The sequence below is a fragment of the Lampetra fluviatilis genome, chromosome 5, assembly GCF_964198595.1.
Source record: "Lampetra fluviatilis chromosome 5, kcLamFluv1.1, whole genome shotgun sequence".
Lineage (NCBI taxonomy): Eukaryota > Metazoa > Chordata > Hyperoartia > Petromyzontiformes > Petromyzontidae > Lampetra > Lampetra fluviatilis.
Window position 1 is genome coordinate 846,431 of NC_136279.1, and position 112,508 is coordinate 958,938.

The 112,508-nt window shown below is 46.3% G+C and overlaps 4 protein-coding genes across 11 annotated transcripts in view; all 4 read right to left on the minus strand.

The window, feature by feature from the left end:
* Positions 1 to 10,107: 10,107 nt before the first annotated feature.
* On the minus strand, positions 10,108 to 48,320 carry LOC144932363 (adenylyl cyclase-associated protein 1-like). 3 transcript variants are annotated; one of them, XM_078856331.1, is made up of 13 exons: positions 48,244 to 48,320; positions 44,761 to 44,879; positions 44,078 to 44,178; positions 33,236 to 33,313; positions 25,925 to 26,068; positions 25,444 to 25,529; positions 23,802 to 23,907; positions 21,227 to 21,407; positions 18,278 to 18,444; positions 17,691 to 17,814; positions 17,197 to 17,279; positions 16,304 to 16,444; positions 10,108 to 14,391 (listed from the first exon to the last, which is right to left on the minus strand). In XM_078856331.1, the coding sequence occupies exons 2-13, from the start codon at positions 44,876 to 44,878 to the stop codon at positions 14,308 to 14,310; spliced, it is 1,413 nt and encodes a 470-aa protein (XP_078712457.1). In that variant the 5' UTR covers position 44,879; positions 48,244 to 48,320; the 3' UTR covers positions 10,108 to 14,307. The 3 variants fall into 3 exon arrangements, with proteins under 3 accessions (XP_078712457.1, XP_078712455.1, XP_078712456.1); XM_078856329.1 differs by having other exon boundaries at positions 23,802 to 23,910; XM_078856330.1 differs by having other exon boundaries at positions 23,802 to 23,910; positions 48,259 to 48,305.
* A 3,594-nt stretch (positions 48,321 to 51,914) lies between these two features.
* LOC144932365 (RNA-binding protein 24-like) lies at positions 51,915 to 77,653 on the minus strand. Its single transcript, XM_078856332.1, has 4 exons — positions 77,380 to 77,653; positions 72,967 to 73,090; positions 66,607 to 66,661; positions 51,915 to 54,498 (listed from the first exon to the last, which is right to left on the minus strand). The coding sequence occupies exons 1-4, from the start codon at positions 77,545 to 77,547 to the stop codon at positions 54,126 to 54,128; spliced, it is 720 nt and encodes a 239-aa protein (XP_078712458.1). The 5' UTR covers positions 77,548 to 77,653; the 3' UTR covers positions 51,915 to 54,125.
* A 10,624-nt stretch (positions 77,654 to 88,277) lies between these two features.
* On the minus strand, positions 88,278 to 94,141 carry PXMP4 (peroxisomal membrane protein 4). Its single transcript, XM_078856340.1, has 4 exons — positions 93,947 to 94,141; positions 92,539 to 92,601; positions 91,558 to 91,759; positions 88,278 to 91,155 (listed from the first exon to the last, which is right to left on the minus strand). The coding sequence occupies exons 1-4, from the start codon at positions 94,057 to 94,059 to the stop codon at positions 90,901 to 90,903; spliced, it is 633 nt and encodes a 210-aa protein (XP_078712466.1). The 5' UTR covers positions 94,060 to 94,141; the 3' UTR covers positions 88,278 to 90,900.
* A 3,119-nt stretch (positions 94,142 to 97,260) lies between these two features.
* The window catches only part of CGGBP1 (CGG triplet repeat binding protein 1), a 19,103-nt gene continuing 3,855 nt past the window's right edge, over positions 97,261 to 112,508 (minus strand). For 3 of the 6 annotated variants that reach the window (XM_078856337.1, XM_078856333.1, XM_078856336.1), the window contains one exon: positions 97,262 to 101,770. In XM_078856337.1, coding sequence (XP_078712463.1) covers positions 100,038 to 101,744 — 1,707 coding nt within the window. In that variant the 5' untranslated portion in view covers positions 101,745 to 101,770 and the 3' untranslated portion in view covers positions 97,262 to 100,037. Of the gene's footprint in view, positions 101,771 to 112,508 lie in introns of all 6 variants that reach the window. The other 3 variants (XM_078856338.1, XM_078856339.1, XM_078856335.1) reach the window with 2 other exon arrangements.

Sequence of the window (112,508 nt, forward strand, 5' to 3'; positions counted from 1 at the left end):
GTCTCTACCCAGGTCTCTACCCAGGTCTCAACCCAGATCTAAACCCAGGTCTCAACTCAGGTCTCAACCCAGGGTCTCACTGGTGCAGCGCTGCGCAGACTGCAGATGCAGCAGAGGCATTGACGATCGTTTGTGGCTCATGAATTCTAAACATAAGCCACTCGATTCGTTAGAAGCAGAGCCTCTTCTCCTAGGCCAAGCCCCGCAGAATATTTATGACACTTCAAGGTCCATTAAACACCAACCCAGTCGTCAATAACCCTTGCCTTAAAAGGGGGAAACATTTTATAAGAGGCAAGGTCCATTAGATCAATTATGGAGGCTGACTTACTGCAGAACCGATCGTTCGAGCTGGTTACGGAAGACGCTCTGCTCTCAAATGACAAGTTGCAAGGTAGCGGATAAGTGCTCTGCGTCAATTTCTAGCGTTATTATTTACACCGACAATGAACCCTGAATGTTTACATCCAGCCTAACGATGGTAATGGGCTGGAGGGGGGAAGTGTCGATGACTCGGGTTGCGTGACCATACTTCACCACGCTGGTGAAGTGTGTTTGGGGATCGGGACCGATCGGTTTAGATATTGCGCGCCGCTGATGCGTGTCGTGGGCGGGCATCAGGTGCCGGTCTTTGGGTTCACAGCGCTCAGCAACTCTTCGCGTCGCTCCAGCCAGATTGTGTCTTTTTCTTTTTAAAGAGCCTCGTTTTTAAATGTTGTGGCCTGAGAGCGCAGCGCGTTCTTGGGTGGAGATGCCTCGAGACGCCCTCTGGTTAGAATGGCTCCGCTGTACACCGCAAACGTTGATTCTACGTGCGGCGAGGCCAGGGACAGCAACATCTAATCCAGAGAGCCGCAGCGCGGAGGGAGAAGGAGGGCAAGAAAGTTGATGAGGATCTATGGGCGAGTGTCAGGCAATATTGAGCTATATCGAATCTGCTAAGGGCTAAAATGAGTCTGGCGATGATTTCACTCGGGGAAACGGAACTGAGCAAAGAATAAGGTCGCCTTGAGAGACGCCGTTACTTTGAGATCCAGCGCCAGCCTTCAGACGACACAAATAATCGCACGGAACGATGTTACCCAGTTGGAACATTGTGATGCAGTATTCCGAAAACGTCACGTCGATTTTCAAGACGTTCGTACGGAAAGATATACGCGATAGAGGCGAGGAGCTTCGAAGAGACAACGAAAGAAAATTAAAGAGCAAGGGGAAGTGAGACTGAATATTGGTGACTTGGCAATCACATTAATTTAGATGTCTATGAAATTATTACAATGCAGAGTAGACTCATGTGTTTTTGTACCGATTCCTACTTGCATACTTGCCCTATTTAATTGTGTTTGTTTTGCTTGTGTCAAATTGGTGAGCCATTCCACTCTTGCAAATGAAAAAGATCGGGACCGATTGGTCACCTAAGTTCGCATGTGGTTCAACCACACACACACATTCACCAAAACTTGGACTCACTCATCCACCCCACCACCACTCGTCACTGTCATTCACAGCGCTCCTCCCATGCAGTGCATCTCCGGGTGCCAGAGCAAAAGAATAATTGCTCAGTAAGAAAACGACTGCGGAACAAAGGGCGATGTTCAGAAAACAATGCAGAAAAGAAACGCCATGGAGAAGCTTTAAATGTGCTGGAGCCGTCTCTTGTTTGGCCTTCCCAGTTGAGTTATTCGTCTTGCCAAACTAAAAATGACGTCATGTTCAAATTTACCGTGGGCACACACAATAGGTACACACAATAGGTACACACAATAGGTACACACAGTAGGTACACACAATAGGTACACACAGTAGGTACACACAACAGATAAACACAATAGGTACACACAGTAGGTACACACAGTAGGTACACACAATAGGTACACACAATAGGTACACACAATAGGTACACACAATAGGTACACACAGTAGGTACACACAATAGGTACACACAATAGGTACACACAACAGGTACACACAATAGGTACACACAGTAGGTACACACAACAGGTACACACAACAGGTACACACAATAGGTACACACAGTAGGTAAACACAACAGGTACACACAATATGTACACACAATAGGTACACACAATAGGTACACACAACAGGTACACACAACAGGTACACACAGTAGGCACACACAATATGTACACACAACAGGTACACACAATAGGTACACACAACAGGCACACACAATAGGTACACACAATAGGTACACACAATAGGTACACACAGTAGGTAAACACAACAGGTACACACAGTAGGTACACACAGTAGGTAAACACAACAGGTACACACAATATGTACACACAATAGGTACACACAACAGGTACACACAATAGGTACACACAACAGGTACACACAACAGGTACACACAGTAGGTACACACAACAGGTACACACAATAGGTACACACAACAGGTACACACAACAGGTACACACAGTAGGTACACACAACAGGTACACACAATAGGTACACACAGTAGGTACACACAACAGGTACACACAACAGGTACACACAACAGGTACACACAACAGGTACACACAGTAGGTACACACAACAGGTACACACAACAGGTACACACAACAGGTACACACAATAGGTACACACAGTAGGTACACACAACAGGTACACACAACAGGTACACACAACAGGTACACACAATAGGTACACACAGTAGGTACACACAACAGGCACACACAACAGGTACACACAGTAGGTACACACAACAGGTACACACAACAGGTACACACAATATGTACACACAATAGGTACACACAATAGGTACACACAATAGGTACACACAACAGGTACACACAACAGGTACACACAACAGGTACACACAGTAGGTACACACAGTAGGTACACACAGTAGGTACACACAACAGGTACACACAGTAGGTACACACAGTAGGTACACACAACAGGTACACACAGTAGGTACACACAGTAGGTACACACAGTAGGTACACACAACAGGTACACACAGTAGGTACACACAGTAGGTACACACAACAGGTACACACAATATGTACACACAATAGGTACACACAACAGGTACACACAACAGGTACACACAGTAGGTACACACAACAGGTACACACAATATGTACACACAGTAGGTACACACAACAGGTACACACAACAGGTACACACAGTAGGTACACACAACAGGTACACACAGTAGGTACACACAGTAGGTACACACAATATGTACACACAGTAGGTACACACAACAGGTACACACAATAGGTACACACAATAGGTACACACAATATGTACACACAGTAGGTACACACAACAGGTACACACAATAGGTACACACAATAGGTACACACAACAGGTACACACAATAGGTACACACAACAGGTACACACAACAGGTACACACAGTAGGTACACACAACAGGTACACACAATATGTACACACAATAGGTACACACAACAGGTACACACAACAGGTACACACAGTAGGTACACACAATATGTACACACAATAGGTACACACAATATGTACACACAATAGGTACACACAATAGGTACACGCGATAGGTACACACAACAGGTACACACAACAGGTACACACAATAGGTACACACAACAGGTACACACAATATGTACACACAGTAGGTACACACAACAGGTACACACAATATGTACACACAGTAGGTACACACAACAGGTACACACAATATGTACACGCGATAGGTACACACAACAGGTACACACAACAGGTACACACAATAGGTACACACAACAGGTACACACAATATGTACACACAGTAGGTACACACAACAGGTACACACAATATGTACACACAGTAGGTACACACAACAGGTACACACAGTAGGTACACACAATAGGTACACACAACAGGTACACACAATATGTACACACAGTAGGTACACACAACAGGTACACACAATATGTACACACAGTAGGTACACACAACAGGTACACACAATATGTACACACAGTAGGTACACACAACAGGTACACACAATATGTACACACAGTAGGTACACACAACAGGTACACACAGTAGGTACACACAATAGGTACACACAACAGGTACACACAATATGTACACACAGTAGGTACACACAACAGGTACACACAGTAGGTACACACAATAGGTACACACAGTAGGTACACACAATAGGTACACACAGTAGGTACACACAATAGGTACACACAACAGGTACACACAATAGGTACACACAGTAGGTACACACAACAGGTACACACAACAGGCACACACAATAGGTACACACAGTAGGTACACACAGTAGGTACACACAACAGGTACACACAACAGGTACACACAATAGGTACACACAGTAGGTACACACAGTAGGTACACACAATAGGTACACACAACAGGCACACACAATAGGTACACACAACAGGTACACACAATAGGTACACACAATAGGCACACACAACAGGCACACACAATAGGTACACACAACAGGTACACACAATAGGTACACACAGTAGGTACACACAATAGGTACACACAATAGGTACACACAACAGGCACACACAATAGGTACACACAGTAGGTACACACAATAGGTACACACAACAGGCACACACAATAGGTACACACAGTAGGTACACACAATAGGTACACACAGTAGGTACACACAACAGGCACACACAATAGGTACACACAATAGGTACACACAATAGGTACACACAATAGGTACACACAGTAGGTACACACAACAGGCACACACAACAGGTACACACAGTAGGTACACACAATAGGTACACACAACAGGCACACACAACAGGTACACACAGTAGGTACACACAATAGGTACACACAGTAGGTACACACAATAGGTACACACAATAGGTACACACAGTAGGTACACACAACAGATAAACACAACAGGCACACACAATAGGTACACACAGTAGGTACACACAACAGGCACACACAATAGGTACACACAATAGGTACACACAACAGGCACACACAATAGGTACACACAGTAGGTACACACAACAGGCACACACAATAGGTACACACAATAGGTACACACAACAGGCACACACAATAGGTACACACAATAGGTACACACAACAGGCACACACAATAGGTACACACAGTAGGTACACACAACAGGCACACACAATAGGTACACACAATAGGTACACACAATAGGTACACACAACAGGCACACACAATAGGTACACACAATAGGTACACACAATAGGTACACACAACAGGCACACACAATAGGTACACACAACAGGCACACACAATAGGTACACACAGTAGGTACACACAGTAGGTACACACAGTAGGTACACACAGTAGGTACACACAATAGGTACACACAACAGGTACACACAATAGGTACACACAATAGGCACACACAATATGTACACACAATAGGTACACACAACAGGTACACACAATATGTACACACAATAGGTAAACACAACAGGTACACACAGTAGGTACACACAGTAGGTACACACAACAGGTACACACAACAGGTACACACAACAGGTACACACAGTAGGTACACACAGTAGGTAAACACAACAGGTACACACAGTAGGTACACACAACAGGTACACACAGTAGGTACACACAACAGGTACACACAACAGGTACACACAATAGGTACACACAACAGGTACACACAGTAGGTACACACAACAGGTACACACAGTAGGTACACACAACAGGTACACACAACAGGTACACACAATAGGTACACACAACAGGTACACACAATAGGTACACACAATAGGTACACACAACAGGTACACACAACAGGTACACACAACAGGTACACACAATAGGTACACACAATAGGTACACACAACAGGTACACACAGTAGGTACACACAACAGGTACACACAACAGGTACACACAACAGGTACACACAACAGGTACACACAATAGGTACACACAACAGGTACACACAATAGGTACACACAACAGGTACACACAGTAGGTACACACAACAGGTACACACAACAGGTACACACAATAGGTACACACAACAGGTACACACAACAGGTACACACAGTAGGTACACACAATATGTACACACAATAGGTACACACAATAGGTACACACAGTAGGTAAACACAACAGGTACACACAGTAGGTACACACAGTAGGTACACACAACAGGTACACACAATAGGTACACACAACAGGTACACACAACAGGTACACACAATATGTACACACAATAGGTACACACAATAGGTACACACAATAGGTACACACAATATGTACACACAATAGGTACACACAATATGTACACACAATAGGTACACACAATAGGTACACACAATATGTACACACAATAGGTACACACAACAGGTACACACAATAGGTACACACAATAGGTACACACAATAGGTACACACAGTAGGTACACACAATAGGTACACACAACAGGTACACACAACAGGTACACACAACAGGTACACACAGTAGGTACACACAACAGGTACACACAGTAGGTACACACAACAGGTACACACAGTAGGTACACACAATAGGTACACACAACAGGTACACACAGTAGGTACACACAGTAGGTACACACAACAGGTACACACAGTAGGTACACACAACAGGTACACACAACAGGTACACACAACAGGTACACACAACAGGTACACACAGTAGGTACACACAACAGGTACACACAACAGGTACACACAACAGGTACACACAACAGGTACACACAGTAGGTACACACAACAGGTACACACAACAGGTACACACAATATGTACACACAATATGTACACACAATAGGTAAACACAACAGGTACACACAACAGGTACACACAATAGGTACACACAACAGGTACACACAGTAGGTACACACAACAGGTACACACAGTAGGTACACACAATAGGTACACACAACAGGTATACACAACAGGTACACACAGTAGGTACACACAGCAGGTACACACAGTAGGTACACGCGATAGGCAGCGCTTCATGTCGTGGTCAAAATCCCACGAGACGGGAACGAGTTCCCCCACAGCCCTCCCCACCCCCCGCCAGGTGCCGACCGACTTGCTCTGTGGGCTGTGGTCGCCCCGAATGAGATGAACTCGGAGGGCGATTGTCTCCCGCTCGGGAGACGGAGACGAATCGAGCGGCCAAGCTGCCTCCCTTGGGTTGCCTCGTGGCGACTGTCAGCAGCAACGTTCGCAGCGATAGCCATTGCCGCTTTTTTTTTTAAGCCGTAAGATTTGCAAAACTAGAAGAAAACCTATTCGCTTTATCTTAATTACGAGGATAATTGTATTGATTGAATTTCTAATGGGCCACGTGCTGCCTAAATAATCCCATCGGTTAACTACAAGGTAGATGCTGTTGTTGGTTTTAAATTGGAAGAATTTCAATATTGTGGAGAATTAAGGAACGCATGCAATGACAAAACATTCTAGAAATGTCGCTGATTTTGAATGTCACGATGTTGATGTAGTAACTCTGCGGTTCACAGCTGAAGCTGACGTGGCACCACAGATCAACATCGTGCGTGTTGCCCGCGGTGGGGTGAGCTTGCGAACAGCATCGGCCGTCTTCCCCCTCTTCCTGGCTCTCTATAATTGTATTTGACATCGTATGAACGTACACGGTGTTGGTGGGAGATTAAATACTAAAATGTGGCGTGCGCCTGTCTGCACGCGTTTGCGTGACACCCTGTGCACGCGTGCAAAGCAGATGTTTCAGCTCAAGAGATTTTCCAGGTGAAATGTACGAAGAAATTAAGTTAATATATATTTAAAAAAAAGAATCGTATATGCTGTTGTTGATGCTACACATACACACGTCAAATCCTTTTAAAATCACTTCAACAGAGAAATGCATGTTGGCATTGACGTTCCAACTGTAGCCTGCACACCTGCCAGGGCCTGTCACACACCATCACTTACGCATCATGTCCCTTCCTTCCACATGACGATGAGAATATTACATAAGCGGCCTCAAAACACAGAGCCATACGGCCAAACACAATGACGCCCTGCATGGCGGCCGGTCAATCCTTCTTGAAGATGCATTCCTTGGCAGCAACGCGTAGCTAATTCGATCGTGTCGAGTACAATGTAAGCATTTCACTCAGAAACCTGTTTATCAATATCGGTAGCATAGGAAAGTGCTCAGCAATAACATCAGCGATTCAACTGTCCTTCCAATGTTGCGATGAGAATGCTGCGTTAAAACTCAGATTCGTTGGAATGTTTCGTATATATATTTATTTTAAGATATATTTTCGAATAACTGTTCAACCAAATGGTGAGCATTTTGAGTTTCGGACATTGAGGTTTACAAATGTCGAGGTGGAGCACTGCAATTGCGTTCTCGCTTCACTGCTGGTAGAAGCGCCTCCACTCCAGATGCCTTCTGAGCGCCAATCTGGAGGGTGTTTGGCCTACTCTTCCACCTTGGCCAGACATCTTGAAAGAGGTGGGAACAAATCCACTTTACACCGCAAGCGACTTTCCGATCGGCCGTTATTAATATAATAAAACGTTAAAGTTGTGATCATAAAACAGCAGATACAAACATGACAAAGACTTTTGGCTTGCTTCATGCCGTCGTGTGGTGCTCTAAATGATGTTGTTAGCTCGTCACAAAAAAGGTAATTGGCATTGGCCAAACATCCCATTGCGGAATATTTACCCGCACATCACTCGATTGGGATAACGCAGCAGCAGGCGAACACATCTCTCTCTGCTGCCAAACCTTGGCACGACCCTTCTGAAAAGAGTAGAGACTCAGTGAGGATGTATTGGGTAAACAAGCGTGAGCTTAATCATAACAACAATGTTACAACCTGAAGCTCTGCTGCCCTCTCGCGGTAGGCTTGCGTATTTAGAATATATTTTGTAACCTCTCACAATTCGAGACTTCTTCCCCCAATCTATAAAATATGGCCATCACAAGATGCGCGAAAATATCTAAGCAAGGAATTAAATTAAATTGTGAGAAGTCATAGCTTTAGTTATCAAGTAGTGTCTTTTTTAATTCAGTCCTAAAGGAATGGTCTATCATTGACAATAGATGATAGATTACCAAACGCTCAGGGCTCTTCCTAGGAACCGTCAAGGACTGTAACCAGTGCAAACCTTCAGTTGGAACAGTCCGGGCCGATGTTTCTGGATTTATTTTGGCACCAGGTCGTCCCCGATATCCCGATTCATAACATTATGGGAACGTAGCGAACACATAATCTAGGATTGCTGTATTATAGATGGACATTCCTTGTGCAGTATTCTCGTGGTAGTGCCTTACGCCAACAATCCGTACTCCAAGCTAGCCTGGCAGCGTACGGAAAAATATTGAGCGATTCAAATTGGAGCAGTCCAACCGCACTTACTCATGCATGTATGTGTGTATGTTGAACGTCTTTCGCACTATACGTAGCCAACCGTGCTAATCGGAGGTGCGGGGGTAGGACAACAAACTAAACACAAAATGCAGTTTCTAAAGAAATGAAATTCAAATGTAACGCCAATCCACTGCGAGTGTGTCTAGTCTGATGCAAAACGGATGAACTGTTGTGCGTTATGCATCGTAACAGCCACATATGGTAGATAGGTGGAGGCGCAGCCCTGCAATATCTCGCTCACGCCACTGCTGCTGGAAGGGCCTCCAGTCGGGGCAGCTCCAGAGGGTTCCATCTCGAGACAATCTAAATCAGTAATGGTTGCTTAGTGGCGTGGTGTACAGCAGAGGGCAGTGTAACAAACGACACTGCTATAGAGTCATCGACTCACATCCTCCGTCTATGCTCCCTGCAAACCCGCACTGACCAGCGTGGTGAAGGATGATCAAACAACCCCCACACAAAACCGTTCATGGACATGCTTCGGAGGCATACAAATTAATAAACAAAGAACCGCAACACTTGTTCAATAACAATGTTTCAACATATTCTGTGGGTCGTTCGGTAAAGTCACGTAGACAGGTTCAAAGAAAAGAACAAAAAATCTACGTCATCCTGATGACGACCGCTTGTGTTGCGATCGAAACATGTCTTTCGTGACTTTAGCGAAAGACCCAAAGAATATGAATTCCTGCAGTCACGAAAGCTTTGAGTCAAGATTATTTCAACATGTTTTATTCTCAACTGCGTACGACACAGACGTCCGTTTACGGCTTCGTTCGTCAAGCTAGTAAGACCACAATCACATTACAGGTGCAGAAGCACATCCTCCTCTACAATCTAAAACAGTTGCAATGCATCTATCGCTACCACGCGCACGACAGAAGCACTATGCATGCTAAGTGCAGAACCGCATCTCTAACAGCTTGACATTTGTGCTCTTACGTGATTTCGTATACCACAAGGACATGTAATAATATACCTTATGAATACTTGAGGCGATGTGGCTCAGTGTGAATTACAGCAGTGGCACTGACATCGCTCCCATCATTATTGACCGAGAGAGGCATTGGCAAGGTGTGGCTGGGTCTAGTGCCACGGTGGCGTCTGATGCAACACCCGAATCCACCGCTAGAGGAGGCTAGGGCGTCGTTGTGTTGGTCACCGACTATTCACGCGTTTAAGGTCTTCTTAAGCATCTGTGCACAGGCATATACAGTTTTATTTGTGTGTTCTCGTGGGTGCCTGTTGCAAAATATATTTATTTGTAAACGTGCCTTTGAAAAATAAATGATATAACTCAACTGCATCCTACGCACACACGTGTAGGGAGTAAGTAAGGCGATCCACTTTGAACTTCTAATATCAAAACTGAGACCGCCGCATGAAATCAGCTCCACTATTGTACTGAGGTCACGACTGCCTTGCCGCAAATTTGGCTGACATTAAAATATAATTGCTTGTTACAACGAACATAAACGCACGTGTCTCGGTTGGCAGTGATGTACAGAAATCAGGAAAACAAACCCTTTCAAGCATCTTCATCAGCAGTGACTTTAAACAAACATGTAGTCGTGTATGGGTCATAACCTGTACTCACTTTCCCAAGGTAATCATCCTGGCAAATCTGTCATGTGTAAGTTTTCTGCGGGCATTAGACGTGCCGGTATGTGGTAGTTGGGTAGTAATACAGCAGTAATAGTAACACTGAATACCACTTAATACAATGCATGTCCAGGCAGCTCTCCCCTCGTTGGCTCCTTGATATTCCTTTCCCCATCATGTTCCAAGTTTTTATTGACGAGGCAACCCCATTTACAGGCATGCGAATATTTCACGTGCTCTGTAGAAGAGGCATTGCCGCGAAACAGCCGACCAATGTTCATGTTGTAAAGTGGTAAGATAAACAAAACATGTTCTTGCCTGCACGCTGCACTGGAACCCGGGAATCGAGGAGTCTACGTTACTTGATCTGCTCGATGCCACGTGGTGGTCATGCCGCTTGGCAGACGCGGTGGACAACACTCGACCGGGAAGATTGCCACCCTGTGGGTCCCTCTTCCCGGCGGAGCCGAGCGGCTTGCGAGCAGCGCGAGGAACAACGGCGACGTCAAGTTGCACTCTGGCTTTTGTCGGGTACAATTGGCTCCCGAATTGAAAGCTTTCAGGAGTTCCCACGTTTCGAAGCATGTAGTGTGGTGAGCTTTTTTTAAATAACCCAAATGCGTAAGCCCTCTATGGAAGCTTGAACACACTACCCAATCGCAACGCCAAAGTTAATACGAGTACTGTTATACTGTACTGGATGTGCAAAGCACTAATCGTTCCCTTTATAAGCCCATCATGTCTAGCATATTGCAAGTTTACTCAAGTGTATCCATGCTTAATAATGAGCTTTCAGTCTTCAGTGATCATGCTGAATTCTACAAATCCTTAATCGTCTGCAAGCGATATATGGACAGGCATAACTGCATCGAGCTAAATCCTCCAGAACACAGATCTCTCCTGTGCCAACCGCCCCGAACACCGCTCCCGAGGTCCTCCCATCCTCACCACCCCAGCAGAGTTGCCCCACTCATGCCAGCCGCAGCCAACACGCACACAATGGTGGAGGAATGTCCGCAGCCGGGCACAGAGTGGCAGGCGGATATCAAATTTCGGCCAACGCAGCCCGCTGACAATCACGGGGGTGACTCAGTATTCCTCCAGCATGTCAACTTCATCTCGCGAGGCCAATCGCAGGCCATCCATGGCAAAGCCGGGGATCGCACCGAGATCGTGAAGAGCTCAGTGCGACACCGCGACGCAGCCAGCAGGCGGCGCGGGCGAGTGCGCCACCACCAAAACACGAAATGATTGATGCTCGGTACAAAACTCTCAAAAGGATAACGCCGCAATGGTCGCACGTCTAAAATGTAGCAGAGCATGCTCTGCTATGCACACGGGACTAAACAAAGCCGACGACAACGCGTTAAAATCATCACAGTAGTTGTGCGTAAACAACGCAACAAGCAAATGGACAGCTGGCGTTTTTCCAAATCGCGCTTTGCATGATGCATGAATGTGCAAGGTTGTTTGTAGTTCGTCAAACAAAAAAACTCCACTTTGTTTCAACGTTTTGCCAAAACGACTCATCAGCTGTTCTGTAGAGTAAGAGCTGACTATTGTGTTTAACAGTACACAAAGGCAATGATTAGCATACCATTTTAAAGTGTAAAGCATGTATATGCTTCAGCTGACAAACCGCATGGCTGCTGGCACAAATTGCACGATGGCAGTGATGTCGATGGTGGCCTAGAAGGAAAAAAAACCGGACTGCCAGTTTAAGACTTTTGATTATTCTACCACGATGGTTACATATGTTATACGATTATAACTATTTTGATTGATACATTAATAGTGAATCTTGAACACACCATCTCGCCTTTGATATGCATGAACGAATTACATTACCATGACATAATAATTTCTCCATCATGTGCAGCAATTTGGTTTGTAAGCTTAAAATGGGTTTGACAGCACTCTCTCCCCACGACGTGTACATCATTTATGCCAGCTCGCTCACCAAGGAGCTGCTTGTAACTTCTTTCGCACTGTACGTAGCCAACCGTGCTTGGTGTAAAAGAACCACGTACCAGGGCTGCAATGAACACGAATGGCGACATCGTGACCGGCGACTTTCGCCAACTGTGGCCTACGGCGAGACATTACGGGGGAAGTGTCGCATTCAAAGGGGGCTGATTAAGATCAGCGCTACAGTCCGGGGGATCACTTTACGACCAAAATCAAATCCCTCCCATTCCCTTCCCGAGCTACTGATAGGGCATTGCCCAAATTCGCGAGCGCTCTCCGTGCGCATCCCAGCGGAAGCTGCACTCGCCAAACGCCTCCATCCGATAGCGCTGCCTCTGTGCTCGATGCAAACTGAGAACATCCAAAAAACCCACCCTCGTCTAAGCAATACGATTTTAAATCCTCCCGATTCCCATTCAGTATTCACAAAAATCTATCGGTGGAAAGGATGAGCAATGCACGTGTTTGTTTTTTCCCGAGTAAGGTTCAATTCCATTGAATTTTCACTTGCGCATCTGTGAATAAAAATATCAAACGTTTACATTCTTAAAAGCGAGCATTTATGATAAGAACCTTTCTGTGGCCTAACAATTTTAGTTGCTCGTTTTTTTTGCCAGCTGTCAGAAATTAAATAAAAGTGATTTCAGGCGGTGCTCATCTCTCGTCTACAGCCCTGACCCAGTTGTGAAAATTACACATTCCCATGGCAGGGGTGAGTCTCTGCACGGGACTTATGTTATCGACCCTGGTGGGATGATGGGCTGAGCCAATTCCAACTGTGAGCCGCTGGCTCCGACACTAAGCTGCCTGGCCAGCCTCTACTCGCTGTAGATGTATAGATATGTACACAACAATATCAACCATTACCATTGCAGATAATTTCCTTAAATAATTATGGCACTAAACACGTAGTCGTTAACGTAAAGTATGACCTCGCGACCATCTGTATGACACTGCAGGTGAGAGTTTTACACCGATGGATAATCGTACATTTCAGCTGCCTACTGACTTCTACAACAGCTGTGGAAAACCTCAAATTATATTCAATTACACCTGCTTACAAAGCAATGAAGGTTTAGCTTCGATGCAACTATTATAATATATGATATCATTACATAATTGAATCCTATTTGGCATCAGCCTGAGCGTTTTACTTCTTACTATATTTGCTTTACTTCGTTTAACCTGTTCAGAGTTTAAGTAATTCATGATGAATACGTTTGTGGTAGGAGCAATATTGAATGGCATGTGGTGAAAGAACATCAAATCTCCGCGACCGTGCACGCAGAGCCTGCAGAACTGTCAGCCAGGAGACGTTCCCTTGGCTGCTACAGACCCCCCCACGGCTATCCGGCAATCTCTGAGGCTTCGGTGACAAGCTTGTGACCGTTCCACACGGTCTTGAACTGCTCGGGCACTGGGAATTCTCGCTGTGGGGAAAGAGAAAATGCATTCGACAAGGTTACACTCAAAGAGGGAACTTGCGCTCCTATTCTAATAAACATTCAATGTCGTGAACGATATGGAGTGAAAACAAATTGGCTGGCTCGAGACTTGGGAATGTCAAAAAAAAAGCACATTTGTAATTTGAAATAATTCAAGTTCATGAATCGTTTGCCAAGATTAATCAACTGCTGGATGACGGCCTCCGCAAGCCTCCGACACCTCTCACAATCCTGGGATTTAGCACATCCAGCAGAGCACCAGCACGCAAACGTATTTCATCGCTCCATCTCATCAATATATTAAAAACCACGTCTAAAGATAAAATAAGAAATTAAATTAAATAATAGAATACGACGTTTCGATTGCAACACAAGCAATCATCATCAGGTATAATTAAATAGCGACATAAAATCTAACCAGAAAACTATAGACAGACATATTAGCAGACAGATATTACCAAGATACATAGCGAGAGCAACACAAGTAACAGAGAGGGGTGATCGTCTCTGTGTGGTGGCCTTAAATAGACAAAGGGGGGGCGGAGGCAGAGAGGGAGGGGGGTTAGAGAAAAAATTTGCATATCAATTGGTGCTGCAAGAACGATTACACGGCAAGCAAGCCTGAAAATCAGGAGAAAGACACACTAAAATTAAATAACCTAGTAAAATATCGAAATGTAATGTAATACAACACAGAGGGTCGGTCAACACACAATTAACGCATAGCCTGGTTGATTACGTATTTCAAAGATTGCTAAGTTAGAATTTGAGTGTGAACATTCTAAAGAGGACACAGGCAGAGAAAACAAGTCGCCAGAGAGAGAGAAAAAAAGATAAGCTTAAAACTTCCCCGTAGAAGTGGTTCAATCTTAATTTTAGAACTTTCGTGACTGCAGGAATTATTATTTGGTTCATTCGGTTAAGTCACGTCTAAAGATAAAATAATAAATTAAATTAAATAATAGAATACGACGTTTCGATTGCAACACAAGCAATCATCAGGTATAATGAAATAGCGACATAAAATCTAACCAGAAAACTATAGACAGACATATTAGCAGACAGATATTACCAAGATACATAGCGAGAGCAACACAAGTAACAGAGAGGGGTGATCGTCTCTGTGTGGTGGCCTTAAATAGACAGAGGGGGGGCGGAGGCAGAGAGGGAGGGGGGTTAGAGAAAAAAATAGCATATCAATTGGTGCTGCAAGAACGATTACACGGCAAGCAAGCCTGAAAATCAGGAGAAAGACACACTAAAATTAAATAACCTAGTAAAATATCGAAATGTAATGTAATACAACACAGAGGGTCGGTCAACACACAATTTTACTAGGTTATTTAATTTTTGTGTGTCTTTCTCCTGATTTTCAGGCTTGCTTGCCGTGTAATCGTTCTTGCAGCACCAATTGATATGCTAATTTTTTCTCTAACCCCCCTCCCTCTCTGCCTGCGCCCCCCCTCTGTCTATTTAAGGCCACCACACAGAGACGATCACCCCTCTCTGTTACTTGTGTTGCTCTCGCTATGTATCTTGGTAATATCTGTCTGCTAATATGTCTGTCTATAGTTTTCTGGTTAGATTTTATGTCGCTATTTCATTATACCTGATGATGATGATTGCTTGTGTTGCAATCGAAACGTCGTATTCTATTATTTAATTTAATTTATTATTTTATCTTTAGACGTGACTTAACCGAAAGAACCAAATAATAATTCCTGCAGTCACGAAAGTTCTAAAATTAAGATATTAAAAACCACACAACGGTTGGCTTTAGACTTGCTCATTGCAACAAAAACTAACGACACAGACTAACAATGTCTCCCCACCTCCTACGAACGCACCGAAGAGTACAGCGCGAGAGAAAGGAGCCGCTCATGACGGACAGACTCACGTAATCGTCGTGGTCAGGAACGAGGATGTTCATCTCGGAGGACTTGGCGCTCACGATCTCGCAATCCAGGGACTGGGGGCTCAAGAACACCTGGCAGCCGTCCGTCTTGTTGATGGAAATGGTCGGGACCTTCCCCTCCACCTGTCGTACGGCGCGGGGGGGGGAGGGTCATCGTTAAGGCTGAAGCGGAGCGCTCGCGAGGGTGACACGAGCGTGACACGCGACGCGCAGGGCGCTCGTGTTAACTTTTCGACTTTAAAAACAGAAACTGAAACATTGTGCATCACGTTCTCGCCACTAATACTTGTCAGTGGCAGATAGTGTGGAGGTCAATAGAAACTATTTGCAAAAAGACTTTGAAAAAGTCAACAAATTTCAGTTTAACGCTTGACAAAGAGATTTAGTATTTCATAGGCAAACACAGTGGAGGATGAATTCGTTGAAATAGTTTTCTTGGACTGCCAATACATACCTATTATTTTCCTTACACATGACTCTAGGGCAAATGTAATCTCAAGTTTGATAAGACTGCACATATTTTAAACAATAGAATATTTATCGCCCAGTAATTTCAACAGACTGCAACTCAAAAGAGTGACAATCACATAACCCTGTGTTTCCAATTCTTACCAAAAGAGATTTTCTGGCTTTCAATTTGAGTGATAACCTAACAGCACAAGCCAATAATACTTTATTGCTGCACCCAATATGATGAAAGCTCAATATATAACGTGTGTAAAACAGCAAAAAAGTGCTTCATGCATATTGCACATTGTTCTTGAAATGGTCTAAAGTGATTCATTTAGCTGGGAACAAACATTACATTTGAATTCAAGAAAGTGATTACAAATGTGTAGAAATCCACGTGTGATTCCCAGGAGACATGCGAGTACCTGCAGTTGCACACTCTTGCTGTTGATGACCTCTACGATGCCAACCACGTTCTCAAAGACCAACCCCAACCTCTTGCAGTTATCTGCAACAACGAAGCAATGGTAACAAATGACTTCACTGCATGACCAATGCACACCAAAACATGGTCTTCGATGACAAGAACGCAGTATCACGACGAAGCTATCGCTTGGGATAAAGGGAATGAAACAAAATCCATTGTTGTAGTGTACTTCTAAGCTCAACATCTACGCTCGCAACCTTCACCAACCCGTATTGACCAGCGCAGCGAAGTATGGTCAAAGAACCCCCATGACCCGCACGGTGTGGGGAGGCCCTCATCCAGCAGTGGAGTGAAAAAATGTCAATCAAAGTGCGTGTAAAAAGATATGACAATACCCCTAGAGTTTAATCAAGTGCACGTGCCAGCGTTGGTTAAGAGCGTTATCCCCCTAGTTCGTTTTCACGTGTTGCATTGGGCTGTTCAGGAGCTCACCGATGATGATGGAGTTGATTTTGCCTTTGATCTGCAGCATGCTGTTCACACACTGGAAGACGTACACCACCTGCTTGAGCTCCGTGTCCTCGATCAGGAGACCCTCGGCATTCTCCTGGTACTCCTGGCAAACCGCACCCGACGCTCTCGGTAAATCGCCGTTACATACGGGCACGTTAAAATGATAGATAGCTGATAGCAGCATATCAAGAGCTTGCGACATAACAAGTTAGAATCACCGCTGTGTTACATTGTGGCCGGATGCGGATACTGGCAGAGCGTTCGACTCGCAATCGGTCACGAGATTAGGAGTTCAAATCCCGGTCAGAGGTTAACTCAACCACTCGGCAAAACAAATCCACTTTCTGGGAGGTCAAGTGCGGAGGTGCGTGTCTGGTCCCTCCCACAGGAATGTGGAATTTCCACCACTGACTACTGCTGAGTATATCGACAGGCAGAGGGCAGTGCTAACCAATGCTCACCGGAGCCGAGGGGAGACGTTTCACATCGACTCCTCTCCGTTGTGCGGACAAACCGACGCTGTAGGAATCGAGTGGCACGGGGGTGCGGCGGTCGTGACGACTCACCACTCTCCACTTCTTGCCTTCTAACTCGAGCACGGGCTGCTGCTGTTTCCGAGCGGCGAGCGCCCTGTGGGGCGACGACTGTGGACTGTCCCCCCGGCTCACGCTGCCCTGCGCACGGAGGCCTGGGTTCTTGTGGGTCTTCACTTTGTCCGACACGTGCTTCAACGCTGAGAGACCGGCGAGAGTTTCAACCAAGTCAGGCTTCGTCGTCGTCGTTGTTATTATAATAACGATTGCTGTGATTATGGTTGTTAACACATTCTGTCCTCGTTCCACACTAGCTACAACTCGCAGCAACGTTTGAAAAGTCAAAATGGTCCAATATTTAAGTGATGAAAACTCAATTCATGCCTGTGTGCCAATAATCACAGGCAACAGGTAAATGTGAGCACAGTTATTAAACACGCGAGTTAACAAAACAGCAGCAGTGACACAATTGAGAAAATTGTATTGCATCCGTAGCTTAGTGCGGACAAAACATCATAGAACATTCATATTTAACGACCTGTGGTGTTTATTTAGAGATTCCTATCTGCCCAGGTGGCTGCAGAACCCCATTTGCTGTACTGCCATATCAAGGCCAGCTTGCAGGCCAGCAGCTTTGCGAGTTTTTCAAATGTACGTGATCCACACACCCTTGATTCCAAAGTGCTGGATTACCATGGCTTGCCACACGTGGGGTAGCGAGCCGTGGCTAAGACCGGCATCACACAATGATGTCCTTCTCACTGCAGACATGTGCAAAATGACACGTTGCTCCTATTAAGTCCTCGTACTTTCAATGCGGCGGTGTAGACCTTGTACAAATTATCAAAGCGAGAGGCGTTATTTTAAACATTTAAATAGTGACGCACAAAGTATTTTGTTACACGTGGCGAGTACTTTATCCCCTCCCTAGCAACGGTTTAAAGCCTCTATCAAGACGCGATCAAAACTACGGTTGACTTTTCAAACAAGTCATAAAGGGCGCGATGACGAACGGGGATGTGTCAAGTCTGACTGGGCTTAGTGGCAAGACCCACACACCCACACACATGCGCGAGTGTGTGCATTTTTTTTTACTAAGATGACTAAATATTTTAAAGACCCGCGCTCGCAGTCAACATTCCCGCCAGAAGTCAAAGAACGCGACTCCATTGTGCGTGGTGACACACGAGGGCAGCCCCGTTCACGCTGCGTGGCCACAAGCTCGCAAGGGGGCTTCAGCCACAGAGTCGTGTCATACTTTCATCAAACACAAGTCAAACATTACACAGAATAAAACAGTGATGCTTTAATTTTCATCGTAACTTTTTTTTAACTAGTTTTATGCATAAAAGAAAAACAGATTTTTTAAAAATAATCTTTAATTGACTGTCAAAAGGACACAAGACAAAAGTGATTTCCTAATTTAACACGTTGGTTCTCGTGACCAGGATTCGTAATTGTGTGTTTGGGTAAGATCACTTGAGTCTCACGCCAAATGGTGTCATATGCCCTCCACCACCCAACATGGTCAAACGTTGTCACGTGAACAGAACATTACGTCATTGGTCCCAGCCAAGCGTGTTAAAAGGAAGTGAATGTGAGTGTGATGATATTAAGTTGTCATTATCAATAGCCCTCATGATTAGTTCATATGTTAGCATGACAGAAATGTATAACTTATTGTTACATGACCCTTAACATGTGTAATTAGGTGTTTAAGCAGAATAGCATCATGATAAACAACTACAGGACCATGAAAATGTATTTTTAAGCACACACATTCTCCCTTATACACACCGCAGGTGCAATTATATAACAAACACGGACATTCAGAAATGACCTTACCTTGCCGTGCATTATGCCTGCACCTGTGTAGGCATTAACCCATTTCACAAACACAATAAACCCTAATTGCACAAGCATCGCATGCCTCCACTATCTCTGCTATCACTTCGGTACACAATCAACAAAGGTAATATTTTAATTTTAGTGTTCAGCAAATGTTCCGCGGTTGTGGCAAATTGACCTTGGAAAGTGATTGGTGTGTTGTAAGAGATGTCAGCCATCACCAGATTTCCCAAAGAACGATGTTTCGTTATATTGTTGACTTTGGTCTTTTAGGATTGACTCAATAATACTGTAAAATTAATACAAATTGATGATTTATCAATGCTTATGTGATATGCCTTGACTATGTGCGTTATACGAGTCTCAGAAACCTGCATGTACATGAATGTGAGGAAGAAACTGCATGGTAATATACCAATAAAACTCTCCAGACTGCACACGTTGTATCTGTACGCAAAAGGGAACGGATTATGTTGGAGACAAAGACAACTGCTCGCCACAATCATCGCTGCGAATACTACATTATCATATCGGTGTTCATGGGATAACAGCGGACGTTGACAAAAAAAAGAAGGAATGTCAGCGGTGAGCAATTTGACGGACACTTTTATCGTGTTTAAGTGTTTGTAAAGGGAGCAGCACTGGAGCAGGTGTTGGGCGAACTGCACTCTAAACCCAGCGACCTACGTTTGATTTCCAGTCACGGTTAACATCAGCAGTGAGCGGGCATCTCTACTAGTCCTTACCCCCTCTCCTTTACTGGCCAGCGTGGTGAAGTATGGCCAATCAACCCCCGTCACCGAAATGGCGTGGGGTGATCATCATCCAACAGTGGCTTGACAAAGAGCTACACACTATGTTTTATTTTAAGACCCTATTGAGACATCCCAGCATCGAGGCTCAGAGAGTCAGGCTGAACATCACTAACACACTTGGGATACCCTCCTGTCAAGAGACGAAACTCCCTCGAGAATTCTAAGGATTCAGCGGTAATTCTGCGGCTCAGAGTCAGACTGACGTGATGATGATAATGATGATGAACGTCCTCAGGGTTCCGTGTTAATGGCCGGGACCCACGGGTGACGCGTCGCCGGAGGCTGACGGGCGATCAGCTGTGCAAGGTGGAAGCGATACCTCTGGCAATCCCCTCGCCCTGGTTGATCTCGGCAAAGAGCGCCGAGCGGTCTCCCGTCGCGCTGTCCTGCCTCGCCAGGGACGGCAGCAGAGGGGGCGGGGGACCCGGGGGTGGAGGGGGAGGAGGGGGAGGAGGAGGCGTCGAGAGTGCACCTGAGGTTGCCTCTTCTGCTTTTGGGTTCTGCAAGAGAGAAGAGAGGAACATGCGGATTGCCTGCTGTGGGTTCACTACAGGCTACGTGGCCTACCAGGCCGCTGTAATGCATCACCGATATTACATTTCAGTGGACCGTCTGTATACAAAATGTGCAGCATTGTTGTTACTGCAGTACAAAACCATTTGTTAAGCATAATGCATATTTAATTGTTCTATACGGAGCCAAAAATACTCTATATTTTCTTTGTACAGCATACGGCACAGCTGATCCTGAATAGCAGCACTGTTATTGAAGACAATGCCTGCAGATTTGCATCGTATTAAACCAACATAAACTTACAAAGGACAACTCTCACATAATAAGCCCAGGAAATTATATATATATATAAAAAATTGGCTTTCATGAAAGCCAGGTTTTGTCAAATTACTTGCAATTTACACATGTGGCTAGGTTTTTCACAAATAATACAGGACTCCCTCAAGGGGAAGCCTAAATAAAGTAACAATATACCTTTAAAAACCCCAAGTCAAAATAGCAGTGACTCTACAGTCATTCACCGTCTATAATTCTACATTGTTCAAATAATGTTTCTTATACATGTTTGGGAGACACTACATAACTGCTAAAGTTGTATGAATACAAAGCTAACCTGTGGTAAGAAGACACTGCACTAAATGGAACTTATGAAGTTTCATAATGCGCACACGTGCAGAGTTTAGCCCTTTTAAAGCACTATAGAAGGCGTACACACACAAAAAACACACACACACTGGCAAACAGCTTAACGGCCAATTCTGGGTCAAAGAACTTCCAGTAGCTTCACGCACGGCCTTGGAAAAAACCACACGTCAGCAATCAATCACAGCGACAGAAAGAGTGGAAGGAATAATACACTAAATTGACGGCATGCCGCATCAGCGCTGTAAGGGGAGCAAATCTTTTAATGGGGAAAGGCTGTGACTGTCTGAAGTGAAAAGTATTTTTTTTTACTCATTTTGCGAAATGTCACAATTCATTATTTTCAGATAAATGCTTAACCCAAGGAGAAAAAAAAAATCTCACGATTATAAGAATACACCGATCACCGTACCTTCCGAGATCAGTTTTGACTAAAATATGTAACATCACGATTAGCAGCATGTACGTTATGTTGCCTTGACTTCCGTTTGTTACAACGCAAATATCGCAGACATGTTCTTGTTTCGCACTAAGTCTCTCTGCATTAAACTACACCTTGAATATGCGGTCACAATGATGGACATAACCTGCTCAGATAACAGCACGGAGGTACAGCGCAGAGGTTTAGTATTAAGTGCAAGCATCACATTTCAGCGATTTCAAAATTCCAGGTTGCCACCCTGCTATTCCAAGAGCTATTATTACCAATGCCCGCACGACATTACAAGCGATAGAAAAATGACAGACGTTCAGTATACCGCTATGAAAAGAACTCAAAATAATTTACGACAAATGCCAATGAAAAATAGTTTCGGCAAGCGAAGCTGCTGCTTTGTCACGCAAGCTATTTATATGAAAAGCCAAACCACCTTCGCGATGGTTTAATGACTGCGACGCTGGAGGCTGAAGTCGCTACTCAGCTGTTGCGCACGAGGGCCCCTAAGAGCAAGTGCTGAACAGCTGAGAGCCGAAAAAAAAATAATCCGCAACTGATCAACAGCTGTCCTGTCCAAACTGCCAGTTCATCCACAAAAGGGCTGAGCCCTTACACTGAATTCCTTGGTGGCCCTGTACAACGAGACCACAGTGGCAGGCCACCCGCCAGGCAGGTGGCCACTTCAGGGCCTCATGTTGGATGTCAGGGAAAAAAAACGACATTCACTCTAGTAGGATGAAAACAAAAAATGTGCTGAGAATTTTCGTCGTTTGTGTCTGTAAAAAAAGAACCTGATTTTATTTTCCTTTGATCTTTAAAACGATCTTTGCAACAGCCAAGCTGGCAGCTGTCTTTATTTTACGTTTAAAAGCAGAAAGCCTGAATAAACGCAGATATTTTATGTGGTGAATGTTCGGTCATTTTCCACGATGAGTTTTTACTTCTTCCAAATTCGAAACGGCAAGTCCGCTGCCTAAAGTGTTTTATGGTTTATTATTAATTCACCAAATTATTAAAAGCACAATTACTATTTCCCAATTTACACCTTGCCTGCCAAAAACAAATAGAAGTGTGTGTGGTGAATAATTTGACTATTAGAAAAAAACTGGGCATATTTGTAAATAAACTGACAAAATGACCATCAACCAAAAGCATCTCCATATCTTGCCAAATCCCACAAATTTTAATGAAGCTGTCCTTTTTACCAACATGACCCAGGTTGTCTGAAACTGTCCATGGCAGGCTATAGGGGGCATGCAAATACAATTAGGGGCTGGCACAAGATGAAGGATAAGAAAGGTACCGAATCTTTCCACTCGACGCCGGTAGTGTGGTACTCTCGTATGTAGGCCTGCAGCTCCTTCCAGATGCCCAGGAATGCTGTCACCCACTCCACGTGCCTCTTGTCACTACCACAAACAGCGCACACATAGCAAACTGGTGGCATCGATACAACAATATTTCACAGTAGGTTGCCAATACATTTACAAAGCATAAAGTGCACACGAATATGGCACTTACGTTTAGTAAAACAAATCTACATTATGTTATTGGCTATATTATCTTAAGAATACATACAAATTCGGTAAATTGCACACGATGTCTGGGTGTACAGTTGACATACCAATACCCGTAATTATATTTCCACTGAACTTTTACCACAAGGAATTAAAATGCTGTTGTTACTATGGATGAACTGAATATCATATTCCTTTTTAAATCAGCCTCGGGCTACTTCAATGGAGACCTGCACGAGTCCAGCTCGCCAAGACAACACGCTCTGCAACGCAGACACGAGGTGAGCCAGGGAGCGAGAGAGCAGTGGCAGAGTTTCTGCATGTGTTAACTTTGTACAGCGTGCTGTGTGTCGTGTTATTGTTAGGCTTTGAATATGAATTAATGGAAGTTTTTTTGTATCATTCTATCGTACATATAAATTCTTAAACGTGTAAACTGTAGCTTAATCAACATCTGGAAACATCAGTTTTCAAATGTTCTTTTTGTAGTCATCATGTGACAGGTATCAGTCTCAATCTATCAATCTAGATCTCAAATCTAGAATTAAGTCTCAATATATCAATCTCTCAGCGTGCAATGGCTGACAACGTTTCCCATTCAAAGGTAAGCAAGCTGAAGTGCAGGGTGCATATTGGCATCTCAGAACAATGTGTTTTAGGTGAAGCCATGAGGGGCTTGGGAGTGAAATTGGAGCAGACTGATTGCATTGATCGAGCAGCAGTTGTCCCACTGGAGGGCGCTCCAGACAAGAAGACAGCAGAGCTCAACTCCACGGTCCCAATTTGAAATAGAAGACCTACAAGCACTCTTTTGGAATCTACAGAACAATCATTGCCACCTCCTGAGAAAGAAATATGATAGGACCCTCCTGGAAGAAAGTCATGGGTAAATAAACGTACAAATAAGAATAACTTCAACGACTGAACTTTCAAATGAATTAACAAATGCCAATACCATGTTATGAAATGAAGTGCTCGTGAAGACAATATTCCAAATTATCATCCTTAGTGATTCTAACAGGAGATTATAAATTAGATATGCACATTTCTAAAATATATACAAATGTATTATTTTACTTTGCCAAACAGTAAATTTCTCATCTTGATGTTATGCTTGTATTGTCGATTTACTTCTGTGTCGATATTACAAACCACATTTGCATTCGTTTACATGGCAGGCCTGCCTTGCAAGACACTGTTGTCTCAATGAGTTCCCACCATCACCATCAACCGTGATTCATCTACTGTAGGATGTCGACTTCCACAAGGCCCTTCCCAGCTCTGAGCCCCACCATGAGGTCATATATAAAGTTGGTGCACGTACGCAGGCAACAGAAGATGCTCATGTGAGCTCTCAACCCTCATTTACAGTGACCGCAGCAGCTGTGCCGCCGTTCGAGGCGACGCGAGTGTGACGCCGCTACTCACGAGTCGCGATACTCCTTCAGGACGCGGTTTGTGTAAAACATCGCCGCATCATTCATCTCCTTTACGTAAGACGATGGCGTGGGGGCCTGCGGTCAGGACGTGGAGAAAAGTGGACAAAACAAAAGATAAATAACGCAGTCTGTGGTCGAAAGTGAACATAACGTAAACATGGTGTTGTCTAAGCTGCACCTATGAGGCACACGGTGTTTATGAAACGTAAGCAAGGAACTCGACCAAGCGCCCCATCTGCTGATGAAAGCGGACGTCAAACACGTGGGACGTTATTCGCAAGAGTTGAACGCTCGTATAGTAACTCAGCCCAAATATAACATTTAAAAATGACCCACAATAATAAAAAACTACAATTAAAATCCCATCCATTGTTATCCTATTTAATCCCAATGTGGCCTGTTGGAAGAAACGACACCGATTGTATAACAAACGACATTCATTTTAGGTGCTGCCAGGCCATCCCGCTCACCATGGTGACCCAGCCGAGTGCAGGAATGCTCTCGCTGACCGCCGACAGGTGGTTGAAGAGCACGCTGCCGCGGTTCCTCTCCCGCAGTCCCTGCACCTCCTGCACCTTCTCCGAGATGGGCTTCAAGAGCTGCATCAGGGCCATCTTGAGACAGCGAGGGTGACACAAATGTATTCGTTAATGACGGCGCAATCGCATGCAACGACGGTAATTCGTTGAGGAAAATAATGACGCCATCCCCCGAGTTGAATGCACATCACCTCTTCCCCCGCTCCCCAGTCGTGCGCGTGTCATATACACACAACATGACGTGTTCATTGCTTGCGGTGTCAGCGGCATGGCTCAGCTTCTGCAGTGGAAAAACAACCCGGCTGTGCGGTAGAAAAGGAGGGCTGTGTGTGTTTTTGAGCCGCATTGTGGCGCAGCTCTTGACGCAGAAAATGAATCCAACACGTTCACCATCCCACAGCCCGGGGAACCCCTCAGAGGCTTTGGCGCTGCAGGTTAAGAGGTGCTGATTAGTCTTTTTTATATGTAGGCAGAGAGTGCTCTTGCATTCTGCAGAAAAACGTTAACATAATAGTATATTCTTGAACAAAAATAGTCTTGAAAAAAATCTAACATCATAGATGTGAGTGCAGAAATTCGTTGTAATTACATTTTTTTATGGACATGCCTAGACTTGCCCAAGGAGGCCACGCATGGCCATGAAGGCAAACGCAAGAGGGACAGGTCACCACAATTAGCTTTCAGACTTGGGGAGGGCCTGGCAGACAAAGAGAGTTGATTCTCTGTACCACGGCTGGCTCAGGAAGGTTATAACAGCTGCCAATCCTGACATCTTGGATTTGAATATGGGTTCAGCCCCGTGTGATTAAACTAGGTTTTCGTTTCTAAGGTGTAGCAAGTTGACCGTCTCAGCTCGGCCATCAATGACTGCACAATGGTGGCTCAAGTTGGCAAACTCCAGCTCTGAGTGCACGTGGCAATCAGACATTGAAGTCTGATTGCCACGTGATGAACACTTTGCAGGGCGTGCATGGAAATGGGCACCATCTCGTGTGGATAAGAGGCTACAGAAAATCACTTTTAGTGGTTCTGAGGTCATCTTCCCGAGGCGGTTTCCTGATAGCAAGTGACGTTGCTTTGCTCACAGCGAGAGCTTGAAATGGGCAATTCTTTCTCTCTTGACACGACGCTGATAAGACAAAACGCTGTATCTTACAACAGTGCACATGCCCGTGTTTCAAGAGACGCACACACACACAGATCTTCGGGTGCATTTCATTTTGATATTTTCGTAACCTAAGCGTATTTAAAGATTGTCACGGACAACTGTTGGAAAGGTTTAAAGCACTCGGGGTTAATCTCCTGTATTTTTGTCACAGGTTGATAGAAAAGCAATGGAACGTGCCGTGCCGATATGAACGGCACTTCTGGCTGTTGCACTATCAGGAGAGATAACGGGATCACTTTGGTGCCATTAGTACTGTCACATCACACTCCCCAGAGGCAAACGGCTGATTATCTACATTTATATCCCCTTATAAGGCGAATCCTATCTCCCTTTTACGAATAAGGACACAACCCCGTATGATAAATGTCCACAAAAGGATGGCGGTTGCCAAAATATAAATAGAATCATCATATGCTCTATCTCGGAATGTTTAGGTATTACGCATTATATTTAAAGTTGTATGTATGCTGAACTTCTTTCACACCATACATTGCCATCCGTGCTTATTGGAGTCGTGAGATTGCATTCACACAAAAGCACTCGCATTGACCAATACACAGCCACCGTAGCGGTCATCGGCGGAGCTATCCGACCAGGCCACATTTGCACCCTCCTGGGGCAACTTTGTTGAGGGAGGTCATTTCTAGGGACATGTCTGCATCGACATTATAATCGTTGCCTTGACACAAAGGGTCACCTTTACACGCTCCCCGTCCACGGCAGTTGTCACGGAACACCTCCACACGCCCATGCCCTTTGTTTTAACACCGAATGCAAACGCGTGAATGTAAACCTGCTCTTTCGATTCAAAGCTCTAAGAGTATACAATACATACATAACAGGGGCCTTCAGACTGCCTGGAAGTCAAGAAAGCACCACCTGTCCCCGAGCAGTGCAGGCGAACGTCTATAGTCCAGCCCTGTGGAGGCAGCAGCAAGGGTTCGTGTATCACACAGTTGTTCTGACACTCCCTTCCCGTGGGCGTCGAGGTGCCATACTCTGACCTGCTATGCGAGAGTGGTCCAGCCAATGTGGACTCATCTCCATCTGTTTCCGTCTGTATGGGATAGAGTGTTGCCCCCTCGCACGCGTGGGTTTTATCCACGTGCTCCTGTGTCCTCCCACATGTATAGACACTCACGAATTGTCCGAAAACATCGTGATAAATAGAGGATCGTTAAGCTTGGGCAATTATTGGCATCGGCTCACCACCTCCTGGCTGCCTTACCGCTCTCTCTACAAGAGCGAGGAGCGATTATTATTATTGTAACAATGCACGGGTAATGAAAGTTTGTTTTGTTTGATTTTAAGCCAAGAAATGCTTTCAAGACTCAATGAGCTATATTTACAAGTGCTGGTGAATTAAAATAGAAACAATGACAACAGAAAGCATAAAACTCACATCACTAAATAGTTAACTGAACAAAACCAAACACATTACATTTCATCGTGCTTGGCACTCCAGGTGTCATTTTTAACTACAGCTATTATCCTTTAATTAAATCGAACAGGCATGTAGCTCACCCATGCACATCACAAGCCACCGTAGGTGGATATGCAGACAACACGCGTGAAACCAAGACCAAAACACACACAGCAGTGCTTAAAAAGCTTCTATTCACCTCAGCAGTCTTATCCTTTACAGCAACCCTCCCTTGCTTTTGAAGTTCTGAAATCTATCCCCAATGTTAAAATCACTTGAACTAAATACTTTGCCTCTGCAAAACCAGCTGAGCAAAAATAAACAACGGTGGCAAGGCCAGTCTCAAAGCAAAGAAAAGGGAGCCAAGTATTAAATCAGTCTATTTCCACCTATGCTTGAGCCCGAACTACATCATATATTGCACAGATAATGAGTCCCCGCAGCATAAGAGGTGGCACAGATATTTTTCAGGCTCCCACCACAGAGATAATGGAATCACTTCAGTGCCATTAGGACTGTCACATCACACTCCCCCAAGTAGGCAGCATGGAGAGGGGCAGGTTACACAGATGGGCACTGGAGTGCCACCAGCCACCGAGGGAAAGAGCCAAAGCCACACAGCGGGCTCCTCCAAGAGCAGACATTGAAAGATGGGTGCAGAATGAGTAACCACGACGTGACCTGGCAAAAGCATCAGGTGTGCGGGTGTCGATGGTGCCAACGATTGAACGCCGCCCATCAAGTCGCAATGTGAAGTGCACTGCGAGAGATAAAGTGCACTCATTGAGTTTACATTCATACACTGTGTGGGTCGTTTTCTGGACATATAACAATTCACCGTCCCCTCCCAACATGTGACAATTGAATGCTATAATTGATGTTTTTTAAATACATGTAATGTCTCATGTGTATTATGTGCTTTGTACATTCCATCATGCTGTCTCATTAATTCTATTTGGCCTCATGTAACATTTCCATGCAATGTGAACACACTGCACACGATAAATTCTTGCGTATACAATTCTGCCCAAGTATCATGACCATAAGAATCTATTTTCATCAATGACTTGTTACATGGATTGGTGCTGAGCATGGGAGAATAGGAGATGGGATGCATCCAACAATTGGCTTGGCTCTTGCTCAAAAGCTCTTACATCACAGGGGCTGCTGCATTTTAAACGAACATGTATTCAAAGCTATTCACATTTTTTGTAAATCTTATAATTTAGCACGGAGGTTATTCACGGCCTATCGTAATCCGAGTGTGGTGTACTGCGTTAGACTGCATGTTGAGCATTTATCCTCTCAAGCCTTTGCCACGCACTCCTGTGGGCATTTTCAGACACGTGGCCTGACCTGTGCATATCTGAAGATGTCCACAGACGTGGATGGCCAAAGCTTGAGAAAAGAAATTCTTAATACGTGGCCTAGCCCAACAGTGCACTCACTCATGGATCTCTAAACTTCACGTGGAATGTTGTATATTAATTATTTTATAACATTGATTAGTAATATATTTTATATATTTATTATTTTGGTATTTCCAATTTGAATCTACTGATTCGTCAGGATACGTCCTGTCGAGCATCTATGTGGAAGCTGGAAAAAGAGGCGAGAGTCCAGAGATAATTTAGAAAAAAAAATTTGGCCAAAAAAATCGAAAAGGCCTCTTGAGGTGAAAAACCAAAACCTTGCACTTCGTAACTGATGAAGTGTAAAAGCAAAAAGTGCAATCCATCATTTGAATTGACTTAAAGAAATACTTCATAAGCGTAAGAACATCATCCATTTGGAAAAATGGAGCGACTATTTTGAGAGCGCTACTGTCAATTGCCTAGAATAATATTGCCAGCTCGACTTTGACATGGCATCCTAACAATTCTGGCTTCTCTCCGGTCTAAGCTCCAGTAAAAACATCGTCGGCAGCTATTGGTGCTCACAAAGCGGTGCTAACTCTCACGCGGGCCACTGCCCCGCAGCCCGGGCCGTTCCACGACTCTCGTCCCAGAGAAACAGTTTTCTCTACGGGGCCAGCAATGATCTCAGCGTGTTGGCACAGCCCATTGTCTCCCTGTTACACTCGCCGGTTGGCATTTAAATATCCTCTGGCCCAACAAGCACTTTTTCTTGCAGAAAAAAAGATTAAACCTTTCCGGACTAAAAAAAGAAAGGGAGGGGGGGGGACGGTGGGGGGTATTGTGGTGCCAGAGGAGTTGGCGTTGGGTGCGCGAGACAAAGTCGTCGCCGCTCGCGGGCACGCCGAATTTCGCCTGCGTCCGAGCGTGCGGGCACGCGCAGGTGAACTCGTTTAGCCCCGCCGAGGAGTGTGCACAGGCGACGCAGGGCCCCGTTCTGCTTTTCAATACGCAACGAGAGAATACCTGACTGTTGCATATTGTTTTACTGCAGGCGAGCGATAGGTCTAAATTAATTAATGAAATCTTGTGGTACAATGAAGCGACCCGTGGCTTATTTGTGCAGGCCCGGATGGTTCGTCCAGCTGCGCTCAGCCGTGGCCTTTTCTCCTCTTGAGCAAACACGTCCTTCCTGCCGTTGCATCAACAGTTGACACAATAGACCGATGGGCTCAAGTGATTAAGAAAAAAAATGTTTAGAAAAGGTAACAACCCTCACGCTGGACTTTACCGTATTTCTATTTGGGGTATAGAGCTCGATAACCTATACATTGCTGCCATGCATCATCTCTTTATATGTATCGCTTTAGATGTATCGCTTTCAGGTTCAAGGCCATGGTGCATTGTACATGTGGCTAAAATCAGTGTAGTTTGATGAGGAAATTATACACAATCCGGTACCGATACTGACCTGAACAGTATTCTTAATGTTCACATACTGTGTGGTATATAGTACCCCTGTCAGCGCAGGGTCGTGACCAACATGAGTTCGTCGAAATGGCCTTGAGCAAACAACATCAGGCACACCCATTTTTTTGTTATGCACACGCGTTTGTAACTGTGCATTCAGTTCCATGGTGTGTAGGTGTGAATCCATCTTCAAGGGACCTTTCATCAATTAAACCTCCACAATCGTGTTGGTGAGAAGGGGACTACACATGTCCAAGACTTAACAGAAAATATATCTTTAAAAAATGATGGATGTGCTCAAAAAATGTGCCGTGTTTGCCAAGCTGTGGCATCCAAAGAGTATGGCAGCATTAATTACCTGCTCAATCCATCAGAAAGCAAGTTGGCCTTGACTCCAACAAAACACAAAGGGGAACGTTTTCTTGGTGGTTGCAAGGAGGTTCAATTGAAAGGGAAAGTGGGACACGGTGGATGGACAGGTAAACAACGCTCGGCTCAATTGCGTTTGTCGTTTGCTGGCATTGTGCAGGCCGGATTCAGCAGCGCCGCCGACATTGCGATGCATTCCGTGGCACAGTCATGGAAAGGTGGCGTGCTACAGAGGGACAGCTTGAAAAGACCAATTAACCCTTTGAAGGGCACAAGTGGCTTAATGCCAGAGTGGCTGTAATGGTAAGCTGACAAAGCAAATTTAAGACATTCCTTTCCCATGCTAAAGAAGAGTATCATTTAATCGAGTCCACTGTCATAAGCATCAGCTGCCCATTGGTTAAAAAGAATTATAGTACCTGTGAGCAAAGGGAATGTAACTTCTCATTTCTGAATTCATGCATTTAAAAAAAATATTAAATATATATAAATTGTACGGCCAGGTTGCAAACCATTTTCATACAAGAACCTCCTTCGAAAGCTTTTGTTGTATACATGGATCATTTTTAGACCGTATTTTGTAAAATTATACTTTCATAATAAATTAAATTCTGAAACTGGATAAGTATACTTTTTTCACAATGACCTGTTAATCTAAAAAACACCCACAAAAACACACTCCATCCCAAGTGACTCCCCCCTTCTTACACGGTGCATACACTTGTACAATACTCACCCAATGCAGTTAATAACCTCATTTTTTTTTAAATGTATAGATGTAAGCATTAATATAATACAACTCGTATATTTATTTCTAGAAATATAACATGAATCAGCCATTCTTATATTATGCATGCACTTGCACAATATTTACCCGTAGCAGTGAATCCTACCGAGCGGTATTAAATAACATGAGGCCATTCCATGTAGCAGGTGTGCAGGCTTCTTCACTTGTGCTCATCTTACCATGTAACATCACAAGTCATGTTTCAAAAGGATTCACTTACCTGTGCTAACAAAGGAGACTCAGTGCAGATCGTGTTCTTGGGAATTCGAATCTTTCCCAATCAGCTATATGCCCCTGCATCTGCAAGCTGTTTACAGCTTTGGGCTGTACAAGACAAACTGCACTTACGTTTCAGAAGCCTTGCTGACCAAGGTCTCGATAGTTCACTACAAGGCTAAGTATTTCGAGTAAAATAAGACAAAGACTTATAATTAACTGGACTTACATTGGCTTTACACACACGCAGATGACAAGCAAAGCTATCGATAAGGCTAACCGACATGCATTTGTGCTACATCATTCAGTGTTTTATGGAATCAACCAATATTAACATCTAAATAATTGTGCCCGGTAATTGCGGTAAAACATCAACACAGAGCACATGCGTAAAGCGTCGAATAACCTAGGGTAGAGGAAGAAGCAGCTGACTGCCTTCGGGAACGACTCTCACCTCGGAAGGCTGCTGTGACCTGGCAGCGGTCACCAAAAACGATCTTTGCGCATGAAGAGCTGTTTTTACCATCTCGGCCTGAAGACAAGAAACATGAAGAGAAACGAGATTATTTATATCTTACACTTCAAAAGTCAAGGATACGTGTCTACGTGCTGCAATGAGCATTGGAGAGCCTTAAGCCAGCAGTGGAAATACCACATTCCCATGACAGACCCAGTCAGTTCACAGGAAAACCAGTGCAGACTTCCCACGGCGATACTAATTTTATCAACCCGAAAGGGATGATGAGCTCAGGCAACCTTTGAACCGGCATTTGAACTTTCAACCTTCTCGTTTGTGTACAGAGGCAGTAAAGGTGATAGCGGACGGCCATGAGGAAGTGTTCGACACCGACCGACGCCGCACTGTGTAAGATTATCTGTGCGTGTACCACACGGAGCGGCTTCATCCGCGAGTGGCATTGAAGGCAAACATCGCATTCATTCATTTAAAAAAAAAAACTTCAACTTTGCTCTCGTGAGGACATTAAATGAACCAGGTACCACACAGTCATTTAACTTTCACACATTTGCAGTTTCACCCATTAAACACCACTCCAAACACTGCCGTCTGTGGGCACGGCTGTTTAAGTGCAATCAGGTGCATGAGCTTTGCACCAGGCACAGGTTTCTGTTGGTTTTTTCGTGTACAATAAGCCTGTTGCAGGCTATTGACTTGCAAAGCAAATAGCTATCAATGTCAAGAAAGTCTTTAGAATTCTACAATAGGTCAGAGGTCACTTTTAACCAAATGCCACCTCCTCCAAAAGTGAACTATGAACTATAAATAGGCTTGCCTAGGCTTGAGCGTTACAAAGTAACAACTCAACAACTGAACGCCAGTCACACATTTAGTGGGGGAAGCCGTGAAGGTAATCTCAGCCAATGGAAGGAGACACATTCAGGGTGTTTCTGAACTGGGTTACAGCGTGTTTCACTTTACACTGGAATAAACTTACAAACAATTTAACTGTGTGCTTTCATACAAAACAAACGCACCTGTATCGTTTTAAAAGCGATCCTTGGCATTGCTTAGGTCTCCCTGGTGATCACTTCGCTCAGCGACCCACTATGACTAACTTTAAGTTCACTACTATGAGTAATCTTAAGTCCGCAAGACTTGGGCTATTACGCCACATTTTGACATGAAATAAGTCCTTCTCATTCTTGTTCATGCGGTTAATTTCTCAACCTCACTGGAATATAATGTTTTGTTTTTGCCGAGTTCTGTGCGTTCTATTGTTTGTTTGGCACTTTCGTTATCGATCTTTCTCTTCAACACGCCTTTTTGTCGTGTCAAGTAACGTTTTCACCATTTGCTTTTTAATTCCATTACCACTTTAACTGCACTGTTCAGAATTTCTGCTTCGAATCAATCTAAATCTGCTAAACTCATGAAGTAGCCTTTCGATATTAACCGCCGTGTCGTCTCTAACTTACTTTGTTATCTCTTTGGCACTGCTGAAGCGTAACTTGCATCGCATCAGCCTGTGATCACTTCCTGCGTTGAAATTGCTGAGTACAGAGACATCTCTGACGACCCGGCATTTATCCGTGGGACTAAAGTCAATCTCGTGTATACTGTGCACTGTTCGTTTCCTTCTCATGTACGTCTTGTCAGTAACGTCTGTCATTTGTACCGTCTGCCTCATTTAGTCTTTCTCGTTTGTAGCATCCGTTTCTTATGTTTTGTCGATCCCATTTGCATTGTGTGTCTTGTCTGTACTGTCTAGCTCACATGTACTGCCCACCTTCTTTGTATCACCTATCTCATTCACTCCGCGAGCCTAAAGATCCACGACAAAAGAACATAACTCGTAAAGAGTCGAGGCGAACATGCAGCAATCGGTGTGTGTATCAAGAATGTCAACTGCTTAGGCTGGGGTCACGATTCAAAGTGAAAGTGTGGATGCTGAGCACTTCTCTGCTTGTGCTGTAGTTGCTTCATGGTTATTATTCTGCTCGTGAGAGGGGGACGGGGGGGGAGCAGCCTGTGTATGGATGAAGAAAACAATGCTCTTGCTGTCGTGACACATCAATCAGCATCGCAGGACGCGTCTGCATTAGCATCACTACTTGATCCACTTGTTTGTTGCATGAGAATGAAACTGCAGTCTGAATTCATGAGCTCTCGTTCCGTATATATGAAAAACTTATTTTGCACCGTACGTAGCCAACCGTGCTCATCGTCGATGCCACTGATCAGGTGGTCATGATTCATATTCTTTGGGTCTTTCGGTAAAGTCATGTAGATAGAATAAAACAATAAAAATGAAAATAAAGTGAATACAAATGTTTTTATTCTCTTTATTTTCATTTTTATTTTATTGTTCTATCTATGTGACTTTACCGAAAGACCCAAAGGATATGAATTCCTGCAGTCACGAAAGCTTTAAGTCAAGAGGTGGTCAAGAGTTTAATCCTGACCCTGACGCTTGCATATTTGCTGTTTGCACGCCTGTTTCCCCGTGGTCGCGTGGATTTGTCTCCGAGTCATCTGGTGTTTTCCCCTCCACATTTATAATCAACGTGCGCTTCGATTATTTGGCTGCTATAAATGTCCACATGATACGCCACTTCGTTGAGCTATTACTTGTAGCTCAGTGGGCCTCGTGTTAGGTTCATAGGGTCGGGCGAGCGTTGATTCAAGGCCCGGCCCTGACCCCGTGGCTCTGTGAATCTCAGCGGTGGCTGATCTTTTCTTTTCGCTGCTGCTGCTCCCGACAAGTGCGTCACGAGGCCAACTCCTCTCCATGCTGCGTGGGCGTCGCCTTACATAGCCATGCTCGGCGCACGCCATCCCTGGGCAAGATCAGCCGGTCCACCGACGTTTTCTCTTCACTCTCTCCCACGAGAGCAGCTACGACGAGGCGTTTTGTCTTCGTTTTCAATTAACAACGGTAATTACAGTGATGCTGCTAATAAGAGACGTTCCCTGTTACATCTAACAGAAATCTAAGCGCTCACGCTTAGCAGTGACGAGGCTGCAGTGAGGGCTCGTGGCTGCATAGTTGCCTGAGAGGCGTTATTGCACCAACACTCCACATCTCTCACCGATCTTGTTTTTACTCCTAATGAGCTGAACGCGAATGTTCTATGTAAAGCAATTCTCACATGGGTCACATTAACCAACTCATTCACCATACCTACAGCTAAACTCTCCATTTTTAATTAAGGCAATCAAGGTACTGTGACTACCTTGTAATGCATCCTACCTTGATCAGATTATGTTTATTGTCACTATGCAGAGAACCAACTGGGAATATTTATGTCTTTGTGATAATGTAACAGGCAAAATAGTGATCACATTTCAGAATCCAGTTTGATTGTTCTGCTAGTTTAAGGCATTTGATCACTCGCAAATATATAAAAACAACAACTTTATTCAGTGTCTCCATCTTTCAGTGATCCTGCAATCAATCTATGGGCATCCTCCAGGAATGTCCCTCCAAGTCATGTGGATAGAATTAAGCAACCCGCCAAAAAGCATAATTAGCAGAGATGTCACGATTCCTTACCCCACCACCGCCACTTGATGAATAGTCAGGATTCAGGGTAATTTACAATTGATGCATCGATTATTTTGTCTCGTTCACTTCATTCAGCCATTAAAAGTGCCAGTTCCATTTAATGTACCTATAACTTACATGAATTGGAAATAAATCAATTCATAGACACACATTTGATGCATGTATCGCGATTGAAAAAATATGCATTTTTTTAAATCGAGGAATCAATGTAACGTTACATAGTTATTACCCAAAAAAAACTGATAAAGTAAATTGGTAAAGTGGAAAAATTATGTTTATATGATGTAATGTTTGGCACCACCGCATCAGTGGAACCCATGCCCAACCGCTGCTACACGTTCAGTGAGTTACCGTGGAGGATCAGCTGATTGTATCCAGGTATCAGAACACACATTTTCCATGCATATGATCGCGCACAAAACACTTGCTGACCCAGCAGTGCGCGGATTAATTTACAAAGCAAGTTGTTAGTCAGCAGCAGGGATACATCGCGGGAGGGGGTCGAGTCACAACGATGATTCAATGGGGCATAAACAATAGATGTAACTTTTGTTATTCAAGCAGTAATCTTGTAATGACCTAAATAAACCTCAAAATAAATCAAACAAATGCACATGAACGATTTGCACTGACCTCACTGGTAACTATGGATGTGTGGACTAGTTACATGGGAAATGGAAAGTTTTCGCATGAACATTAACCATCAATATCGCACTGCATTTTTTACAATTGCATTACAATCGTGAATATTGCATCAAATTTAACTTTCAACGTGCCGTAGGAGGCTCGTCTAAAATTCCCCAAAAAAACACAATTGTGTCCTCCAAACATAAATACTTTACTGTGACCAAATAATAGATGCGGTTGTGGAAAGTCAATGAAACGTCCGCTGGTTGGCTGTGTGTGGGTTTTAATGTCCTTAAGCACTTCGCAAGTTTTTTCCCAAAATGCTTGTACATTTACGATAATGAAAAACATGACAAAAACACAACATCGAGATAAGGTACCCCGTGTCCCCTTGGCAACTGCTCACGTCACGGCTAAATATGGCTTTGGAGCAGCACTCGGGAGGAGCACCCATACATGGCTAAGGCAGTCACCACCACTGACGGGTGGCAATATCTCTCTCTCTGATCGGGGCCCGAATACTTTACAGGCGCCAAGGAAAGAGGAGGGGTGCACTGCACTAAGGAGGAATGGGTTTAAGGAAAGAGGGAGACTGGAGGCAACGTGTTGGAATACTCCAGGAATATTTACCGAAAGCCCTTCCAGACACCAGCTGTTCACAAAGTAACCGCTGTTGGCCTTGTGACAAATCCAGTGGAACATTCGTGCCGAGGGTCTCCACCAGTATTATGTCTCATTATTAATTAAAATGCAACAGCTTGATTTGGAGCTTGGGACATTTTAACCAAGTAACTTTAAATATCCCTGCAGTGTCACAAAAATATATATAATCAACGTACCCATGATATAAGGAACGTTTAAATATACCAAACTATTTTCTTACGAAAAATTGTGCCAAGGTCTACCAAGGCTCTTAAAACTTGCATGCATAACGGCTTGGGTTCTACTAAAATCAACGTAATTTCCTGCTCAAACAAGCATCGAGGCATTGGTGCTCATCTCCGTATAGCCGGGAGCCAGGTGGAAAAATTCCACATTCCTATGGCAGGGGCGAGAAGAAAAAGGACAACCACAGTTGACTTCCCCAGAAAGTTGTACCTGTATATTGACCCCAAAGGGATGATGGGATGAGTCAACTCCCAACCAGGATTTGAACTCATGAACCTTCTGATTGCGAGCCGCTCGCTCTCCCACTGAGCCACCTGGGCCAAAAAGATGGACCCAATTTCAAAGCAGTATATTTCACGACGGCAACATGTTACAATTACACAAAAAGTTACAAACGGTTTAATGAGTTATCAAATTTTATTAACCATTTTAAAAATGCTATATGTGCCCTCCACCTGCTGTACGGACAACATCGAGACAATAGTTGAATTCGTCCTAAACGCCTCTCTTCTCACGTTTTCCTCTGAGGTGCGTGGTCGCCCCGTGCTCTTCCCCTTACATCAACAGCCCGTTTCCTCAATTTATCGGTACCAACGACGAATGCTCTTTGACATTGGCAGATCAATGCCAAAACGCCGTTAAAACGCACGCTGCACCGTAATTACTAATTCATTCTTGCTGAACTGCAGAACGCAAAACGCCCCTTGTGTTGTGGGGTCACACGTCTTGCGAATGACTGAGGCTAGGGGCTGTTTGTGCGCCGGGAGAGGCATCGAGCGGTAATCATTTGAAACTCTATGCCCCGCCCCCTCTCTATGCCCCGCCCTCTCTATGCCACGCCCTCTCTATGCCCCGCCCTCTCTATGCCCCGCCTTTTCAAGTGGTAAAAGTTTCATTCATGGGCGGTTCGTGGTTGCAGAGATATAGCGATTTCAAATTGGGCCCATCTTTTTGAAACACCCTGTATATCTAATATTGTGATTTCTATATATATCTGTAAATATATGTCTGTAATTCACGAACCTGGGATGCAGGGTTGGTGGATCAAAGATGGAGCTTCAGTGCATGCGAGACTGCTAAATCGAGTGCTAATGATGTGCATGTACAAGCCAGTACAAGTAGGTTTCTGATCTAACTACACAGTTCAGGTGTTAATCCCACACATGTGGGCTTTCTTTGGAGACTTCAAAATCCATTCAATGCAAAATTACACAAATAAAATAAAATTGCCAAACATCAAAAAGCTTTGACACTTTCCACTTTGTGGTGTAAACAATAAAAATGGATCAAAATGTTTTCTTCACACATATGTGGCTTCCCATGAGTACAATGTGTAGCACCTGTGATCACACACTCGGTACACATACGTACTAAGCTGAAGCTTCGACGACTGCAGTATGTGTAGATCTCACACGTGTCAGCACTATACATTTCGGGCATCCAATTTCAGAAATGCACAATGAACATCATCTCTCCTCCATGATCCAAACAGCTTAACCCTCTAAACAAACACCTGGATAATAGATGAATAAAAACTGTTGCCATCTACTAAAGAGCCGTCTTTCATTAAAAACCAAAAGTTTAACCGTAACACGTTCATTACAATTGATAATTGCCACATTGTCTTAGCTAAAACAACATACAAACACCATTTAGAGCATGACACGATTGCTGTATTCCACGCATTAATATCTACGAAAGCTTCAATTAAACACACAGAATCACAACAATACACATCGTGAACATCGTTCTCTCACAATGACACATCAAACGTGCGAAAGAAAAACATGAGCTGCCTTTGAAAAGTGCCGTTTTAAACACTCGGGCATTCACGGGGCACCTGCTGAAGCTTAAGCCTCTCTTGCCAGGGCTGCATTTCACTTTTAACCAATCTCTTGCCATATAAACTTTCACCAACCCTCAAGCTTTCCAATAACCTCAAGAAAGGAGTCATTTGTACATTTAAAGCACTGCTGTTGAAGTAGTTGTGAACAGGTGCAGACGGCGCTATACACCACATTCTTTTTCTCCCTCTAGATGTTATTTTGGCCATGCCCGTGCCACACGCGCATTTTTTGCTAAATCCTGGACAGTCAGACAACCAGTGAGAACTCCTGGCAGCAGTTATAAATGTAGCATTTTGTAACCAATTCCATCACTGTGCATTGTGCATTTGTGCGCGTGTGTGCAAGCGAATGAATGCTCGCTTCTATGCCTATTTTACAGTTTGGTAAATGTGTTTGTGACATGCGGCGCATTGTTTGTGGCATACGGAATATTGGAGTGGAATGTACTCTTCACGCTAAATGTTGCAAAACAATAGTGGGTTCCAGGGTGTTCCTCATATAGTTCCATAAAACCAAGCATTTATGTTTCTTATTCTTGGTCCTTTCGGTAAATTCACATAGAAAGGAAATAGTAAAGTAATAATAAAGTAATAAAAAAAAATTATGTTTTATTTTGACTTTTATTATTTCCCATCTGAAAGAACCAAGAATATGAATCCCTGCAGTCACGAAAGCTTTAAATCGGAAAAATTATGTTTCTCATTATTTATACAACACCGATTATTATAGAAAAAGATTACAATTTCTAAACTGATATAATAACTTTGAGTGCTTATTTGCCTCCCATATTTACACGTTGGTTGATTGGCGCACTGTTGAGTTGTGGGCAATGCAGACCGAATCAACGAGCCAGGGTCCCCCATCCCGCCGGGACACACGCGGCGCCTGAGCTGAGACAGAGTTCTGTCGATCTCACATCGGCCTCATCATCCACCTTTGGACCCACAGACAGGACATTGACCAGAGACAAACATCTTCGACCGCAACAGATTGCAGGAATTTGACAATGAGCCCATCAAAAATGCTGTTATCTTTACACAGTGAGAGGTCGCTCATTCTCCTCTGCTGCCCCCAATGACCTGAATTCCTATCCCCCTGCTGTCCACGCTGCTCACTCCCTGCCCCCGTTCAAGTCCAGGCTTAATGACTTCCTTTTTTCCTCTGCCTATGATTGACCGCCGCTCTCTGTGAAAATGTATGTCCACTGTTTCTGTGTAACATCTTGAGATATGATTTAATATAGACACTTATATAAAGCCAACATGTTTTCCAAAATGAGTGCACATGTAGTATTATACGCAGTTCTACATGCACCATGGTTATAAATAAGTTAAAGCAACAATCCTTGGAGTTTGAACCAGCCCTGCCTCTTCTGAGCCCAACATACCACTTGCATACATGTTTGTTCACAGAGTTGAGTATGAGAATTAAAACTGCTACAAGTGCCCTACACAGTGCCCTACACAGTATATAGCTAGGATGAACACGGACTGCAGTGTGACCTTGACACAAAATGCTCTATGGACGAGATGAATCTGACTCTACTTATTAATTTTTATAGTACAAATCTACCCTCCTTTAATCACAAAATTATATTGCTTGACTAAACACTGGTCATGCCCAATTCAAGTTTACTTTTCACATATTTAACACGTAGGCTTTCGCGACCAATATTATTCATAATATAAGTTTTTGGGCCAGATCGCGTTATTCATAAATGTGTCGTAACTCTCCACCACCCGACACGGCCAAACAGTAAAAAATGTGTCACTTTTTTATATTATCCTTGTATGTGAAAACACGTGAATTGGTGTGTTTTAAACTTAATTGTTGTGACTTACAACACAAATTATTATTCGACTATTGTGAGTTCAACAAAAATGTTCTTGGGTACTAACTCGAACACATGGTGCTTGTTCTAATACGGGGGAGGAGGAAAGTAAAAAAACACACCACAAGTAACACTAGCCAATTTGCACACACGGAAAAGCAGTCATTGTAGACACGTCTTAACAACTGTGCAATGATAAACTCCTTTATGCAGGCGGTCAGTCTGTCAGCGGACACCAGCTGACAGGGCCCAGGTTTTAATCTCAAGCGCCGAAACTGGTGGCGAGGTGCAGCTGTCACGCGGCACTCACCCCAGCCGGCCTGCCGCTCCAGGGATTACGGCGCTCGCCATCATAAAGGGTGCCATTATACGGCAAAACCCCAGAACATCTCTGGACATTAAAAGCGTTCTCTCTGATGTCCAAAATGTCGGTATCGTCGTTACAACCGCGAGGTACACTTTTCAGTTCTTGTTTTGATCTTCGTTGAGACTCTTGACTACAGCTGCAAAAGCTGACAATTAAGTTAAAGATTTAACTATGTCTCTGCAATGAAGAGGGATAAGCCACTACTTATTTTCAAAGAAACCAATAAGTGGAGATGATCAGAGAGTACTTAGCATATTTGCCTATCAGACTTTGCTAAAGCTACTGAATATCTGAACATGGATGTAATGATGACTATCAGGGAAATTCTGATTTACCTTAGATTTTCCTTTAAAATGTCAAGTGTTGTTTGTTCGAAACGCACCGTGGCAGGGTACTCGAGTGATCACCGAGGCGTGGTTTAAGTGGAAAGTTGAGTTTGACCCACAATGTGCATGTTAATCACGCACACACGGTCTTGGTAATGTTCAAAATTAAACAACAGGAAGGGTTTCTCACAATCATTCACTAGGCATCAATCCTCGAATAAACATCGTAATATCTTACACTTGAATTAAAAAAAATATATATTTAGGTGAAGCATTTGACTCTGTAGTTACAGAAAGGACATATGTAGCTTCAAGATCCAGCCCAGAAAAACGATGTTGTAATGTTTTTCCATTTTCCCCTGGCCTTCACAAGACACATTACTTCAGTGTGATCGAACCTGGGCAATGGATATACTTACGTTCCACTTTCCAATAAGAGTACAACATTCAGTACAAGCTGCACTTGGGGAAAGTTATATGTATAGTGCTAATGTAGGTATTGTTATAAGCTGCTGTGGGACGATACTGTCCAGAGGGATTGCAGCAAAAATTGTCGTTTTGTAGTATGCTCATATGCCTATGTTCCACCCCTTCACCAACCTACAGTAGTCAGCATGCTGCATGGTGAAGGGAAGCCTCCATCCAGCAGTGGAATGACAAAGAGGCTCTACGTGTACATTCATTCTTACTGAAACAGAACTTTAAATATGCACATGGCATTGTCCAATACGACCTTGAAACATCGGCCCACAAATAAAATAAGAATGTATCACGAACGTCACTTAGGAAAGGGCCTCCACACCATTCATGCCCAATGCCAGCAGTGCCCGAGAGCCCCAGCGTAAGACCGACATGGGCTATGGAATGTGTAACAATGCTCAAATGCAACTGCTGCGTTTTACAGTTGGAGTGGAGGCACGCGATGTCGAGTTGGACGGTGTGCTTCAAATAAACACACACACAACCTCCCAACGGTCAATCATGAACAATGTATACTACACCCGCAGGGCTCTGCTTGTATTTAACGAGTCAGAACATCTTGTGAAGAAAGGCTTTAAAAGAAGGGAAAATAACTGAGGAAAACCATATAAAACTGGCCATACTGCAGAGAGTTCTTGAAGGAACCGGGGTAATGTGGAGGCAGGCAAAATAACCAGAAAGAGTTGAAAGATGCTGAAAATAAAATCTGACCCCAAATAATGGAATTGAGATGAAGGTACTGTATAGAGTAAAAAAATGGCCTTTCAGAGGCTTCCTTGATGATATCATACTTGAATGATTTTCTGCGAAAGTGGGAAAGTGATCACATAACCATGATACCCGTAAGTGTTTGGTGTTTGTACACTCCTCACTGGAATGCACCCATGTCTATAACTGCTACTCACGTGGCTCGCCACTTCTCCGCCGATGTCACGGCTGTAGCGAAGGTACTGGGCTACAGGCCCGGCCAGGATACTGTCAAATGCCTCCACGCATGGCGGCACCTCTACAGTGACAAACACGTTGGCACATACGACAGCACACACACGGTGGCACACAGAGAAGCATAAAGTGGCACAAAGGGCAGCACAAATAGTGGCACACAATAGAGCATATACATACACAGTGGCATTTTAAAACACCAGAGCACACATTAACTTTATAATTCAATACAATTGCAAATTTTTTTATGATGTACTGAACAGTTAGTCCTCACTGATGTGGATTTTATTTTCCAGCTAAACAAGACGTGTTGATCTACATAGCATAGATTAATAAATTAAATTCTATTCACATTTTATTTCCCAAAAAGTGTTTTTTTTTTCAATTTACAACCCACTTGTAAAAATATATTCTTTTCACCTGTATTCCTATGCAATGTATAAGTTACTTACAGTTCCTACTATATGTTAAGTGGCAATGTATTTTTTTAAAGTGTTTTACAATGACATATTCAATTGCAGATGCTCATAAAATAGCCTTTTCCATTAGATGAAATCAATTTGGTCACATTTAGGTGCAACAAAAATCCCAATTTAACCGTTTATCGCAAACATTGCTCCCAACACAAATGCATCTCTGGCCTTACCTTCTTCAATGCCATTGATTGCATCTCCACTGGGGCCACCAGTTCCTCCAGGGAAGGCAGCCTCCAGCCTCTGTGCCACAATCTCCAGCCGCTCCACCAGCTGATTTAGGTCTGCCATCCTGGCCCCAGTTTCACACATCACAAGATTGTAATGCATATAATAAAGGCAAACACTACCCATGTTCACCTTGCAGATGATAATGCTGTTAGCAAGCACCTACTAAGGGCAACGTGAGCGGATGGTGTGTTTAATTTGAGTGCTGATATTGACACGCCGAACTCGGTTATTGTTGTAAAGCTGAGCAGAACACAGGAAGGTCCAAGACAATTTCAGATACCATGTGCTACTGATTTTATCCATGGCTGGGAATATAACCCAGGTTTCCAGGATCATAGCACTGTGGCCCACTGCAACACCGCACCCCATACCACACATACACAGAACGCTGGAAACTAAGACACTGTGTTCCATTGTAACTGGTTAACCAATGTTTATGTGATGGTTATGCCGTCATAGCAGATATTGGCTGCCATTCTATTAAGACCCAGGCCTATTTTTAGGAAATAAAATGTACATTTTATTATCCACAAAGGTGTCAGTGACTTTGAATCAAACAAATGCTGAGTCACGGTATTAATACATATTGTCTCAACTCCTGAAAGACAAAATCACAATATTTGCACAGGCAGTAAATTTCCAGCTTGAAAATAAATCGAGATGATATACTGTGCAGGCACGTGGGAGGCATTACTGCACTGGCTGGCACATGCAAGACGCTGGTGGGACCACCACCACCACCAAAGCAGGCTTTGTCTCACACACAGCGGTTACGAGGATGACATCGACGACACTGACACCGCGACACCAGGTGCAGCTCATGTATTAAGGATATGTTGACCTAGGGCAGGTTAAGGTCAAATCCTGACACCAAATGTCACCGTCGTTGTGCATCATGAACAGGAGCCTATTGTGGGTCGTCACGCATTGATAGCACAGTTCATGAACCATCACCAACCACCCCCACATTACTCCTCATACAAGTCCAACAGTCGACAGCATGTGCATAGACACTTAGCGTATCATTCCCATCTTGATGATTTCCTAACCTCATCAGATATTTTTAAAAACAACCTGGCGGCAGTTCATCCATTGGTGGCAATGAGGACGCCCCCACATGTTTACAAGCAATCGGACCAAAAATAAGCAATCGTCTTAATGGGAATGATGCCCTAATATGTAGCCATTATATAAGGTATCCATGTAGCCAGTATAATCAGCACTTGTAAACTGTGTGTAGATCTGGTCAGGTTTGCTGTGGTTGGATCACTACACCACGATGAAGGTTATGAGTACATTCGTTCAAATTCCCAGTGGAGCGTTGACTAGGTTTACCATTCTTCTGGAGTAAAGAAGTGATTGAAGTACCTGTTTGTGGAAAAGTCAGTTACTGGACATTTGTGAAACAGAGCTTTACAGTTCTTGGGTCTTTTGATAAAGTCACGTAGATAGGTTAAAAGAAAATAACAAAAAACTACGACGTTTCGATCGCAACACAAGCAGTTGTCTTCCTTTTCCTGATGACGAACGCTTGTGTTACGATAGAAACGTTGTAGTTTTTTGTTATTTTCTTTGAACCTATCTACGTGACTTTACCGAAAGACCCAAGAATATGATTTCCTGCAGTCACGAAAGCTTCAAGTCAAGATTTAGAGATTCACAGCTCATCGGATTCCTCCAGTATACATATTCTGATTCTGGCTGTCTCTTAAATACACTGGTCGTACAAGAGACATGTAATGTTTCTACCTCAGGCTCAACGGCATCAACAAAGATGAGACTATTTGGGCAGACAATTTGTTTTAGTTGTGGAAAATACATTTAGATGATCAACAACATCAAAAGGCGTTGTGCACTTCGAGGCCACATCAAGGCTCGCTGGAGGATAGACTGGCCCGGGCATTTATGGGTGAACTTGGATATCTGGCAGAGGCACCAGCTGTGATCACCGCCGTGCCCACACCTTGCTGTGTTTTCTCCAACAACCACTCTGTTCTTTGTTGCGTCGCTCCCGCACCCGCCTTTGTTACACCGAGGGGGGACGGCTGTCTCTGACTGCTCAGCAATCTCCCCACAGAGGCCGATCGTGACACCACAGGGTAGCCGGTGGTCAGAAAGCCGCCACGCTTCGCCAGGTCCTCCTGCGACATTAGCCCGTCACATCGCTCCTCTACCCCCCCCCCCTTCTATCCGGGCACAGAAGCTGCTGGGGCATGCGTTGGCTGAGCATGCGGGCCACATGTCCCAAGCCAATGCATTCCCGTCTACTGGGCAGGCTCACTGATATGGGACGTCTCGATCTTTCGAGGATCAATGAGTGCCTCACACGCCAATCTGATGATGATGGTGTGTAGGCAGGCCAGTCTGTATTGTTATAAGCTGGCGTAGGTGTTCTTGTATGGAATCACATTTCGCATAAAGAGAGGGCATGGTTTGTGTGTCCAGAAAGTATTGTCAGTACATCGAGAAGTCGAAAAAATACGCACACATTTAGTCTAAGCAATACGTGTAAATTGTATACTGTGAACAAAGTCCAGTGCTACATTTGTATGGTGCAACTACAGTACACAAATACAGTATATAAAATACTGCATACACATATTCAGTATAAACTATTATTAGTAGTCTATACAAAGCATGCTAGTCCTACAGAATACCCCTACAGTGTATAGTCCACACAAGGCAAAAATTATACAAGTCCACACAACACACACGAGTCTATCCAGCATAACACCGCAGTCTATACTACAATAGCCCCTACTCCAGTTTATCGAGTGAACCCATCGATACAGTCCACGATGCAGTCTATAACGATGCAGTCTATAAAGATGCAGTCTATAACGATACAGTCTATATCGATACGCCAGCCGGTAAGTCTGTACCCTACACACCGATCTCCATGGTACAACCACCACGTCAGTCAGTCGCACTGCAATCAATGCGGTGCAGCAGACACGAGGCCGCGCGGTCTCGACCCACGGCACCACCACCACCGATGGGCACAACAACAACCACCACTCGCCACTAAGTGGCGGTGACATCACCACGACGCCTGTGCCAGGCCACGTGCACCAACACCACCACCACCACCCCCGATGGGCACAACCAAAACAACCTCCACTCGCCACTAAGTGGCGGTGACGTCACCACGACGCCTGTGCCAGGCCACGTGCACCACCACCACCGCCGCCGATGGGCACATTCACACGCAACCCGCACTCCCCGCCCGCTCTCTGCTGCTAAAGATGCTCGTCTCTTGAAGACCTCCGCCACGCTCTACGCGCATGAGAGGGCACGCCACGACGGTGACGCCGTCAATGCGAATTGATGGTAATGATGGTAACGCTGTCGATGCTAACTGATGGTAACGATGGTAACGCCGTCGATGAGAATTGCTAATTGATGGTAACGATGGTAACGCTCACCCGGCTCAACCTCACCTCCAGCGCGCCCGTTACTCCCGGTCACGTGACGTACGGCTAGCGAGGGGCGGGGCGTGAAGGGGGGAGGCGGGGCATGTGACTCCGCCCCGCCCCCCTTTTGCGAGCGCTCGGACGAATCAGCGGCCTCGTCACTTGGCCCCCACCCTCCCCCCGTGACCCCCTCCCCCACCCGGGGTCATCAGTAATCCCCGTCATCATTTGCAGGGTGTCACGCAATCTGTAATTGATCATTGAAATTATGGCTCATAATCACGTACAGGGTCAGTCCGGGGCAACCTTCAGTTTGGGCGATATTTATAACATCTTCTTAGGTTTTTTCGGTAAAGTCACGTAGAAAGCAAAATAAAATAAAAACAAAAATCACGACGTTTCGGAGGCAACACAAGTCTCCGTCATCAGGTGGGACCGTCACAGCCAGATTAGCTGTATCAAGTGAGGCAATGATTCATATTTATAACACTCGTTTCTATAAGCAACGTGCCTAAATGAAATTAAATAGCAAACATCAATACCTGTACATTTGCCATTAACACTGTGGCCTTAAATGAAATATTGTATACCATATATATAAGTGGAAACGCTTCGGCTAATGGACCTTCTTCACATGAGAAGACAACTCGGATGTGTTGCTTGTAACAGCACTCTCACACGAAAATAAATATGTGCTGAACACGTGGCCCTGGATACGTGTCCAGCAATATCAGTTAATTGGCAGATAATTTTTGTGCATTAATTCTATTCACACGCAAATCGTTTCCCGTCAATTACATAGAGCGTTGTAATGTATGCTGCATATCCATTTTATATGAATGGATATGCATTATATTATTTAAAACATTCTATAATAGACACTCTTTTACTCTGTAAATATTCTAATACGAATCACTGCAATCTACAAATGGTAGCAACGTGATGTGGACATCGCTGTCAAGACAGACGGTTTACCCCGTATTCTTGTACAGGGAAGTTGAGTTTTCAGGTCCATATGGCGTACAGCCGTTTCAATACGGGCAAAACATGTGTCTATCTGTGTGTGTTTCTCTCTTGTGATGGGACTTTGTAAAATGGACGTTGAGATGTATAAGGGCACGGGGTGAACCAGTAAGGTCTAAATTGGTCTCTAATAGGGCAGACACTGATAAGGGGTTGACAGGTTTGTGTGGAGGGAGACAAATTGAGGCGACCACGGGGAGAGAGTCACGCAAACTCCAAATATGCAGCAGGCGCCTCCTGTATACAGGGCGACGTAGTCAACATCCCGCCACCGTGATTTTGTGATGGAGATTAAAAACAAACTATTGAATGAAATCCAAAAGCACGACTTGAGATGTGACCGCGTCTCCCTGGGCAGCTGGCCGCCTGGATAATTATAAAGGACGACGCGAAGTGGGCATCGCCAGGGCCCCTTTCGGCAACATGCCGCGTGCCTCCACCAAGCGTGGCGCAATGTTCACCAAGAGGGCACAAGGCGAGAGTTGCCGAGTGGGTGCGGGTTCTGCCGAATTCGGATGGACGTGGACACGTGTGTGGCCGTGCCCTTTTGCCGAGGAAGTTTATTCGCTCCGACTTTTTATTTATAGGCAACGTTGCGCAACGCGAACGTGAGCGCAGTTGTTGTTCGTACGACGAATACCGGCACGGAAGATATATTGTGTTTCCTTGAGGACATTCAAGTGCAGGGGCGCAGTCATTATCACCGTCAATCACCATCACCACTACCCAAGCGTTGCCATTTCACTGTCCGGCTATGCCACGATCCACCTCCATCCACCTCCATCCTACACACGTGAACCCATTCCCATCGCTCCGTCTCCGCTGTGGACGTCCCGCGGCAAACGCGTCTCAATCCTTGGCTGCCACCCGACGATTGGCCTTGACCGTGCGCTTCCACCAATTGAAACCAAACCCGTCGCGTTAAATCCCGAGCACTGCCTTTGTGAGAACAGAAAAGACATCTGCAATGGACCGACGCTTCAGGCAACGGCCCTTCTCCATGCGACGTGCCTCGCAGAAGGTCACTGCCAAAAACATCGGCACATCACGTCGCGTTTAGTTTGTTGCGCGTGTGCACCACTGCCAACCTGGTTTCTCAAGTTGTGTTATTCCATCAAGTCTTATCCATCGGTCATCATCCCAAGCCCAGTGATGTATTGTTTTGTCCCTTATCCATGTGGAAGCTCATTCATACACGAACTACGATTGGTAACGTAACCCACCACCACGATTCCTACCAGTAATGTCCTTGTGAACCAGACGATCCAAGATAAGTCTGCTCTTCATCCACACACGCAAATGTGGCATCTCCAACACTCACTGACCCCCCCCCCACTGACCCCCAATCCAATCCTGGATCAATTTAAAAATTCCACTCACCGTCGTTTAGATCATCCGTGGACTATCTTGCCTACCTCTCATCTCACTCTACTGCTCTCCACGGACTCTCCACTACCAGCAAACAATGCTTTCTAAAGAAGCACCTCGTCAACAGCGTCTAGAGACGTGGATGCATCGAGACACGGCAGTAGTGGTTCTAAATCAGGGGGGCACGCACCCCCTGGGGGTGCGAGACATGCCAAATTTGTTTTTTATTAAGCACGGGCACGTAAGTACAACTGCTTGTTTCATCAAACCGAAGTATTTATTAACATACTCTTTGGGGCTTTCGGTAAAGCCACGGAGATAGAAAAATAGAAATGTTTTCCTGCCTCAGCAGCTCTCCCGATATGTTTTCACCTGATGACGATTGCTTGTGTTGCGATCGAAACGTCATATTTTTATTATTTTTTATTTTTCTATCTACGTGGCTTTACCGAAAGACCCAAAGAATATGAATTCCTGCAGTCACGCAAGCTTTAAGTCAAGATTTATTAACATTATACATGTTTTTTTACGATTGCGAACCAAAGGGCTGCAGTAAAGGTGAAGAACCACTGCTCAATAGTATAAAGCCAGATTTCATTTTCGCCCTTGGTTTTGCACACTGGAGCGAGCGGTCGTGAAAATAAATTAAGTAGTGCGCATTTAACGACTCATCCATCACGACGCATCGCCAGTGCGAATACCGCATCACAGATGCGTTGGCTCGTGTGATTTAGATTCCCTAAAGTGGTGGACCTGGGAATTATTCTAATGTGGTTGGTAGAAAACAACCACGGCGTCCAATGGAGACAAGGGGGCTGGCTACACACGAGTGTGTGCCCACAATTCATGTTTTTCAACGTTGGCTAATGCCTAAAAGAAACCCAGCGAACGCCCAGGATACGCGTACAAAGGACAACGGGCAATGGACACCAGTTTGAACACGACAGGGAGGAATGAGGATATTTTTTAATTGTTTTGAGACCGAAGACTGGCATCTGGAAAAAAAAACCCATCGGATTGCGTACACCTCGGGCAGTTGTCGAGAGCAAAAACGATGGCGTGGAGAGACGGACAAGCCTGGAACTGCGTTCGGTAGACTGCGCGTAACAATGAGAAACGCACCAATGTGGTTGAAGAAGACGTTTTCAGTCGGTGACCAATGGGTTACAGCTGCTGCTGCTAATGAAGCAACCAGTAGGGTGGGAATTTTTAAAATATGGAAAACAGCTCGGAAATGCTTCAATGGACCACACAACTGAACTCCAGCAAAAAATAAACACCACACTTATAGCATGTTCATTATAATTTAATATATATCATGTTTATAGTATACAATGACCCTCCTGAAGTGTATTGCAGTGGTTTGAAAAAAAATGCCATCATAAACAATAATAAAACAGTATAATACTGTCATACCTGATTATTTGTTACACATTCCATCACAATTTGATGAACACATCTTCGTACGCTCCCACCGGCAGCCCACCATTGTTTCCCCCCGTTGTGCTTATCAACGTACACAACAGGAATTAACAATCAAGCGCTTGAACCGCCTGCAACCAGCGAGTCACAAGTCGGCAAGGACATCTTGGAGTGGCGGCGGGAGGGGTGCCACGACCAGACACGCGGCGACGGCCAGCCAGTGCCGGGAAAAATAGAATCATCCGGGCAGACACTCGCGTCACCCCCCAGTGCTGCCAGCAAACTCCACTGAGGCCGGTGCTGTATGGTACAACGGAAATCTATACCACCACTCTTGTCGTCATCGGAAGGGTACAAAGCAGAACATGGTCATTTCAGGTTGCGAATTAAATATTTTGAAGAAAGAAAAATTGTCTGCAATTACTCTTTAAAAAATAAACCAACATTTCTCGTTTTTTTTCCTTTTAGTTTAAAACTGCGGTTAGTGCTCCCGTGGACTTGCGACAGGCCAGATCGTTACTGCACCAAGAGACTCGAGCAATCACATCACCAATTCATTTGAGTTACATTTTTTTTTAAACGCAGTAGTCACGACACATGTATATACAGAGCAAAACTGTAAACAGCTTCAGAAGTTTAACTATAGGCTTTGGTGACAATTATTTGAAATTAGAAATATGTCCCGTCACATTTTAAATTATGAAAAGACGATTCCAGTTATTTTTTTTTGAAATTGCATGTGTACACCGGTAAATAGACTACAGAAAAAAAATAACAAAAAGACAACGTTCTTACTTTGTAAATGCTTTCTTTCTAAAAACTAGAGAATAAGATAGAAAGGATTATCATCAGTGTATTCAGCGCTAAAATAATCTAGCAATGAATGGCATTTATAAATGTAGCTTTGTGTGAAATAATGGTATTAAAAACAATAACATTAATGATAAGCATAGTATTAATAAAGAACCTTTTTGCTTCAAATATTGTGCTCCGAGAGCTTAAATTTCGCGCACGGCGACCGACAATCGAGGCTCTCTCTCCCCCAGCGCTCTGCGTAGCCGGCAGACGCATTGTTCGTTCCGTGAATGTAACTGCTGACAAATAAATAACCCCGACGGACGATGCACGCGGTAAGGCACAGTGGACAGAAAACTCTGCCCTCTTCAGAGAACCATTAGAAAACACACGGGGCGGGGCGGGAGCAGGGAACGTTGAGAGTGCCGGTTCACGAATGTAGTGTGAGCGACGATGATGACGACGACGGGTAACACTTAACGTTGTCTTCCAGTGTATTGTAAAATCGACATTGCCATCCCCATGATATTGTTTTTTCTAGACAAATATAGTAAAAAGAAAGCCAACAAATAAAGCCAAGCTTTGGTAAATATTCTAAGCAGCAGGAATTAACGTATATGTTCATCATTTACGATTTTTTTTGTTTTAAATATTTAGACACAGACTATCCTTTTTTTGTATTTTTCCCTTTTCTTCCATTTAAGCAGCCGAGGCTAATAACCCTTAGAGGGCCACAAGATTCAAAATTAATCCATTTTACAGAAGGGCTAAGCTAGTTCATGCTACCCGTATTCAATACACTACAGTGTAAATGGCAAATATATATGTGTCTATACCGTATTACTTTGCTGGCAGATAAATTGGTGGAAATTAATCAAATAACTACTCAAAAAAGTAGGTCAGGCTCACTTTAGGCCCTTCCCCCACCCGACAGAATTCCATCAACTTGTGCAAAAAATACACCGATTGATGAACAGCAACAACATGTGTTGCCACAATGGAGAGCACGGGGTACGCCACCTCACCACCGACTACGGCGTCTTCGTGCGAGCCGAAGACGCCGTAGTTGCACGGGACTAAGCTTGGCGTGACCCTGGGGCGGCTTCCACAGCTCAGATTGCCACCACGGCCGTCTGAGACGCTGCAGTCAGACAGCCCTGGCTGCGGTGCTAAGGGTGGCGCCATAACGGCTTTCGATGGGGCGGGGGGGGAAGAGCGAACGGGCGGGCGAGCGGCGCGGAGCGGGGCAGGCGAGCGAAGATGGGCAACGACGAGAAAGATTTCCGTCACTGCAGCCGGTCGGCCTGCAGGGGCGGCGGCTGGAAGTGCGCGAAGGGCGCGATGGCGGGCGTGTGCGGCGCGGCCGGGGGGCTGGCGGCGCCGGCCATGCCGGAGTGGTGCGCGTAGCCGTAGCCGGGCGGCGTCACGTAGCCGGAGGCTGCCGCCGCCGCGGCCGCGGCTGCGGCCGCCGCCGCCGGGTAAGCGTACTGCTCGTAGGCGTTGGCGTACTGCACGTACGCGGCGGCGCCGCCGCCGGCCGCGTGCGCCGCCGCGTAGTCAGCGAGGTACGGCGAGACGGCGGTCGCGTGGCTGGGGCCCTGCAGCAGCAGGCTGCCCGGCTGCATGAGCGCCTGCGGGTAGACGTACTGCGCCGGGATCCTGCACGCACGCGCAAGCACACACGCACGGTTAGACCGGCGCACGGACTAATCGCGTGGTGAACGTGTTCGGTCATACCGTGCATCGCCGCTTACGGCCGGGGGCTTTAATGTCAAATTCTGTCAAAGTCGTCATTACCAAAACGTGATTACGGTACCGTGAATGCGACTCGGAATCTGTCGGGGTCGCCACTCTGCTATCATCCACATGGGAGTCAAAATAATTAGCAAAGCCGAGGTGGGAATTCATCATGGATCCCGCCATGGGAATGTCGAACTTCTACCAATTGCTCAGAGCGAGCAGGGCCGCCCCCCCCCCCCCCCCATGCGCATTTGAGCTGCCAAGTAATTTGCGGAACGAACGACGGTGCATTGACGTCGTGCTTACAGTTTTCACGTAAAAATGATCTTTTTGTTCTCATCGTTCAAGCGAGGTGTAATCGTTTCAAAAGCTTAAATCTTTTAAAGTAAGGCCAGATTACATGTGCTAAGAAAAGCACACTTTTTTTCTTCATTTATACAAAACATGCAATTAAGTTAACACCAAAGTGTTTATCAATGTAGGCGCCTTTGCTGCTGCAACATCGAATCTCGGTTATTTCACAAATTATTTTAAAATTACTCCCCAACGGCAGCAACGCGGCGTTCACATTATCACCGAAGTGTTCAAAGACACACCGGGGGGGGGGGGGGGCACGGAGAGAGAAAGAGAGACCGCCAGTGACCCTAGTGGAGTGCACAGAGCGTCACGGTGCGGGTTATAGGTTGGTGCAAATATTGAAACAAAAATCATCGTGGCACACATTTGTTATCTCATCCAATTAACAGTGTACCTGGCATGACTTGTTTGATACCAATCCGAATTCAAAGTCTCGTGTCATCATGGCACTGGACTGTGCAGTATGCCATTAAATAAATACACCACACCTATAATTTGCATATCAAAACGGCAATCCTCATAATCCATATCAAACACCATGCCACACCGCAAGTCCAACATCAAAATCAAAGTGGACATCCATTATAAAATGATTTATATAAAAACACAAAAACAAAACAAGCCAAACAGCAATGCACACATTTATGGAAATATAAGAATAAAAACAGCAGTGAATATAAAAAGAAAGAGCGCAAAGGGCAGGAAGTACAAAAGATCTGGCGCTAAAAGCCTGCAACGCTCGGAAATTAACTGCTCCAAATAACAGGAATGAAAAATTTTACACATTTTAAAAAATAAATCTAGCATCACTTTGGTCTGCCCAACAGAAAAAGCCTCCTGCCAAATAGCCTTCCGGGTACCAATAAACAATCTTATTTGGTGCATTACTCTGCCCGACTGCCTGCAGATGTGTACATCAATCCCAGACATATCACGAGTGAATAAAATCTGCAACAGTCGTGAGCGAGGATACACGACTGGCATGCCACATGCAGCTCAGAGCAGTCCTGGCGACGTGCGTCACCTCATAAAAATGGCACGCACAGCAACAACTCGTTATAGATTTGCATTAGCAACGCAGCACTCAAATAAAACATGTGCGGTATTGTGCGTTGTCAAGACGGATGACGGTCCGTTTCATCTCAAAGTAAAAATCCAAAAGCATCTTGGCCTTTCCTGCCGTGGTCGATCAAGCGCGATAAAATAACTACATAAAAAACATGACTGTGACATATAAGCTATCGCTGTAATATGTTTTTTGTGCGTGGCTACAATTATGCGGCTCAACACAAGCTTCAGAACGCGTCGGGCAAAGTCAGATAAATCACACATCGCCCGGTGCCGATATCAGCCAGGGCTATGCGCAAGGGCACCTCAAAAACATTGGGCTGCCGCCTGTTGACGTAAATCAAAGGGTTGTTTCTGTGAAGGTGTCCCCGCCAAAACTGCGAGGCTGCCCCTTTAAAAAATCCCACTTCCTTGGCAGATAGACGGCATGCACATATACGGCCAGGGACGGCATGCCACCCGGGTTCGGGGCTCACAGTCTATTCTTAACTCCCATCAACGCGGCACGTGACTCCCATTTATATTCAGGCACCCCCCCCACCTCGACAACCCCCTTCCCTCGCCCCCACACCCCTTCCAGCGTTGACCGCGCACATTTCCATCCGCACCGAGAAACGCTCCCACGTCCGAATGCGCGGACACTCGGTGTGGTCGAGACGTCGCTCGCAAGTCCGTACGCGGCGCAGCGCCACCACTTGCGATTAGCCCGAACACCCCGACGCTGCCGCCAGGTGGGTGGAACGGCGAACGGCGCGCCGCAGGGCACCGCAAGGCAGAGGTCGCACGTTCGATTCCCCGTGCGGCAGTTCGCCGGCACAGAGGGGCCCGTTTCTTAAATCCCACCGCGTCCGTCCACCGAGCAGGATAACCCAGTTAGTCAGTAGGCTGGTCGCGTGCGATGGGGTAAAGTGGGTAATCCCACCTGTTCAAAGCCATTTGGCCAACATGGAAGAGTAGGCCAAAATTGCCTCGAGGGTTTCTCTCGTGGAGGCATTTCTGCCAGCAATGTCATGAGCAAGTAATTGCCTTTACGTATGCACGTATGTATTTTGAACTTTTCACACCGTAAGTAGCCAACCATGCTAATCCTAGGACTGGATTGGTGCAAGAAAGCTGCTGTGTCATCAAGATATTGGCTCATCGTGAGCGGGAAGACAGAACGACGCACCAATTCAATCTCAATGGGGATTTGAGGACAATTTATGATTGAGTTTTATTAAAAGAACTAAACTTTTTATTTTACCAGGTAAGGCCCACGGAGCTATATAGCTCTATTTTCAGAAGCAAACTGAGCACACATGGGATCGAACCCCCAACCTCCTGTAAACCAGGCGAGAGTTAACATCTTGCTACCGTGAACACGAAGCCAAGATGACACATTCCTGGACAAGACCCACTAAAAAGTTAACTGCATAAAAACAGGTAAAGGTACAGCCCTGAAATTGATCACTCACACCACTGTTGGCAGAAGGGGAATACCCACACTTTACCTCACCGCACACGATCTGCCAATGGACTGACTGCAGTCAGTCCATTGGCCTAAATAAAAAGACAACTCAAATTGTGACTATATATAATCAACTAGCCTGCATCCAGAATATAAACTTAGCCACCAACTGTCAAAAATCCATTTAATACAAGAACATTTTCTACCCTGTCAACACTAAACCATGGCGTAAAAAGGCGGCTATTGTTTGTTCAGAAAGCCTGTTGGCTCGACGTGTTGGTGACAGTTTCAATGTGCAGAGCTCCATCACCCACTCGGTTGGGTGTGTGATCAGCTGTTACACGGTTAAACATAGCTCACAGGAGGGCAGACACTCTTGACAGACGGACAGAAAATGCGGCAGCCAGATTACTGCCATCTTATTTTTTGGGGGGCGAAAAAACCCCGCACGCAGTTTGTCGCGTCTGTAGTCACAGAAATGTGGTCCTGGCTCATTTATTTTGAGCGGTTTTAATTTATTTACGGCAAACGACAATAAATTATCGGCCTCCTTTGTCACAACGTAGAGACGCGCAAACGCCAATTAATTCTGCCCACGGTATTTGGCATTTCAATGCGACAGCACCAAACATGCTGCCACAGGCCACTGATTAATGTGGGTTGGTGTGGCTTTTTGTGTAGAACTTTCAAATGACACTTATTATTCCATTGCCCAATCTATTATTTCCCACACCCGGTGGGGGCAGCACCACCGTGACCTTTCATTGATTAAAACAAGCAATTGTTTTGCATACTCATTACTGATATGCACTGTATAAGGCCCTCTCTTTGTTATTACATTAAACTTTTTTTTAACAGGTAAGGCCCACGAGCTATATAGCTAATTTTCAGAAGCGCCCTGGCCACAAATGATAGCTCATGTGGAAATTGAAAGCAGACAAATACGTTAAAACGAATGTTTGTAAATGTGGGGGGGGGGGAGGGGGGAACCGGAGGAACCGGATAAAAATCCACGCGATCATGGGGAGGGAGAACACGCAAACTCTAAATATACAGGAATCAGGGTCGGGATCAAACCCAAGACCTCCTGCATACCAGGTGAGCGAGTTAACATCTCACAGCCAATAGCAGATTGACTGCTATGCAGTCAATCGCCTCTCGCCGTGTCCCCTCTTGCGCAATTTCCATTCAGAAGCCGAGACGGAGGTGTAATCTCGCGCCGCGCACGTGGTCCATTTATCGGCTGCCCGTCACCGATAGCTGCGAGTGCCCAGACTCCATTCAGACTCTCAGCACCATTTTGGGAGCGAGGGTTTCTCACCGTGGGGAGTGCCACTTGCACCACGGGGCACGTGGCACGCACCTCAAGAGGCTTGAAAGGAGTTGGAGTCCACAGTCAGAGGCGATATGTGCCAATATTCCAATGGAACACTCCGTCCCAAAGCAAAGCAAATGACTGTGATTATGCGCAGTGGTGCTTAAATAATCGTTCCAATGTTAGATGCGTATCATTTGCGCCCACCGGCTATAGATCTATCCGTAGTGAACTCGCACGTATCCGGAACCCATTTGTAAAACTCCCCCAGAAAATGTTTGAGTACGCTTTGTTGATTGTATAATCTTAGAATGTTTTGGCTTTTGTAGTAGTACTCTTCACAGCATACACGTGTGTGCCTGCGGCATCGGCCCGATTACATCACACAGGCTTGGGTGCTGCTCTGTTCAATTCCCATTCACCGGTTTCCGCAACTGTTGCGTGCAGGACCAACAAGCCTAGAAAGGCAGGGTAATAACAGGGAGTAACAGTTCAAACAAACTCCCCCCACCATCTCAATGTATTTGTTGAACTTTGTTCGCATCGTAGGTAGCCAACTGCGCTAATAGGAGGGCAGGGGAAGGACAACTGACTAAAGAGTTTCCTATGGAGCAATGCACGGAGCTCCTGCAGACCAGCTAATCATGTGGCCGTGGTAAGCATCCTATCGGACGCGTCCCATTTGACAACCACGCCACTATTTTTCTTTATTCCCTGAAGCAACGTGTCCTGCGCCCACGGGTGCTCACGTCTCCTCACACTTCAGATGTCACGAGCCCGCATATCTATACATCTCAACCAGCTCAAGCCTTCCGTGAAATCACGTGACTTTACGAGTGGAGACCCCCCCACTCCGCTCTCCCCGTCCCCTGTGAAAGGAGACGCTGCTCTGTGCAGCTCACTTCTGCTCGCTGCTCCTTCCTTCGCTCTTCTTCCACTCTTCGGTCTCCTATTCCCAACATCGCAGCCCTGGTCATTCCCTCGCCCCTGTTCCATTCGTTCCTTTCTCTGTCCACACAGCATACCCTTCACTCGACTCCTCTTCCAGAAGTGTGCCACGGCTGAAATGGTTTTGTTCTCCAATCCACGGGTTCCCCCCTTTCGTCTCGCAATGTAATTCCCAAGCGTGTATCTCTGTATTGCATACTCACTATTCCGTTTTTGTTCCGTTGTTTAGACCAATGGACCGCGTTTCAAACCACGCTATTGTAGGCAATACGCACGGATTAAAAATGTTATTCGTTGTAGACAAAAAAACTAAACCCCCCCCCCCCACACTTCCTCGTGAAATCCGTCCCATCTCACTGGCAACCGGCAGAAGTGGGGCTCCCATTGGGAGTGGCGTCGTTGAGCTAAACGAGTTAGGGCCCCCCACCCCCCCCCTCCAGAAGACGTCCCAACAAGTCAGCCCCACCAGCAGTGTGATTGTCACTACTTGGCATCTCAATTAGATAAAAAAAAACAATTATTTGTAAGCTAATTTTAACAGTCTCATTCGTGCAATTTAACGTCGAGTCTCGCTTTGAGTCACATAAATTTGCGCACACGGTAAATAATTGATTCTTACAAGCAACGGTCGAGGCGTGCGTTTTGTGTTTCATCGGCATCAAACTACGACAATTAACAAACTCTCCAGGGCTGTACAAACCCCACGGGGTTCATGATATCATTCGCCAGTGGCAGTCCCATCACACTCTGCACCTCCCCAACGGTACATCGTATGCAACAACAACAAAAAACATTTCACTTAGGAGAGGACTTTACCTAAAAATGTCACCCATCAGAATTACATTTTGGCACCGAAATTTCCCCCCCCAAAAATGACTTCCAATACAAACCAATGGGAGCGAGAATTTTGCGGAGGTCCATTTGACTTGCATTGAACCCCATGGTTACGCATTTCGTTATCCGTCCCTTAAGCCACGTCTATGGCCTCGCAGCTCAACCGGCTCAAGGTAAGCGCAATGGCTGTGGGCCGGCTGGAAATAACGGCCCAGGAACGACCCCAAAAACAACACCAGGAGAGCACGGGGGGGGGGGGGGGGTGCTCGTTCCCACAGCGTGACACGGGCAACACCACGGGGCCCGCGACGACCAACGATTCATCCGTTCAAATGGAAACCATCACGATCGTATATGGACATCGAATAATGCATTGGGATAATAGTTAACGATTCATGCAAATGTGCCAATGGAATGTACCAAATTCTACAAACGATAGGAGAAAAACACAAATGATTAGGCGAAAAAATTAGATGAAAATATTTGGTGCTTGAATTCAATCGTGACCCTGTACCGTTTAAGGTCAAAGTGATTTCCCTATTGAAATGAGGATTGAGGCATTGCTTATATCCTGTTTACAGCCCTCAACGTGGTGGAACAATTCCACATTCCTCTGGCGGGGGGGCAAGTTACTCCATACCACATGATATCCTAGAAGGGTTACGGAGATACAATGTCACATAACGGAGTCTATTCCCTGAAACTAGACAAATACACTTGGGTTCTTTCGGTAAAGTCACGTAGGTAAAAAATAAATCATTTTATACTACGTGACTTTACCGAAAGAACCAAAGAGTATGGATTCCTGCAGTCACGAAAGCTTCAAATGAAGATGGAACTAGACACATGCCAAAGAACAAATGTTCTTGTTTGAACCACAAAAGAAGATTCCAGCTTGAGAGTCAAATGGGTTCATTCATGGTTAAGGATCGGCCTGGAATGATTTCAACACTCTCGACAAACAATTAACGTAAAAAGCTCCCTATCATTGGTGAAGCAGGCAATTTACTTCCCATGTGGTGTGCCACACAATCCAACAGAGAGTGGGCGAGACTCACGACCTATCAGAAAGTGCTTTTAAAACCGAACTCAAGTTGTGCACGGACTGCGTGCGGTGGTGGTAGGTCCACAAAAAGGGGTTTTGTCAAGGATGCAATTTTGTTGGGATGGCCACATTTCCTCTACTCTTTGAGTTGGTCATCTAAATGACAAAATGTCCACACTCAGTTCTTTTGAGATCGTGGCCGAGATAAGGCCTACAGCTCTTCGACACGCAATTCACACCATTGTGCGTTTTAAAATCTGATAATAATCCCAACACTATCCTTTATACACGTAGACACCACACACTGTCCAGCAGGTCAAGTCTTTACATAAGCCCTCACTGTTAGCGAACATATTTGGTCTGGATCTGCTGTGTACCACGTTTGGGCTGTAATCTACCCGCTTTTAGAACGTTTGTTGGCACGACGAACTAGGACTTGACAGGAATAATGATCGCACATTAACAACTACAAAGTAATACATTCCTTTGTATTTAGCCTGTAGGCGAAGTTTCACGATAAGCATCGACTTGCTGATTGTAAAGGAGCCGAGCGTAATAATCAGTCGGTCTTCTTCCTTGCCGATTTGACTACTGCTCACTTCTGTATCCTGCGGTCAACAATCGCTTGAGAAAGGAAGAGTCGGTTTGGCAAAATGTGGGCATCGAGCATCGCAACATCACCACAGCGAGATTTACCAGCCAGGCTGCTCGTCACCACTGTGGATTAAACTTTGGCAGTATTTCAAGGATAACGCAGCAAGATAAAAAAAAACACAAAGCCGCAAATACGCATTCAGTCACCACCACCATCGAGGGCAGTGGGAGGCACCGGCAAATCAGAAAGAGGTGACAACTGCCCCCCCCCACGCCCTCGTTATTTGATCTTTGGAAGGCCACGCTCAAAATAGGGTCCCCCTTTCTTGTGTAGTAATTTCTGCGTTTCCACGTCTGTTCGGTCACCAGCGATTCGGTCTTTTGAAATGCAAACCATCCACAGTGGTTTTAACGAGAACGATTTGACAAATGGCGTCCGGACGAGCAATGAATGGGGCCCTTCGGTGTGGAGGTGGGGGGGCGACAGCTGTTGAGCTCCATCACGTGACAGCCCCCCCCTTCTCCCCACCCAACCTCAGCACCCAACCTCAGCGTACGCGGTCACGCACCGACGCGGTGGCGGCCCACGGTATAAATAATTCACTCTGGGTCCCGACGTCTCCAGCCCTGCTGGGAAATCAGCAGCTGCCTTTGGCATTATGCAGGACAGTATTTATAAAGTCGCACTGGATGGCAACAGTGTCTCTCGCCAGTACGGGTGTGCGAGTGTGTGCACTGCCGCTATACGCTACAAACGCAATTTGCCAGGTCGAGGAAACGATGCGAGGTTTCCACTTTGGTGAGCTTACGAAATGAATACGACCGCGTTTGGTTTCTGCGGTTGCGCTGTAAAGCCCCCCCCCCCCCCCCGTGTCTCTGGTCGTGCTGCCGTGTTGGTGTTCGGCACGATGTCTGACGTTTCGCTCCACGCACCGGGAGCTTTTTCAGAAGCTCCCGAAAAACCTCGTACGTCGTGCAGAACACACGTGACACGACCAGAAAACACACCGCGGAGCTTTAGAAGATAAATAATTTGGTTCGACAAGAAATGTAAACAGGGGCGGATCTGTCAGTCACCGAGAGGAAAGGCAGACCTCCGTGTGTGCAGGATGACATTCTTCAGGAAGGAGCATGGTTTAGAGTCTTAAATGATGGAGACTAACCCTCTACATCTTCTGAGGATGGCCAATGGGCCGAAATACTTTCATTTCCTGCCAATATGACACTGCACACTCGCGTTTTTATATTGTTGCATAATAGCAGCAATCATTCTCCAAGTCATTCTGGTGTTTATTTCATGATGAGATGTTCATACTTTGGAGTTGAAGGCAACGTAATTTGATATCTACAATTAATATGACAAGGGGCCCAACAGGCAACTGCTTTCAATAAAAGTACTCTAATAGTGTAAGTCTACTGGTTAGTACACGATTAACCAAAACCGTCCAATTTACTGGGTTATCGTTGAAGTAAAATTACGCTTCGTTGGGCCTGACTATGATGTGAACATAAGTGTCGTTTCAGCTCGAGTCTCTTATGCAGCGAGAGGAAGACTCTCGTAACCGTAATGGAGCCCTGTACTAATTCTCAACGTGGCTTTACACGAAACACTAACAATCGTCAGTGTTTTTTGAGCAATTCCCTTAAACTAGACTATTACATTTTTTGACCAAATAAGGCCCATCGAGCTATATAGCTCTTTTGTTAGAAGAGACCTAGCCACAAATGATAGCTCAACGAAGAGGCTCAGCACGCGGACATGTGTAGCAGCCAAATACTCAAAATGCACGTTGATTCTAAAAAGGGAGGGAAAACACCGGAGGAACCCAGAGAAATAATCACGTGACCACGGTGAGAGACACGCAAACTCCAAAAATACAGGCGTCAAGGGTTGGGATCGAACCCACGACCTCCTGTACACCAGGCGAAGTAGTTAACATCGTGGCACCCCCCCCCCCCATAATACAGGCTGATTACACGTGCAAACGATAGCACTCTGAAAACACCAAGCGAACATTCACATAGAAACCCATGAGCAAAGGCTCCACGATGGCGAGCGTCTTGTGTCGCTAGGATCGCCACGAGGTTTTTCTTCTTATGGGGGACAACCAGTCTGCACAATGGGTGAACGACGATCGGCAATTTGCTGGAGGGGGGGGGGGGAATTTGAATCGAACACCCGAGGGAAAAAAAAAAATCGCCAAACGATTGCTTCACTCAAAAAACGTCCACGTTATTCCGCACGTCGCTAACGCCCGCTCCGTCCGGAAAAGGACAAAAAAATTACTTTGACCGGTCATGGAGGATTGTGGGAGGCGTGGAGGAGAAGAGGGATGGATAATAAAAAAGACAAAAGTTATTGATTTTAAAACACCATGTCACATGCAGTACAGACGTAACCACCGCACACACAGCAGTGGCAGAGCGCACGCGCGCACACACACAGTGGCAGTAAATAACTAAGAGAGGCAACACAAATTGGCGGAGAGAATGAGACACCCAACTCACCAAAAGCTACCACACTGCTACGAAAGGCTTTTTTTAAGTTAGTGCACACAAAACGAAAACAAAACACAGATATTAAAAGATAGATATAAGAAGCTATGTAATTTAAAAAACACCACTTCAAGCTATTTGTACAGCACAGCAAAAAAATACAGACCAACATGCAACATACTTTTGGCATTGCCTGAGGACCTCTGTCTAGGCGCCCTACTGTGCAGCTGACTGTAGCTCATCTCAATGCAGAGGCTCTTATCTTATCTCTAAGTGCTGCCTGTTAGGTCGGATAGATGCACACAGAGACACGGGCACACAGACACGCACAGGACACACACGCGCGTGCCAGACCACAGAACATTGCTTCACTTTGGAGACGCGACCCAAAGTGGTCAAACGCTTTGTTGAGCAGCAGCACGTGTGGGAAAGAGGCTCAGGATGCTAAACGTCCACCACAGAGAATGCACGTCACGTTCACCAATTATGGCTGCAAGCACCGAGGCATGCAGGCATTTGCCCCCCCGCACCCCCCCTTTCAGAAGCCGGTCTTTACACGAGTCTGTAATCTGGCTTAGCGAGGGTACTGTACACGATGCGCGTGCAACAGGGCGGCAGTGGCGGCGTAGAAGAGCGCTCTAGCCGCAAGTAGGTCACGAGTTGAAATTAAATCCTGGATCGGCAGTCCAGGGCCCCATCATCCCTCCGGAGGCGGGGAGACAAAATCGGGTACCGGGTAGTGGGAAGTTGATTGTTGTCTTACAAAAGAGATTGGCTCTTGCCATGGAAATGTGGAATTTCCACCGCTTACTAAGCGACGGCAAATGGAGCGTGCAGCCGGAAGGTGCACTTTTGATTCTTACAGCGAGCATGGCACGAGAGACAAAAATAAAACACACTTGTGTCCACTCGTCAACAACGTGGTGGGGCGTGGACGTCAATTTTCTTTCAACTTGACGGGTTCAGGAGCAAGTTCAAAAACCGATTCACTCGGCGATTTTCCCCATTCTTGGAGACGTTTTTGTAAAAAATAGAACCAACGCGACAAGCGAGGAGCACTTGACGAGGGCCAGGTGGCTGGGAGAGGCCGCAGCTCGCCGTGGATGTCTCGCTCGCTCGCGAGGGGACGGCCTCGGGCCCCGGGGGGTTCGAGCTCCCCGGGGCAACGATCGTCATCGTGATGATGGTGGGTCGCCATTCCGGCCACTCCAATTTCGCCATCTTCACTCCTCTCTCTGCGGATTCCCTCTAAGTGCTCGACTTTCGGATTGCCTCCCATCGTCTCTTCTCCCAAGTTCCTATAACCCTCGGTAATTTAGTTTTTGTAGACACGTCAACTTGTGCCGTTTGCTGCTGGCCACACTTGCCGTTTTTGGGCCTTTGTGCTTGTACTCAGCAAATCCTGACGTAAACAATCACCACGGGGCCTAAGAGGCATGCAATCGGGCCTTGAGGGCCAGCGTGTAAAATCCTGTCGTGACGTTTAGCATCCAAAACCTCCTTGCAAAAAAATTGTAAAATCGTAGGCCGTGGAACTTTCCGTAAAATAAAAATCATCGTTTTATACGTACATAAAAACACATTTTAGGCAATTTTAAAAACACAAAACTAAATGTTGCACCTGCAGACAATTGTAATGACGGTTTGCAAATATATTTATTGGCAACAACGTAAGGAAATGCTGCGGAGGGCCGACAGCACCGGTAGAAATTTGATCTTACACAAACGTTAAACAACTCCGTGTGTGCGCAAGCTGTTGGGAGAACACGGGCTCATTCGCAAAGGGACATTTAACATCCGGTGGGGGCTACAAAATGAATACGAGGAAAGCACAGGGTTCATAGACAGCTGGGCCGCACTCTGCATTCTCTTTACAGCTGTACAACGAAGCCGGCGTCGGGCGTAGTACATGTGCACGCTTACCCATACGGTCTTTGAATAAACGTCGGCTGAATTTGCTGAACACCAAACGCAAAGCCTGCAACGAAAAAAAGACACAAAAACGCATGAAGCACGGCTGTCGCACAACACAAAACACACACGGTATCCTGTCACTCATTTTCTCCACATCGATATTCATTCAACCTCTCACCTTAACATTCTACAGCACTGCAGTGTGCAGGTGCTGGCAAAGGTGCAGCCCTGGAAGTGCCTGATCACGCCACTGCTGGCAGAAGCGCCTCCCCTCGTAGACCGAGGGTCTTGCGGGAGTGCCCACATTTTAGCCCCATCAAACACAACCCTTCCATGGTGAACCCAGCGATGTTTCTAGGTGGACAGGGAGGGTGGGGGTGGGGGCTATTGAAGAAACCTGCCCCATTATCTCAACTTCTGCGTCTGCCAGGAGACGAAGCCAGCCACCTCTGGATTTCAAGCCCATTTTGCTAACCAATCGACCGCAGCACCATGCACGCGTACACGTATGCACACATATGTGCATACGCGTACATTAGAGATTCAGACTGTTGGGAAAAGTACAGCTCGCGAGCCCCAAAAACACACGCACGCATACATAATTGTTGCCCATCTCTAGTAAATTCTCCTCCACAAAATCCACAGACCACTCCAATTACAGGTTTCCAGTACTGCCACCACCACCATCATTAATAATAAACACTCCCAAGTGTAATAACGAGGCCGGGACCTCTCCCACAAAGACGGCCTGTGTGGTGGTGGTGGCGTGGGTGTGCGAGCGCTCACTCAGGGATCACAAGAGTTGAGCCTTCCAATTCAGAGCGGCGGCGAAAGCCAAACAAAAGCAAATTGGGCCGGGACGGGCGGGCTGCCAGCTGTTGCCTGCGAGGCACTCGACGGTTCAGGCACCGCACGCTACAACAGTGGACGCACACGGATGACGCGGCTGGGAAACATCTGCGGTTGTAGCCCTCAACACACAAGTGAAAAGCTTTCGAGCTTAAACCCCAGAGCGGTGTCAAACTCGGCGTTCTAAATCCATCGGAGGCAATGTCGACGCCGGCAGAATGTCCCCGGAGCGATACCGGCTCCACGGTATTAGGAAAGTGGGACATTGCTCATTTTCAGATTGTTGTACTGGATGACTTTGTTCAAGCGTCTACAACACGTGCGACCTTCGCAAGCTCGCATTGACCAGAGTGGTGAAGTACGGTCAAACAACCCCCACGGCGTGCGGAAGCCCCCCCCGCATCCAACAGTAGATTCAATATGCGCATGTTTGTTTCAGCAGGGGAATACTCTTAAGTGGCTACAGATGGCAGTACAATGACGGATTCTTGAATCTATCTTTGCGCATTTTCAGCATTTCACCCTCAAGCTTGGGTTTTTTCAAAGTACTCTGGACTCCTCCGACATGCCAATTGCGTATTCATGGAATTGGAAAACACCCGAATACAGGAACATTCTGAGGAGGAGGCTCAATACTCGGCGAGACTTTCCTGGGTAAAAGGACACAAACACATTGAATAATGCCGATATCCCCGACCTCGTGGAGAAGCAGCAGAATATCAACGATAGATCAGACCGTGCGGCACCACCGTCGTGTCAAAACAGCCGTTGCACAATGGGGGCGTACAGTGGATGCGTTCTGGTGGGCACAGCACCGTCGCCACACTGTAACCAGCGGTTCACAAACTATCCTCGCGCCGCTCACGACGCACCGGGTTCAGCTATCAGAAATCATTTCTCCCGTCCACAACAGACGCTTCGAACTGCGCGTGTGGGAGAATCGAGCCATTTCGAATGACGGGAACAATGAGTAAAAGGGGACGCAATGGTTTTACATTTTGGTTAAATGGGATCAAAATAAAGAACTGAAAATGGGAGAAAATGCAAGTGAGAGAGCATGAAATGAAAAGAGAAAATCGTATCAATTGCCGAATAGAACGGTGACCCTGAACGGTGCGTGACAGGTCATGGAATAACCAGAGGAAGGGGAGCAGATTAATTAGCGGTGGGACGTTTGTGGCCGTCATTGCAGAAGTTCGCGGTTCGGACCCACAACCTCCCCGGTTAATACTGCGAGTGTACGAACCGCAAATACCACGCGCTGTATGCGTCACAGTGAGCGTTAAAGATCCCCGTGACGTTATTCAAATTTGCTACATTTGACAAGAGAAAACACTACACGCTGCACTGCAGCACCCTCTTGGAGTCTTGAGACACGTCCCGGTGGCTTTCCGGAGTAAACAAATGTAGTCTTAAAATAATAATAATTACGCGGCTACAATTTATCGCGCACGTGGCTAATAAGTGCTACACCGCAACGGCCGGCGAGGAGCTACACGCACTTGGAGACGAAACCATTCAACAGCAGGGGTCACCTCTGAAGACAAATCGTCTCCTAGAAGGAGTGAGCAAAGATTACTACGCCACCCACAAGCGCGCAGTTGCATGCTAAGCGCATGGCACTGCTAGCTAGCCATTCCATTGCTCAGTTACAGCAGGCTTGGTAGAACACAGCGTGTTAACAGCAGGCGTATGGAATTCTGAAAGAAACAGCTGCTGTATTACAAGTCAAAGTGGTCACCGCTTGTGCTCATTCCACGGCCTGTGGTGAAAATTTCTCTGATGGGGACGAGTTCACCACTGTTGACTACCCCTCCACAACGTGGTGGCTCAGCATCGCAGTAATACACGGACGGACTAAGAAGACTCAACACGGCCGATCGCTACCGTGGCCGTCCTGATGCTGCCTGGGGGAGTAACAACGGTGACGGCGATGCGGCTCCCGTCCACATTGCAACAGTAGGCCACAGCGTGTGTGCCCGTCAGGTGCCCCCCATTTGCCAAATTCGAAAACTGCACTGCAGACGACTCAATTGGGATTATAGGCGACAATCGTCGCCCCCCTACCTTGCAGACTTATGCCACCAGGTCCACCTTGAAAATAGGACTATCCTGGTCTCCGCTGTTCTCGCCTCGTTAAACCGTACAACTTGAAACTAGAGATTTGTTGCTCCAGTTCCAAACATGTTCTTGCATTTGCCTTTGCTGAAATTCATCCACGAAAATGTGTGGCTGCTGTTAGTGTTGCACGAGACTTGGGGTTAATCATTTATTAAAATTCTCTGTAGTAGAGCCATTAAAGTTATAGAAAATTTATGATAATGTTATGCAGCCTACAGTATCTCACGGCACAATTGTATTCATTATACCGTTTAGAAACCCACATTGTAATTGCAGCTGTGTAAATTCGTGATAATGATGCCGTTTTAAAATACATGGCCTAGTTTTTGTTATTTTCTAACACACACGTTGTATTGTGAACGGATATACAATTTTCAGACAGCCTTTCAGAGCAAGTCAAGCAATGCCGTTAACTCCCTAATTTTAAAAGTATAAATGTGTTGTTATTGCATTTTCGCCACACAAGTTACGCTAAATCCTGTATATTTTTTCAACAATCACTTTATTTCCCTTCCGAATTGCTTAAAGTCGAAATATCATGCTGCTCCGAAACCCAAAACGGTCCTTGTGCCCATTGGTGGGTGGCCCAAAGCCAGGTGGGGGAAATTCCACATTTCTAGGACGGAAACCAGTCTGTCCAAAGCACACTCATTGTAAACATTCACAGTGTGGTACTCGTTTTAAAATCGACTGACCCCACTGCGATAATGGGCTGACTGGGCTGTGGGAGATTAAAAGATAATTTGTTGTAAGCAAGGCACATCATGCAGTACAGCACGAGGTTACTTTGTAAAACACTTCACCCTGTCCTCACGTTCTGCCCTCTCTCACACTTGCAGTTTCCCTCTTTATTCCTCTGTAATCCTCCCTCCGAGATGGTTTTGTTTCACCTACACGGTCTTTTATACAGCGGGGACTCAGCACAACTACACACGACGGCCGTCAACACTGCATTTGAGTGCCGACAACATATACAAAGCAAGCTGACAGTGTTAAAACAAAAACTCACAAGCACATCGGCCCACGATTCCATAATGTGTATATCAAAAAGACAAAGATGCCCCCCCCCGCCCATATAACCTTAACAAATTGTTGGAGCAAGTTCTGTTAGCGAGCAGCACCTATGAAGTCCGGCACGACACACGAGAGGGCGGGTGGCCAACACCACACCCGGCCGCCTTTGTATTTCCAGTGGCGATGTTGACACACCGCACCAGGTAGTCATTTGGGGGGGGGGGGTGGGGGAGTCGACCTAGGGGAGACCCAGGTCGCCAGGTTTATCGCGCAGCGCGCTAACCACTACACCACTGCTCCCCACACCGTGTCTATTACACACTCACAGACGTGCACAAACTGTACATAATCAATACCCAACCCGCTAATTAAAACGCCATCAATATGATAACCCTTTGCGGCTAATGGAAGGTAGGAGTTTAGTTAAATGTTTGGTGAAATGATCATCTTGGAAGGAGTCGTATGGGGTGTAGGAATAATGGACGGTTGTAACTATTCAACCGTCGGTCGCACGCACACAAATTGTTTATGAAAAAAGTCTGATAAACATTGATGAGAGTAAACCGATTCTAACAATTTCTACGAATTGAGAAACTCGGCCAGAAAAGTGGATGCAGGTTGGAAACACAGAAAAATACACGCAAAATGGAACGTGTTTTGCAAAGCATGATGGGGGATCCAATCCAATGGTTACAACCACCACACCTTTTGGTGTCTAAAATTATCTTGTGCCGCAGCATTACTCTACCATCGGTGAGCTTCACCAATGTTAAATCAAAAGGTATCCCTGAACCAAACTAAACCCTCACTGCTTCCAAGATTAGTAATAGCTACAACTCAAGTGTTTTAAATGCATAAATTAATCTACTAACATCTATCTATTAAAATAGATAGATGTTAATGCATGTAAGAAACAATTTTTTTTAATTTGCGCAAATAGCATTCCAATTGCTTGTGTTGCGATTAGCAAAATGCAGTAAACAAAACCTGTACGGACAAGACACCAATTTGAGAAACAATATGATCGGCATGGTTAAAAATTTCGACAGAATTACGCAATTTATGAATCACATTGCAACTCTACAATGTGACAATTTATCAACCCTCTGGGGTAGGGGGTGGCGAGTCATTACATGCTCAATCGGAACACAACACACACACACGGCACACACACGCACGTGTCATGAAGCAGCCTTGTCCCTATGAATGTAAATGAAGTAGTGTCACTAGTTAAAATTTGCATTAACACACGAGAACCAAGTGCCAACACTCGCAGTTCAATGTAGTGGGGATCAGAACAACACAACGCAGCTCAAAGACAAAGACCACCCCCCCTCCCCCATATAGCCTCAACAGGCTGTTTGGAGGCAAGTGCTGCTGTTAGCAAGCACCTGTTAAGGCCGGAATGGCACATGAGAGGGTGGGTGGCAAGCAACGTGCCCTGTCGCCTTTGTTTCCCCAGAGTTGAGGTTTTACACACCATCAAAGGTACTCAATTTGAGACCGAGTCGAGCTAGCAGAGATCCGGGACCGGTTCGGATACTCATCACCGATGTTAGCCGTGAGCTAGAAGCGAACTCGGGTGGCTGGATTCGCAGCGCAGTGCGCCAACCACTGTGCCACCGCTCCTAGCTGGCGCTCACTCCAGCGTGCCATCACGCGTGGCTCCATCATTGCGATGTAACACAGATTTATTTATTGATCACAACCTATTTATTGATCACAATCGTAAGGGAAACGAAAACAGAGTCAGACAAGCGGCGCGGTCGCCGCATGGGGCCTCCGCAATGCTGAAGACGAGCACATCCGTGGTAAAGAGCTTCATAGCTCATCGGATTCCTCCAGTCTTAATACAAATTCTGATTGAGGGACCGCCGCGGTACAGAGTACCGTCCTGCGCGCCCGTAGCCAGAGCGTCACCACGGCTACCATGGCGTCTGTGCCGTTTGTTTTACGTGCGGGGGATGCCGATCGCGATCCTCGCGTGGTGGAACCTCGTGGTGCCTACGATGCCCGTAGTCCAGCGCTGAGGAGGCAGCAGCGAGGGTTGGCGAGTCGCCGCACACGAATGTTGTCAAAAAATCCCTTCACGTGGGCGTCGAGGTGGTGACATACCCTGGCTCGCCAGAAGGCAGTATAGTAAATGGGACTAATCGCCATCCGTTTCCATCTGTATGGGGATAGAGTGCTGCCCCCTCCCCTGTATGCAGGTGGGTTTTGTCCGGGTGCGCCGGTTTCCTCCCACATGTATAAACGCTCACTACACGAGCTGAGAAACATCTTAAAAAGAAAAACCCAATGCAGGATACTGCTGAAAGAGCGTACTAGGACTCAACGTAGCCTTCCTGAATAAATTAGTAAAATTGTTATTTTCATTATTAGTACCTGGCTGGATGACCCTGGGCTTGGCCCCGATGTAGGCCAGGTTCACGTTGGCTTTGCGTCCGTCGATGATGGGGTTGGGGTCTTTACACGCGCGCTCTGCCGACGCCCTGTCTGCCATGGTTACCTGTCGCACGCAACAACACAAACCACACGCGCCGCACGCGCACACACGCCGATGACACCGCGCACGCAGCCACGCTTGTGCCGCAGCGCCGACCCGCTCATTGTAACCCGGGCACAAAGGTCTAGAAGGCCAAGCGGCCAACAACAAACGGGTTTGCCGTCTAGCGTCCGATTTTTAAGAATTTGGGAATGGAGTGTAATGTGTTCTGCTGGATGGAGCTCTTCATCGATGAAGCTTATTAAGCATCCATTGACAAATATGATAAAAAAAAATAACTCGTACAGACACTGAACTAGTGCGTATTATATCTACACATTTGTTTAGGTTTCTTTTTTTTTTAAACTGGATGGATTTGAGTTTGTATTGTGAAGTGCTCTGGGATACCCAACATGAACAGCAGCGCTATAAAAGCGCATCTGCTACCCGAGCAGAGACAGCAGCGTTGAGATGTGGTCACATTTAGACACTTCACACATTCAATTTGCAGTATCTACAGTTGATACATCGCAGGACTCTTTACAAAACAAACCATTGCAGCCGAAAACAGGACTCGCGACGATGATCACCGTGGGGTAACATGAGAACATGATTTACACATCATTTACCCATGGCTCCCCACCAACTTTGCAAATCATCCATTGGCCAATGTGCCCACATGACGATGCGTGAAGTTAACAGCTCTGTAAATTGGAGCCACCCGACTACGACACCGGGATATCATGGAACTTGTCAGACTGTTAAATTCTTAGGTTTTTTCGGTAAAGTGACGTAGGTAAAACATCAAAATTAATGAAAATAAAATAAAATAAAAATCACGACGTTTCGGAGGCAACACAAGTCTCCGTCATCAGGTGGGACCGTCACAGCCGAATTAGCTGCGTCAGACTGGTTATCAAATGCGAAACGTTCGCTTGCAAGCGGCAGGGAAAGATCACCCACCCCCTCACCCCAAACATTCGTTTGGTTCCGACAAATATGGCTTCAGCGGGCAACGCAACAACCCACCACGGAGCCTTGCTGCCTAGGTGGTGACCAGGAGACGCGCAGAAGCTGCCCTTGTGCCAGAGGGTTGCCATCCTGCCGCGGGGCCAGACCTGCGGCCACATCCTAATTGGCCAGGCACGTGTGGACGCACCTGGGAGGCCAGGTGGCAGCGGCACCTCGAGCCATTTAGACTTTACCCTCGCCTGCCGCCTCGCCCCACAGGCCAGACGAGGCCACCGGGCTCTCTGCATTATTTATACGCAATTTACAGCTCGACCCGAGAATCCACACACCGTTGCCTACACCCCCCCCCTCAACCTCCACTTCGTTCCTCCTTCCTCGCGACAGCTGCAGGCAGTGTGTGTGTGTGTGTTTTTGTAAAGCACACACACACACACCTGTTTATACACTTTCGAGCTGCGGTGCGCGCGGCGTTACACAATGCGTGTCGTGTACAGCGCAGCAGCAGCAGCAGCCCCCATTAATCCCCCGTGTTGCTGATGGTGGCACACGAGCAGCATCGGGCACGCAGCTGACGCGCCCCACAAACAATAACCCACCCACCCCCACCGCTCCATAGCTGGAGTCGCGTGCTAATCATATTTTTAAAAAGCCTGACCTTCAAAATAATACAAATTCTCATACGACTTCCACCGATATGGTGTGTTGCTAAACAGGCGGTATAATACGGTGTCATTCCCATTTGTATATATGAAAGCTTAATGCATTTGTCAATAGCAAAAGAATAAAAGCCTCGCACAACTTTAATCGCCCCACTAGAAACTGGCTGTGTTGTAGACTGATGAAACAACAATTGTAACAACTGAGAAGCAAGATCTCGGATGAGTTGATGGCATCATGGGCTCTGGCCTGGATACAAGTGAAGGAGTTGAGCCAGGGATCAGATGACATTTAGCAGTGACAATGTCCAATATCGGTCATGCGTGGTCGATTTTAGAAGTCCAGGTTTACAGCTTTTCGTGGTGACGCACGCCTGCAGTTCAGCACTTTGGAGTAAGGGTTGATGAATTGCATCGAGATTTATGATGTTTACGAAACACCACCCCACCAGCAGGTCCGAGAAACATCCTGCATGAAGACAGTACAGCAAGTATGTTGTTCCTGACCTACGTGTGAATATTGAGTACACTAATCTCGTATGCCCAATGCAATTCACTGCTGGATGAGGGGCTCCCTTGCACCATGTACACCACGAGTTACTTCACGCTGGTCAATTAATGTGGGATCACAGACATGTACAGTCCAACAATGGATTTTTGGCTGCGCTGCCCACTGGATATCCCCGCCAGCCCTAGCCAGGCTCAACCTGCTTCGCTTACGAGATGTAATACATCCTCCGGGTGATTTTGGTCACAGGAAATGTGTAAGTTAATATGGCATGGCGAAATGTCCAACTTTAAAAACCATGACGTTTGAGTGGATATCCAACAGAGTAGTTGTGTGTGTGCGTGTGCTTGCGAAGAGCGTCGTCTCGTCATGTTAATCCCGGTAACTTTGTAGGAAAGATGAGAGTTCGGGTTTTGTTTTTAGATCTCATTCACAGGCTCCCAGCCCCCCTCAACCCTCGTTCTAGGAGCTCTCTCCTCAGCAGCCGACACATCAATGGCCACAAACAGCAGCAGCATCATCAGTTAAGTCGCAGCCGTAACAGTTGGGCCCACCTAAGAGCTTTAGTAGCGAGGGCAACAGCTGGTAGAAGCAGCGTCATCAGTAAGCGTGTGCTATATATAACAAGCAGTAACAGTTGTGATAAGGATAGAGCAGTCCCTGCCATAGTAACGTGGAATTGTCGCCACTGGCAGAGCGCTGTAAACGGGAGATGAGTGCCAATGCATTGACGGCTCCTTTGAGCAGGAACTCGCTTTTAGAAGCAGTCATACAAGCGGGGAGATGCACAGCACAGTAAGAGCACCAAGCGCAAGGGCAGCAGCAGCAGGTGAAGTAAGATCAGAAAGGGCAGCAGCAGCAGCAAGAGAGACCACAATGTTGACTCGGTAAAGGATCAGTAGCAGCAAGGGCAAGTGACACGAGTAACAGCAGCATCGGTAGCAAAAGTTTGGAGTAGAAATGGCACCAATATCAGCAAGGGCAGCGGTCATAAGAGCAGCAAGGTACGCATGAGTAACAGCACTACCATCAGCAAGAATCAGCAATAAAATCAGTAACATCAGAAGGAGCAGCACCAGTAAGAAGGGCAGTTCTCGTAGAAAATGTATGGATATCAGCAGCAACACAACACTGGCATCAGTAACCCGAGCATCAGCACCATCAGCGGAAAGAGCAGCAGTATCATCATCAGTAGCTACATCGGAAAGACAAAAAGCAACTTCATCATCACCAACATCAGCAGCAGCATCATCATCATCATCAGTAGCTACATCGGAAAGACAAAAAGCAACTTCAACATCACCAACATTAGCAGCAGCATCATCATCAGCGCTACCATCACGAGCGAGTTTATTAACCTGGATCTGTGGGACTGCCTGCAATGAATGATGCCCTGGCCTCTAAGTAACATTACACGATGTAACACGATGTTTGTTCCTGGGTACTAAGTGTTATTTTATAATTGCTTATGCCTCAAGTATAGAAAATGGCTATTATTCCCCACAAACTTTGCTTTTGTGACCAGGAATTTACGTGAAGGAATTACACAAATGCACACCACGTTTCTCATTGCAAATAGGCACATTTCTAAATATCACTCACTGTCCTGGTCACAAAAGCAAAGTTTGTGGGGAATAATAGCCAGTTTCTGTACTTTTGAGGCATAAGCAATTGCAAAATAACTTACAACCCAGGAACAAAAAAATGTTTTCGTTACACAGTGAATAATCATTATCTTAATCAGCAGCAGCAGCAGGGCTATCATCATCAGCAGCTACTTGCAAATCCGTATTGCAGGCCACCCCCCCGTCTGTCCGTCCGTGATTAATAACACCCGGAACTTTCATCACCACCACCAACCACCATCAATCATCATCAGCAACAAGATCAATATGGTACTAGTATTGGTAAACGGCATTCTATGCATCATTAACAGCAGCAACAGTAACACTACCAACCTCACCACCACCACAATCACCACGATCCATCACCACCACAATCACAGGCATGATCACAATCATCAGCAGCATCACCACTTACAAATACCGTACACATCTACAATTGGTAACACCAGAAAGTTCACCGCCAGTAGCACAATAACCTCACCACCATCACCACCACCACCATCACCACCACCATGACCACCATCACCACCACCATCACCACGAGGGACTTACGAATCCGTATCCCCGGGACTTTCCCGACTGCCGGTCCGTGATGACCACGGCCTCGTCGATGTCCCCGAACGCCTCGAAGAAGGCGCGCAGGGACGCGTCCGTGGTGTGGTAGGGCAGCCCGCCCACGAAGATCTTGGTGAAGGTGGTGTCCTTCTGCATGCTGAGCATGGCCTGCAGCCCCCTCCTCCTCCTGCTCCTGCCTGCACACCGAGAGCTCCCAGCACGGCACTCGCCCCTCTTTGTCTCTCCTCCTCCTGCCGCTCTGTCCCCTCTCTCCGTGCGCCTCCCACCTGCTGCTCCCCGCGTCTCCCACCACCACCGGCGTCGTTGTTGTTGTTTGTTTAATTGCCGTCCCTGCTGCTGCTGCTGCCGCCTGCCCGCTACGAGGAGTGGCCTAGGCCCCCACACCTGTCAGAGTCCCTCTGCCCGCCCGACCGACTCGTCGTCGTTGTTGTTGTTGCGTCTCAGGGGGTCCGTCTCGCCCTGGCGCCTTGTCTCTGCAGCTCTACGTATGGCGGTGGTGGTAGTGGTGCCTGTCCGAGTGTGTGGTAGTGGTGTCTGAGTGTGTGGTGGTAGTGGTGGTGGTGTCGCTGTTTAAATATCTTTCGTTTGGTGTTCGAATGTGCCCCAAGCGTCCGTCTCTCTCAGGGTGTCTCTCTGTGTAGTCGTTGTGTCCCAGGATCTCCGTCTGTCTCTCTCAGGGTGTCTCTCTGTATTGTGGTCTGCCCGTCTTAGGTGTCCGTGTTACTCGGTCACTCCCTGTGTCTCACCGTCTATAAAGCTCGAGATCTCAAAGGTCCAGTATCCGCGTATGCGTCTACGTCGATCTCAATGTACCCAGTGTCCTAGTGAATCCGAGTGCATATATCTCACTATCAATGTCTATATATCTTCACCTCTCTGTACGCCACACAATCTCTATTCGTGTAGATCTCAGTGTCTCGACGTGCGTTGCCCTCTGTACCTCAACGTATCATCACGAGTCTCTACGTCTCTCGCTCTCTGTCTCTCGCTCTCTGTGTGTCTCTCTCTCTATCTGTGTCTCTATCTGTCTCTCTCTGTCTCTCGCTCTCTGTGTTTCTCTCTATCTGTGTCTGTCTCTCTCTCTATCTGTGTCTCTCTCTGCACGTCTCTCTGTGTCTCCGTGTCAGTTGTTGCCCTGAGCACGTGGCCGACTCGCCGCCTGCGCCGATCGGAGCCACGTTCAGTGCGCGCGGCTCAGTCTCTTTCTCTCTCTCCCACCTGCCCTCTCGCCTCTCTCTGCCCCTTGCTGCTGCTGCTGCTCTTCGCCGTCCTGCCCTGCCCTGGCTGCCCTGGCTGCCCTCTCCGTCGCTACCACCACCGCTGCTGCTGCTGCTACCGCCGCCGCTGATTCCCCTGCCCGGCTCCTCTGTCTCTGCGCGTCGCCTCGGCCCCGGTTTCGCGCGAGGCTTGAAATAGCAGCCAGGCCCCGCCCACTTCTCCTGCGTGGTGACGTCAGCGCGCACGGCGCCCCGTCACGCGCTGACGTCACCGCGCACCCGCACCGACCCCACGCCGCGTGCGCGTTGACGTCACCGCGCACGCTCGTGTTGCTCTGCGCTATTTGCATAAACAGTAAAAGCAGAACAAATGTATTCTGATCGCGCTTTTATAGTACAGGGCCCCAAACCTTATAGTTACAGGGTATCCATTATTACAGGTCCTATATTTCCATGGTTACAAGCTCCTCCCCCCTCTCCATAGCAACAAGGCCTCATCCTTAATTGCCCATAGTAACAGGCCCCCAACCTCATCCATAGATACATGGCCCTCTTCTCCAAGGTTTTAGGGCCTTTATTTCCGTGGCTACAGAGACCCCATCTCAATGGTTACATGACACAAGTAACAGGACACAACCTTACAGATATCTTTTTTGTCCATAGCAACAAGGCCCCAGCCATATGCAGTGTAATGGGGCCTTGACCTGAGCGGTCGTTGCAGGCCCCATGGGGTAGGTACAGTTAAGCAGCTGGTGTGAACTGAGGTTCACATGAATTCCTGCAACCTCTGACCCCAACCACAGTAACAGGGTCCCTGTGAAAAAGAGCTTCACGTCTCATCGGATTCCTCCGGTATAAATCAATATTCTGATTGTGATGCTGACTTTAAGCGGGCCCCCTAGCACAGTAGCAGGACCTCCCCTGTGACAGGGCCTTCGCTCACACCAATCCGCCCGGCCTGCATGACACCTCTCGGCCTTCGCCGAGGGTCGCCACCTGCCCCGGTTTCCCCAGAGGACCGTGCTCTTGTTCAGGAAGTGGCTTTTCTTGGGAAATCCGTAACTCTTCCCGGGGACATTAAGCTTGCTCGTTTTCTTTTCAGTCGCTTAATAATAATGAGACACCAGCCAGGATGTATGAATGACGTGCACGACTGCTTGGTCTACTTCACCATCTCGCGACGAAGTCTGAAAACTCGTGGCACCTCGCGACAATAAAATGTGCAATTATAAAGCATTTAAATAGACCATATATCAAGTCACTTGGCGCATATGGGCATGCACACATCTATAATGCTTTGAAGAAAGGAGGTGTTAGTTGCATATATTATTTTAAGCAGGGAAAGAAAGGGGGGGGGGGTAGAATGCTTCAGGCGAGAGAAGGAGTGGAGGCAATTTAACGGGAGCAATGTATACTACCACATGCATAGGGAGAGACACTCATGGCTAGCCGTGATGTGCTGAATGAGAAACTGTTTCGCGGGACGTTTCGAGTTGCTCCGAGTATCTGCACTGGGGTGATGAATAACCAATTAGCACCTCGAAACGCGTGGCTCGTAATGAGCGGTGGGAGCGGCGGTGCTGGCGCAGTGAATTTCGGGACCTCGCCACCAATAAAGAGGCAGGGCCCTGGCGCGCAATGGTGCCTCGTGTGGTGCCACAATCATTGCGAGGTCAATGTGTTGCCTTAACACACCCTAAATAGAATATTTGGGAATTAGTAATCGATCAATAGATATCCTTTATTCAAAACCTGGGTGAATTTCTGTTTAGGATCACCTTCTCTTTCTTGAGGGTGTGAATCAGAAAGTTGTTTTCAATCACTCTGCACTTTCAAATTCCTCTGATAATAAGTGTCCTTCACTCGGACAAAGACTATGATCCCCTGTATAGCCTCACAGACCGTTGTATAAAGTGTTGTTAGCAAGATCCTGCCAAGGCCGACACAGCACACAACAGAGCGGTGTGACTGGAGCCTTTGTCTCCCCAGTGCTGATGTATACACATCACACGAGGTACCCATTTGAGGCTGACTTGACCTAGGGGAGGCAGAGGAATAATTCTGATAGCGCTTTCCATGGACGTTAGTCGTGTTTAGCAATCGAGCTGGGCCTGCTGGGTTCGCATTGCGGTGTGGGAACCATTGCACCACCGCTCCACACACACGGGTCCAGTGGAGTCAACAACAACAGCCATTCCCCACTAAGTGGCGGTGATGTCACCACGGCCCTTGTGCCAGGCGATGTGTACTTTAAGGCCACGTGAAGTGTCGAACGCCCGCTGGCAGAAGGTCACGGGACAGACCAAGCAGGTTCCATGGGCTGACTAAATGAGATGACTGGCCGATGCACCACCTGTACCCCCGGACATTCCATCGTGCTGTGCTTTAGCCGCCCGGCGCTCCGTTCGTTGTTGTGGGCATCGCTCCTCCGCCCTCCGTGTGCGACTGCTTCCAACAGCCCAGTAACGTCCTTCACGAGCCTCCTCCTCAGTGCAGTGTGGTTACACAAACACCGGGTCCAGGATGGTCACACACACACACGGACCGCTGCAGTGACCGCTCGAGATAAACCTGTAGCCCCCGTGGCATCTGGGACCCTGTCACCTACTCGCTTGGCGTCTGTCGCATTGTAAAGCGGCGATCGTGGCCAAAACGCGGCACCCCCCTGGCTGGAAGTGCAGCACCCAGCCGGCCCTCCATCGCTGAGAGCCCTCGCAGGGAGCCCTTGAGGGGCTGGCCCAGGGAGCGAGGGGGTCGAGAAGGGGGGTCGTCGTGTAGAGTTCTTCAAAGCCGGGCTAATTGGTCAGGTACAGCACGGCGCGTCGACACGGATCAACCCCGTGAACACAAACTGGACTCTGACGTCACAAGGATAACGTTTGGACGTCAATGGAATTCAGGCAACACGCATTTTTGTCACCTGTGTAGTCCCCGCAAAAATCATACATTTATACAAAATATACATTAACAAAGAATTACGCCTCCTTCACATATTTGTTTCTCCACATAATGAAAACAACCTTTTTTTTAAACAAATCCCATCGGCGGCACGGCCTTCTAGCAGAGCATATTCTCAGCGAAGTTAGTTTAACACCGTGCAGTAAGCACCGCACCGGTTTTTATAATTTCACATTTTACTCAGCACTTTGGCTGGAAGGCCGTGCAGAAAGAAAACGCTGCTGTTGCCGGAGAAAGTTCGACCTCTGCCACCCAGGAGGAAGAGCAATAACTGTGTGGCAGGGTGCGCGCCGTGCGGCAGAGCTCTCGCCACGGCGAGGCCACGTCTCTTGACCACGGTGGGGCTTTTTTTAGGGACGGCACTAGAGGACTGCAATGGTGATGGTTTCTGTTGCTGTATTATAATTTCTGTTTCCCAGAGGTGTCGCATAATTGCAGTGTTGTCTATACTTAAGTAAAGTTGCATTGCCTCTCTGTTTTCCCAGAATTTCTGCTTGCATGGCTGGTATCTTATCGGCTCGGGAAGTCGTGTGGTGAGATTAAAACAAACCAGGTCTCCACTTTGTGTTTCGGGGAAATCTCGTGCATAATCACACACAAACCTACATCACCTAGGTATCGTATTAATTAACACAGCTCAAAATAAAACATATTTATGGAACTACTTTGGCAGTGGTGCGCAAGCACAGAATGTAAATGCAGTACCGCGTATGATATAATGAGTTTTTAGTCTCAGCTCAATTTTGTAACTGTTATTTACCACCTGCTAATCCCACATTGAGATTAAAAAAATATATTATATTGCATCTCGTTTGTATTATTTATCTTTATTTATCCGATGCATGCTTTCTTGTTCACTCCAACAGCCCCAAAAGTAGCATTATTTGCGTAAACTGCACGTAAAACATTCTCACAATGCAATGCATTTAGCATGAGCGTAGTAACACATGGGAGCGAGGGCTGCATGCAAAGACCAGTCTGTCCGTGGCCACCCTGCCAGTGTTTGCCCAGGAGCCAGACGCCGTTACATTCCGTTACCCGCCCGGGTCCAACCGCGCCCCCCCCTTCTCTGCTCGCCCGCCACTCTTTGTGCTGGCAGCCCGGCCCAGTGCGTGCGGGGACGGCCGCTTCAAACGGCGCAGAGCAAACACTCTCCCGGTGTGCGCGTAGGTGCGTGCAGGTGCGTGCGTTTGTGTGGGAGGAGGAAGAGATGAGGAGGGGTGGGGGGAGGGAGGTTGGGCTTGTGCATGGCTCATTCATCAACAATGCTGGAAACATTACATTGCATCGTAATGGGCTGTCAAGTGCACACACACACACGTGCATGTTTATTTTTCAATGCAAAGTCAAAAGTGAGTTCCTGCTCAAGTGAGCATTGTTTAGACGGTGCTCACTGCCTGCTAACAGCGCTGAGACAGTGGAGGAAACTGCACATTCCCATGGCAGGGGTCATTATCTCCATAGGGCAACCACTGTCGACTTCGTCTCAAACTGGTGCCCACTCTAGCAGCCCAGGAGGGATGATGGGCTGAGTCAACCCCCAGGCTGGATGTGAGCTCGCGACCTCGGAGACACGTGCGTCCCCTGCAATGAAGTCGCCTGCGACTTTCCGAACACATTGTGACGAGGCTCCAACATCAGGTTGCCATTACAATGGAAACATCGTTCTTAAAAAAGAAAAGGTTTTGAGTAACTTTTGTGTCCCTATAAATACGTGTACACGTACACACACAACCATGATCATTGTCAGCCCTGATCTGTCCACTGCTGGATGAAGGCCCTCCGTGTGCCGGCGAGAGATATGCACGAGATTTGATCTCCCGTTGTGTTCTCCTCCCCTCGCACCTCCGATTGGCACGGTTGGCTACGTACGGCGCGAAAGAGGTTCCACGTGCGTACGGATATAGCGAGAACCACGTGTTAATAACCAGACGCACAGGAGAAGGTGTGGAAACGAGTTCGCCGTTCGCCGCCGTAGAATTCATCTCCATAGAAGCTGTCGAACGGCAGGGCGAGGAAACGCGCATCACACAGCAGAAGCTGGTGGCGAGGTGAAACGATGCCCTCTCCGCCGCGAAAGATTCGTCGGCATGAATAGCGCTGTTTGCTTTGACGAGGGGCGGTTTCCTGTTTGTCAATGTTTCGTGAAAATAAAAAAAAACCCACGGAGGTGACATTTTCAAGAGGCGGGAAGAGAGGCGCCAATCTTACACCCACCCACACCCCACTCACCCCACTCACCCACCCACCCATTCACCCCACTCACCCCACTCACCCACCCACCCCACTCACCCACCCACACCCCACTCACCCACTTACACCCCACTCACCCACCCACACCCCACTCACCCACTTACACCCCACTCACCCACCCACACCCAACTCACCCCACTCACCCACCCACCCCACTCACCCCATTCACCCCACTCACCCCACTCACCCACCCCCCACTCACCCCACTCACACCCAACTCACCCCATTAACCCCACCCACCCACCCACACCCCACTCACTCACTCACCCACCCACCCACACCCCAGTCACCCACCCACACCCAACTCACCCCACTCACCCCACTCACTCACCCACACCCAACTCACCCCACTCACCCACCCCCCACTCACCCCCAACTCACCCCACTCACCTCACCCACCCACACCCAACTCACCCCACTCACCCACCCCACTCGCCCTCACGCACCGGACCTCCCCACTCGCTGAGCCCCTCACCCCCAGCTCACACCGCCACCACCACCACATCACCAAGCCATTTATGGCCCACGGCGGCTAAAAACAACGCGACACGGCCAACGGACCTACCAGAGGCAGCCTCCCTCGCTCCGTGCGCGGCTGTGTTTAACAAGGGCGGCAGGCCGTGCCGAGTGCGCGTGTGTGTGCATGGGGGGTGTGTGTACATGGTGTGTGTGTGTGTACATGTGGTGTGTGTGTGTACATGTGGTGTGTGTGTACATGTGGTGTGTTTACATGTGGTGTGTGTGTGCATGTGGTGTGTGTACATGGGGTGTGTGTGTGCATGGGGTGTGCGCGTGTGTATACTGTTAAGGCTACACGGGGATCTTTGTCTTTGTGTGTGTACATGTGGTGTGCCTATTCGCGTGCTGATAGCCTTAACAGACTTGTTGGGGCAAGTGCTGTTAGCGAGCACCTATTAAGGCACACGGGTGGGTGGCCAGCCCCACGCCCGACCGCCTTTGTCTCCCGAGTGGCGATGCGTACCTGGTGCGGTGTTTGCGCACCGCACCAGGTCCGCATTCGAGGCCGAGGCTGCTGCCATGCCTCGTGTCAAACAGGGGCCTCGCAACACAACGGCCCATTGTTATGGCCAGAGCTGCCAGTTTACAATGCTGGCGTGAGGGTGATAACGTCCATCAATTACAGAGAGGAGAAGTCTATCTCTCTCTCTCGAGAGAGAGTGTTTTACCCCAAGGGTGTTGGACTCGCGACCCCAAGGCGCCGGTTTCTATTCTATCTCCCGGCGCGGCAGATTAAACAATGGGGGCGGGTTTATTAACCCCGGACTGTGTCCACCCATCATGTCTGCTCAGTGTGGAAGAGTAGGCCAAATACCCTCTGCATGGGCTCGATATGAATGCATGTTTGTCTAGCACTTTTAACACGAGTGAATCTTAACAATGTTAATGTACCATTGTATTGAGGGACTTGATACATCGGAATTAAGTGACTTGCCTACCATTTTCTCAATGTTGCAATCCTATTGTTTGTATTGTTTGCTGTTGTAACTTGCTAACTCGCCCCATACTGGACATCTGTGAAAAGAGCTTCATCGGATTTCCAGCAGTCTAAATAAAGATTGTGATTCTGAACAATTATTAATATTAATTTCAGATTCATAAGGCTTCCTCAAATGATGGATCTCAGAACGCCATAATCGACACCTTACAACGCATCCACGGATCAATTAGAATTATTATGATGCACACTTAAAATCACGCATCTAAGCATTTATTTATAATCCATTCGGATGCATGTACTGTATTTTGAACTTCTTTCGCACCGGGCGTAGCCCATCGTGCTTATTGGAGGTGCAGTTACATCCAGCAGCCAATCGAGGCTGCTTACATTAACCACAATGCAAAACAAATATTCCATATTAGCTCCTATACGGTCTTCACATCATTGATTCTTGAATTAAATCGTGACCGTGAAGTGTGGCAATTCATTGACTCGTGAACGAGGCAAATCGATCCGTGCCCCAGTTGATATGCACGGCACAGCGCGGGCCTGGGGCACGTGTGTGGCATCGACTGTAAAACGACACCACGATTACCCGAGCGATAGTATCACCTTCACAGCACGTGGGGTGTTATCACCTGTACGTGTGTAGCACGGAGACACAAAGGCACAGCGGCCACATAGCCCCAAAGATTCACGACGCTGGCTTGCGAGAGCGTCGTGGTGGCGGGGTGGGCAGTCGCCGCTGGGTTCCAATCTGTGATTTACTGCTCAATCGCCGGGGATTGAACCCGGTCCCCATGTGTAGTGTGGGTTGATGGTCTCAGCCCGATCACCAATGACTGTACAAATATAGCGTCACATAAAACACAAACTGGGTTCTTCACTTAATTTGGCAATATTTCAGCTCTGAAAATTAAAGTATCGGTTTGGCTGTCATGCAACGAACATTATTACTCTCATGTGCAGAGCAGGTGGGAAAGTGCTGCCCGAAACTGTGTGCACGAGGTGTCACTTGAAGGGATCTCAGAGGTAGTTCTGTGATATCCACTTCCTGCTCGACGATTGATTATCATGTCTCCGCGGCATCTCGACCATCACGTTGGACGGAAATGACGAAAGGCGAATGATTTAAAGGGAGCGCGCGTTACGCATGAAGTGCAATTTCACGCTGACGAGGTTTGGCACTGCAGGGCGTCACTCGAGGAGAGGGCCTTACTCCAACGGCGTTGTCAAGATACTCGGGGCGTTTTCTGCTCGGTACACAAATATTTAACGTGCGTCCAAATTGCCTCTAACCATCAGCGAGGGTAAAATATATCTAATCATAAAGCGACAATAAATACAAGATTGCATTCATATACAGTACAGTATAGGGAACAAATATTGATAGCGAAAAAAAACAATGCAATGTGGTGAGCAGCAATGTGGTCCCATAGCGGGAATGGATGGCAACTGCCCATAAAATCCGGTCACAAAACAGCTGATGAGACCCACAATATCAAAACGGGTGGCTTGTGCTGTGGTCGCTCATCCCAGCGATCTCCAGATTGGGATGTTCTGTGATCCGAGGAGATGGGGTCATCAGCAAATTGTAAAACTATACGCCTTATAACAGACATCGTCATCATTTCAATGCATTCCGAAGTTTCAAGCTATGTGCTTGAAACATCGGAATGCACGGAACCTTCTTAAAAAGTAGTAATTCTCGAGATAATAACTCGTGCGTACGTCAGCGTGTGTGCGATGAGGGTCGCGAATCTTACACGCGCTCCTTCCACTTGATGTGCTGGAAACAGCTCGCGCCCGTGTTATTTTTCCACCACATAAGAGAGCGATTGTTCCAATTAACGGCACACATCCCTGTTGTGTTAACCACGTCCTGCGCACGGGGGAGGGGGGGGGTGACGCCACGGGGGGGGGGGGGGGGACCTCGTCCCACGCCATTCCGCAAAGGCAACCAGCGCAGTGTGCGTGGGGATGTGACAGCGTCACCGGTGAGTGAAGTTGCGATGCTCACAGACCGAAACTCTGGCGTGCAGACCGCCTGCTGCACAACAGGTTGACTTGTGCAGCAGCAGTCGCGGCAAAGACAAACACCCCAGCGCAGCAGCACGCAATTTCATCCGAAAATTTCTCGGAGGTCAGCAAGTTTGAGCCTCGTCAGTTTCGGACTTGCATGGGACACTGCCTGGATGTACCTGCAGGTGTTGCAGGCTTTTGGGCCGCGAGGTGGCAGTACAACGATAGATAAATACATCCATCTGTGCGGAGTTTTGAGTGATGATCCGATGTGTGGAGTTTTCTCCGAGTGCTTTGGGTTTCTCCCCAACACGGTGCTCACTCTCGGCTGGAATGGTCCAAAACTCCGTTCCGGGAATTATCCTGGCACCACCACTGCATCCATCTCGCCTAATTGATGCCCTCACGCTACGGAATCCACCGACAACAGCGGCATTTTATAAACCTTTTCATAGGGTGACGGGAACACAGGGTGCAATGATATGGGGTTATGATGGACAAGGCATATCCTACTCTCGTGGTAGTGCCTTACGCTGGTAATCCCCACTCTGAGCGAGAATATCGCGTGAGAAGTCCTGCTCTGCACAACGTAATCGCCCAAACATTTCAATGTAGCAGAACCCCTCCTGAAAAAAAAGTATTGAACCTCAGCGAGACTTTCCCGGGGAAACTAAAGGGGATCATTACTTCTGAGTATCAAGCGCGATACAAGGGGCATTCCTCATGAATACACGCGCAGCGATCCGAGGCGGGAATGCGCCGCGCTCCCCTTTGCCAACACTCGGGAAGTGCCCCCGACAGGGCCGCTCGCACTTCCAGCAAACCGCGCACAGGAGCGCAGGCTCCGTGTGCGAGACGACGACCGCCGAGATGGAGCAATGAAGGAGGACAGCCTTGGACGTCGAGAGGGCGAGTTTTTCACAGCAGGTTCAGTGGTCAGCAGCGAGCACTGGGCTCGTGACGAGTTTAGCAAGATCATAATTTATTCAATGAGTTCATTACAGAAGCTGCAAGGTCATCAGATGCCCGATGTGGCAACGTCGCCCCCTGGTGTCAAAGATCCGCAATAACGTGTTATTGTGGGCACACAAGGTTAGACCAACACGGAACAATTACACTCTGAAATGGCTGAATAGTGTGAACAAAAACGTGTTATTGTACATTACTATCTAACATGAGAATTATAAAATGACTGCATAAATTAAATATATTATTTATAGAACAATTACAATGTTCACCGCTATGAACACATCAACCAAAATCAACGAAGTTCTCAATCCGTCGCTAAAATGTTAGAAGGCAACCGATGTTGTTGTGGCGCAGCATGGTGGTGGTAGAGTGCTTTGGGACTCTGCTGTCCCGTGTGAGCACGACGACGCCCGCGTGTTCGTATTGATTTAGTTCCTGCGAAGACGTCACTACAGGAAAATTCCACATTTCAGTCAATCACATTTGTGTTAAGTGCTTTTTCAACATTAAAATTACTAACGCGAAAATAAACAAGACGGCCCAACACGTCCATGAGCCAGCCGCGTTAGACACAGCCTAACGCAGGAATTAAACTCTCCCCACGCAATCTCCCCTTTTGCCACCAATTAGATTGGCCCCCAACTGTGAATCTTCAAGTGAAAATGTATCTAAACATGCAGTGTCTTCTTGATGGTGTCACAGCTCAAGATATTTGCGTACTCGCGACACCTGCTGCTCCGTGCCTTCCCGCCCACCGTGCAACCGGTGGCATCAATGTTGTCAATCGTACAACTGGATTCTAACACAGTGCAGTATTTATACGGAGCTATTAAATCAGTTCATGTGCAGGTGACGTGGTGAATTATGACATCAAAGGATCAGGAGAGGTTGCACAAAATAATCTAAATCCCAAAGGTCAAAACCTAATTTGCATCTAGCCATGAAGGAAAACAACCTTCAGCAGACACAATATATAATAACAAAATTCCTTAGTGAAAACCAGAATGAGTTTTTGAGAACAATAAAGATTACCACCTGCTAATTTGCATTTGGCCAGCATGGAAGAGTAGGCCAAATACTCTAAAGGAGGCTCTCTAGAGCTCCCTCGAGTGAAAACCCTTCGGCCCGCAGCGGCCTGAGCGAGCAATTGCAAGGCTGCTCCTGTAACTTCACGTCAGAAGAAAAAAACTGGCAATGTCGCTGCTGTTGTAATGTAAAATATTTAGTTAAGAGCCACAGCTTACGCGCGTGTGGCTGCGCGTGACAGCGTCTGGGTGACAGTGCCCGGGTGGCGTGAATGCCACGCGAGGCAGTGGTGGCATTACTGTGGCAGGGCAGGCTGCTTCAAGCCATCAGGAAGCAGGCCGGATGGCTTGAGTTGTATGGCATGGCACAGACGAGTGCTGCATCGGGTCGGGTCCCCACCGGTATCCGCGGGTGACCCGCAAAGCCGATCGGAGCTCAGTCGGTTTTTTACGGATCGCCGTTCTGGCGCAGGTCGGGGACGACACGAACATGACATGACATGAGCCCGATCCTGGCCCTCAGAGACAATGGTGCATGGCGTGCCATGGTTGGCATCACGAGAAGTGCTACACTGTGGTGGTGTGACCACGTGGTGCAAGGGCATGGAACATCACACGGCACAAAACACCAGCGCTGTGTCACAGGGTTTCCTAAACTGTAAGTCCACAGCCCGTCTTTTAATGGTGACCAATCTCTGCAGCAATTCAAATGGTGGTGATATCACCACGGCGCTTGTGCCAGGCTAGGTACACTTTGAGGCCACGTGGAGCATCGAAGCCTCTCGCTTGCAGGTCTTGCAACAGGCATAAGCGTTAGGGGGTTAGCCGAGTGAGATTACAGACACACCACCTGTGCTCTGCACTGCCACAGCAGATGCGGCGCGTTGGTAAACAGCGCACGCCATCTCCACACGCAGGATATCGATTTGAATTGGCACTCTCTCGCACCACGTGGGATGGGTTTACAATCATCAGTCGGATGCAGCGCGTAGGAACAACTTAAAGTGCATTCGAACGAAGATTGGTAGATGTTAAAAGGAAGACCACGGACAGGCATGAGGACTGGAGTCTGGGAAACCTTGCTGGTGAGATGTTAACTACCTCGCCTGGCATGCAGGAGGTCGTGGATTTGATCCCGAGCCTGATGCCTGCTGCTGTATATTTGGAGTTTTAATGTTCTTCCCATGGTCACTTGGGCTTTTCTCCAGGTCCTCTGGTTTTTCCCTCCACATTTAGAATCAATGTGCATTTAGAATAGTTGGCCGTGATACATTTCCACATGATGACAAGTCACTTCGTTGATCTATTATTTGTGGCCAGGTCGCTTCTGAAAAAGAGCTATCAGTGGGCCTGAGCTGGTAAAATAAAAAAATAGTTTAGTTCGGTAGTTTATTTGGCTGTGACACAGCAAACCGGTCAAGGTCATCTCGTGTTTTCTGACTAAACAGATCACATCAGCAACACGTGCGGACCACAGTAGTTGCTGACAGACCATCATTGGGTTACCACTGGCTTGGTATTGCACGGCTCAGCGCCGGAGATGCCAGTGGAGGAGGGGGGACGGAGCGGGGCCTGGCGAGCCGCTCGTCAACAATCATGGACGCTTGTTGTAGATGAGGAAGTCGGTGAGGTCGGTCCAGTGTTCGCTGTCGCGGTACAGGTAGGTCATGGAGGACTGAAGCGAGGGCTGCAGTGTGTGGCGCTGGTGCTCGAACAGCCACAGCACGCTGCCCCACACGAGGGCCGCGAACAGCGGGAAGGGGTCACGTGCCGGCGTGGGGATCCAGCCCTTCTCCGAGCCCACGCGCGCCGCCGCAAACAGCACCCGCGACAGCAGGTACATGTTGATCTGGGTACGCGCATGCGGGCACGGGGGAGAGAAAGATGCGTGTTTGTGTGTGCGCATGGGGTTGGTGGAGGAGTGGTGGACACGTACGTGCATGCGTGCGAGCAGTGGAGACATGAAGGACTTGGGGGTGATGGGGAGCCAGTGGTGTGGGATGGTGAGAAGTGACAGGAGATACGAGCATGAGATGAAGACACGGTGTGAGGGTGTGAGAGACACGGGCATCAGATGAGGAGAGGTGGGGGGGGGCGTAGAGAGGCACTGGAGTGAAACCGGGAGAGGCAGCGTTGTGCGAGACACCCACGGGTGTTGGACGAGAGCAACGAGGGTGCAGAATCGTGAGAGACGAGTGTGGGAAGGAGCTGGAGAGCCACAGTCTCACCTGGCTGGGAGCCACAGACTCACCTGGCTGTTGACCTGGTTGTTCTCTCCGAACACGAGCCAACCCCCGAGCGAGGCGGCCAGGAAGGCGTGGACGCTCTTCCTCTGCCCGCCCGTCGCCATGCGCAGCAGAGCCATCGCCCCCTTGTAGAGCAGCACGAAGCAGGCGAGGTTCCGCGAGTGCTGGTACGTCGCTCGCAGGATCGCACGCACTTTCTCCTCCAGGCTGGTTCCAAAAAATAAAAAGACATTCCCCCGTATAGCCTTTAACGGACCGTTGGGACGAGTGCAGTTTGAGAGCACCGATTCACGCCGGCATGGCACACGAGGCGGTGGGCGGACAAGCACCACGTCCGGTTGCCTTTATCTACCCGGTGGTGATGTTTACACGCTGCACCAGGTACTTTTTTGAGGCTGCATACACCCTAAGGGAGCCAAAGGAGTGGTTCAGATCGCAGTTATCAAATGTTGGCTGTGAGCGGGAGTTTAATTCAGGTCGCCGCTGCTCCGCTGCTCCGCTGCTGCGCGATGCTCCACGCACCACGGTGCGCGCGGTACATGCCCGAGGGTCATAATTACGGGATACATTTGTCCTGCTGGGTTGTAAGTGGTTAATTCTCTACTCAGTGGCAGGCTCTGCATTTATAAAGATTTCAAACATAGCAAGATATCATGGTATATTTCACTATACCTCACACACTGGACAGTGTGCATTCATGATGATATGAAGCATAGTAGAGTACAACAATGGCTTTTATTGCACTGCGCTCTGTAGAAAACGTGGCCTAAAGCAGCTGGGGTTTTTATGCATGGTGGTAACCCATCCAAGCGTTTTCCAGGCTTAAGCCTGCTTAGGTGGGGCGCGTTCCGGCTGATTCGCTCATGGCGGTGTGCAGCAACGAATCTTTTACGCGGACAAGCGTGGGAGAGCGGTGACGGAGCCGATGGCGGCGTGCGTGAGACCGGCGTGGGCGCTGTGACGGTGCGATCCATCTTTGCCGTCACCTGCCGGTCCGGAAGAGGAAGGTCATGACCAGCGCGTGCGGCGCCCGGATCTTCGCTCCGTACCTGCGCCCGTTCGCAGGAGCCAACAAGGCAGTTCACGTCCGACGCATTATGACAATCGTGTGACCGTCACCGCACGTCGTAAACACGGCACTGTGCATCTCGCAGCAGAGCCGACGAACCACAAATGTGATGAAATTGGTAATATAAACTCTGGGAGTTCCATCACATCTGCTTGCACACAAACTATTATAGCAAACTACTAATAGTTGTCTCTTAATGGGCGTATTTAACTATCTTGGTTGAATGAAGAATACAAGTCCCTGACCATGTGCGTGCCTTACCAATGCAGTGGCCATTACCATTGCCCTGCCAATACCAGGGCTTATTCCCTTACCCTTAACTAATGCATCCCTACTCCTAATCATGGCCCTTACCCCGGCTGAACCTTACCGCCTATGTCTACCCCTACCGCTATCCTACCCCCAAACTTTAACTTAACAGCACACCACTTAAAATGTGCTGGTTGAAAGCTTCACTTGCCATGCCGGTTATTATAGCTGTTGGAGCATACTTCACAACCCTGGTAAGTGCAGCTATTACCAAGAAATGAATGCTAATAGTGCGATAACCAATGCGCTACTGCTCAACGACCACTTTACTTTGTGTAGCAATGAAAACGTTCACGAGTCTGTGGCTCTTTCAGAAGGGTCCTGCCAGGTTTTTTCAGTAGGGGGCAGCAGCACACGCTGGGTTATATAATCGAGTGAGAGATTACAATTTGGGTATTTTTTTAAATACAAATTTAGTACATTTGGACCGTGACGCCGAGACAAATTGCCTACCCCGACCCGCGCATAATCGTCACATTTATCCCGCCTCCCGCACTCAACACGGGATGTCACCTCCCTCGCCTGCTGTGCAGGAGGTCGTGGGTTCGATCCAGACCACGACGCCTGCTGCTCTATATTTGAAGTTTACATTTGTCTCTCGCCCCGTGGATTTCTCTGAGTTCTCCGTTTACCCCCCTCCCCATTTAGAATCAACACCACGCGTTTAGAGTAAAGTTTTTAGGCTGCCGCTATAAATGTCCACGTGAGGTTTCGCCACTACGTTGAGCTGTGATTTGTGACCGCAAGGTCGCTTCTGAACAGAAGAGCTCTATATAGCTCAGTGGGCTTGCCCTGGTAAAACAAATAAGGTGTATTGTTAATAGCTGGAGGCCCCTTTGGTTCGTGTTCACGGTAGTCGCGGGCCGCATTTGTCCCGCGCGCTGCAAAGTGCAGCAGCAGCAGCGCGCCCCATTCACCTTCGCCCTCAGACAACTGCAGAGGGCCCTAGCCGGCTACCCCCTGAGCAGCAGCAGCAGCGAGGAGGAGGAGGAATGCAAGCGGCGTGCGGCACTCACACGGCCCCATTGCGTAGCCCCTTGAGGGCGGCGAGCGCGGGCTGGAGGCGCCTCTGCGCCAGGAGGCGGTTCAGCAGCAGCAGCAGCTGGCGGGCGGCCGCCGGCACCTCCATGGCGGCGTCAGTGTGCGCGTGACGTCACTTCCTTCCGCACCGATAGCGGGGGGGGGGCAGCAGCACACTTCCGGCGAGGGACGGACCATGTCAGGTCAGAGAGGAATTACCTCTAGAGAGGCTGCACGGACATTCATCAGCAGGTAAAGCCCACTGAGCTATATTCTAAACTAGCTTCACTAGCCCGGGACTTGGATTCTTGTCTTAGATTCGTACACGGCCGACGCGGAGAATTGGGGGGGGGGGGGGGTCAGCAGGCACACTGCGTGACGCTGCCGCGTGCAGGTGACATCACAGATGTGACGTCACCGCGCACTTGCCGCGCAAAATCTGTGCATTATTGCGCCCCCCCCCCCCAAATACAAAAGTCTATTTTTATACTTTTTGCATTGTGTACAGTCTGGAAGCTACCCACATGCCAAATTTCAAGTTTGTTGCATTTCAGGAAGTATGCTAAACATTTCGAATAGATTCACAAATGTCCCTTGTGTATATATAGAGCTCATTTTGTTTAATACTCTAGGAGGAATCTGGCGAGATATCAAGATGTTTTTTTCTCACAGATGTCAGAACTGGCGGGTCAGAACATTATAACAACAAACAATACAAACACATGATAGGTGTCCAAAGTATAAGGTAAACTATTCACTTAAAAATATCCACGTACATCTAAACTGTTTCATCTTACCAGGTAAAGCACACCTGAGGTATACACTTATACTGGTAGGAACCACCTGGTTCCACCAGCCCACAGGGGATTATTGTGTCCGTCTGTCCGTCGTGCATCCACAAATGGGAGGGGTGGGGCTGGGTGGAGAGGGGAGGGTGGGGAGGGGCTGGGTGGGGAGGGTGGGGAGGGGCTGGTCACCCCGTGGTGCCCTTATAAAACTCAACATTTAACCTACTCACGCCGGCTTGTGCCCGCCCTCACAGTCGGCCCTTGTTGTTGTCCATCCTACACGTGTCCAAATAGTGTCAGTATCCTTCTCATCACAGCCTGCATCGTCTCTGGTCAGGCACCTGTAATTCGCTTGTCAGAGGATTTACCTGTCGAGTTGGTACACGTGGCCGACTAATGTCAGATAGCAACATGTACGCGCAGCATATTTACGTTTGAGAACCGAACATGTTTAATACCGTGCCTCTTGATTTGATGTCTCCTCGGTTGTGAAACTTATATTTCATTTCATATTGCCAATACTTGTAATTTATTTTATATTGTCAAAAGATGTGCAACAAACGCAAACAATTATAATCTGGATATGTATAGATAATTCAAGATACATTAAATAAGTTAAAATCAAAGTATATAAAGATCAAACAGCGATATATCATGGCATACACTGGGTGGGAATAACAACACAGTACTGAAGACTGACACGAGGTGCCAGCAACGATTACAGCAGCAACCTGACACGGTTTATTGTAAATTAATGTAATTATTTAGCCAGAATATTCTTAAAATCCTAGAGAAAACAGAAAAGAACCTCACAATACATATTACCTTGGCATTTCATTACGTAAAAAGCCGATTAATGATATTGTAAAGGTATGGAAATGAGTGGTTTCTTATATTGTTGCAAATCAACGGCTTCTCTAATAGCAAAAATACGAGGTTTGTCCAATGCACATCCCCTGCATACTTGCTGGACAGTGCACACCTGTGATGTACACCTGGGCTGAGACTCCAAAGGCTTAAAATGCCTAATCTGTCACTCTGTCCCAGGGCAGCAGATACCTTTTATCTGATGAAATTTTTTGGCTATTTGTGAAATTTCATCACTTCTGGATTTGTTGAATATTACAGTAACACAATGAGATGGACGGATGGGTTTTGAATAACGCGTCTGTGTAAAATACCACGCTTCAGTGTTGAACTGTATAGTATATACGAGACAAATACACTTGATCATGCACTGTAATGTGTTAGGATTCATACTGGATGTATTGGGCTTTGCATTTGCCTTGTGTACAAGTCGTGAGGTACAGAACTACAGCACAGATTTTTTTTTATCATCGCCCATCACCTCAACAGTAAAGATGCGCACCACTTTGAGCGAAGTCGCCAGTGGTTGCCCTTTAACACGTGACCCCGTAACGCAAATATGTAATTCCAAGGCCCCGAAAGATTACCAGACTGCTCACCTTTCATTTGAGCCACGCGACACTTGTGATTGGCGATTTCCACGTAATGTATGTTGAGAATCGTACATTTTTCCCTTTCGTTACATCGTGTACCTGTTCACGCCACGCAGCTGGCCTGACATCAGGGGTTTTGCTTACATTCACACGCACCTGCGTGGGTATTGATTTTGGGTGGAGACTCGCACTGGATCAGCAGAAGGAAGCGTGCGCACACAACAGCTCGCAAACCTCACGCCACGGGCACCGTCTTGAGCTTGGAGACACTCAGTCACTTGCAGTCTTGGAACCATTTCAGCGCTTTGTGATGTGTGTTTTGGAAAGTTCAAAGCGACGCATGTTTATAGCGGAGTATTGTTTTTCAAGCTGTGCACGTTGTTATGAAAACCTCTTGGAAATGCAAATAGTTTGCACCTCTTGAATGTCAAAAATGTCCCTGTAATTCCACACGTGTTGAAGACGAGCACATTATACACCTGTTTGTAATTTACAGGGTATCGATTTTCATGTTTGACAAATGTTTTACTGCTCTTTAAGGAAGCCAATATCTTCATCAGGCCAGATGGTGTAACAGCCATCAAGTCAATCACAAATTTGCAAAGTCAAATCTCGGGAGGTAGACTCAGCTTATCATTTCCATGGGGCGGGTAAAACAGATGCCCCATATTTTGTAAATATAGTGGTTGTCCTATGAAAAAGACTGTAATTTGAAATGTAAAACTGCCTCATAAAAATCGATGGTAATTGATAGTTTAATGAGACAATTGACTTGGCTTCGTAGAAAAATCCCTCCTGGTTAAACTACAAACCAATGTACTGCCAGAAAACAGTGTTTGAGCGCATTTTTTTTGTTACCGATAAAGCAGAAAAGAACAATAAACAGCATCCACTCTCCCCACAGGCATGCCTCAGCACCACGTGGTGAGGTGCGACCTCACAATCAGCTCACCTTTCACATCAACTTCGCAGCTCAGCATGGCTACATTAAGGAGGCGATGCAAGCCAAGTATGTGGTACAGACACATTCTACTTCGTAGTTTCCTTCCATTTATTTCAAGCACCATAGATTTTTTTTGTTCATAAATAATTTTGAAACAGTGTGAGGATGCAATTACAGAACATGGACTGACTTATCAAATGTATAGCTTTCCAGTGATTAGTGATAGAATATGCACAAGGTTTATTTACAAGTATAACTGCTTATAGCTTGAGTGACATATATACAGTACACACATTTCGTATATCGTGGTATTGAATGAAACATGTGTATGGCACGTTGGGTTGCCCTGCTTTGTGCCCAGGCCTGTCGAGTCTTGTGGCCACCGACAGAAGCATCTTTGGGTCCACTCCCTTCCGTCGTCTCTTGCTCATCCCCATCATCCTTCGACCCAATCACTACACGTGAGCAATAGTGTATGAAACTGTGCAGGCGATCCTGTGCTATAGAGACTTTTAAGTGTTATTCTCCCCTATGTGTGAGTTGCATCCAGGTACTCAAATTTCTTCCTATATGCATGTGTAGTGACATATATGGGGTCACTACGGCAGTTCCAAGGAGAACCAGGGTGAAAATGGTCCTCTCTGTCAGCGGTGTGTGCTGGGGCACCAAGGAGAGTCCATGAGGGGCATGGCTCCGGTGAATGCAGAGAGGGGGCATGGGAGGACGAAACAGTCTGGGTGAACCCGAGAGGGCATGTGACCGGACAGAAGAGGCAATGCGACACATAGTGTAGGGGTCCTCGTTCTCCTGGTAAGATCCAGAAGGGAGCGTGGCCGAGAGTGGAGCCAGGCCACGCTGAGGGGCATAAGAGACGAGTCCAGAGAGCGATCTGGGCTGTCTTCTGGGAATCAACTCGCTGTCTACGTCTGTTCGGTCTCCGGGCTTTGGGGCTTGTTAGTCATGGACAAAGCAGGGTGTTAACGGACCTGGTCCGGTTATATAGTTACCCCGTGGTGGTTACCGCTATGTAGTATCCTGTTGTATGGTTAGGTAGTGGACCAGAGTACAGAGTTAACTGTGTTGTACGTTATGTAGTGACCCTGTTGGGGTCTAGTTAGCTACGTTGTACGTTTAGGGAGTTACCCTGTTGGGGTTGTTAAATAAACACGTTGCCTCCAAGAACAAGTGTGTGTCTCAGTTAAACCACGACATATTCACTCAATAAAAAAAATTGCCACTTATTCCAATGCAGGACCCTCCTGAATGGATTTCGGGACTTGGTGAGCTTTTCCTGGATAAATATAATTTTTAAAATGCATTATATGTTCAATCTGCTTTATAATTTGAAAGAGTCTTGTGATTAAACACTTAAAATACAACTACCAGTATGATATTAACTGCAATCCCTCCAGTGTTAGTTATGTATTACATTTTACGAATACAGTGGCTTGCTATACCATTTGTACTGACACTTCATAGCCTAAGATGAAATGTAAAGAATATAAAACACAAGGTTCACATGTATTTAATAACCGCATCACATTATCACAAGTCCATGCCACACCTGCTGATTTTACATCATCTAGTTTTACTCTGCATCTATAGCCTTCTTTAGCCAATAGCTGTCACACTTAGCAGTGTTCAGTGACCTTCCATCTTGTTAAGTGACTCTTGCAATGTAAACATTTTGACGGAATATACACTTTTGGCAAATAAATTAGCATAAAAAATATCAATGTTCATGAATACATTTAGTTAATGTTACATCAATGTGAACAAGAGTGAGTGTTTTTTTCAATGGATATTGGTATCTGGCATAAGAATGTAGAATTACCACCACTTGAACAATGGAGAAGAGTACCACACCAAACTCATTAAAGCAGAGACAATGACAATGTTCTAAATTAGTGCTGGGGGTTAAGTGGACTTAGCAGCACCTGTCTCTATAAACCGTGACTGTCATCAGTAAGAGGGTAATTTAATCCTCAAATGTATTCAATTGAAAAATACCAGTCTCGGGCATATAAGTGCTTATACATTTTGCTTTCTTCGTTCATAATAAATATTTATCTTCACATTGTGAACCCAAAGAGAGTCTCTACTAAAGCATAAGTGTAAATACAACAGCTGAGAATAATACCGGTCTCGTTGGTAGCTCATTCACCTGCTCGTGTCAATGACTGTATCACACAGCCAATCAAGTGTGTAGGTTCCATGGAGCAGTAGTCAACACAAACATCCCCCGTATAGCCTGTAATAAACTGTTGGGGCAAGTGCTGTTAGCGAGCACCGATGAAGGCTGGCCCGGCACACGAGGGGGTGAGTGGCCAGCACCACGCCCGACCGCCTTTGTCTCCCTAGTGATGAGGTTTACACATCACACCAGGTACTCATTTGAGGCTGAGTCGACCTTGGGTAGGCCTGGGACCGTTTCCGATAATCGTCACTAGTATTCGCAGTGAGCGGGACTCAAACTAGGATCGCGGGGTTCGTAGCGCAGCGCGCTAACTGCTACGCTCCCACATCCAAACCCTCAACCGCACCCCCTGCCATTGCTACACCAAAGGGCCATCATAATAAGTTGAGGACAAGCACCACAGAGACAATCTGAAAGATAGTCTTAGAGCAAATTCACTTCTATTTGTGAGACATACAGTAGTTACATTATTTTGTGCAATAAGACCGTACTCACCCACATGACACCACATTTTAGATAACTTATACAAAACTACGACTCTTAAGACCATCATTGTGTGTGTGGTAGAACTTCTTTGGAGATTCAAATCCCATTGAGGAATTATTAGGAAGTCTACATCACTCCAGTGTCTCACAGGTCTTAACAATCACAAATGTAAGTTGTTGCAGGTAGTCTTGCTCAAATCATGCACAGAATCTGTTATTTGTGGCCGTGGAACTCAGACATAAGAACATTAGAATACATGGAAATGCTCTTCTTTGCATCGACGCTGCTCAAGGGCACAGACAAGCATGCCAACACTACCCGCGAGAGCTCGGGAAATCTGTCAGCAAGCTTCCTCCAAAACATCACTGGTTCCGATGGCACAAACTCACCGAGATTATCCAAGTATGCGATGAGCTGTGCGATGCCAGCGATGTTGTCTTCCAACAAAGGAACCGCATTGCATATTTCCCCCGAATCCATGAGCAGTTCCACGGCCTTGGCCGGATCGAACATTCGGCAGGCGGCCAGGAAGCGTGCCGCCGGCTGGGTAAACCGGCACGGACTCTCGAATTCCACATACTGGCAGAGGCGTGTCGCCATGGCAATCAGAGCATCGGCAGCCACCGTGCAAGCCACCTCCGCCTCGCCCTGCGCCCAGAACGCGAGCTCGCGCAGGTCGTCCACCACGCAGGCCGCCGTGCTCCGTGCCAGCTCATACTTGGCGAGCATTTGCCTCACGTGCCCGCCGTACCTGTCCAAGACGTCGAGCTGCTCCTCAGTGTTGCCACTCTGCGCCAGCTCCACAACTTCCTCCACCGCGCTGCTCCCGCTCGTCTGCTGCTCGCCCTGGAAGAACTCCGCGTAGTCCTGCAGATGCAGGCGGTGGTAGGAGGCAGACTCGAACCAGGAGCTCCAGCGATTTGGCTGTACGGCAGGCGGGAGAGTTGGCTTCATCCCCTTCTCCTGCAGGAAGTTGCGGAAGCGGGCTTTCCGTGCTGGGCACGCTGAAAATGATTTCTCGACGGCCACGATAAGCTGACTAACTTCGTCGAACGCATTCTGCCAAATCTCACCCACGATGCTCAATATGTGTGCCGCACTGGTCACATGGACGGCGTTTAGGAAAATAGGCTTCAGGCTTCTCTCCCACGCCTTGTACATGTACGCCGCATGGTCGGTCACAAACGCAGACACTTTGGTGGGCTCAATGTTCACCATCTGTGTTGCTCGCAGCACAGCTTCGCTCACCGTTTTGAAGTTGGTTATCTCAAGCAGACAGCACTCAATCAGATAGGCCTCCAGCAGCGGTTCAACGCTTTTATTGCCACTGTTCCTCGGCCCTTCCACCGACAGGCTTGGCACTGCCAGAATATTGAGCATGTATCGATCCTCCTCATCGGTCGTCTCGTCCACTACGATAGCCACATTGTGGCAGCGGCCGAACTTCTCCGTGAGCTCCTTCACATGCAGCTCATACACTTTCTGAGAGTACATGTTCCGCAGGACGGATGCCTCTGGAAGTACACCAACCTTTTTCACGTTTTGCTCTAGAAAGGCATGCAGAGCCGGATGGTCTATTTTACCGATGGGAATGTTCGCCTCGGCAAACGCTTGCACGAGCTTGAGAACGGGCTCCAGGCGATTGCCACTTCGCTGCGGCTGGGGAACGACTTCGGTTTTGACCACTCGAGGCTTCTTAGACGGCTTCTCCTCGCTAATGGTGTACAGGCCGAGGCGGCGTCGATGTTTGGCCGTGATGAGATGCTTCTCCAGGCTGGCTTTCCTGGTGTGATCCACGGGGATGTTACAGGAGCTGCAGATGAGCTGCTTCCCGCTGGCGTGAAAGACTCCGCTAAATTCACGGGCTCGATCTTCCGGAGTGATTCTCACAGACGTTTTGGAAGCCGGTTTTGGCATCATTTCTGCATGGGCTCACTGGAAAGCTGCTAAACAAAACACAAACACATCGTGTTAAATGTGGCTTGATATAAGCACATTATTTATTTGTGCTTCTTGTACTCTATGTTGTTATTAAACTATGAAGAGAAATTTAATACGAAACAACTTAAAAGTGACATTTAACTACTAAGTGACATGTCTCGGACCGTGTTCGTGAGCATAAGGCAGATTTGAAACACGGTAGGGACCAATACGTCGGCCGTGGCTGATCATTGTTTAAATACGGTTTGCTCCCAAGAAATTGATTTCTCTGAGACGAAGGTACTTTGTAACCAATGGCTATCAACAAAGATTTGTTCATGGAGCCATCTATATATACAGACACGGACACAATTTCAACCGAGAGGATGGGTACAAACTGAGCAATCATTGAATTTCTCGCGCCAACGTGGCCACCTCCGGACGCCGACCTCGACGTCGCGGTGGCTCTGTGATCTCACATTAACACGCTAATCTCTCACGTTAACATAGCCACCCATGCACTCGCTGTGGAGGCAGCTCTCCGATCTCACATTAACACGCTAATCTCTCACATTAACATAGCCACCCGTGCACTCGTCCTGGAGGCCACTCTCCGATCTCACATTAACACGCTAATCTCTCACGTTAATATAGCCACCCGTGCACTCGTCGTGGAGGCCGCTCTCCGATCTGACATAAAAATGCAAATTTCTCACATTAACATTACTAGCCCTGCCCACTTCGTTTATGACCCAAGGACTATAACCATTTTAAACCTATAAAACAGTCTGCATTCGGCAGCTTTCCCCTTCTTTCCTCCTGACGATCTTTCGTGTTGTGATCGAAACAGCGCAGTTTTTTTTTTATTTAATATTTATTATTATTTTAAATTTGTACCTATCTACGTGACTTTACCGAAAGACCCAAAGAATATTAATTCCTCCGGTCACGGAAGCTTTAAGTCAAGATTTATATTTACTGATTATCAATGTGTTTTTTTTAGTTACCTTTTTACGTAAATAACGAATTCTGTGATACAGAGAACTTATTGGAAAATTAGAATAAGTCACTGGGGATGACCCATTCACTTAGATGTCATTGTCAACATATGTTCTCAATGAAACCGTTGCCATGAACCAGTAGCTTGGATGCAGTTTAAAAGAATTTGGTTGCCAAGAAACCATTGCTAGGAAACAGTCTCCAAGATGTAGTTGCTAAGATATGGTTACTAGGGTATAGTGGCAAGATCAGATTGCCTGGATCAGGTTGCCAGGATATGGTTGCTGGGAGATAGTGGCTAGCAGTAAGGGTGACAGAGTGTAATGCCCAAACTATCCATCTTATACCAACTTCACAAGTAGATATCAAACATAAGAGTCGGGAGTTAAGAGCTGTATACGCACAGTTTGTGATTTCAGATTACATTTAAGTTTTTTTCAAGGATACTTTGCTGTAAAATATGCATATTCCTGCACTTATAGAATGACAGATGTTACGTAAAGAATTCCACTATTTTGCTTCCACTAACACAGCTAGCTTATGCTGCAAAAATGTACAACCCATTTAAAAATGATTCGATCCATACGCTATGAGCAGCATAAATGAATACTGACCGCCAATTACATATTCAACAAAAAACACTTTATAAATGCATTCCGTATAATGTGTTGTATTTTTTACATTATTATATTCGGTAACACTTATGTTCATTTACAAATGCAGAGCATTCATGCCGCACAAACAGAAGAGGTCATGATAATATAGCCTATGTCCAGGACATGGTATCATACACACAGATGTAATTTCACTGACAAATGCTGAATTAAACCTATATTATTGAAATGTAGGTTTGTAATGCTGCATGCTATTTAACATGATTTATTTGAACAAAGCATATCAGATTACACAAATTTATTTTATGTGTGTGACTACAAAACTATACTTCCATAGCATGCATATACACAGCTCATACTGTTGTTTTAAACATATACCACATATCACAAACAGATGTGCACGCGTCACATTACAGTATTTCCGAACAGAAAAAATAACATCAATGCACCCAACTCTATTTTTCGATTGTACACTCATAATGTACTGTATACAAACACCACATCCCTTCATATATACAGTGTGCACACATATAAATCTGTCATTTGTGAATCTATTTTCCCTAGCACAATGTCACTTATATCACGAGGGGTTGAGCATAATGTGCAGAGGTCACGGTCTGTCTGTCCATGTGTCTGAGTGAGCACATCTAGGCCAAATTGGATTACATTATCTGCCTTTCCCTACAACCCCAGCGGCAGAACCCCCCCCTACACCACACCCAGCCCCCCCCAGCATTGGCAGTGCACGGCTGAGTGCTGCAATGCAGCGGGGCGTGCGGCGGTGGCACGGACGCAAAGCGCGACACACCGTGCATGCGTAAGCAGCCCCCTCTGTGCACGACGTGAAACCTCTATTAGTGCTCTCTCTCGCCGATCGATACGGTATATAGTGCAAATGACAGTTGCCAATGTGCAATTTCTAAGGATTTATAAATACATCGCTTGAGAGACAACGCTCGGAAGATACGAACGCCTCAATTCTCTGACTGAAAACTAAAATGCATCGCAGGCTAACTTGAGAAATATATGTTTTAAATCCACTATCGTCACGAATAATGTTGCTTATATAAAATACAGTAGTCCGAACTGTTTAACAATGGCCTTCTTTAAATAAAACTCAGGGCCACTGCTTGAAACATTCATCCTACTCTGTATGTTTACGTAGTATGGGAGCGTTAATGGAGACATAGTTTAGCGTATGTAAGCAGCACTGTCCCTTTCTATTTTAAATTTTATATGTGAGGTTTCAGATGGTTGTTTTAATATCAATATAAATGGGACCAGACACATCATACACCGAGAAATGCAGTGGCTCAATGGCATAAACTACCCCAGATGGGTTAACACTGAATATTTTAGTATTTATAACGCAAAATGAAACACATGCACCAGCAGGGATCGCATGAATAGGTATATACAGCTACCTTTCGTTTTACACGGCGGTTGTGTTCTTGATAAACGGCGCGCAACTTAAGATCGTGTAAATTTACCTTAATTTTCCCATAAAAAATCAAGGAAATGGTTGGGTTAGGGAGTGCATGCTATTGAACCTTATTCTTACATCTACATATTTCACTGGTTACAGTACATATTATATTTCCTACCATGCATGTATTAAATATAGTAACAGACTATTTAAAATAAAGAAGATAAAGTAAAATAAAAAAGATTTTCCGAGACCAAGGTGCTCTGCAAACCTCCTGGCTACCATCAAAGGTTTGTACACGAAGCCATACGAATATACAAACACAGACATAATTTCAACCGTGATGATGGTTACAAACTGAGTAATCATTGGAAAGATGTGATTAACCATGCAAAAAAGATGTAACTACACTTATTTGGACCATCTTATTTGACAGACAACTATTACAGGTTACTGATAGACAGCCAGTTTTGTTTTACCAGGTTTAGCTTCTTTTTTAAATCCTTTATATTAAGTTCGCTTGCTTGCTTGCGTGCTTGCTTGCTTACGACCGTGCAAATATTTCGGTCGTTTTTGAACCCACTTCCCGTGATCCAATCGAGCTGACATTTTCCACACAGACTCGTTGTGCGAGATAATTAATGTTCGTGAAAAAAAATTCCCAAAATTTTACACTGTTTATGGAAAACAAATTAAAGATTTAATTACCAATTGCTTAATACTGGCAGACAATCATCTGACCCATAGGTGGCAGCCATCTCAAGCCAGAGGACGAGAAGACTCTAGCCGCCACGCATATAAAGGATTTATAGTGAAAAACTTTGTTTTTACGTGTTTACTTGTTCACACTTTTGTTATGTAGGCTAGGCGTAGTCACAAACCGAACCTCTCCATAATAAAGGCTCAGTCATTTGTTATGTAGTCTATTACCATCTACATGGCAGAGGCTCGGTCTCATTTGCAGCATTTTGTTATGTAGGCTAGGCGTAGTCACAAACCGCATCTCTCCATAATAAAGGCTCAGTCATTTGTTATGTAATCTATTCGTAGTCTCAAGCCGCACCTTACCATAATAATAAAAAGTGGGCCGTTCCTGCCCCCCCCCTCAACCATTATATATACGGAGTGGTATCTCTTGTAATCTCTCATTTACTTGATACAGCTGTCGGGCTGTGACGGTTCCACCTGAAGACGGAAGCTTGTGTTGCCTCCGAAACGTCATGTTTATTTTTATTTTTTATTTTACTTTTATTAATTTTAATGTTTTACCTACGTGACTTTACCGAAAAAACCTAAGAATATGAATCCTTGCAGTCACGAAAGCTTCAAATCTAGAAAAAGATGTTTAACACGTAGTGAGATGCTTGAGTGTGGCGCCACGTACTGGGGCTGGTGAAGGGGAGGAGTGGAGAGTGGTGGGGTTACTACTGGAGAGAGAGAAGGGGGGGGATCGTCTTCATCAGATGACGACAATGGTGCAGATGATGGCGCGTTGGCTGAGGCTCCTGCTTCGTTTCCAACTTTCGTAAGAATGGAAGCGATGAAGATTGCGTTTAATCTTCATCGTTGCTTTCATCCTTTTTTCTTACTTCATCTCCCAATAACACTGCATGACGGAACAAAAAATTCTGGCTAATTCAGAGCTACGTTCCGTGTTCGGATCATCCTCGTCTAAAATGGCCATGGCTTCGTAGATGAGGCTCAAAACCTTGGCCAATCGCTTCCTTGTGAGGGAACGCACCTCCTCAACCTCTTATTCGTCTTCCACTCCATCTTCCTTCTGCCGTTTATTCTCCAGCTGGAGCAGATCCTCCGTCGTCAAATCCTCGACGTGTGAATCATGCAACTCCGCCACATCATCCACTTCCACCTCGTCAAAGCCGACTGCCTTGGCCATATCAATGATTCGGCGATGGTTCCGTGCAACTTCATCGACGCTGAAGCCTCGGAAGCCGTGAGCGAAGTATGGGCACAGCTTCTTCCATACCCCATTCATATAAGAGGGGGTAACCTTATTCCATGCCGTGCCACCCATCATTATGGAGTCCCGGATGGTGAACTTCTTACAAAACTCCTTCACCGTCATCTTGTTGTCTTCGGTGGCTTTGACGAGGACGGTGAATGTTTTCCTAAGGTAATAGGTCTTGAAAGTCACTATCACCCCCTGATCCATTGGTTGAATGAAGTGGAGTGGTGTTAGGAGGGAAAAACACCACCTTATTATTCTCAATCAGATCACATGTAGATAGTGGATGGCCGGAGGCATTGTAGACGATCAGGATAATCTTGAAAATAGATTTTCCCCTTTTTTGGCAACAAAACAGGTGTTAAGATGTTAAAACACCAAACTGAAACCTTTTACAAGGAATCATGTCTGCATTAACCACAATACTTGTGGTCAGAATGCAACAAAAAAAACATACTCTGATAATATATACATTGTCTTTGAAACTGATTGGTCCACACCAGAGACAGCTAGTCTCAAATGGTGTTGCCAGAAAAAAGGGGAAAACCTATTCTCATATTTTGGTACTGGCAAAGGAGGTCCCATGATGATAATCTTTAAGTCAACATTTTTCTTCTGGCAGTATTCACGCAGCTCTTCATGCAACTTTCCGGAAAAAAAATTCACAGAAAATACTGGCAGTCATCCATCCTTTGGAATTATGTTCATAATTGACAGGGAACCTGTCCTTCGCATATCCTTTAAGAGCACGGGGATTGGCGGAGTGATAGATCATCATTGTCTTCAATTTATAATCACCCTCAGCGTTGCCTCCCAACAGAAGGGTGTAGCGATCCTTTGCGGCCTTAAACCGAAGTGCCGACTTCTCCTTTCGAGATATGTAGGTCCTTGCCATCATCCTTTTCTAAAAGAGGGCGGTCTCGTCGACGTTGAGTACCTGCTTGGCGGAATAACCCCCCTCGTTGGTGACCTTCAGCGTGGCGATAAACTCCGCAGCACCATCGTGGTCAGCACAATCAGCTTCGGCTGTCATTTTGATGTTTTGGTAGCTGTAGCAGTTCGTGAAGTTGTAAAACCAACCAGAACTAGTATGAAATGCCTTTAGCACACACATTTTTCACCAAGTCATCATACATCGGACGAGACTTGGTCTGGATAAAAATCATGCTGACGGGGATATTTAGTTGGTTCTGGTTTTCGTACCAGGTTCTCAGCATGCGTTCCATCTGCTCCATTGCCGTACTCCTTGCATAAGACGTCTTCTTGGCACTCATCGAGGTCCCAGATTTGGCATTTTCTTCGATTATCTGAGCATTGTCTCTAATGGTCGGGATGGTGCTTTCGCTTAACCCAAGCAAGAGGCCAACTTCAGTACACGCTCACCTCTATTTAGGCGTTCAATAACGTCTAATTTGACGTCAATTGTGATAGCTTTCCGCTGCTTCTTGGATTTGGAGGCATCCTTGGATGTAGCTGGACGTTTACCGGACATATAGGTAGGCAAATGTGTGCACAAGTGAGAGTTCATGCGGACAAGATCTTCAAAATGCCGCGTGAGAAGGAGATGCTGATGCTGCCTGCGCTTGTGGTTGTTGTACTGCACCTCAGGCATTGCTACTGAACTTTTCTGCCTGACTAACGATTAGCTCGCATTGCGTTCCGTACACTATGGCCAACGCGTTAGAGCGCATTATTTCAATAACAGTGCGCGCATAACAAAAATAAGCGTAAGTTAATCTAGCGCACCATTTTAAAATCACGTTACGTAAACACGTGTAAAATGCAAGGCGACTGTAGAGTGAAAAACACCACCACGATGTGAAAGGAAATTACGAAAAAATAAAGTGATCCATTTTTTTAAAATAGTGCATATTCTATTTAGGAGAAATATGAAGCATTTTACTGGAGAATACCAAAGTAAATTACATATATGATTCAGAACGTTAGAGCTGTATGCTACATGGGGTAGATATGAATTCTGCAATAATGCACCAGATGCTTTTAGTTGGTTTATGCAAATGAGGTTATTTACGTATTGCTTGTTATTTTAACAAAATACCAAATGTAATCTATCTTACTATCGGATGTCATTTATTTTTGTTCGTAAAAAAAGGACTATTTCTCAAATGTACGACACCTGAATACAGTCCGAGCAACAATTTAGTGTATGGCATCAATAATTAAATTATTCTCATCCACACCCACAGAATCTAGAATGCTGGTCATTAATTTATCGCATTAACTATTGATATCTCGGAGAATTCAAGGACCATTAAAGCATGCCACAAACGTGACATCTGAAGGAGTGCTGATTATGCGAATTCCAGATTAAATATTAAATATTCTTGCAGCGCATGAGCACGATCATCTAGGTCTCAACGTTTGCAACAAAGGAGGAAAACGGCAGCGGGCCTGCCAATGTCAAAAATCGTTTACACCAAAATTTATTTTACTGCAGTTTATCTACAGCATGACTCTCTGGTTCACGTGATGCACTTAGTCTTTAAGGTGCAATCAATTTTTTTGCAACTAATTTAAGGTGTCTTTTCAGGATAAAAATGTATGCTATCCACACAGTTTGCAATGCGACATGACAAGACCACATTGATTCAGTCAACCCAAGGGAAGACAGTAGGCATAACACACAATCATCATTATCGTCATTGTAGATAAGCAGCTAAATAAATAAGCAGACTATATATCTAGAAATATCTGTCCCTCCACTAGAAATAAATGTATTTTACATTTCCTGTAAACTTACAATAAACAGTAGTGATATATTGTAGTAATATATTGGACATACTATTATATTTTACACAATATATTCTAGCATGCTAGAAGTGTGCTCGCTCCGTAACCAGTTAAAGCATGGCTGCATTATGCAGTGTAAATACAATTTACAGACTACATTTCATGATAATATACCTAATATTTGTCACAAATAATGAAATGGAGATTTGACTTTGCTGAATATGTTGAAGAAATTAAATATATGGACTTTGCTAAGACTCATCTGTTTTACAAAGGGGGTTTTAATTGCATACAATAGGGCATATGCGATATATATGTGCATACAATCTACAAATGTTTCACCTTATTAAAAGGCATATTTTCATCAATGCTTTGATACCTTCACTTGTGGCGTTTCTCCACATGCATTAAATAATGAAAGAATTAATTTCTCAGCCATTTACAATTTATGAATGTTCCTGGAATCCTTAAATTATTAAAACAAAGGCATTAATTGTCCCCTGCATATGCTAATGACCAAAATCTATCCCTTCATTTATTTATTACGGTAACTGATACAAGTGCACTAATTAGCGGCTGTTTTTAATTAGCTCACCAGCTTTGTTAATTGCTCCATAATGCTATTTGTTTACTAATTACGAGTGGGAGGGGGGGGTTAATTGGGACATGCTTGTGCGAGAGCCACAAAACGACTGATCACTCGCACGCCCAGCCGTTTGGGAGGCTGATTTTACTCACGATGTATTAATTGCCGCTTTGCTAATTGCCATACAGTTAATTGCTGTGCTCAGAAAGGCAGTGTGAAAACAGCACCCCCCACCATTCCCCTGCTCCATTCTTGCCAGTGATGGCCTGATTGGAACCTTGCCCAGGAGGCCTTGCCGAACCAGTCACATGATCCTCATTATCAAGAGCCTTACCCTCATTAACCCAGGGTGGATGATCTGCACCAGCATATGGCTCAACACACCTAAGAATCATTTAAATGCGGGCCAGTATTTTCTGCAGAACATTATTAGATGCCATGCACGTACAAGCATTTTAGTGAATTTACATGAACTGCCACCTTCCTGTATATATCAAAATTCAATAACTCTTGGCGCCCTGCAAACATATATGTGTGTGCATTACAAATTTTGTAAACATGTTTTTACTTAGGAATTTAATTATTATTGGCTAAAATGAATTCCTCGTGTTTTCATCATGAGCATCGAAAAACTGTATCTAATCCTGCATTTGAGAATCGATAACTTATGAGTTAAGATAATACTGTCTTGTGCAAAGATATAGTTTTACATTTAGGGTAATGGAGTGAATGAGACATAAAATTAGATAAGGCACAAATTACAATATTCTTGAATCGAACCACAACTGTATTTTTCGAATAACTGAGAGGAAGGTATGACTCATTACATTCCTATTATTTTAAATGTACATTTCTCACAGAACATGATTATGCTCTTATTATGTCTACACAATATTGAGCTTAGCCGGTATAAACAAGTGTGTAATGACTGAAGCATCGCTTTTGCGACACTCAATTTGCATTTTGATTGTACAAAATCAAACTCGTGCATGTAAAAAATGGATACAAGTTACCACTTGCACGGCTCCATTGCCTTTGCATGGCTTTATTATGAAGCCCAGGAACATTCTCCCCTCTCCCAGTGTAGCCGTTTTAATGCCGAGCACAGCTGTGCACCGAGGCCAAATTGACATTCGTTTGGAAATGCCGAGGGGGAGGTGTGAGCCGAGCGAGTGTGTGGTTGGCGGTGGTGGTCGAGGGAGGCAAGGTGCAGCCAGTACAGCTGCTGGGTGCTGGAGGTTTTGGGGAGGTTATTTGGCAAAATTACATCTGGGCCCAAGGGAATATAAGAGAGATGGCAATGAGGATTGTGCGCCTTTATTGGGAGGCCGAGACAATTTGTTTGTGCGCCTCCCACTGTGACCTTGCACTGACAGTGTCAACGTGCTCAAAAAGTAGTATTTCATACTGTCCGCACTGAACATTATTGCACACGACTAATTGCAGGCCTGTGCTTAACATAACTTAGCAATCAGCCGTAACATCCTCAAAATTCACAAACATTAACAAGGTGTATTTCGTATGCATCACACAAAACAATTAGGTTGCAGCGCGACTTAAGAAAACAGCAAAAGAGGGAAACATCTTGTCCACTCAATATATCGTTATATGTTACACGTGTGTGCACCTATGTTTCTCACATCACACTGGAAGAAGCATTTTTTGCACCAAACTAAATAGGTTGGGCATGTGAGTAAATTCAGAGATGTTGTGTTATGAAACACACTGGTCTCTTGATGACGTCGCTCAGTTTAAAACCACTGATCCTGAACACATGTAATTGTGCTGAAAGGGCTTAGGGTAGTGCTTAGGATTTTCTGGGTTGGACCCTTAGGCCAAAAATCCGTATTCTCAGGCTCAGGACAGACTATTCACGAGGCATTTCATGATTCATCTATTCAAATCGATTGTTACACTCATAATGCATCAAGTAAAATATTCTGCAAAAATATTCACCATAGTTTGGGGGTAGTTCTAAGGATTCATGACTCAAATCACAACCATGACAATTATTTTATGGGGCACATGGGGGTATAGTAAATTGATACATAATTACGATTACATGTACAGGTCACTATCTACTAGTTTACATTTAAAAATAACACGCGTATTGAGGACTCAGCTGTCTTTGTCTTCGCCTGGCTCAAGTGCGTTCTTTGGGCCAGCCCATGTAGGACAGATGAGGCAAAAGATCAAGGACGATCTATGACCATGTATTTGCGGTTAGGGAGGTGGGATGTTTGAGGGGTGAGAGCTATGTCGTTTTCTCAGACAAGGGTAGCGATGGTGAGGAATGGGATTTTCTGCTGAAGAGGTCTTAGGAAGATCAATTCTGACATTTTGCAGCCAGATAGCCTTAAGTGTGAATAAAATAGAATAAATGGTTTTGGTAATCGTGGCTCATTGTGAAAATTGCTGTACA

Coding starts and splice junctions, on each gene's coding strand:
- LOC144932363 (XM_078856329.1), bottom strand. CDS start 44,878: ATGGCAGACCTAAATCAGCTGGTGGAGCGGCTGGAGATTGTGGCACAG. Junction 23,911..25,443: donor CTGAAGGAGTATCGCGACTC/GTGAGTAGCGGC, acceptor CGCTGTTTGTGG/TAGTGACAAGAGGCACGTGG. Junction 21,408..23,801: donor GCGTCGAGTGGAAAGATTCG/GTACCTTTCTTA, acceptor TCTCTCTTGCAG/AACCCAAAAGCAGAAGAGGC.
- LOC144932365 (XM_078856332.1), bottom strand. CDS start 77,547: ATGCTCAGCATGCAGAAGGACACCACCTTCACCAAGATCTTCGTGGGC. Junction 73,091..77,379: donor AGTCCCGGGGATACGGATTC/GTAAGTCCCTCG, acceptor TGCGTGCGACAG/GTAACCATGGCAGACAGGGC. Junction 54,499..66,606: donor TTTATTCAAAGACCGTATGG/GTAAGCGTGCAC, acceptor GCGTGCGTGCAG/GATCCCGGCGCAGTACGTCT.
- PXMP4 (XM_078856340.1), bottom strand. CDS start 94,059: ATGGAGGTGCCGGCGGCCGCCCGCCAGCTGCTGCTGCTGCTGAACCGC. Junction 91,760..92,538: donor TTCCTCTTCCGGACCGGCAG/GTGACGGCAAAG, acceptor TTTTGGAACCAG/CCTGGAGGAGAAAGTGCGTG. Junction 91,156..91,557: donor ACAACCAGGTCAACAGCCAG/GTGAGTCTGTGG, acceptor GCGCGTACCCAG/ATCAACATGTACCTGCTGTC.